This window comes from Myotis nattereri, assembly GCF_964212035.1.
Source record: "Myotis nattereri genome assembly, chromosome: 8".
NCBI lineage: Eukaryota > Metazoa > Chordata > Mammalia > Chiroptera > Vespertilionidae > Myotis > Myotis nattereri.
The window spans coordinates 92693329-92815224 of record NC_138083.1 but is presented as its reverse complement, the minus strand read 5'-3'; the positions used below and the strand labels follow the sequence as shown (position 1 = coordinate 92815224).

The 121896-nt window shown below is 55.1% G+C and overlaps 1 protein-coding gene across 3 annotated transcripts; it reads right to left on the bottom strand.

The window, feature by feature from the left end:
• Positions 1 to 5621: 5621 nt before the first annotated feature.
• KCTD1 (potassium channel tetramerization domain containing 1) lies at positions 5622 to 74269 on the bottom strand. 3 transcript variants are annotated; one of them, XM_081097437.1, is made up of 5 exons: positions 74229 to 74269; positions 36933 to 37111; positions 18936 to 19080; positions 8449 to 8754; positions 5622 to 6562 (listed from the first exon to the last, which is right to left on the bottom strand). In XM_081097437.1, the coding sequence occupies exons 2-5, from the start codon at positions 37094 to 37096 to the stop codon at positions 6404 to 6406; spliced, it is 774 nt and encodes a 257-aa protein (XP_080953563.1). In that variant the 5' UTR covers positions 37097 to 37111; positions 74229 to 74269; the 3' UTR covers positions 5622 to 6403. The 3 variants fall into 3 exon arrangements, with proteins under 3 accessions (XP_080953563.1, XP_080953562.1, XP_080953564.1); XM_081097436.1 differs by lacking the exon at positions 74229 to 74269 and adding an exon at positions 72084 to 73134; XM_081097438.1 differs by lacking the exon at positions 74229 to 74269 and adding an exon at positions 55487 to 55530.
• Between the last annotated feature and the right edge of the window lie 47627 nt (positions 74270 to 121896).

Sequence of the window (121896 nt, the reverse complement as noted above, 5' to 3'; positions counted from 1 at the left end):
AGTTCGTGGCCTTTTAGGCTCCCTCCACGTGAATAGGAGCTCACTTTTTGAATAATAAGAATTCTATGTCATGGGAGGTGGTATCAGGATGTTAGAGATGCTTAGGGGGCGTGGCCAGAAGCAGGCTGGGAACCGCTGGTCTAGACGGAGGGAGGGGGCTCGCTATGACGCCTTTTCCACACTTGCCTGATCGCAGTCGCCTGTGGTGGGCTTCGTTAGATACAGGTTCCCGGGTTCTTCCCTGAGGGACTGGGATTCGGGACATCCCTGGGGAGGCGGGTGGCGGGTGCTGATGGGCAAGAATCTGTAACTGTGACAAGTGCCTTTGGTATGTCTTCCGAAGAGGCCAGCTTAGGGAACCCCGACCTAACCGGTGTGAACTCCTACCGAGAGGAGCTGCTCACCGTGATAAGGTCAGGACAACATGCCTCTCCTGGCTTCAGTGGGTCACAGTGTTATTAGTAATCCTGCTTCATCATGGTAAGCTGCCGTAGTGACATCTTTGTCTAGTGTCTTGTAATAAAGTGTGCCGTAGTTGCTAATGGCAGAGGAAAGTCATTTTTTGCATGGTGTAGGGAATCAGAGAGTGAGCAGAGGTGTGTGTGTGTGTGTTGACCCAGATTCCTTGCAGACTTTGGAAATTATTTTGACTTACCAGTGTTCCCATCTAGAGGCCTGGCTGGTGTGGCTCAGTGGTTGAGTGTCCACCTATAAACCAGGAGGTCACAGTTCGATTCCCGGTCAGGGCCAGGCCTGGGTTGTGGGCTCCATCCCCAGTGTGGAGCGTGCAGGAGGCAGCCAATCAATGATTCTCTCTCATCATTGATGTTTCTCTCTCTCTCTCCCTCTCCCTTCCTCTCTGAAATCAATAAAAATGTATTTCAAAAAATAAATTTAAAAACCTTTAAAAAATAAGTAAAATTAAGATAATAACGAATGCCAGCTTCGTGGGGTGTCTGTGAGGAAAGAACATCTGTTAAGGCCTCCGCACAGAGCCTGCCACATGGTCAGCATTCAATGTGGGCAGCTTTCCTTCCTTTCTTTTTTGTTTTAATTTAAATTCCTATTGTTGAAAGTGTTACATGAGTCTCCCTTTCCCCCCATTGACCTCCCCCTGCCGGCTCCCGTCCCCCAGCACAGGCCCTCCCCTCCCCCGCCCCCCCCCCACTGTCTGTGTCCATGGGTCATGCTTATATGCATGCATGCAGCCCTTTGGTTGACCTCTTACCCTGCCCCCCGCCCATGTGAGGGTAGCTTGTCATCACCATTGTCAGGCATATGCCAGGATTTTCCTCTTCACAGTCAAATGGCATTAGGCCTAAAAGTTTGCCTCAAATTTTCATTTTTTATAAACTTTATGTCCTCAAACAATTTAATTCTTGTGCCATCACATATGACTCCACCCAAATGGGATTTTTCTAGAATGTCTAAAACGGTTTTATTATTTCATAACTTTCAGTTACAAACTCTGCCGGTGTCTTCCTTGGCCTGCACATTTGAATGAATTGGTTCCAACATCGGCATGTCTAGAGATTTCACAGAAACAGAATTTCCAGCTTTTCTAGAAAAACAAGAAGGTAAGTGGCAGGAGCTGTTCCCGTGCGGAGAGCCTGTGGCGTTGAGGGGGGCTGCCCTTGGACGGGGCACACCTGTTCCTGCTTGCCTCGCCCCTAACTGACGGGACTCACCTGGCCCTTGCAGGCACCTGAGCTTGTCACCCTACACCAAGGTGATGTCTCACTTTCTCATGCATCTTCGGGCTGTCAGGGCTCAGCCAGGTCGGTCACGATGGATGACATGGAGAAGCAGCCACCTCACTACCCACCACACTGCCAGGCTGCGTCCCGCCCGTCGGGTCTGCGGGCCCCAGAACGCCCACGGGCCCGCCCTCCGTGACTCCCCAGCTCCTGCATGGAGTCGCCCCCCGCCTGGCGCTCAAGATCCCCCCCCGCCCCCCGCCCCGCTCCGTCCAATTCCACCTTCCCCTTCTAGAATGTTCCACTCTGCCCCGAGATCCAGCTGCACCTCACACCTGCCCCGTGCTTCCCCGGCTGAGTGTCTGCCCTCCTCTGTTCCCCTCCTTGTGAAAGCCCCCCGACCCCCCTTCCAGGCCCTCCTCCCCCAGGATGCTTTGCTAATGTCCCCAACTCGATGTGGTCCCCTGCCGCATGGCACCGGCACATCCCTGATCTATAAGAAAGGGCACACGCCCGCGTGCCTTGCATAGTGGTTAGCGACGCGCATCCCCGATTCTGCCCCGTGTTGGGCCGGTCCCTAAGCACTCCAGCACCCCACGGTGGAAACCGTGTCCCGTTACCACAGTTCCGACAAAACTCAGTGCCCCGCACGCCGCAAAGAAGGCTCGGAATATTCAGACACAGGAAGACGTTTCCATTCTAAGGAGAAAATGCTGTTAACGAACCATCTACCTTCCTCCTCACCCTATTACACGAAAACTCACCTTTTCCCACTTTGTCTGGGGCCCTCTGTGTACAACCGACCTGGCCCTTCGCCTTCATCGCGTCATGCACTTGATGTCTTGGAGTTTTAGTTTCTTTAACTGAGAAACGTGGCTAATACCACCTTTAGGAAAAACTGTAAGGATTCGACGAGTTAATGCAAGTTGCAGTGCTTGGCACAGGGCGTGGCACGGAGCACCCATTACCAGTAAGCGCATGGCTATTATTACCACGTAGAGGCTCGTGGAATATTTAGAAACCAGTTTAGAAATGGCTTGTTTCCTTCTCCTTTTCAAAACTCTTCTTAGGAAAGAGCAGGCCGAGGTTGTAGTTCGTGTGCCCCTGCCTGAAGGACTGAGTTTGCTCAGGGGGCGGGGGGGTGGAGGAGGGGGGAGGGGAAGGGTCTTCCTCATACCCAAGGTGCAGGCAGTAGGAGCTTTTACAAAGGGGTACTTGGCCCCAGCTGGTGTGGCTCAGTGGATGGAGCATCGGCCTGCGGACTGAAGGGTCCCGGGTTCAATTCCGGTCAAGGGCACGTGCCTGGGTTGTGGGCTCGATCCCCAGTAGGGGGCGTGCAGGGGGCAGCCGATCCATGATTCTCTCTCATCATTGATGTTTTCGTCTCTCCCTCTCCCTTCCTCTCTGAAGTCAATAAAAATATACATATTTTAAAAAAGGGATACTTGTGTAGCCACCAAGGTAAATGATTGATTCTGGAAGAGATTGCCAGTGAGTGTTAACATCTCCGGTGGAAAGAGATCCCGAGAGAGAAGGCTGTGCAGTTGATGGTGGCTGTGTGAGTGGGCACAGGACGCAGAGAACAGAGCGGATGGCCATGGCTCGGCTCTGAGCTCGGCGAGTGATGGGCTGGGACAGGACGAGATGCGCATCCGGCGAACCGGGTGCGTGTTAGCCGATGGCGAGACCAGCCGTGTCCCGAGGGGAGGCTCCTGATGGACTGATTTAGGAAAGCTCTGCCCAGTGAGAACGGGTTACCGGTGAGGCATGTGGCACTTCTCTCTCCTCTCGGGGCACGTGGATGGCGAAGCCTCAGTCTCAGACACAGGGAAGTTGGCCGCGCGGAAGCCGGCAGCAGGCATCCGAGGGACCGAGTGTGTGGGCGTCTCTGTGTTTGGGGGGTGAGAGGAGCCACTCACAGCTTTCCATTTCAGAAGCCAGAGACGTTTTCATGACTCCTGTCCTCAGGCTCAGACATTCTCATTTAAAGAAAGGAAGTTCAGGATGGAAAGAACCCATCACCACAGGAGCCTGTCTGCGACAGAAACAGTGTCATCTACCTGTCCATCTCCCGTCGTGCCACGTCTACCTGTCAATCAGCATTGTGCCACGTTTACCTGTACATCTCCCGTGGTGCCATGTCTACCTGTCCATCTCCCATCCTGCCAAGTCTGTCCATCTCCCGTGGTGCCATGTCTACCTGTCCATCTCCGGTCGTGCCATGTCTACCTGTCCATCTCCCGTCGTGCCACATCTACCTGTCCATCTCCCGTCGTGCCACGTCTACCTGTCCATCTCCCGTCCTGCCAAGTCTACCTGTCCATCTCCTGTCGTGCCACGTCTACTTGTCCATCTCCCGTCGTGCCACGTCTACCTGTCCATCTCCCGTCGTGCCAAATCTACCTGTCCATCTCCGGTCGTGCCACGTCTACCTGTCCATCTCCCGTCGTGCCAAATCTACCTGTCCATCTCCGGTCGTGCCAAATCTACCTGTCCATCTCCCGTCCTGCCACGTCTATCTGTCCATCTCCCGTCGTGCCAAGTCTACCTGTCCATCTCCCGTCGTGCCACGTCTACCTGTCCATCTCCCGTCCTGCCACGTCTACCTGTCCATCTCCCGTCGTGCCAAGTCTACCTGTCCATCTCCCATCCTGCCACGTCTACCTGTCCATCTCCCGTCCTGCCACGTCTACCTGTCCATCTCCCGTCGTGCCAAGTCTACCTGTCCATCTCCTATCCTGCCACGTCTACCTGTCCATCTCCCGTCGTGCCAAGTCTACCTGTCCATCTCCCGTCATGCCAAGTCTACCTGTCCATCTCCCATCCTGCCACGTCTACCTGTCCATCTCCCGTCGTGCCAAGTCTACCTGTCCATCTCCCGTCGTGCCAAGTCTACCTGTCCATCTCCCGTCCTGCCACGTCTACTTTGTGTCTGGAACGAGGAAGAGGTGGTGGCAGGGCTGCCGGAAGAGCCTGGAACCACGAACACGTTGGGAAGCCAAGGGCTTTGTCTCAAAGTGGTCCTGGTTCCTACTCTCTGGCTAATGAGAAAGGGATCGTCTGGCCCTGAGATTTCCCCTGCTCCTCCCAGAGCCGCCCAACCCTGCTTTTGGGTCTTCAGGACAGGGCTGCCCCAGGGCTCCCGGTGGCTAAGAAGCCCGTTCCTCCCCCAGTAGGTGGGTGTTCCCTCCCGTCCCCGGGGACCTGGGCTGGCTCTGCGTCTGATGCAGCAGCAGCCGCTGCAGAGGTGCCCGGGGCAGGGCAGGCCCACCCTCAGGAGACCTTGGCTCTGGCCGCTGCTGCTTCCCTCCTGGAGGCCCCGAGTGTGGGACCCTCCCCCCGGAACCCGGCTCCCACGCCGGGAGGGGCCCAGGCCAACATCCACCGGCAGCCCCGTGGGGAGCCACCGTGACGTCCCAGCTGTCACCCCGGGATGACGCCGGTGAAGGCCGGTCCCCACAGAGAACCGCGGAGTCACAAGACAAACGGCTGCTGGGCCCGCTGTGTTGGCGTGGTTTGCTCTGCGGCAGCCTGAACGGACGCTGGGAAAGTGCTCAAGAGGAGGGAGGTCTCGCCCCAACGTGGACTAACAAAGCCGGGCCACCACTGGCCGAGGCAGCGCTGTTTAGACCAGGCGACCGCCTCCTCCCCGTCGGTGGGTTTTGGCCTCTGGCCTGTTTTTAGGCCTCTTTTTAAAAACATTTATTTTTATTGGCTTCAGAGAGGACGGGAGATAGACACATCAATGATGAGAAAGAGCCATTGATCAGCTGCCTCCGGCACGCCCCCCACTGGGTTATGTGGATCGAGCCCACAACCTGCCCGGGAATCGAACCCTGACCTCCTGGTTCATAGGTCGACGCTCAACCACTGAGCCACACTGGCCGGGCGAGGCCTCTTTTTGATGCTCAACACAGAACATTTAGAAAAGGAAAATGTCATTTTAATATGGCTTTACCCCAACAGGTGTGTTTCACCACAGACCTTCTTTTTTAAACAGAGTTTATTGTATTTCATACATTATAAAATTTGAAAAACCGTAGGAAAGCAGCAGACTCAAACCGGTGCAACTCTAACAAGTAATAATTCTGGCCCCTTTGCGAAACGGATCGGCTGAAAAACCCAGTGACGCCCCATCCGCGAGGCGGACCGGCAGGGCGACTTCTGCATAAACCGCACGTGAGTCTCGCGGCTGACACCCCGAGCGCACGTGCTCCCCGCTTTCCTGAGCCCCGCCCGGCCCGCCCGAGGCACCTCCAGCTGCAAAGGAATGGAGGCAAGGTGTGTTGTGGTTAAAAAAAGAAAAGAAAAGGAAGAAGGAGGATAAAGAGAGAGGAAGGAGAAGCGGGTGATGGCGGCGGCGGGCAGCTGGGAGAGGCGCCGGCCATGGCTTGTTCCCGTCAGACCCGGGGGCCCAGGACCCCGCGGCCATCACAGCACCAACCGCAGCTCCCACTCGCTTTTTGCGTTTCCTACCTTCTGACATATATATATATATTTATATATTTTTCACGCCTTGAGGGCATCACCTATTCCAATGGTTCCCGTGTGAGTACAGGTGTGGTCTCTACTGGATATAAATGTGTCTCTGAGTCGCCGTTCGGTCCGCGACGTGGGTGGCTGTCCCGACGGCACGCGGCCCGCTCCTGGGGCGCGAGCGGTCGGGCGTGTGGGTCTGTTTCCTTTCTGCATAGAAACGGGTCCGCTCAGTCCAGAGGCTCCTGCTTTATCCGGATGACGGAGGGCCCGCGGGGCGTCCGCCGCAGCTCGCGCCGCAGCACGTACTCGCTGAACTGGGACGAGTCCACGCCGCCGCCGCAGGAGCCCACGACCTCGAAGCCCCGCTGCTGCAGCCGCTCCAGGACCTGCGGGCGGCGAGACGAGACGAGACGGCGTGAGTGGGGCAGGCCCTCGGCCACCAGGGACTGCCCCCCCCCCGGCCCCCCGTGCGAGGTCATGTGCAGCCTGGCCAAGCCCCCCAGCCCCGACGTCTCAGATGTCCCTTTACGCGTTAGCGTCCCACCTGCCAAGCTCAGGTCGTCATCACAACCTCCTGGCGGAATGGGTGGGGGGAGCCCGTGGTATAGATGAGAAAGCTGAGGCTCAACTAGCCGGTGTGGCTCGGTGGACAGAGCGTCGGCCTGAGGACTGAAGGGTCCCAGGTTCGATTCCGGTCAAGGGCACAGGCCCGGGTTGTGGGCTCCATCCCCAGTGGGGAGTGGGCAGGAGGCGGCCGACCAATAATTCTCTCTCATCATGGATGTATCTATTTCTCTCTCCCTCTTCCTTCCTCTCTGAAATCAATAAAAATATATTTTAAAAAAAAAACAGCAACAAACTGAGGCTCTCGGTAAGTGATGGGATTGGGTTTCCAATTCGCATCTGTTGGTCTCAAACCCCTGTTTCTTTGAAACGTGTGACACATCTTTCCGGGGGCCAGTGGGGGGAAAGCTCACATTTCAGCTCATTTGCCACTGAAATATAGCCCATGAGGTGAAGGACAGGCACGTCGGTGAATTATCTGGATTTATCAGCCGCGAGTCGCCCGCCCTCCCTCCCTCCCTCCCTCCTGACTGCCCTGTTCACGCTCCCGAGCCTGGCGGACAGGGCCCAGCCGGGAAGACTGACGTCCCTCTGAGGCAGAACCAACTGCAGGCAGCTGGGGTTTCCCGACAGGCTGTCACGCGTGTGGCCTCAGAGCAGGGGTGCTGCCTGTGTGCACGCAGGGGGCCGTCGCGGGTAACGGTGACACGTCTGCGCACAGGCCCCAGATAAAGAAATCCCCAGTCTCACGAACACACGCCCCCCAGCCCGTCCTGGGACGCATCGGATCCTAACGCCAGGGGAACCCCTGGGTTTGCCTCGGCCTGTCCGACACCCCAGTGCTGGCAACTTGGGGCTCCACAGCTCAGGGAGGGCCCGGCCGGGGCTGCCGCCGCCTGTTCCCCCGGAGTCTGGACTTGATCACCTCCTCCAGGCCCCGGAGGTGATCAAACCCCTTCGATGCCATCCGAAGGCAAGACGCCTCCGGCATAGCTTCCCACCGAGGTCCGGCTCCAGGGGTTCTGAGTAAGGCGACATGCTAGGACGTAACTTTCAAGACGGGATCAATGTAAAGTGAACCCTTATGTTTTTTAAAATTATGATTCCTTGGGGCCCCTCCTCTGCATGGACTCTACGCTCCTCTCTTGCGAAGCAGCTCCCAGGGGGGATTAGAAGCGGGATGTGCGTGCTCAGACCCGGCTCCACGTGCTGGCGGATGACGTGAAAGTCCTCCTGAGACGAAGACCCGGGGACACGGCCCCGCGCGACCCGCTTCTGGACTACAGTCCCCGCGCACACGCAGCACACCAGGCCCGGAGGGCCCGGAGGGCGGGACTCTCCCCAAGTCCACGTCCAGGTGCTGTGGGGGCAGGTGACGGAGGCGAAGGACAGCTCCAAGGCAGCGGTTCTCAACCTGCCTAACGCCGCGACCCTTTAATACAGCTCCTCATGTTGTGGTGACCCCCAATTTCATTGTTACAAATTGAACATAATTAAAGCATAGTGATTAATCACAACACCAGTATGTAATTATATAGGTGTTTTCCGATGGTCTTAGGTGACCCCCGAGAAAGGGTCGTTCAATCCCTAAAGGGGTCGTGTCCCACAGGTTGAGAACCGCTGCTCTAAGGGGAGGCCCCGCGTGCAGGCAGGGTGAGCGCCGGCACTAAGGCGGCGCCCCCGCCCCCCGCCCCGGGGACCACACTACCTGCACGGAGTTGAGGTGGCAGTAGCCGTTCAGCGGGAACCGGATGACGTGCGTGGAGTCGTGGTTCCAGCCCGCGTTGACCGAGTTGCACATCACGTCGCCGATCTCGGGGAACACCTCCTCGATCAGGGACTTGTCCCCGCTGAGCGTGATCCTCTCGCCGAGGTCGGGGGCCACCCGCACCACGAGGCACTCGCAGGGCCTGGAGAAGCGGCCCGTCTCCCTGTCCTGCTTCCACCTGTCCATCTCCAGCAGCATGGGCTGCAGCTGGAAGTACTTGGCCTCTTCGTACAACAAGGTGTAGTCCTGGGGGAGACAACACACACGTCACACGCCGAGCACACGCATGTCACACGCAGAGCCCACGCCAGGGACCGGAAACGGCCCCTCGCAGGAGCCGAGCTTTCCACCTGCTGCTTCGATAATGAAATCTGGGGGAACGTGTCACCCCTCACGCATCTGCATTCGCGCGTCCGTCCGTCGGTCCGTCCGTCCGTGACTAGAAAGGAGCGGAGTGTCAGGGACCCGGGGGCCCTCGTCTAAGGCTTCATACGAATGCAGGCCTATGGGCCCCACAGCCCAGGGACTTGGGGACCCTTCGTGTTCCCATTTTACAGATGAGAAAACCGGGATGCAAACAGTGGGATTCACTCAAGACTTTCTCTCTTGGTAGAGACGTGTTTTTGAGATTTAGTCCGACGCTGGCGGGAACCCCCTCACCCGCTGGGAGACAGCTGTGCTCCTGAGCCCTCCGGCGGCCTCAGCGCTCTCTGTAGGGGAGCCGGGGGCCGGGTGGTGGTGCCAGGGGGTGGGCGCCTGGGGGCACGCTGCTCTCACCACACCTGGGTGCTGATCTGTGACGGGGGAGGGGGGAGGGGGGAGGCTGACTCACTGCCCTCAGCCAGGACGGGTGCTGCCCTCGCCATGGGAGAGGCAGACATGGGCCTGGTCGCAGGACGGGGCATCTGCAGGCCTGGCTGTGGCTGCTTCCTCTCCTGCCCCAAACCACCTGCTGACTTAGAACAGAAACCCAGCCAGCAGGTGTGAACACACACACACACCAGCCATGGGAGGGAGAGCCAGGCCGGAGGGAGGCCGAGGCAGGGACGGTGTTGTCAACAGGTCCACACTGTGTCTGCCCGTAGCCAGGCCACCCGCGCTGGGCGTGAGGTCAGCCAGCACTTGTCCCGACACGTCGGCCAGGGCACTGATCGCGGACACAGGCAGGTCGGCCCTGGCCCCCAGGCTGGGCTGGCGGGTGCCTGTGCCCACAGGGGGGCGCTGCCCGGGGCCTCTGCCTTCCGCCCGGACAGGACGGGGCTTGGGGGGCGGGGGGCGAGGATGGCCGCTGCCCCGGAGAGCTGTGTGACCAGGCGCTCGGCTTCCTCTTGCCGGTGGAGCCGTGTCCAGAGGAAACACGCGGAGAGAGGAGAAAGTGCCGAGGCCTCCGGCCGGGTCACTGTCTGTGGAGAACCTGGGCCTGCGGAGGGTGCTCCCGCCACACTCATCGCCGAACCGGCGGCTTTCGCTCTCTCCTCGCAGCTCCCTGACGGGCCTTGGCTCCCAGGAGCTGCCCACACCTGCCATTTCCACCCCGTCCTCACCCGCTCAGCCTCCTGGCCCCCACTGACCATCTCCACCCCGTCCTCACCCGCACAGCCTCCTGGCCCCCACTGACCATCTCCACCCCGTCCTCACCCGCACAGCCTCCTGGCCCCCACTGACCATCTCCACCCCGTCCTCACCCGCACAGCCTCCTGGCCCCCACTGACCATCTCCACCCCGTCCTCACCCGCTCAGCTTCCTGGCTCCCACTGACCATCTCCACCCCGTCCTCACCCGCACAGCCTCCTGGCCCCCACTGACCATCTCCACCCCGTCCTCACCCGCACAGCCTCCTGGCCCCCACTGACCATCTCCACCCCGTCCTCACCCGCACAGCCTCCTGGCCCCCACTGACCATCTCCACCCCGTCCTCACCCGCACAGCCTCCTGGCCCCCACTGACCATCTCCACCCCGTCCTCACCCGCACAGCCTCCTGGCCCCCACTGACCATCTCCACCCCGTCCTCACCCGCACAGCCTCCTGGCCCCCGGCTGACCATCTCCACCCCGTCCTCACCCGCTCAGCCTCCTGGCCCCCGGCTGACCATCTCCACCCCGTCCTCACCCGCACAGCCTCCTGGCCCCCGGCTGGCCATCTCCACCCCGTCCTCACCCGCACAGCCTCCTGGCCCCCGGCTGACCATCTCCACCCCGTCCTCACCCGCTCAGCCTCCTGGCCCCCGGCTGGCCATCTCCACCCCGTCCTCACCCGCTCAGCCTCCTGGCCCCCACTGACCATCTCCACCCCGTCCTCACCCGCTCAGCCTCCTGGCCCCCGGCTGACCATCTCCACCCCGTCCTCACCCGCACAGCCTCCTGGCCCCCGGCTGACCATCTCCACCCCGTCCTCACCCGCACAGCCTCCTGGCCCCCGGCTGACCATCTCCACCCCTCCCCCCACATACCCCCCTCCTCCGTCCTGCTCCTGCGCAGCCTCCTGGCCCCGGAGATGCTGTCCGGCTCGAGGACTTGGGAACTAGGCTGAGGTTGGCCACGCTCAGACGGGGACGGGACGGGGCGCACCGAGGCTCCCGGCACAGCCTGAGCGTGGGAAGGGGAGCCCGCATTCCTCCTGGGGCCCCCACAGCTGGCCTTGCTGTCCCGAAGGACCCCGCTGGGAGATGGGACCCCGAGACTTTCCTTCTTACGGAGAGGAGGGCGGCCAAGGAGCTGAGCCGCACAAGCCGGGAAGCGAGCCGCTGGCTGCCTGCCCTCGTCCGGGACTTCACCACACGTTTCAGCACCAGGAAGACGTGGCGTCCGCGAACGCGTGCGTCTCCCTCGAGCCCGAGGCCCCCCATCTCGGAGGTGCTCAGGTCCGCCTCCGGGACCAGTCCTGACCCGGGGGAACCCCTGCCAACCTCGCTGGGTGGCCCCCACTCGCCCCGGACGGCGCTCCCAGGGCCGGGGCTCCTACCCGACCAGGCACAGCACCGACGGAGCCCTGCGTGTGGGGTTTTCCTTAAAATGACCCGGGAGTCCCTGTGGCTCCGACGTATTTGTTCGCACTCTTCCCTCTGGGTTCAGGGATCTTAACCTTTGACCTGTTAACCCTTCGCCCTCTGAAGACACTGTGACGTCTCCCATGTTCGGGTGGAAATGCCATCTTCTCGGCCCCTCCCGTTTGCCATGACGCGGAAGCTCTCCCGCATCTGGCGTGCCCTCGGCCTCGCCAACACGCTTCCCACACGCAAACCAGCGCCGCCGTGATCACCCCCGAAGGGGGTCGGCGAGGGCCTGTGCGCCCTGCTCGGCCGGCACTCTCCCCACGGCCACGCAGCCCGTGTGAGCCCCCGTGGCTGCTGCAGCCACGGCCACACACTCATCACCTCACAGGCCTAGAAGCCAGGAGTCCCCAACGGGCCACTGCCCAGCCGGGGTGGCTCGGGTTGGGCATGGACCTAGGAACCAGGAGGTCCCGGTTCGACTCCCGGTCGGGGCACACGCCCGGGTTGTGGGCTCCATCCCCAGTGGGGGGCGTGCGGGAGGCAGCTGATCAGTGATTCTCTCTCGTCATGGATGTTTCTCTCTCTCCTTTCTTCTCTGACATCAATAAAAATATATTTAAAGTAAAAAAAAAAAAAAAAGATAAAATAAAATGGGTCACGAGGCTGCGTCTGTCCTGGAAGCTGGGGGAATCCATTTCCTCGCGGCTCCAGCTCCCGGGGCTGCTGCACGGGGCCGGTGGCCCTGCCTCCCTCCTGCCTCCGCCTGTTGTCGCTTCTCTTCCCTGCTCTACCCTCCCGCCTCCTCCTCCCTCACACAACCCTCTGCGGACACTGGGTCGGCCTGGGTTATCGGGGCATCTCCCATCGCAACATCCTGAATCACAGCTGCGAAGGCCCTCTGGCCACGCACGCTGACACGGCCACCCCTCCAGGCACGAGGTCACGGCCAGCCCGGGGCCACCCTCCCGCCGCCCACACAGCACAGGCGCCACGCGGAGCTCGCGGTGACAGCGACACTTTCCCCCGAGAGCTGGTCCGGAGCCAAGTCGTCCTCAGTCAGCACTGACAGAACTTTAAATCCTCCGTCACTTATGCCTCTATTTTAAAAACGGGTTTTGAATCTCAGCGGCCAGGCAACCTCCTCTCTCAGCTGCCTGCGCAGGTCCTGAACTCGCTCGGGAGGGAGCACTGGGGGGACGGGGCTCCCCCAGCGTCGGGGCCTCCCTCTCAGCCCGGGGCCGGGAGCTGGGTGCCTGGTCCTGCGGGATCATTGCCGGAAGCGCTGAGGTCAGGGCCACGCACGGGGCTGGCTCAGGCGGGCGCTCGGGGAGATGAAGCCTGGGTTCCGGCTGCTCACGCAGTGACACACCTGCCGTGCTCAGCGCCTGCAGCCGTGACCCTGACCGCAGCCCCTGCAGGGCCGGGAAGTGAGCTTGGGGGGACCCCGGGGCCAGGCGGGAGGCCGTGTCCACGTGGCCCCACGGGTCTCCTGGACCGTCAGGCTCCGCCTCCGCGTAAGGCAGTGACGCTGCGTCTGCCCCGTGCCCAGGGGTCTGTGTCCACCACAATGCCCCCACCTACCTCCTTCCAGCTAACCCAGAGGCAGCGAGGCGACAGGGGGTCACAGCAGGGGAACTGGGTGACACAGGATCTCTCCATTGTTTCTTTTTAAATATGTTTTTAAAAATATATATATTTTATTGATATTTTACAGAGAGGAAGGGAGAGGGATAGAGAGCTGGAAGCATCGATGAGAGAGAAACATCGATCGGCTGCCTCCTGCACACTCCCTACTGGGGATGTGCCCGCAATCAAGGTACATGCCCTTGACCGGAATCGAACCTGGGACCCTTGAGTCTGCAGGCCGATGCTCTATCCACTGAGCCAAACCGGTTAGGGCTAAATATGTTTTTATGAAATATACTTTTATTGATTTCAGAGAGGGAGAGGGACAGAGCGAGAGAAGCATCCATGATGAGAGAATCATGCATCGGCTGCCTCCTGCACGCCCCACACTGGGGATGGAGCCCACAACCCGGGCCTGTGCCCTGACCAGGAACCGAGCTGTGACCTCCTGGGTCAGAGGCTGACGCTCAACCACTGAGCACACTGGCCGGGCATCTTATTATTTCTTACGCCCGCATGAGAATCTGCAATGATCTCAAAATTTAAAATTTAATTTAAGAAGGTGTCTCCTGCTCTCAGCAAGGAGAGCGTATGCGAGGACATGAGGGGGGAGAAGGGAGAGGACCAAAGCGAGTCGCTGGGCCTGGCGCTGGGGAGGGGGGGAGGGCTGGACGGACTCAGGGTGGATCTGGAAGGGGCTATGGACAGCCTCACGGGTGGGTCTGACGTGGTGGGTGAAGAAAAGGGGAGTGCAGAGCGACCCCCTCCTGCCTGCAGCCAGCAGGTGGGCCGCACCCTTTCCAGAGAGGAGATGGAGGGGCGCAGGCCCACGGCGGGGGCGGGGGCGGGGGCTGGGGCGGCCCGAGTTCAAGGAGCCAATGATCTCTGTGAACCAGCATCTGAAATGCAATCCCCTTAAAACAGAACTAAAAGTGACCTTCCCTCCATCACCGCTCCTGCCGCCAGGGCCTCCTCCCGGAAAGCATGAGAGCGTCCGCCCCCTGGCCGCCCCCCACACCTTCATCCCTTTCCCTACGCACCCAGGGGCTCTCCCACAGGCAGGCGGCCCAGAGCTGGTCAGGAGGGCCTGCCAGCCACCAGGGCTGACTTGGGGGGCTGAGGTCCTGCCAGGGCAGCAGGCCCTCCCACACCGCCCCCAGTGCGGGACTCAGTGCACCCCCAGGCGGGCCGGGCTGCGGCTGGAGGCGCCACCTGCAGCGAGTGTGTGCAGCTGGCCCCCGCCCTGCAGCTGGCCAAACCCAGGACGGGTCTGGAAGGTGCTATGGGCAGGCAGCTCTCCCTGCGGTGGGGTGGGGGTGGGGGGCTGAGCAGGTGTGTCCTGGGTTTTAGACGGGGGTGGGGGTAGGGGTAGGGGTGGGGGCTGGAGGCAGAAGACTGCACTCTGGCCTCTGCGTGAGCCCCCTGCCTGGGGCGGGAGGGGCGGGAGGGGCGGGAGGGGCGGGAGGGCCTGCTGTTGGCAGGAAGGAAGCGCACAGTCCAGGGCAGATTCTCTTTGAAAACCTCCCAGGAAGGCGCATGGCAGAAACAGGCCCCCAGCACGTTTTCCTTCCTGAGTTGGGAGAGATCGTCACTGAGGAAGCAGTGACCGGAACCCGGGAGAATGTTCTAGAACCAGCTTCATGTCTAAATCCCGCAGTCGTGCTGAGCACGCGCCGCACCGAGGCCCTGGCACTGCCATCGAGGGCGGCAGCCGGTGTTGCGTCCCTCGACCCATTCCAGGCTGAGGGTCTGCCCATGTGGCCGCAGTGACCACTCCCACTTTCTGCCCAGTGGGCAGAGCTGTTTCCATTAAGTCAATGTGCCCATGACATAGCTCTGCCACTCTCTTCCGTTCGGCTAATCATCCCTGGCACCTGCCCTGTGCCAGCATCCTGAAGGAGCCGGCTGGCGTGGCTCAGGGGTTGCGCGTCGGCCTATGAATGTTGATTCCAGGTCACGGGTTCGATTCCTGGTCAGGGTTGCGGGCTCGATCCCCAGTGAGGGGCGTGCAGGAGGCAGCCGATCCGTGATTCTCTCTCTCCCTCCCTTCCTCTCTGAAACCAATAAATACATATATATATAGATTTTAAAATCCTGAAGGAGAGGATGGATGAGAGGTCTGAACTGCTTGTTAATTTGGGGTCTAGATCTTTTTATGTCTTCACACACACACACACACACACACACACACACACTTTTTACATAAATAGGAACATACTATACATATTTTGAACTTAATGTTTTCACTGCACGATAACATTTTGGTGGTCCTTGCCCCCCCACAACACCAGATGTAGAGCGACCACATTCTTTTAAGCGAGTCTAAGGTACGGGTGCCCTGTAATGTTCTAACCGCCTGCCACTGTAGAGCCTTTTAGTCGTGTCCAGCTGTTACTACTGCAAGCGACATCTCTGCACATATACGCGAACATTTCCACACGACACATGAATAGACATGGAACTGGGAAACCAAAGAGTAGGTATGTTTGAAAATTTATAAATTACTGCTGAATTGCCCACCAAAAAAGTGGTTAACTTCCACGCCCACCCACACGGTAAATTACCCAAAGATTCTATATTATCAATTAAAAACATTTTTTTTTTCTTTGCCAATATGATGGATAAGACGAGACATCTCACGTAAGTTTTATTTCTCTGGTACTAGCAAGATGGAATGTCGTTCCAAGTGTTTATGGGCAACCGCTACTTCTTTCTTTAGGAAACTCCCGCTGGATCCTAATGTGTCCTCCTCGGGTTGTGGGGATGTTCCTCACAGGTTTTGGGAGCTCCTCTAGGGTAGATATTGATCTTCTGTCGCAGGTACTTCTCCTCTGACCCTTCTCCGTTATTAATACACTAGAGGCCCGAGGCCCGAAATTCATGCAAGGGCCTTGGCCCCCGCTGCGGTGGCGGCCGCCTCTGCCTCGGCCCCTGCCTGCCGTGGCTTTGTCCGGAAGGAAGGACGTCCAGAAGGATGTCTGGTCTAATTAGCATACGACACTTTTATTAGTATAGATAGTATCTTTAATTTAAAAAATGTAAAGGATACCGTCTGGGTATTGAGTCTTACTTAGGTAGGCCCTCTCTGCCTCAACATTATACTCTTAGAAATTCCTTTATATTTTTTCTTATACTTTTATAGCTTTAATTTTTATGTCTATTTCTAGAATATTTGTGAGCTTATTTTATGAGCTAGGACCCTGGCTTTACATTTTTTTCTTTTTTTAAATATATTTTATTGATTCTTTACAGAGAGGAAGGGAGAGGGATAGAAAGTTAGAAACATCGATAAGAGAGAAACATCGATCAGCTGCCTCCTGCACACTCCCCACTGAGGATGTGCCCGCAACCAAGGTACATGCCCTTGACCGGAATCGAACCTGGGACCCCTGAGTCCACAGGCCGACGCTCTAGCCACTGAGCCAAACCGGTCAGGGCTACAATTTTTTCAAATGTCTTGATGCCAATTGTCTCAGTGCCAATTACCGATGATTCCTTTCTTTTCCCACCTTTACAGCGGGTCACACTCTTATATACACCCGCCCCCCCCCCCCCCATCTCTGGCCCCTGCTCTCCATGAAGGTAGCTGTAAGGTTCAGCCCTGTTGGATCACTCTTTAAGTGGGACAGATCTCTGGTATGTCTGAGTCTGGGGGAATGCACCCCCACTGCCCATGACTACCGCCACTGTTACCACTCACAGTAATTCATTTAGCTATTCTTTTTTTCCTGTGTAGTCTTTACCCAACGATATGTTTTTATTGATTTTTAGAGAGAAAGGGGGGAGGGAGTGAGAGAGAGAGAGGAAACATCGATGTGAGAGAAAAAATATCCATCGGTTGCCTCCTGAACGCACCCCAACTGGGATGGAACCACAACCTTTTGATGTGCAGGACGATGCTCCAACTAACGAAGCCACCTGGCCAAGGCCATTTAGCTATTCTTTCTTTTCTTTAATTCTTCATTGTTGAAAGCATTACATATGTCTCCTTTCCCCCACTGACCTCTCCCCGGCCGCGCTGCCCCCCAGCACATGCCCTCGCCCTCGCCTTCGCCCCTCTGTGCCCATTGGTTTGCTCATCTGCATGCATCCAAGTCCTTTGGTTGATCTCTTACCCCCTTATTTATAAATGGATCCAATTTCTTTTTTAAAATATCTGTGACTAAATGGGGCTGCGTTGAGCATGCAGAAGAATGTGGGGGCTTGGACACCCTCCCAGCATCGAGGCTCCCCACCCAGGGGCGCGGCCGCCCCTTCGCTCACCCAGCTCTTCCTCTGCACCTGTGGGTAGAGGTTTGTCCTTCTCTCAGACAGGCTTTGCGTTGTCTTGTTGGGTTTACTCCTGGGTGTTACAGTTTGGTTGTTAATGTGAGGGGTATGTTTTTCCATTCTATCTTATGGTTGGTTCTTGCTATGCTATAGGAAAGCTATTGATTGCAATATATTGATCCTGATTTTGGATGGCTTAATGAGTTCTTTATTAGTTCTAGTTGTATTTAGTTGATTCTTTTTTAAAAATATATTTTTAATTGTTGATAGTATTACAGATATCTCCCATTTCCCCCCCATCCCCCTCCTGTCAGCCCCTCCCCCACCCCCAGGTCTTCACTACCCTATCGCCCGTGTGCATGGGCTATGCGTTTAAGTAGATGCGTTCTTTGGTTTATCCCTTCTCGCCCCCCACACAAGTACAGACAGCCCTCGGGTTACGTCGGACTCGACATACGTCGTTTCGTGGTTACATCGCCATCTCCCATTTATTTATATATATATAAAAGTTCTGTCATTTCAACATATGTACATATGTGCTGTATGTTCTTTTATTATCTATTTACCACAAGTAAAGGTCAGGAATTGTTATCTTTCTTTTAAATTGTTTTTCCTGTTTCACTCCGTTACTGCTGTGCATGTGCTCCATGCGGGTGACGTGGGTGCTTATGTAGGTGGGTTCCGACTGACGGCGAAAATCGCGTTACGTCGCCGTAGGAGCGGATCTCCCAGGTCACCCGAGGACCTACTGTACTTAGTCGAGTCCCTAGAACAGCCGTGGGCAAACTACGGCCCGCGGGCCGAATCCGGCCCGCTTGAAATGAATAAAACTAAAAAACAAAAAGACCGTACCCTTTTATGTAATGATGTTTACTTTGAATTTATATTAGTTCACACAAACACTCCATCCATGCTTTTGTTCCGGCCCTCCGGTCCAGTTTAAGAACCCATTGTGGCCCTCGAGTCAAAAAGTTTGCCCACCCCTGCCCTAGAACCTTCCATTTAGAGAAACAGGAATGCTGCCTCTGATGACACTGCTGTCCATTCCCTCCCAGGGAGCACTTCCTGTCTGCTCTTCTGATCCAGTCCCACTGCCCGTGGCTGCCAGCGTCACGTGGGACTTGCTGTGACACTAGGTCCTGACCTTACAGTGGGCGATTCTGAAATGCTGCTGCCAAGTGCAGCGTCTCCTTCGAGTTTCTGGGAGACAAAGTCTATCGCGCCAAGGAGCTCTCTGTCCTTCTGCCTCATTACGACGTCAGCAGTAAGGTACGGGCTTAGCCGACGTTTTGCCAACGGGTTCAGTGAGTTGGAACGGAGCTCTCTGTGTAACGAGCGGCCCCCTCTTGGTCACGTAAATCCTAACACCCCAAGGCCACGCGCTCTGTTTAACGAGGAACGTACGATGAGGTCAGAGGCTCCGGTGCCATCTGAGCTGGTCTATATGTAAACACATAGCATGAGCGAGACCTGGGGAGGCGGAGTACACGAGAAGAAACCACGCACGTGTGCCACTGGCAATTAACACGAATCCCTCACCTTGAAATCATCAGGAAGGAGGAGTTTTGATGTTCGTAGAAAATTCAAGATATATCTGAACATCTGTCCGTCTCTGTCAATGAAATAGTGCTGTTTGAGACTGTCCAGCACGATGGGCTCTGTCCCATCAAAGAGCCTTCCGATTCTGTGGTAGGAGAGAGGGAACACGAAGACAGTTAGCATCGCTGCTCGGCCCTGACACTGCGTCATGTCCCAGGCGGCAGCTGGGAGGCGGCAGGCAAGACAAGGGCCCCTGGCGTGGCTAGGGCTCTGTGCGGAGCCTGTCCCTGCTGGACAAACGTCGCAGGACAGGCTTTCACACGAGCCCCAGGCTCTGCAAGTCGGTTCTGTCATTCCCGGGCTCTTCCCTGTAAAGACGAGGTTCCTGATGTGGAGGCTCTGGCTGTGCTGTCCCTGTGACGAAGGCCGAGCCTGTCCTCCCGTGGTCCTTAAACAACCTTCTCTGCTACTTAAAAATGCTAGTGTTGCTCGGCCGGCTTGGCTCAGGGGTTGAGCGTCGACCTATGAACCAGGAGGTCAGGGTTTGATTCCCAGTCAGGGCACATGCCCAGGTTGTGGGCTCGATCCCCACTAGGGGGTGTGCAGGAGGCAGCCGATCCATGCTTCTCTCTCATCATTGATGTTTATACCTCTCTTTCGCACTCCCTTCCTCTCTGAAATCTCTCTCTATAAAAGCATAAGCGACTGTCTGACCAGTAGCTATGATGCACACTGACCACCAGGGGGCAGATGCTCAACGCAGGAGCTGCCGAGCTGCTGTCACTTGGCAGCTGTGGTTCTTGGGTGACGCACCTGGAACCAGAGAGGAGGGAGCCCGACTCCGGGGTGCGTCACCCAAGAACCGCCCTCTCGCAATCCGGGACCCCTTGGGGGATGTCGGAGAGCCGGTTTCAGCCTGCTCCTCACAGGCCAGGCCGAGGGACCCACCAGTGCACAAATCTGTGCACCGGGCCTCCAGTCAATAATAAAAACATATTTTTAAAAAAATGCTCGTGTTCCAAACGGTCTTATAAATAAAATCTGTCTTCTGAGCTGCCCCCACCCATGAATCTCACACTTTCCCAAAATAAAGCACTGCCTCCCTGCTAACATCTCCATTTAATTATAAAAAAGAATAATGGAACATATCACTCCGCTAGGAGAATGTTTTCCATTAACAACATGGAGTCTAATTTCTTAGGTCTCAGCAAAAATCGTTTCTCACAGCCAGGCATCATATAAACAATACAGAGTTGACCACCCAAAAAATATGACCCAGAAATACATTACACCACCCCAAAAACATGACCTAGTTCTCGAACATCAGAGGCTCTGGGTAGTTTTTAAAGACAGGAACCCATACCCTGTTTTTCCCACGTACGGAGTAAACGTGTGAACAGTGTGCTACCATTACAGCGTTTTGCATTCATTACCTTTAACCCTGTAAGGGAGGCGGAACCTGGAGACTCCTGTATATTTAGGGAACAGAAGGTGGTCACATCCACACTGTGAGCCAGCGAGGGCCTGGCCAATGACCCACAAGTGCCCTCTATCAACATGCAGCTTCCACTCCAGAAATCACTGCTACAGAAGGGGCGTGTGGGCAGGCAAATGGCTCCTTTTTTTTTTTTTTTTTTTTTTTTAATGAAAAGCTTGTATGAAGCTCAGATCTTTAATTCTGAATATCGTTTAACTGCTTTAAAGATGATTTTCAAATCCCCCATGTTCGCATCCTATGCCGGAAGGGGACCGCTGTGAGGGAAAGCCAACAGCCCCACCCTCTTCACATACAACCGGCACACGGGAAAGGAAGGCGCAGAATGCCTGTTTCAATAAAGATCTGAGATCATCAGAACACTCAGGTGCTCCTCGAAAGTAGGAAACGCAAAGGAGAAAGCGACACATTATGGTCGGGTCCCGTTTCTAAAGCTTCTTCTCAGCTAATGAGTTTCGCCCGCCTTTCCATGACCTGAGGCGACTCACAGGGTGCGGATTGCAGCCATCCTAGGGTCCTGCAGTGTGTCCTCCCTGGCCATTCATTTCTCACGACCACGTCCATCCAATAGGAGGCCCCACACACAGGCAGAGACACTCAGTCACTCAGCCACTGATTAATAGAGTTCCCAGGATGGGAAAGAATGGAACTGGCCTGCCTGTTATTAAAACATCGACACGTCACTGGGAATAACATAAATTCACACTTGACAGGGCGAGAAGGAAGCTGTATTGATTAAGTGCTTTCCAGATACCTCGCGCCGGCCTCAGCACTTTAGAGAGGTCACAACCCATGATCCTCCTCTTAAAGATGAAGAAACAGGCTCCAAACGATGAGTAACTCGCCCAACGAGTTGAGTCGCATGGGGGATGAGCGCTCGGTCTGTTTGATCTGCAAGGGCCGCCCGACACGACTGGGATGAAGAGGGTCACCACCGCCCATTGAGAGCTTTGGGTCTCGTGTGCTCATGTCTCGCTTATATTAGTTCAGCAAGAGCTTTACCCTGGAACCCGTGGGTGCATAAGGATTATTTTTGTGGCCTGAAAAAAATTAGCATCAATGGTTGCAAATCACTTTCGTGAAGAAATTTAAAAAGTATTTTATTCCTAAATAAACCTTACGCTTTTTATACTTACAGGCTCATTCCCAAATCTAGGCTTGGCCCCACACCATGAGTGGCTCCTAAATCCCCCCACAGGGGAAAGGAAAGGGGTGACCGAGTGGGGAGTGAACACGGCTCGGCCAGTTACTCGCTGGACTCTGGGTGAAATAAATTCTCTGTCTCCATTTCTGTTATCAAATTGCCTGTTTCTTCTATCAAATCACACTAACTTTTCTTGGTAAAAATATCAACTAGAGCCATGGCATGTCAAAAGAGTACAGTTATAGCCCGATCGGTGTGGCTCAGCGGTTGAACGTTGACCTATGAACCAGAAGGTCATGGCTCCATTCCAGGTCGGGGCACATGCCCGGGTTGCGGGCATGATCCCCAGTAGGGGGCGTGCAGGAGGCAGCCCATCAATGATCCTCTCTCATCATTGTTACTGTCTCTCTCTCCCTCTCTAAAATCAATAAAAATACACTTTAAAAAATACACGAACAGATAACGAAATATATTTCTTGCTTTTAAATATTAACATAGTTATTGACTACTCTTGTTTATGGAGCAAATAATGCAGAACCAGATCTCGAGGAAATTAAGCTCCTTTGGGTGGAAATGAAGTTGGCTCCCAGGATGGTGCCCTGCTCTGTATTGAAGAACGGCTCTTAATTAAATGGAATGAGAGAGGGCAGCGGGGGGCCTGTTTACCTGGCTCCCTGTGAGTCGGTCGCTAAGCATTCAGCGGTTTGGTGTGTTCATTCGCATAGACCTGGCTTCTCTCCTTGACTGTGGCTCAGGTCCTTGAGTTTCCCTCTCTTGTCTATTGTGTGGTCGTTCGGTTACCGATTCATTCTTTGTGCCGACGCTCCCTGAGCCTGGCCGTGCCTGAACTCGGGGCGCAGTGGGGATCAGCCACCCTCCTCACTGTCCTGGCAGCTCTGTCCATGGGGTGGGAACTCAGACCGAGGGCCGAGTGGCGGAGTGTCCCTGGGTGTGGAGGGAGCCACGGGGGACAGGAAGTGCACCCCGCTCCACCTGGGGGAGGCGGGGAAGAAAGAGGAAGCTCCCTGGAGGCCTGAAGGACGCAGAGGTGGCCAAGTCCTCGCTGTAAAAGAGAAAGAACTCCTACCGTTCCCGACGGCACGGAGGGACCGAGAGCAACACGCGGAGCACAGCAAGCCCGTCCGAGGAAGACAAGCATCGCAGGATCACTCAGAGGTGGGGACGAAGGAACAACATAAACTGACGGACAAAAACAGATCCAGAGACACCGAAGCATGGACAGGCTGTCAGACCTCAGAGGGAAGGCGGTGGTGGGGGAGGGGGGAGCTCAACCAGTGAACTTGTCTGCACGTGTGCATCACCCACAGACACACAACAGGGTGGTGAAGGCCTGGGCGGGGGCGGGGCAGGCTGCAGAGGTGGATGGGGGGAAGGGGACACATGTAATGCCTCCAACAGTAAAGATTAAAAAAGGAGAAAGTTGGCCAGGCCCAGCGGTGGGCGGGAAGGTTAGGTGAGAAGGGGAGGGCAGGTGCTGGCTCTCTGCTGGGGGCAGGCTCAGGTCAAGGGGCAAGGGCTTGGTTTCGTGGCCACAGGCCGGCCATGTCCAGGGAAGGAAGCGTCTGGAAGTGAGGGACCTGAGCCAGCGCCTCTGAACCCGCCCGCGCAGGCACGGCACACGCGGCGGCGGCGCTTCCACCCTGGGCTCCGGTGGTGTGGCCGGCTCCGCGGTGGGCCCACCGGGGCCGTAGGAAACCCCGCTGCCCGCGGCCGGGCACTCTGAGTGTGTGTGTGTGTGTGTGTGGGGGGGGGGGGGGCAGGCGTGTCTGCACGTCCCTCAAAGCCCCCAAGGACGCCCCGAGCAGCCGAGCTGAGACCGTGCGGAGGAGGGTGAGCAGAGACGGAAGGAGCAGCAGGTCACCCTCGTGAGATGCTGCCGGGGGGGTCACTGTCGCCCCGACTGTCACAGCGCCTCCTCTCACACAGCCGCCTCCGTTCCCACGTGCAGGCGGGGTGGGGGGGCCTGGAGGGGTGGGGGACCCTGTCGGGGGCGGTGGGGGGGCCTGGAGGGGTGGGGGACCCTGTCCAGGGGCAGGGGGGGCCTGGAGGGGTGGGGGACCCTGTCTGGGGGCGGGGGGGGCCTGGAGGGGGTGGGGAATCCTGCCAGGGGGGGGCCTGGAGGGGTGGGGGACCCTGTCCGGGGGCAGGGGGGGGCCTGGAGGGGTGGGGAACCCTGTCCGGGGGCAGGGGGGGGCCTGGAGGGGTGGGGGACCCTGTCGGGGGCGGTGGGGGGGCCTGGAGGGGTGGGGGACCCTGTCCGGGGGCAGGGGGGGGGCCTGGAGGGGTGGGGGACCCTGTCCGGGGGCAGGGGGGGGGGCCTAAAGGGGTGGGGGCCCTGCCCAGGGGTGGGGGCCGGGAAGGCAGCGCCCAAGGCAGACAGGGGTCAGGTGGAAAGGGCGGGACCGGCGCTCCGGGCCCGGCGAGCCCGCTCCTCCTCCGTCTCTGGGTTTGTCTCCCTGGACGATGGTCCGGACTCGAGGCAAAGATTGGATTTGGTTCCTGGTCCGCACTTACTTTGCTCAAGCATCTCAGAGGCACTTCCACGCGACCCCTTCAGCGATACTTTTCGGGGTTATTTTTAAATTAAGTGATAAAAGCGACACCCGCTCCCTGTTGGAAATCGCTTCAGTGGGGGATGAAGAAACCGCAAAACAGACACAGTCTGCCACGAGCCCACCAGCCAGGAGGCGTGACTTTAAAACCCCATTTAAAGGGTGTTTCCCGCCAAACCGGTTTGGCTCAGTGGATAGAGCGTTGGCCTGCGGACTCAAGGGTCCCGGGTTCGATTCCGGTCGGGGGCATGTGCCTTGGTTGCGGGCGCATCCCCGGTGGGAGGTGTGCGGGAGGCAGCTGATCGATGTTTCTCTCTCATCGATGTTTCTGACTCTCCATTCCTCTCCCTTCTTCTCTGTAAAAAATCAATAAAAAATATTAAAAAAAAAAAATAAAGGGTGTTTCCCTGTTGAGTAATTTTGTTGTCAGAAGTGGCTGCAGCTTCATCCTTTTTCTGACAAACTAAGCCAAGTTAGGAGATTCCCAATCACATTTCTGTCCTAACATCTGAAACCTGAATGGGGTAGAGGAATGGGTGAGGGCGTGTGTGTGTGTGTGCACGCGTGTGTGAGCGAGAGGTGTGAGAGCTGGACTTAGGGAGGAGGAGCTATGGAGGAGGTGACCACACTGTGACCCAGGGACCATCCTCCTTCCTGCTGGGGAGGGTGAGGAAGGACACACAGTGGGTGGGTGCAGAGGGAATGTGAGGTCATACTGAAACTTTCTGAAACATGGGGGCTCCATGGCGTACTCTCTCTATGTGCATGTGTGCGTGTGTGGGGGGGGCATGTTGTGTGTGTGTGTGTGTGTACATGTATATTGTTAATCCCCGCCTGAGGAGGTTATTGTTTCCATTCATTTCTAGAGACAGGGGAAGGGAGGGGAAGGGAGGGGAAGAGACAGGAACACCAACCAGGGGCCGGAGATGGAGCCTGCGACCGCGGTGCGCACCCCTGACCGGAATTGAACCCGAGATCCTTCCGTCTGCGGGCTGACGCTCTAACCACTGAGCAACTGGCTAGGGCCATATTTGCATATACTTTCCAGTGCTCATAGCTCCTTATTTTTAAAAAATCCTCACCCAAACATAAGTTTTTATTGATTTTCAAGAGAAAGAGAGAGAGGGAGGGAGAGAGAGAGGAACATCGATTGGCTGCCTCCCATACGTGCCTGGACTGGGATTGAACCCACAACCCAAGTATGTGCCCTGATTGGGAATTGAACCTGCAACCTCCAACCAATTGGGCCCCGTGGCCAGGCTGCATATTATTTTAATGCAACAAAATAAAAAGAAATCACCCGTCCACTTACTGTTTTAAACGTCTGAATGGTCACAAACAGCGTTTAGTTTGCTTAAAGTGTTATCACTTTTTTAAAAAGCCTAGGAATGATTCTTTATAGTTTCCACTCTTGGGAAGTTTCATCTATATTTTGTGAACACAGATAGAAATTAATTCAGAGCTTGCTGTAGAAATGGATAGAAGTAATTTAAGAGGAGGGAGAGAATACCTTCTGAGTGAAAACAAACAGAACAAATGAATCTCCTTGTGGGAAGCAATGCTCCCAGCGCTTCTCCCTGGGGCAGCATCACGTTCTCAAGTGATCCCTGAACCAAAGGAAGCAGGGAGAGCCCAGCCGGTTCCGCTCCGTGGATAGAGCGCCGGCCTGCGGACTGAAGGGTCCCGGGTTCGATTCCCGGTCAAGGGCACATGTGCAGGTTGCAGGCTCGATCCCCAGTGTGGGGCATGCAGGAGGCAGCTGAGCCATGATTCTCTCTCATCATTGATGTTTCTATCTCTCTTTCCCTCTTCCTTCCTCTCTGAAATCAATCAATCAATCAATCAATCAATCCATCTTTTAAAAAAGAAGAGAGAAAGGCAGGTTCAAAGGATGAGAAAAGGTCTGAGAACAGAAACGGCCCCAGAACTCGGCATTTTGGAGAGCTGATCGCCGCCGGTGACACCGATGGCTGGAGGGGGTGGGGGTGGCGGTTCCCCAAGGCCACCAGGGCCTCTCATCCTCCAGGAAACCCAGGGGTCCTCCCAGGTCTCTGGCTGGAAACACTGTCTAAATGAGAGTTTCACTGTTTACTATGAACACTGTGTTATTACAATTAACCCGATTTTCCCCAAACCACCCTGGTTTGCAGATGTCGGCTGTTCACTTCTGCATCTGGTGGATGTCCACATGGCCGGGTGCTCTGCCAGGCCTCCTACAAGGAGCACAACACAGTCCCCTGGGAGCCACGGCAGGACAGAGCAGAAGGGCCGAGCTGGCCTGGGGCAAGCAGGGGAGGCTTCCTGCAGGAGGCGGCGCCGGTGCCAGTGCCGGGCTTCACTGATCATTGATCACCAGGTGTGAGGGGAGGGCACGGGGCGGGGAGAAGGGATTTCAGGCAGGAGAGCTCCGATGGGTGAGGCAGGACAGCGGAGAGCACCTCTGAGCCTCTGAAAGCGCCGATGGGTGAGGCGATGGGTGAGGCGGGACAGTGGAGAGCGCCTCTGAGCCTCTGAAAGCGCCGAGGGAAGCAGGCCCGCAAGGGCGGCCTCATTCACCAGGGCGTGGGGACGGATGGTGCTCTGAGCGTGTCTGAGAGGCCCCGGCACATCGGCTCTAAAACTCCGGGCCTGGGTCTGAACCCCGGCTCTAGGCTCTACCGCCTTCGAGACGAATTCAGTTTGAGTTGTGATGTCGTCTGAGAAGTGGGGACATTCTTAGGAGGAACACACGACTGTCCGAGAGGAGCCACACCGGCGGGGTGCTCGCCACGTCGCGACACGGCCTGGGTCTCCACATCCCCACCAGGTCAACGCCATGACCCCCCTGCAGAGGGGACAGCGCCGCCAGGGAACCAGCCGAGGCCAGAGGCCCCCCCTCAGGGCGGGGCTGAGCCAGCGACTCCCCTGCCCTGGGGGAGCCGTGCCCGCCTGTGCCCGCCGCTGACAGGCCCGCCCTTCAGAGCACGCCAGGCCCAGCCGGGGCTCCCTGCACATGACCTCCTGCCGGGCACAGGGGCGGGGGGAGGGCATGGGGCGGAGGAGGCTCCTAAGGCAGCTAGCCCTGCCCCTGGTGGGGGAGGCTCCTAAGGCAGCTAGCCCTGGCCCTGGTGGGGGAGCGCCTGCCTGGAGCTCACGGCTGGGGCAGCGGCTGTTGTGCTATGGTCAGTCCAGGACCCGAGCATCCTAACCCCCCGAGGGAGCCACAGGCATTCTCGGCCGGTGGGTTCTGGTGAGTTTCCTCCTGCTTTCTGCTGGGGCCTGTGAGCCTGTAGTGGGGGCAGGCCTGCCCCCCAGTCCCCCACCCCAACAGGCTGCCTGTATCGGGAGGAATTTCTCACACACACACCTTTTCTCTTGGTTTAAAACTCTGGAATATGGTTTCCATTAATAATTACTATTCAGAGAGAACATATTATAAAAGCCATCTTTTAAATGGATTTCAGAGAGAAGAGGAGAGAGGGAGAGAGATAGAAGCATCAATGGTGAGAGAACCATTGATCAGCTGCCTCCTGAACGCCCCCCACTGGGATCGAGCCCGCAACCCAGCACGTGCCCTGACTGGGAATTGAACTGTGACCTCCTGGTTCATAGGTCGATGCTCAACCACTGAGCCACACCAGCTGGACAAGGTTAATATTGTTTTTGAGTCTGTGTTAGGCATTCTGCTAAATTTACAGATGATCTGAGTTAATCCTCACAACTCTAGGGAGTATTTACACGTAACATTTTGATTTCACTGATGGGGAAACTGAGGGCAGAGCCGGCTGACAACTTGCCCAGGTGGCCGAGCGACAATCTCTCCTCCCCGAGTGGAGGCCAGCCCCCTCCACGCTGCCCCTGACTCCCAGCGTCCGTCTGTCCTGACTCCCAGCGTCCGTCTGTCCTGACTCCCAGCGTCCGTCTGTCCTGACTCTCAGTGTCCATCTGCCCCTGACTCCCAGCGTCCGTCTGTCCTGACTCCCAGCTCCTGCCACTCTTTCTTCACCTTGCGGCGTCTCCTTTCCAGTCTTGTATCTAGTTTCTGTCAGACACACTCTTGCATGTGCTCCCACTGAATTTAACATATTTTCCATAGCTGCTCTTCTTCGTGGGTCTCTGAGTGTCAGAGCCCTAATCACTGATCAATGCCCCCGTCTGAGTGTCAGAGACCTAATCACTGATCAATGACCCCATCTGAGTGTCAGAGCCCTAATCACTGATCAATGACCCCATCTGAGTGTCAGAGACCTAATCACCGATCAGTGCCCCCGTCTGAGGGAAGGGTTTGGCTCGCCCACCCGTGGGTCGGTGTCCGTGATGAATGACTGGACTCTGGGCGCCTCCTCCCATGGCGGCGGCTCTCCATGCCCCCCCCTCCCCCAGCTTTGAGATGATCAGCGACAACAGGACGTGAGTGGAGCCTGCTCCCACTGCCTCTGGAGTTCTCTTCCAGACCGTGGGGATTTGCTGACCCTGTCAGAGCAGTCACTTCACATAAAAGCAGCGCATGAATGATGTGATGCCGAGAGAGGACGACGGCAAAGCCAGTGTCTCTACTTTCAATTTACCAGTTTATTTTCCCTCCTGCAACGGGGCCAACAAAACAGCAGCTTACAACCAAGTACTCCAGTTGCCTGCTTCGTCCCGGGTGAAAACCCAGAGGCTTCACCAGAGTCTAAGAAAGAAGGAACAGCCTGGCCGGGCCATCGACTGGACGCCAGCCCACCGGCCGCAGGCTGTGGTTCCGTTTCTGGCCGGCAGGTGTGGGAGGCAGCCGATCCACGTCTCTCTCACTCACGTTTCTCTCTCTCCCTCTCTCAGATGAATAAACACATCCCCTCGGGCTAGGATTTAAATACAGACAGAACAAGAAAAATACAATTTACTGGAGTCTAGGGAAAAGCTTTTCCAAAATCTGACAGAAGCTTGTAAAGAAGAAAATAAGTGAATCCACCATGACTCCCAGTGGTACCCCTTCCTACACACACACACACACCACACGCACACCACATGCACACACACACCCCACATGCACACACACACCACACACCACATGCACACACACACACACCACATGCACACACACACACACACCACACACCACATGCACACCACATGCACATACACATACACCACACACACACACCACACCACACGCACACACCACATGTACACACACTCCACACACCCCTACACATACACCCCCCTACACCACACCACACACACATACACACCACACCCCACCCACACCACACACACACACACACCACACACACCAGATGCACATACACACACACACACACACCACACCACACACACACACCACATGCACACACACTCCACACACACCCCTACACATACACCCCCCCTACACCACACCACATACACATACACACCACACCCCACCCACACCACACACACACCCACACCACACACACACACACACACACCACACACACACACACACCACACACACACACACCACACACACCACATACCACAATCACACACACCACATACCACAATCACACACACCACACACACCACATGCACACACACACCACACACACCACACACACACACACACACACACACACGAACTGACACTATTCAAGGCCTTACAACAACAGCAGAGACCCGCTCACATCCTCAGAGCATCCAGGCGACTGGATGCAGGAAAAGGAAGGAATGACTCTCTCTCTCTCTCTCTCTCTCTCTCTCTCTCTCTCTCTCGACTTCAGCGTGACTGGGACGCTCAGGCAGGAACTTCCAGAAACTGGGCTTCGGGTGACAGGGCCGGGGAGGAGACCTCGCCTGGGGCTGGGCCTCGGAAGGGGGAGCGCTGACAGTGGGGGACGAGTCGCACTTCTGCAGCCTCAAAAGCATCCAAACACCGTGAAGAGCACGCAAACTGTCCAAACCCCCTTTTGCTAAAAACCCCAAAACTCTAATTGCTTCTTCCAATCACAGTGGATGGTGGGCTCCTTGGCTTTGTAACCCGAGAAGCTTAATAAAATGTCAAATATACGTTGCAGGATTACCTAAACAGCCACTAACTCCCAGTGACACCAGGTCTATGGCGTATGAAGTAGCTGTCAGCTGCGATTCAAGGACGACATTCTCGGGGGTCGGGGGAGCGGCTGGGAGTAAGGAGAGGCGCAGGCGCGTGTGCCTGGGGCTGTGCCCGCCAGCCTGTGCTGCCGTGGGTGTGTGTCTTGTGCAACCTACACCCTCATTCAAGAATTCCCCCCGGGCCCGGCCGGTGCCCAGGGCGCTGGGCGGTAGGTGTATCTACTGCTACGCCTCCCGTCCCTCTCCACAAAGCGCAGAACCAAGCCCGAACCTGCACAGCGTTCACAAACAAAGTCTCAGCTGGAACAAGAATTCCTCCCTCTCCCTCTCCCGTCAGGTGATCACACAGAGGAGGGGGCAGGTTTCAGCCATGTGACGCCATTGGTTCCCATGCGTGTTGCTCCTACAGCTTCATTTGGAAATCCTGCGCGAGCCGCGCACGCAGCCAGGTCGCAGCTTCTGCTGAGGCTTACACAGCGGCACACAGGGTGACAGCTGCTTCGCAAGCCCGGCCGGGGGCTCCGGGGTTCAGTGTCGCCTAGGAACCAGGAGGTCCCGGGTTGGATTCTGGTCAAGGGCACAGGCCCGGGTGGCGGGCTCGATCCCCCGTGTGGGGTGGGCAGGAGGCAGCCGATCGATGGCTCTCATCATTGATGTTTCCATCTCTCTCCCTCTCCCTTCCTCTCTGAAATCAATAAAAATGTATTTTTAAAAAACCCACAAAAAAGAAAAAACAAATAAAAAGTGCTCCCTCCAGCCGACAGGACGCGCGCCTGGAAGAGCAAACCGCGTCGCCACTGTCTGCCTTCCTGACGGTCACAGGCCTCTGCTCGGGGAAGAGGTTCATTCGTGTGTAACACGGGCTGCGCCCACCTGACTCCGGTGCAGGTCAACGTGCCCAGCAATCTCCTCTCACCCCCGTCCCCCCGACCTGGCGATGCAGGGTCAGGGGGTGTTTGATGGAGTCCCTTCCTGGGGACCCCAGGATTGTGGATCAGCAGGACCCCCTGAACAGACCCCCCTTTTCCTCGGTACTGAGTGCTCGCTGCGTGAAGACCAGAGGCGCTTTCGGCGTTCAGGTGAGCTCGCGAGCCCGCGGGCCTGCCAAGTGGCGGCTTAAAAAGTCAGTTTTCGGTTATGAAACCCCACAACTGTCGTCTCTCATATTTCAGATAAACCTCCCTGTGCTTCCCGACATGCTCGACGGAGAGCCTGCTGCTGCGTTCTCAGTGTACATCCTGACTCACGTTGATAGAATGTTCTCTAACCGTAGCTACGATTCTCTGTAAGCTGCTTAACATAAGTGTCTTTCCTCATTCAAATAAAAAAAAGATCAGTTTTGGGGGAAGGGGGGTTGGCGGGGCCTGGCCGCGCCCGGCGAGCGGGTGGGAGGCCGGGAGCAGCGCAGCCGGGGAACAGGTCTGGGCGAGCTCAGGTTCACCTCCCCTGGCAGCCCGCTCGCCCGGCAGGTTCGCCACTGTTTGCGAGTGGCGCTGGCTGCTCCACACACTCATAACTTATCTCCCGAGCACGGGAACGCGGGGAGAGAAGTTGCACAAGAATACAAGGAGGCGTGGCCAGCGACCAAGGCGAACAGCCAGCGATGCCATCACGCAGCACAGCGACGCGTGTAGCCACGGCGGCCACGGCCAGGGACGGTGTCATCTGCACAGACACCGCCGCCTGGATGGACTCGGACAGCCCAGCCAAGAGCCAATGGCCTTGGGGTCTGAAGTATGGATTTAAAATATAAATGTGTTTCTTTTTATTGACTTCAGAGAGGAAAGGAGAGAGAGATAGAAACATCGATGACGAGAGAGAATCATGGATTGGCTGCCTCCTGCACGCCCCACACTGAGGATGGAGCCCACAACCCGGGCCTGTGCCCTGACCGGGAATCGAACTGTGACCTCCTGGGTCAGAGGCCGATGTGCAACCCCTGAGCCACGCCAGCCAAGCTGAAATACAGTTAAAAAAAACACCCATCACCTGAGGATAATTTTTTCCATTGGTTTTTAGAAAGCGGAAGGTAGCAGGGGAGGGGGTGGGGGGGGAGAGAAACACTGATGTGAGAGAGACACATCAATTGGTTGTCTCCCACATGCGCCCCAACCAGGGCCGGGGATGGAACCTGCAACCCAGGTACGTGCCCTTGACCAGGAATTGATCCCCTGACCCTTCAGTCCTCAGGCCAGTGTTCTAACCACTGAGCACACTGGCCAGGGCTGAAATACGGATTTTTATACTTTCTTTTGCAGATGGGCCTGCCCCCGTGTGGAGCGCCCGGGGATGTTGCTGGGATAGGAGCCTATGAAAGGCGGACACGCTGTAGGACGACAGCAGACTTCTCAGCCTCCACCCGGCCACGCTTCCTCTCCCTCGTCCTCCCACAGGGCGCGGCGGCCACCGTCAGAGCCCAGCGCGCAAGCTCCCCGCGCCCAGCCACGAGCCGCGCTGGGGCCGAGCGACTGCTGCGTCCTGTCTGCAGGCATCTGAGACGAACCGTCCAGAAGCAGAACACTGGCCACTCAGCGACTGGAGGCTGAGACCCTGCATTTCCAGCGGAAGGAGAGAGAGGCGCTGTCATGGATCGTTTCTGTGACCACTGGCTGGGCGTCCGGCAGACCGGGGTCCCTCGTGTGACTGGCTGCACGTGTAACTCCAGGTGTCTTGGCTGGGAATGAGTGCTTCTGCTTCGGGGAGGGGCAGGCGATTGTCTACACATAAAGAGCCCTCCCCCCCGCCCCCAGGTAACCTGCACGCGGTGTTATTCCCACGGAACACACACGGCAGACCCTCGCTGCGCTGACGGAGGGGCTTCCTTCCGGTGAAAGATTCCAGAAGGTGAGGCAGGTCCTGCGCCGGGAGGGTGCTGTCGTAGAGGGTGCTGTCGGGAGGAGGCTGTCGGGAGGATACTGTCGGGAGGGTGCTGTCGGGGAGGATGCTGTCGGGAGGATGCTGTCGGGAGGATGCTGTCGGGAGGATGTTGTTGGGGAGGATGCTGTCGGGAGGATGCTGTCGGGGGGAGGATGCTGTCGGGGAGGATGCTGTCGGGGAGGATGTTGTCGGGGAGGATGTTGTCGGGGGGGATGCTGTCGGGGGGGATGCTGTCGGGGGGGATGCTGTCGGGGGGGATGCTGTTGGGAGGATGCTGTCGGGGGGGATGCTGTCGGGGGGGATGCAGTCGGGGAGGATGCTGTCGGGGGCGATGCTGTCAGGGGGGATGCTGTCGGGGGGGATGCTGTCGGGGGGGATGCTGTCGGGAGGATGCTGTCGGGGGGGATGCTGTCGGGGGGGATGCTGTCGGGGGGGATGCTGTCGGGGGGGATGCTGTTGGGAGGATGCTGTCGGGGGGGATGCTGTCGGGGGGGATGCAGTCGGGGAGGATGCTGTCGGGAGGATGCTGTCGGGAGGATGCTGTCGGGAGGATGCTGTCGGGACGAACAGCAGACGTGAGAAGAACGCGCTGGGGTGGCCTCCTGCCCACGACGCTCTCCACGCGCCCACACGCAGCCCCTCCTGGAAATTCATCCACACGTGTTCCTGTCGGCCCTCGTGGCCGTAAAGAAGTGAAGGCCAGCCCTGTGTCAGGGGACAGCATTGGCCGGAGCTCCAGGGGCTGCAGGGAACGGCGGTGCCGACTCTAAGCTGTTTGAGGAAACTGCTCTCAAGACCACAGTGGAGTAAGTTTCACACATTAGCCTTGTGAGCGATTCCCGGAATCTTTTGTAAATAACCTCACTAATGAACTTTTCCAACAGTAACTAGGAGAGCTTATTATTACACAAACACCTCAGCGGACACCCAGCCAGCGTCTGCCGTGGGCCAGGCACCGTGCGTGGGCACGGAAGGCTGTGGCGGGTCTGACAGCGTTTAAAAAGCTGGGGCCTGGGGAGAGGCATGCTTTGGAAATGAATTTTCATTGTAGTTTTCTTCTAATCGGTGCATGCATGTGTTTGTGCCCAGCTGTGAACCCTCAGATAGCTCGCCGCACTGGGGGGCTCTCTTGGGTCTCCCGTTCCATTAGCGATAGGAAGGGAGGTGACAAATGCATCAATGCGCCCAGACACCCCCAATGTGGGAAGCAGCCCCCACCCCCGGGTGCTGCCCCGCGTGCTGCTCCTCCCTGGGCAGAGCCGCTGGGGCCAGAGCTGGTCCCGGGGGTTTGCTCGTCGCTTCCTCTTGACCAAGCAGCCATCGGCACGTGGCGAGGTCACTGGTCCGAGACCACCCTGCCCCTTGCTGTGGGCAGACTTCCTGGACCGGACAATGAGACTGAAATGAAGAACTTCCTGAAATCCACGGGCAGACAAGAGCCAGAGCTATTTATCCCACTGCCCATCGGGGGCTGGCGGAGGGCCAGGGGGCCCGTATAAGGCCCTCCAAATCATGTGGTCTGGCCCTGCCAGGGCATTAGGGGGGCTAATGACAGTGTGACCGCATTGAGCAGGCTGATGGTTAAGAAAGGGACTTCTGTATGGCCCGGGGACGATGTTATAAACATCCACTGGCCCCTGGCAGGGAAACACATCGCGAAGACAGACTCGATGCGTTCGATTCCCATCAAGGTCAGGCCTGTTTTGCTCCAAGTGGCCAGGAAGCTCATGAGTCCACCGGTGGCTCACAGGAAGTGGCCGGCAGACGGCTTTTCAGCTCTAAACAAAGTTCGTTTCATCGTTTGAAAGAACAAGTCTCCTGAGGCCAGTTGCATTGGCCCTTCGCCTGTGGCACGGGGGCAGCTGGGAAAAGCAGTATTGCGCGATGGGAAGGAGACAGGAAGGAGACGGGGAAGGGGCACCTCCCCTCCTGCCCCGGAGAAACCTCCCCCCTCATCTGCTGGGCCCTTGTCCTCCTGGTCAATCCCTCCGGAAACTCATTTTCTCCTTTTAAAGATCAACCAGTCTTACCAACCCAACTGCCCGCCTTCGCCTGACCAGGCCTACTGGGTGCACTTCCCCGGCCACGGGACACGTTCCCTCCGTCTGCGCCAGCCTGACGTCCCCTCCCAGGAGCCACAGCCCCCGTGACGGGTAACCGGGCCTGCACCCTGAGCCGTGATCCCCGCGAGCTAAGGCCAGGGGACCATTCCAGGCTTTCTCCTGGGCGCCACGCGATGGTTCTGAACAAAAGCTCTGGGAACTGTGTGGCCAGCAGGATGCACTTGTGGTTCGGCCTCTTGCTGAAGTGCTGACACGTGGTCTGATGCTGCTGGGCCCGCGTCGGGGATGCGGGTGTGAAACGGGAACTCGGGCATGAAGGCTCAGCCTGGAGCCTCGCACTCGGCCGGCAGGAGGCGCCGTGGGCTGGCAGCCACAGGGACGTCCGACGATGGAACTCAGTGGCCCTGAGAGTGTGTGCGCAGCCCCTTGCTACTGCCCTCGTCCACTCCTTCCAGTGCCGGCGCTGCCCGTCAGGGAGTGAGCAGGAGCCATCCTCACGCTCCAAGCACATACCTGCCTTACGTGGCTGTGGGTGTCTCTTTTTGTTTTTTTTAAAATATGTTTTACTAGAGGCCTTAGGCCTGGCCAGCGATCAGGTTCCCGGCCTCCCTGCCTCCTCCTTCCCTCGCTCCCTCAGTGCCCCACTGCCTCCGGCCGCCCACCATGTTCCGTGCCACCCCCTGGTGGTCAACGCATGTCATAGCGAGTGATCAAACTCCTGGTCCCCTGGTCGAACTCCCGAGGGGACACTTTGCATATCAGCTTTTTATATGTGTACTAGAGACCCGGTGCACAAAATTCGTGCACAGGGGGTATCCCTCAGCCCGGCCTGTACCCTCTCCAATCTGGGGCCCCTTGGGGGATGTCCGACTGCCGGTTTAGGCCCAGCAGTTGGACATCCCTTTCACAATCTGGGACCGCTGGCTCCTAACCACTCGCCTTCCTGCCTGCCTGATCGCCCCTAACCACTTCTGCCTGCCAGCCTGATTGCCTCCTAACCTCTCCCCTGCCAGCCTGATCGCCCCCAACTGCCTTCCCCTGCCAGCCTGATTGCCACCAATTGCCCTCCCCTGCCAGCCCGATCGCCCCCAACTGCCCTCCCCTGCCAGCCCGGTTGCCCCTCCCTGCCCTCCCGCCCCTCCCTGCCCTCCCCTGCTGGCCTGGTTGCCCACAACTGCCCTCCGCTGCCATCCATCTTGTGGCGGTCTTCCTGTGACAACGTGAGGGAGGCCATCTTGTGATGAAGTGAGGGCATGATGCGAGGTGGGAGGACCAACTAGGCTTTTATTAGTATAGCTATATATAGGTTGATTTTAGAGAGAAAGGAAGAGGGAGAAAGAGCTAGAAACATCAGTGATGAGAGAGAATCATAGACTGGCTGCCTCCTGCACGCCCCCTACTGGGGTTTGAGCCCACAACCCAGGCATGTGCCCCGATTGGGAATTGAACCGTGACCTCCTGGTTCATAGGTCGATGCTCAACCACCGAGCCACAGCGGTCGGGCAGCAATGAGCTTTAGAAAAGGCCAGAAGGCAAGTCCGGGTGGAAATCACTGTCCTCCTGGTCCTGCACTAAAATAACGGGGAGCTCTCTGCAGAGCGCAACAGCACAGCCCCCCGCCCCCGCGAGCTTCCCACAGGTCCTGGCTGAGTGGCGGGCCCAGCCCTGACCTGCAGGAGCGGCAGCGCATCCGAGGGCAGCACCACGCGCTTTCAGGCCTCGCCCAGCCCGTGAGGCCACGCGGCTCCGCCGGCCACAGGGAAAGAGTGAGGTCAGCACATGCACGGGTGTTACCTGGACTCGGGGTACTTGGTGAGCGTGGCCAGGCTGCTGGTGTACATGTGGCCGCCGACGTCGATGTGGACAGGCGCATTGGACTTGGTGAGCTGGGCGGGCGTCGGGATGCCTTGGTTGTTGAGTGGAGACGCGGGAGATCGAGTGATCAGGGGTCTGGACATATTGGGCCGACTGTCCTACGGGGAGAGAAGCAAGTTAGACACGCGTTCTTCCTTCAGGGGCGAGAGGGGGACGCACATCATAAGGCACACGCCGGGGACCAGGCCTGTGACGCGCACTGGGTCATAGAACCCGCAGGCGCTCACGTCTGTGAGAACAGGTGCGAGAAGAACGAGCTCTGGACGAGGGATGGCGTCCAGGCTCAGGACCGAGGAGCTCGCTCACGCTCGTCCGAATCGTGGGTCGATTCCAGTCTCCCGAGGGCTCCGGCCAATTTCACTCCCGAATCCCCGCCCTTAGCGAGCGGCAGCTGGCACGGGGGGCGGGGGGGAGGGAGGCACAGACCAACCGAAGAGCTAACCGGCACTTGACACGATGCACACCACGTGCGTGAATACGGACGCTCTCCCAGCGCTTGGGAAGCTTAACTCCATGCCGTGGAAGTGAGTACTGACTTCTCAGCACCTGGTCCCACACGGTGTTTCCCTCCATTTCTATTTTTTAAATTATTATTATTTAAATGTATTTTTATTGATTTCAGAGAGGGAGAGAGAGATAGAAACATCAGTGATGAGAGAGAATCATGGATCGGCTGCCTCCTGCTCGCCCCACACTGGGGATGGAGCCCACAACCCGGGCCTGTGCCCTGACCGGGAATCGAACCAACCCTGACCTCCTGGTTCACAGGTCGACGTTCACCACTGAGCCACGCCGGCCGGGCGGAATGGTGCTCTTTGGGAAAGGGAAGCGTTACATCCTCTCCGTGGAGACGTAGAAATATTTGAAAATGGAAGCCTATGGCCTCTGCTTTTAGGGGCCATGTACCCCCTGACTTCCTGTTAGAAAGTGGTCCCCCCACCCCTCCCGGTCATACCCGGTCTAGGGCCGCAGCGCCTGTAATAGTTTTCCGATTGGACACACCCTCCGTCCTGCCGGCGGGGGCCGGGCAAAGGGGCAGGTTTGCAGGGCCGATGCTGTGTTGGACGGTGACCTCGCTCAGCACAGCCCACGCTGCCAGGCCTGGCCGGGAGGGAGAAGCATAACGGATCGGCTGAAGGGTTCCAGATTTCTCGGAATACGTACCATTGACATCGGAAATCATAAATGTATGGATGTTGCCGACTTTAAACATTAAACCCGTGTTTCCTCCGCTGGGGTTGGGAGGGGACTAGCCCCAGGGGCAGGGCCAGCTTCCTGGTCTGTACCATCCTGGGTGGTCCCCTCCCCCACATCGGAGGGGAGCATCGGGCACCCGAGCATCGGCCGTGTGGCTCAGGCCCCTGAGGAACTGAGCTTTTAACTTTAATGAATTTACATTTTAATTTCGTGGCCTCGTGCAGCTGGTGGCTGTCGCATTGGACAGCATGAATCTGTGTCACTACATGAGGCCCACAGCATGGAGAACGTGGATGTCTCACCCACGGGGACACGGAGGGACGGTGGTGTTTGCGAGCTGCAGACAAATGGCCTGTGACCCGCAACACACGTGTTTCCCTCGCCCCTCCAACACGGCTTCTCCCCTTCACTGAGTTTATGAGAATAAAAGACACTGAAGGCCACACAGTGAGGAAGGGAATGATGAGGCGACACAGCACCCACGGATCTCGCAGAGGACGTGCCGGGAGAGGGTGCGGACACTCGCCCTTCCCGTGGCCCATCCCCACGAATGGCGGACGGTAACGTGGACCTGGGACGGCCACGCTCAGGTGCTGGCCCCGGTGGGGGGACTGACTGTGACGGGTGCAGCGCGTGGCCTGTGGGGGGACTGACGGCGATGAGGTGCAGAGCGTGGCCGGTGGAGGGCGCTGACCGGGACGGGTAAGAGCTCAGCAGCTCTAAACCTTGATCTGGTGGCTGAACAGCTGTGTGCACATGGATACCTAAGATCTACTCACATTTCCCCTGAAATCTACTTAAGAAGAAAATAATCTCAGAGAAAACTCCTCCAATCAGAACACCTTGCTCTCCACTCACTGAAACGGGAGTGAAAGGCGCTGTTCAAAAGCCAGGAAGACGCTCACTCTTTCCTCTCATCCGAGTCACCAGATCTGACTACAAGGCTCTGCCGTCCAAAAGCTTCTGGAAGTTTCTCTCCGGTTCTCCTTCCCCACGTCTGGGTGGGCGGGTCTGCCAGGCTCCTGGGTGGTGTGTGTTTCACACACTTAGTCTGCGGCCTCCTTGTCGCTGAACACTCGCCTCACCCCCCAGCAGAGCAGCGATTCCTCGTGGCAGGCGGGCCCTTCCAGGATGTGCCCGCAGGCGCCTGGGCAGAGGAGCCAATGAGAGCCTGCCTCCGATGGGCGCCAGCCTCCCTGCCCGCCTCGCGGCAGCCGGGGGCACTGCCTGCATCAACGCGGGGCTCACGCTGGGAGTTTAATGACTGTATTTGTGAAGATGTCCGTACGCCCTGCCTTCTGTCAGGGTCCACTATCAGGACCACTATCAGGTTGGACTATATTGCCTCTTTCACTGGGAAAGGAAGCGGGTTTCTTAGGGATATTTCCAGAAAAGCACGTCAATAGTAAAAGGCTTACCTGTATAATTTGATGTTGTAATTCCTGTCATTCGATCGAGCAGCACAGGTATTTCATACCAATCCTACCTTTCCCGCAAATTTCCCCCTGGTTTAAAGTACATGCACACGCGCGCACACACACACACACACACTCACACACATCACACACATCCACTCAAGTAGCATCTGTGTTACACGCGCTGTCTGGAGAGAGTGTTTTGATGAATTCTGTTTTCTGGTAGCTGGCCAGCATGTAGCAGGGGTCGGGAATGTCCGGCCCTCGGCCCGTAGAAGGCCCGCGGAATCCTTTGGTCCGGCCCTGCCAAGGCACTAGCGGGGAGTTGGTTGAATGTCTGACCACACAGAGCAGGCTGTGTTCTGAGCTGATAATTGTGTGCGGCCTGCGAATGACGTTCTAAATCTCCGAGTGGCCCTTGGCAGGGCGTGCAGGCTGTAATCAGAGTCTCGGAGCCCAGGACCCTGCCCCCTTGCTAATCCGTGGTCGCCTCGGGAGTGTCATCTCAGGGCCGACACAATCCTACTGGGCTCAGCGGAATGGTTTTGTAGAAAAACATCACCTGACTGACCACTTTACTTCATCATTTAACAGGACTCTCAAATGTAATGTCCGTGTGTTTCGTGAGAGGCCTCATTTGCTTCTTCCTTCACTCGAGTATTATGCATTGGGCTCCAACCAGGTGGGGCAAGCTCTATGGTTCCTATTAAGTAGCAGAATGACCCTGAAGAGAGAAACAAGTCTTTTCTTATAATTGCACAGGAGCTAAAAACAACGAGAGGCCCAGCAGGGCTTCAAAATGTGTGAGGAATGTGTGTCCGGCTGACTCAGAGGACAGTGTTTGCCGACCTCTGACGTCAGCGGAGGATTAGAATGAGGGGTCTCCTGAGCACCCACACTGGACCCCAAATCTTCCATCCACTCTATTCACAGGGGCCCCCCTCACACTCACAGAGCCTACTGACTCCTCACTCACACGTTCACAGAGCGCCGGCACTGGTCTTGCAGCCCATACAAAATTCATCCAAAAGTACACCATCCCCAAGCCCACAGTCTACTGACGCTTTTAAAAAAAAAAATATATATATATATATATATATTTTTTATTGATTTCAGAGAGGAAGGGAGAGGGAGAGATGGAAACATCAATGTTGAGAATAATTGATGGGCTGCCTCCTGCACGCCCCCTACTGGGGACCGAGCCCACAACCCGGGCATGTGCCCGACTGGGAATCAAACTGTGACCTCCTGGTTCATAGGTCGAGGATCAACCATTGAGCCACGCCGGCCGGGCCCTACTGGTTCTTCACTCACATATTCATAACAAGCGCAGGCACTGGTCCTGCAGCCCAGACCAATTTCATCCACAATTACGTCATCCCCAAACCAAACCCCAGACGAGCTTAGATGGGTAAGTATAGAACATACTATTGAAGAAGGATCTATTTCTGCCTGAAGAGAGTAAAGCAAAGCATATTTTAAGGAAAAACAACTTTCAAGACATTCCATGGCTGGCGGTCCCCTGTACAGAACCCCTGAAGGTGACGGGAGGATGCGTCCTGGGTTTTGGAGTCTGAAGGCCTGGTTCCGGCTCAGGCCTAGCCTTTGGGTCATCCTCAAGATGCTACCAAACCTACCGGCTCCAGGTTCCTGATCCCCAAGACAGGGGTGAGCCCTCCCGCCCCACACAGCGCGAGGCGGCAGCGAGAGGAACGTGTGTGTGCAGGACTGCGACACAGTGCCTGGCACAGAGGAGGGCAAGGGGTTCTTTCCTTCTGCACGTGAAGGGTGACGTGCGACAGACCAGGAAACCAGACGGACAGAGGAGACGCCACGGATCCAGCGAACGTTTAACGACCTGGAGGAGGTGAGATCCAGGGGCGGGAACGACAGCGTTGCACAGGGTAACACAGCAGGATGAGGGTGCAGACACGTTTGACAGCAGGCAGACCGCCACACGATGCTATGTGCTTCGGACAAAGCGGATGAAAGGAAGCGGAGAATTAAATCATCACCGCGGGCTCCTAAAGTGAAATGGCACTTGAGCTGCACTGGTTTTTCTTTTCAGATCAAATTCTTAATTTCGCAGCTTACGAAAAACAGGAGGCTTCTGTCCAGCCGGTGTGGCCCAGTGGTTGAGCATCGACCTATGAACCAGGAGGTGAGGGTTCGGTTCTTGTTCAGGGCACAGGCCTGAGGTTGCGGGCTCCATCCCCAGTGGGGGGGTGGGGGGGGGGCGCAGGAGGCAGCCAATCCATGATTCTCATTATTGATGTTTCTATCTCTCTCCCCCTCTCCCTCTCCCGTCCTCTCTGAAATCAATAAAAAAATATTTTAAAAAAACACACAGAAAAACTAGTTGTTGTTTCAGAATGCCTGTGTTGATTAATCGCAGTGACTTTCTAACCTTGAATCTCCCAATGTCACTCTTCCTACTGCTGCTCCCCAGTCCACGCACCGCTTTCTTCATGGAAAACGTATCTGATGCTCCCTCATCAGATTCCCAAGCTGGGACCATGAAAACAGCGACTACTTGCCACAATTTCTCCGCTCTGAATGTTTTTCCAAAACTTGAAGAAGAAGAAGAAAAAAAAGAAACATTTTGATAGAATTTTGCTCTGTTTTTTATAGTTGAATTCATTTTTTTAAATTAGATTTCTTGGATATTTTAAAACATCACAGAGAGTTTTCATTTTATTTTTTAAAAGAAGTTTTCTTTTTAATCCTCACCTGAGAATATGTTTACTGATTTTTTTTTTTTAGAGAGAGAAAGAGAGAGAGAGAGAGAGAGAGGGAGAGAAGCATCGATTAGTTGCCTTCCATACGCACCCCGACCTGGACTGAATCTGCAACCAACTCCAACCACCAGAGCCACCTGGCCAGGGCCCCTCCCTTCCCCCTCTCTCTAAAAATCAATAAAAACATACCCTCGGGAGAGGATTAAAGAAAATAAATAAAACAGCATTAAAGTGAAAGTGTTCCCTGTTACAGTTCTGCAGGGAAAAGGCCATTTTCGCACAAGTGTGAGGAGCAGCAATGAAATGTCCCGAATCAAACACAGCAAATATGACGGGGGTCGGACCAGGTGATGCTGTTACAAGCAAAGGCTGGTTCTGTTTCTGTTCTTTTGTGCTTCCCGGTGCTGAACCTCTGAACTTGTGCGAAGTGCTGTTTTTGAAGAGGAAACGACTTACTGCCCAATTAGATCGATGAACACACCCTGGGCTCGCTGCGCTATTTCACCTTGGCGATCGGGCCTTTTGGGATATTTGTACGTGAAGGGTCGAAAGCAGACAGACAGAAATACGCCTGAACGTGGGCCAGCACTCCTTCCCCTGGCCCCTGCAGGGAGGAAGTGTGCGGCGGAGAATTAAATGGGCCTCGGGTCACGCGGCTCACGCGGCTGACCTGACATGGGAGCTCTGCTGTGATACTGAAAGGCCGGGCATCGCTGATGTCACACGCCCGGGCTGTCTGGCCGTCTGGCGCTCCCTGGCCCCCCGGCTCCCAGATCTACACCCCAGCAGAGCGAGGGGGTGGAGGCCTGCCCGCACCTGCTCGCTGAGCCGCCTGCTCGCTGAGCCGCCTGCGCCCAGGCGCTGTGGATGGGAGCACGGCAGCCAAGGCTGCCCTGGAGCTGCCCTGGAGCCCACAGAGGCCTCCTGTCTGAAACCAGAAACCTCCGCACCCTGCGAAGCATTAGCACCTTCTGGGAGCGGAAGCTGGCTCTGGCTGAGGTGGCCAGCCTGTAACGACCTGATAATGGATTCACTGTGACAGTTACGCTGGCCACTGGGCACGGGGTAGGGTTACCCTCTCCATGAGGCTGCCCGGGCTCTGGCTCTCACCAGGGAAGGGACAGATCTGCCTCCATCCACCCAGAGGCCTCCCCCTGGCCGGCCCCAGGCTGGGCAGTCCACCCATAGGCCTCCCCCCGGCCAGCCCTAGGCTGGGCAGTGGGTGCGTAGAAGGCAGGAGCGATGCAAGGAAATGACATCCCCCCCCCCCCCCCACAGGGACCCGGCCGTGTAGCTACTCCTCTAACTGCGGTCCCAGATGTTAACTACCGGACACATCTGCCTCTCCATAGACAATAAACTTGACTACAGACTTCTTGGACGTGGCCATAAAAATGCCTTGTCCAGCCGTGTCAACAGCCAAATGCCTGCTACCCTTACTCGAATCCCCGGGAACAAACGTCCTCTGAAGAGTCTTAGATGCCTACTGGCTTGACCTTTTTGCATTAAAAAAAAAAAAAAAAAAGGAGAGACACAGGTGTGTACACATACTGGCTCACTGTAACTCACACAGCAGGTGTGCTCAAAAGCGTGTGTGCACTCTGGTTCCTTCGCTCAGCAAGCGCTGGTGGGCGCTGGGCTGCTGCAGGGAGCTGAGAGTCGAACCCAGGAATGAGCCCCATGCACAGTGAATTCCTGCTGACCAGGTCACCAGGCAAATAAACATTTTTATTTTATTTTTGAAATATATTTTTATTGATTTCAGAGAGGAAGGGAGAGGGAGAGAGAGAGAGAGAGAGAAACATCAATGATGAGAGAGAATCATGGACCGGCTGCCTCCTGCACGCCCCACACTGGGGATGGAGCTCACAACCCGGGCCTGTGCCCTGACCGGGAGCAGAATCATGACCTCCTGGTTCCTAGGCCGATGCTCAACCACCGAGCCACACTGGCCGGGCCAAATAAAAAATTTTAAGTCACGTTATGCTTGAAATGCTCTGAGAAGTATTGATCGACGTCGCTAACGGAGCCATTTTGGGGTCAAAGAGTCACTTGGCATCGCAGGAAACACACCATGCCTGGCTTTATGAATCCAGGGCGTGTTATTTTTAAGTCAGACGTACCTATATTTGGGCATTCCACATCACAAGGCCGGTACTCCTAACTCTGACCCAGATACCTTTTAAAGAGGCAGGAAGCCGCAGCGCTTCTCAGGGTGCTGACATCGACGGAGGGAGGTTTCTAAATTCAGACACGGTTTCCCGAGGATTCGAGAAAACAGAGTTCCCATCGGGGCCCAGCCACTGGTGAGTTCTGGGGCGCTGGCACACGATCTCACCTCCCCCCGCGCGTGTCCGCACGGCTGGCGCACGCCCTCGCACCCGCTGGCCTGTCAGGCTTTGCTCAGTTCCCAGCGCTACGATTTTAAAAAGTGCAAACCGTAGACGCTCGGCCGTCTTAAGAAAGCTAGCATCCCAGGAGGTCAGAACCGGAATTTGAAATTCCTTTGAAGGCAGGGGACGCGCCCTGAAATGAAGGGCTTTCCAGAGGGTGAGTGGGAAACACGCACAGACGCCCCGAAGAAGCCGACACAGAGCTCCCGGAACAGCGTGCTCTCGCGCGGAGAGGAAGAGAGAGCGAGGTCTGATCATCACGGCGGTGACCGCCTCCACGGACGGAGGCCGCGGCCAGGGGAGCACGGAGCTCAGCGAGCAGGGGGCCTGCCTGCCTCAGAGCCCCTCACCCAGTCCACCCACTGGGGTGCTGCTTGTTATTACACCTCGATTGTTCCAAGAGGGCGACGGGAGACACTGATGGAAAGGAAGCATCCGGGAGAGACGGGAAGTGTGTGCTGGGGGCCATGGGACCAGCTCATCCCCTCCTTCTCCGAGCACCTGGCCACAAGCCCCCAGGAGGGCGGGTTAGTGCCCGGGGCCTGCCCACAGCCTCCTCTGTGGGAGCCGGGAGGGTTCCTGGGAGGCTAAGGGCGTTCTCCAGGTCCCGCCATCTGCCGGGACCTTCCTGATAACAGACCTGAACGACCCTCAATGTCTGAAGACCGTGGGGGCCTAAGCTCTAGAGAACCACGTGGACCCTTGACCCAGACGAAGTTCACCGACAGGAGCTCACAGATCCACGGTCCCAGCCTGCGGAGCGGAGGAGGATGGGCACCAGCAGGGCCGCAGATACAATCGGAATGGAGTGGGGGGGGGGGGGCGTAAGCGCTCCCCGCTGTCTTTCCTATGGTCCCCCGTCCCCCGCGCTCCGCCCCCCCAGTACTTAAGGAAATCTGTTTTGACTTTTGCTCACAGGGGAAGTGAGTAAGCAGCTGGGATGGCAGGGCAGGCTCTGCGGCCCATAATTGAGGCTCTGATGTCCCTCCAGCGATGAGCTCAGCGGCTGCTCCACTCGGGCAGGGGCGGGAGCCTTCTCCCTGCCAAGGGCCATTGGGAGATTTATAACATCATCTCGGCCGGCCGGGCCGTACACAGTTCGCAACTGAAACATCAGCTGCTCTCCTGGGTCCAACAGTGCATTAACTCCCCCCAGTGCTTGGCAGGGCCAGACCGAGTGATTTGGGGGGCCTCAAGCTCCCACCCCTGCTCAGGGCAGCGGCCCTCAACTGCCATTTGATTTGTTACCTACTCATCCCACCCCAGAGAGAAAAACAACCCCCACAGCCCCAGGGGGTTACCAGGCACAAGTGTCAACTGAGGGAAAACGAAAGCCTAGGACGGGCCGGGGTTTTCTGACGTGAACACCGGGTCCTTCCCCGGGAGAAGCCTGGCCCGGCCCACAGCAGTGACCTGGGCACCAGGGGCCGGTGTGCAGGCCACGCTCCGAGGCAGGCGGCAGGAGTGGGGGTGCTGCTGAGGCTTAAAAATGGGATAAGGCGGCCAACCGGCCTTCGGGGGCTGACTCTGACCCCCGCCCCACAGCTCTGAGGGGTGGACCGGCCGGAGGGGGTGGGGTGGGGGGGGGGAGGGTTTTGGCAAATGACATGCACTCAGAGTCGCCCTGGAGATCAGCAGCTGAGGGCAGGCCGTGGGGTGGCACTGCGCCTCGCTCCCTGTACCCAGGGGCCAGCAGGGCCTGGCACTGCGGACACCAACCAACGTTTGCTGGGCAACTTCATACGGAGGTCCCGGAGGATGAAAGGGGGTGCTCCCGGCTCCGCTCCCACCTTCCTCCGCACAGACCTTCCGTCTCTCCATGACCATGTAAGGCAGTGGACCCACTGCCCGGCGGGACAGATGCAGAGGGGAGACCGGACACTCGCGGGGCTCAGAGGGGCAGAGGGCTTCCCGGGACGTGACCCACAAAGTCACTCAGCAATACGGCCGCACGCGGGTAACAGAGAGACTGTGAGAATCGGCACGTGTGGCGGGGCGGGCGTTTATTCTGCAAGGAAAGTTACGTTTTTAAGCGAAGTGAAGTGTTTTATGTGACAATCGTAGGGACTACGGCTACTCCTCATAAATTCTGTTTGGAAACACATGACTAACACATCAGCAGGGGCAGAATGAAGCCGTGAGCCCAGGGCCAGGGCGCTGGCCGCCAGTCCCGGGGCCACCGCCTGCTGCGCGAGGAGCTGCTCGGTGCCTCAGTCTCCCCACCTGTCAGATGATCGCAAGAATGATTACTGTGAAAAATCGGTCCTAGAAAGTGATGAGAAGCATTTACCTAGTGCCCGAAATAGAACTGGGGGGGAAAAAATTAGCTATTATTTTTAGTGATGGTTTTAAAGATTTTACAAATGATTGTTGTTGTCTTAAAACAATGTAATGGTTATTTTAAGGGCTATTTACAACATACCGGTTTATACAGACATTGCTCATACGGCCATTCTTGTTTATTTTTTTAAAAATTTTATTGTTGCCCTAGTCGGTCTGGCTCAGTGAGTAGAGTGTCGGCCTGTGGACTGAAGGGTCCCGGGTTCGATTCTGACCAAGGGCACATGCCTGGGTTGTGGGCTTGATCCCCAGTAGGGGGCATGCGGAAGGCAGCCAATCCATGATTCTCTCTCATCATTGATGTTTCTCTCTCTCTCTCCCTCTATCTTCCTCTGAAATCAATAAAAATATATATATATATAAAAATTTTTTATTGTTGAAAGTATCACATAAGCACCCTTCCTCCCTCGGATGGATCCCTTTTAGCCGCCCCGCCAGCCGCTCTCATTTCCCGGTGGTTCCCTGCCTCCCAGGTTCTGAGCGAGCGTGAGGTCCCCGCCTATGTTACGCTGCGCGGTACGCGGCGCTGGACAAACACAGCTGCCCCCTGTCCGCGGGCTTCGCATCCCCGCGTTCAACCAGCTGTGGATGGAAAACATTCTTCTCAGTCCACGGTGGGGAGCCCGCAGATGTGGAGGGCTGACTGCGAGCGCTGATATACACCGTTTCACATAGGTCCTTGCGCACCCACGGGTTTCGGCACCCATGGGAGAGGGGGTGTCCCGGAACCAATCCCCCACGGATACTGAGAGATGATGACTGTACCCAGCAACTTCAACTCTGAAGTATTACCTTTACCGCCGAGAAAAGACGACACACGTTATCTGATCTACGTGTGTATCCATAACTTCTGCTATTACTAATCACCGAAAATAATAAGCAGTAAATACATTTTCCCTGCTCGTACTTTATTCTCTAATCTGTTTACACTGCACAGCTTCTATCTCAATGAAGACAGTGAGTAATCTGCCAAACTTTCACAACTATGTTAAGTCTTACACATGGTATTTTGTGTGTTTTTAAAAAAACATATATTTTTACTGATTTCAGAGAGGAAGGAGAGGAAGAGGAGGATAGAAACATCCATGATGAGAGACACTCATGGATCAGCTGCCTCCTGCACGCCTCACACTGGGGAAGGAGCCTGCAACCCAGGCCTGTGCCCTGACCGGGAATCGAACCGTCACCTCCTGGTTCACAGGTCGATGCTCACCACTGAGCCGCTCCAGCCGGGCTCAAGCAGTGTTTTTAACAGAACTTCAGGAACTCCTCCCTCTAACGATGGCCTGGCCCCTGCTCTCAGACCTCCCTCGTGGATGGAGGTGCCGTCAGAAGGATGAGCGCCCTCCTTCCTGCAGGTCTGACGTAGGACACAGCGCCAGAGGGGAACTCAGGTAGGAGGGACGCTCAGACGGCAATGCCTTGTTTCTAGGCCAGTCCAGTGTTTCACGGACAGGCCTTCTGCTGGAACACAAAGACATCTAAACCTTCCATGTGAAAAGGCCCGGGCCTCCGACGGGCATCCTGACCTGAAAGGAGACCCAGTGACGTTCTTAATAAGGGCACTGACTTCCTGGGCTGTTTATCGCCATTGGGAGATGACCGGGGTCTGAATACTCACTCGACTGTTTATATAAACGAAGACTCAGAATCAATTCCATCACTGGGGTCACTTCACCTGCCACAAACGTACTCGCTATCCAGTCGCTGCAGTTGGCGTACGGAAATTAAACGTTAACCAGCTTCATCAGTGCTGACGCCTTCTCCCGCTGGGGAGTGCTGACGGAATCTAGCTGGACGGTCATAAAGGAGATGGGAAGAGGTAAGAAAGCAGCAGACTCCCAATGTGAAAGTCACGGCTGTGGCGCGAGATGGGGCTGTTCGAGGCGGAAGTCTTTATCTCTGGTGCCAACTGCCACGTGTCACTCTTAGTTGAATAACGTGTCGGGAAGATCCAAACCAACGCCACTCCGTCCTCACGGGGCAGCGCCAGCAGCGGCCTGCTCAGCGCACCCTCCTCATCAGCATGAGCGCGTCCTCAAGGTCAAGTCCCACAGTGCGCGGAACGAAACGAATGCGCGTCCGCCGGGGACACAGGGTCAGACCCGCGCTAGCAGCTCCGTGGCGGAATCTGCGCACTGATGCTGTGGTGAGGAGCAGCAAATGCATCGAGGAGAAGAGCTGGTCAGTGGAGTTTCCCAAAAGAAACGGAGCCTCCGGGCGACTCGGGGGCTGCTCGGAGCCCACAGCTGGGCCGCGGGCGGTCTCTGCTCCAAGGCACCCGTGTGCCTGGCGACTTCTCCCGCAGCCTCCCCAGAGGGCACCGGAGCCCGGGCAGCCTGCAGCACTGAATGGAGTCAGACGATAGCCCCTGAATTATTGACGGCGAGTAGCATTTGCTAAGAATCCACAACAAAGACCTCGGGGGCCCGGAAAGGCCACTGGCTGTAAGTCTTGCGTTTTCATCGCCACGGACGCCTACACGACTCCCTCTTCAAGATCGAGGCGAAGATGATTTGGAGGTTTAGTTTGAGGCGAATGTCCACACAACACACAAACGGGCCTTCATCACACATTTCAAGGGTGATGTGAAGGGTACGGGATGAGGAAAAGAGGACAAGTTGGAACTAGAAGCCCCACCAAAGCTAAAATAACTGCTCGGAGGACGGCCCACCTGCGGATTTAATGGGGGTAGGAGGTGTCTAATACAGGGCCACGGCATAGAAGGAAATCATAAGAATGTTTTAAAAGACCTGACAAAGTTATGCTCTAACTACGGAATTCTAAGGGCTGGGCGTATAGTTCCTAAAAACTTCTGCACGAGATTCCCGTGGGTTAACAGCTCGCTTTAAAAGCAGACAAGCAAAAACGCCAGCACAGAATGCAGACACTGTGCAATTTCACGCGTATGAAATGCTGCAGGAGATACACGCACCCTGATCCGCAGTGGCAGGTGCCCTGGGCTGGGCGTGGGGTGGGAGGGACGGGGGAAAGCTGGGAGAGATGGGAGGGATCTACATCTGGAGCGGGGCGATGGTTACATAGGCACACAGATGTGTCAAAACTCGCTTAACTGCACTTACAATGGCTGCGTTTTGTTGTGTAGATGATTGAAAATCAAGTCGTTCTAAGAAAAAAACAAGCAAGCACCAAATGTCACCGCTGTATGTACGGCCACATCTTTTCTCTTGCATGTTCTCACTGGGACCGACCCACTGTATTGCAGTCGTGGGGTGAACTGCGTCCCCCAAATACCCATCCGTTAAAGTCCTGGCTCCCACACCTCAGACTGTGACCGTATGGGAACAGGGTGTGGCGGGTGTGGTCGAGAGGAGGCCACACGGGAGCAGGGGGGCCCTCGGCCAGCATGGCCGGTGCCCTGATGAAAAGGGGGCTTAGTGTCCCAGCGTCGATCCACGCACCAGCTCCCGGTTCCCTCCGGTCAGGGCTCATGCCCTAGGACATGCTCGGTGCCCCGGTTAGGGACTCGATCCCCAGGAGGGGGTGTGCAGGAGACCGATTTCTGCATCTACGATTAATATGTGGATAAGGACCCATGTTTTACTCTCTCAAAGGGCTGCTGTAAGGAACATGCGTGCGCAGTGCACACGGCAGGATGTTACTGTCCGAAGAACTAAAGCTACGGCGAACCCCGAGTGGCCCGGTGGACGCCCTCCTATTATGAGACACAGTGACTCCATCTGGAGAAACAGCGGCGGCCCCGGCGCCTGAGGACGCCATGCTCCTTTCAGAAGAGCGTCCGGCCGCGGGAACACATCTGCGGCCTGGGGCGGAGGTGTCGGGCTGGACTCTCCCGGCACCACTGAGCCCCCGGGGCTGCGGTCCGAGCTCCCTCGCCGGCCGCCCAGCTAAGAGCACGGCTGGAGCCGCCGCCCGCGCCTGTGCAAGGTGTGCACCGAGGCCGAGACGAGAGGTAGGGCGTGGGCAGGGTTGGGGCAGGGGCTGGGGGTTTCAGAGGGGCCCTGCCCACAGGGCGGGGAGGGGTGCCAGCTCAGGAGCTTCTCCACTGTAACCAGAGTGGCTTCTAATGCCAACGCCAATGCCCAGTGACCCCTCTCCCCGCCTGGGGGCGAGGTGGCCAATGCCCGGGTGACCCCTCTCCCCGCCTGGGGGTGAGGTGGCCAATGCCCGGGTGACCCCTCTCCCCGCCTGGGGGTAAGGTGGCCAATGCCCGGGTGACCCCTCTCCCCGCCTGGGGGCGAGGTGCTCACCCGACAACTGGATGGATGCTGAACCTCACCTGTGGCCAGGGGCCGCTGCCCACCGCCTGGTGGACCACACCGCCCGCGGGGCCAGTGAAGGAGCCACAGGCACCCGTGGCTTCCAGTCCTATTCCCAGCGGCCCTGCCTCTGCAGGCAGAGCGAGCGCCAGGTAACCGGGGTGTGACTTTACGTGTTCCTGGGCCGTGGTTTCCACGATGGACGCGAGTCCCAAGCTCACTCCCGGTCAGGACTCCATGTCCCGCGGCACCTCCCACCCTCTCCCACCTGGTCTGACTCTTCCCAGACCTTTGAGCAACCGCCATGCACCCGCACACCTAAGAAAACCGCCTCTCAGAGCCCAGATGGGGTGCACGCGACACGCCCGAAGCCGCACACTGACGTCTGATTCGCAGGAATTCCGAAGGAAGCACTGGCTGTCTCCGGGGAGGGACAGGGGACCGAGAGGCGGAGGAGGCAAGGTTATTTTTATGGCGTATTTTTAAACGGTAGCATGTTCCCGTGTTAAACTAGAAAACAGTTTTTAAATTTAAAAATATCCAAGGCACCAACCACACCAGCCCTTCAGAGCTGTTTGTTGGAGCCACAACACGTCCTCCTCGAACAAAAGCCTGGCCTCGCTGCTCACAGGGCGGGGAGCCTCCGGCCCGCGGGCCCGGCATCAGGCCCTGAGGTCCCGTGGTCTGGCCCTGCCGAGGCATTAGGGGAGCTGGTTGACGTCTGACCCACAGAGCAGCTGGCTTCTAAGTGGATAATGCTGCGTGGCCTGGAATGACCTGGCCCTTGGCCGGCGGTTCCCCACCCCTGCTTTAAAGCTCCTGTTTTCTGTATAAAGGGGAGATGGGTAAACAGCAGAGCCCTGAACCCTCGCGCTTCCACCCCGAAACCGCCTTCCCGTGTCTGTCGTGGTGAGGCCCTGAAGTCCTGTGGTCTGGAACGTGGCTGATCACCCACAGAAGCCCCAGCGTCCCCTCCTGGGCCCCGGGGGCAGAAAGGGACACCAGACTCCTCCCAGGGGAGGCCCAGGTCAGGGGCCTCTGCCTTTGCTTCTATCCCCCACGGAGGTCGGAGGTCTGGAGGCAGAGCTTCTGGTGAAATGCTTAAAGGGGAGCAGGGAACACTAGAGCAGTGGTTCTCAACCTTCTGGCCCTTTAAACACAGCTCCTCATGTTGTGGTGACCCCCAACCATAAAGTCATTTTCGTTGCTACTTCATCACTGTCATGTTGCTACTGTGATGAATCGTCATGTAAACATCTGATGTGCAGGATGGTCTTAGGCGACCCCTGTGAAAGGGTCATTGACCGCCAAAGGGGTCGCGACCCACAGGTTGAGAACCACTGACTTAGAGGGCAGAGGGGAGCCGTGGGAATGTTACAACACGCAGTGCCCGGAGTCAGGGCACCGACATTGCATCCCCCAAACACCCACTCCCTGGTCCCATCCCCTGCACCCCCTATGTGCCCCGTCCCACCCCTCTCGCCCGGCCCTGCCAGCACTCAGCTGCTGCCTGCGAACATGCTCGCTTCTCGGGGTCCTCATCCAGTCTTCCGCCACGACTTCTAAGCAAAACCCCCTTCAGTGATCAGCTGTCAACTGGGAACTCCCACCCTCAGCCTCTCCGAAGCGGAACGTTCCGGTGCCCCGTGCACCCCCCACCCCCCACCCCCCGCGGCCCCTTTCTAAGCAGCACCCCCTTCACCCCGTCCACTGTCAGAGCCCCTCCCACCCCTACCCCGACATCCATGCCCACATCCTGTGGGTCCCACTCCCTCCCGCCCACAGCTGCCTCCTTAGACCCCAGACACCATGCCCCCACCCTCGCTCTAGCGCAGTGGTTCTCAACCTTCCTAACGCCGCGACCCTTTAATACAGCTCCTCATGTTGTGGTGACCCCAATTTCATTGTCACAAATTGAACATAAATAAAGCATAGTGATTAATCACAAAACAACATGTAATTATAGATGTGTTTTCCGATGGTCTTAGGCGACCCCTGTGAACGGGGCGTTCGACCCCCAAGGGGCCGTGACCCACAGGTTGAGAACCGCTGCAGCTGCTCTGCAACCTGGGCCACATCTCCACGGGAGGGAACGTCTAAAAAAACCAACTCGCCGCCCCCACCCTCCCCTGCGAAAGGCCCCCCAAGTGCCCAGGCCAGGCGGTGAGGCCCAGCGGGCCGGCAGGGTCTCCCCTCCTCCCTGGCCTCTCTGTTCTGGAACATTCGACACGCGGTGTCTGCCTACTGATGGGACAGCCTCTGCTCTGGGACGGTCCGGAAGAGCCACGCCCGTGTCCGTCCCTCTTGGCGCCCGCACTGCCTTCCGCCTGCGCCTCTCAGACGGGCGCCCGCAGGCCTTGAAGCGAGAACACAGCCAGGGCCCAGGAGAAGCAGCGGGAGGAGCAGGGGCTGAGGAAGCAGACAGGCGGGCCCCATCCCCCCGGCTGTCCGTGCCCTCGCGCGGCGTATTTTTCAGGTTTCAAAGAAAATGAACCCACGGAGGCTGAGCTTAAACCAGCACCCACGGAAGTTCCCCAGCAGCGCTGCTCCGCCGTGAGCCCGGCTCCGGGGCAAAGCTGGACAGTCCCCGGCGCCGGAGCCCACGATCAAACCTCAGGCCAGTGAGGCCGGCGAGTGACAAGTCGCTGCTATTTCTCATGCGTGTAAGCCAGCGGTTCTCAACCTGTGGGTCGAGACCCCCTTGGCGGTCGAACGGCCCTTTCACAGGGGTCGCCTAAGACCATCCTGCATATCAGACATTTACATGACGACTCATCACAGTAGCAACATGACAGTGATGAAGTAGCCACGAGAATAATTTTATGGTTGGGTCACAGCATGAGGACTGTGTTTAAAGGGCCGGAAGGTGGAGAACCGCTGATGAATGCCGTGTCCTCACGTGCACACAGTTCACACAGGAGAGCGAGAAGAGGCCAAGTCATCACAGGACCAAGGCAGACGGCGGGACGGCAGAGCCAGACAGACACAGCGAAGGACCTCTGCCCTGAACCCCAACAGTCAGTACAACAGCGGCCCCCTGAGGCCGGCTCCTTCCCCGGGAAACCCCACAGCGCACGCTGATCCTGTAATGGAGCAAGTGCTCACGCTGGTGACTCTGGCATCAGTGCGGACCTCCGGGAAGGGTGGAGGGGCTGGAGGGTGAGCCAAGGAGAGAGGGAGGAGGAGCCAGGGTTCCAGGGGAGGAGGAAGGAAAGAAGCCGGAGTGGGCTTGCGGGAGGGAGGCGAGGAATGCTGGCCTGGACCTGAAGCACAGAGGGGCTGAAGCCCAGGCCTGGTGACCCAGGCGAGCCCATCCTCACCCTGCCCCCTTGCCCCGAGGGCACACCTGCCAGCCGGACCCACACCTGCTCTAGGAGGGCTCTGCTACCATCCGCGTTTGACGAGGCTGGTGACCTACGTGGGCGTAGGTGTGACTCCCACTGCGTGCTGGGCATCAACACAAGAGAACACGTTAAGCTGGGACACAGTGGAGAACGTGGCTTAGTCTCCATCATCCGACCCTTCAGGGCTCAGCACCGTACCAGGCACACAGTGGGTGTGCAACAAAGATTTAAGCAAAGTGGCTCCCCCCTCCCCCATATGTGCTATTGGAGATTTCATTTCTAACCCTGACATCTAAAAAATTTGTTTTCATTTTTTCAAATGAAGGCTAAATACTTAGAGCCTTTCTGCTCAGGGCTAAGCAGGCAAAGACGATAAATCAACCTTAAAATATTATTATAGCCCTGGCCGGTTTGGCTCAGTGGATAGAGCGTCATCGGCCTGCGGACTGGAAGGTCCCGGGTTCGACTGTGGCCAAGGGCACATGCCCGGGTTGCGGGCTTGATCTCCAGTGTGGGGCGTGCAGGAGGCAGCTGGTCAATGATTCTCTCTCATCACTGATGTTTCAGTCTCTCTCTCCCTGCCTCTCTGAAATCAATAAACATATTTTTAGAAAGTTATTATAAAATATTTGCATTCTCTCCCAGGCATATGCGTAATGTTTGTATATATGTGATCATATGTATATACGTTTATGTGTGTGTGTGTATAAACATATACAAGCAAAGCAACGGCAAAAGGGGCAACGTCCCAAGAACGGACTCTCGTAAAGGACAGAATGAATGAAAGTCACGAACACAGTCTCACCCTCAGAAACACTCCGCCGTGCTTGTCTGAAGGGCGGTTCTGCTTATGGAAATAAAAGACGAAACAGAATCGCTTTGCAAGCTGTACCAACGTCTGCTCACCACGCTGCCACCTGAAACTAAGATGTGTGGGGCAACTGTAATTGAAAAAAATTCAAAAATTATTTTTAGAAAAGATAAAACAGCCCGAAATCAATTAGAAAGTTTCAATCGCAGGTTGAAATACATTGAGTCAGATTCATTACTTTATACATCACAGTGAGTCAACTATTGTAAAAGATACGGTGTGTGTATATATGCACACATACATATAAACATATATACATATGGTCACATACACAAACATATACGCATCCTTAAAACATAGAAATTCCAGTAGAAACGGCAGCAGACCCTGCGAGCATACCAAGCGTGTTAAGTTTAAACAGGCTGCGCTGATAGCGTATCAACGACAAACAGGGCTCTAAACACAGAATCTCCCTCCGTGTAAAGGCTGCCGCCTCATTTACAAATATTTGATTTGTCGAAAGCTGATTTGCAGACATTTTTGCCAGGAGTTTAGGGCAGAGGGGCTCTACAGGTCTCCCGGGGGCCCCTGCGGCAGCCGACGGGGCGGCTGGGGAGGGGTGTCGGTGACTTCGCCCCCAGCCCCGGGGAGGACAGGACTCGCTTTCAGGGAGACTCAGCCGCTCACTCTCACTGCTAATCTCGCTTCTTCAGCATCACAAACACGGGCTGAGCGTTTCACAAACAAGTGCCCCCTTTGTTAATATTTTCCTTGGATTCCACCAACACCTTCCCGGCCTCTTCAGGGGGCGTGTTTGTGGGGGAGACCTCGGTACCTCCGCTCCCTCGGGCAGCATCAGGCCGAGAATCAATGAACCCCGTCTGCCGGTGACACACCCAGCACTGAGGAGACCAGAAAGACGGGGGCCTGGGAACGGAGGCCTGTCCGCCTCTGGGCCAGGCCCTGCGACTCCATCTCTGCCCAGGACCTCGCCCGCCTGCCCAGGTGAGGGCTCAGGTGTCAGCCACTCCGAGTCCCTATGGAAGGAACGGAGCCAGCGCCCTTCTATCCTTACTCACCCCCCCCCCAGCCTTTCCATCAGGACCCGCTGCGGCCCAGGGGCGCATCCCAAAGCCGCCCCTTGGTCAGAAGAGCAGAGGGGCCGGTCACGGCTCCAGCGGCTGAGGGTCCCGCCGAGCCTCACTGGGGTCACGGGCACAGCGATCGCGTGGGGCGCCCACTGACCAGGAGGAGGCTGCAGGTCAGGGGGGAGGCGCCACCTAGTCCTTCAGTCTTTTTATTTTTAATTCTTATTGATTTCAGAGAGGGAGGGAACGGGAGAGAGAGATAGAAACATCAATCATCATGGGTCGGCTGCCTCTCGCACGCCCCCCACTGGGGATCGAGCCTGCACCCCGGCACGTGCCCTGACCGGGAATCGAACCCTGACCTCCTGGTTCCTAGGTCGATGCTCAGCCACTGAGCCACACCCGCCGGGCACTTCCGTCTGTTCTATCGACACTGTGGTTAGTTTGAGTGTGTGTCGCTCCCACTTGAAGGCCAAGTCGGTGAGAAATGAGAACTTTGCTGTGTTCCAGGCTGGGCCACCAGTGGCCAGCACATCGTAGGTGCTCCATAGATGCCGGTTGAATGAGTGGGCGCGGGAGAAACCTGGGACTCTGTTGCCATTGTCGCTAACTGTGCTTCCTGGGGCAGGCGACTCACTCTCTCCAGCCGACAAGACTGTATGGGGATTAGACGGGATCGTGTACACGGAGGGTGCACAGTCACAGGTTACTGTGCTGGGGCCCACGACAGGCCACCCCCAAATATCCCACAACAGCAGGCCGATGCCTTTGAATTCAAGGCACTTGACCAGCAGCCTGTGCCGGAGGGCACCTTCCCTCCCCCGTCAGTCTCTGCAGTCAGAGCTGATGGCCTCTTTGCTTAAACTCCTCCCTGAAGGGCACCCATAAACCTGGCCTCGATTCCTGTCCAGTGAGCACCGGCTTTCTCTGTGCTGTCAATTTCCCCCCCATGGATCGCTTACTTGTCTAAAAAGTTTTCAGAGGTGACCAGTTCTCCCATTTCTTTGAGCCACATGTTATATGATCTGAGCATCCTATACGGTTATTCCCCCGTGAGCGCATTATTAAACTGTCTTCCCTCCTGTTAATCTAGGCTTGTGTTAATTTTATGACTTCATTACCAGTCCAGCCTGTGAGAACTACAGAAAGGCAAAAGGGGGGCGCGCTTCTCCCCTCCCCAACCATCTGTGTTAGCTGCTGGCATGCCGGAGGGAGCCATGCTTCAGGGATGAGGCGTGTAGCCCCGACACCAAGCAACACGTTGGAGGCTAATAATCTAATTTCCGTTCCTACTTCATAACGCACATGCTCCTGACTGACCTCATCTCTGAACACGTGGGCTGCAAGTCAGACTAACAGGTCAACTATCCAGTGATTTCTATCAGTCAAACAGTATTTTATCTGTCGAGCAGGCAGAGAGAGTGAAGAGAACGACGTAATCTCTCTCGCATCAGCACCAAACAGAGCACCACTGTCTGAGGCAGGACATTGCCGGAAAGTTCCGCGTTCTTTATTGCATCCGGATAAGATCTTCCCTGGTTGTCAAGTGGCCATGAGCCTGTTCTAAAAACTATTTATTGAAAAAAGAAAACCCTGTCACTTATAACCCGCTCACATGCATTGCTTTCGATGATAGATGCTTAGAAGATCCTCGTTGTGGATTCCAGATCATTAAGATATCTGCTTATTCAAGGACACCTAGAAATGTGGAGGTGTACTGGTATCACAACATTCTAATGAACATTATAAATAAAGAGATCAATTCCATTGTTGATCATCAGAAAAAAAAAATCACATTGTGTATTTTTTAATGGCATGGATACTTTTGTTGAACTCTGAAGACATGAATACTTATGTCATTTCAACTTTTTCTGTTTAAAATCTACTCATTAGCCCAAAATTAATCCTTTCAACATTCATATAGGGTATAAATTATCCTCTTCATGATACAACTGAGGATATTTTATTCCCCTATTTAGTGAGTGACACACGGGCTCCAAGGGGGGGGGGGGGCTTAGAATTTAATATGCATTTTTCTCTAAACTTCAGTTTTTATTCTTTGCCTTTTGACCATTATTTTCTTCCTCCCATAGATGTGAGATTTCCTACTGATGTCTTTACACATGTCCATTCCTTCGCCTGTGTTTATAAAAATGTTGTGAATTTGGGGGTCTTAGCTTGAAAAGAGAAAATGGGGGCTCTGCTGTGAGCTGTTTATGACCCTCTGCTTTCCCTCGCTTCACCATCTCTCACAACAGAAACGGTTTGTAAGAAGTCACCAGTCCCCGAGCACTCACCGACCACAGGGCGGGGTCCCCCCGTCCACCTGCCAACGCGAAGCTGAGTGACCGCCCACACCACGGCCCGCGGCGAGAGCTCCCGGGGCTCTGCTCCCCACGCCCCCCGACACTGCGCTGCCTCAGCCGCACCCCCGGCCTCGCCTTCCTGCTGCCGGTCCTTGGCTTCCCTTTGGCTCAGATGTCCCTGGTGTTGCCTCCAGGCCTGTCACTCCCCAGGGGCCAGTGGCTCCGGGAGGCCCTGGTGCCTGGGCAAGGCCTGCCCAGCAGCCTGCGGAGCCTCCAGGGGCCGGGGGGGGGGGGCACAAATTTACTTCGTGTAGTAAACGCTCCCCTTTGCGGGCGCTTCACCGGCCTTTCTATGGTGCTTTTAACCAGTCGGAGCCCTGCGCTGGCACTGGTTCCCTTTTCCTTTAAGGGCCCCGGGGCGGGGAAAGGACAAGGACCCTGGGAGCATGTCCTCCATCACACAGCAGCCAGGGAGGGACCGAGGACGGGCCGCCGCCTGCGCCCAGACCAGGGGCCGCCGCCTGCGCCCAGACCAGGGGCCGCCGCCTGCGCCCAGAGGCCAGACCAGGGGCCGCCGCCTGCGCCCAGACCAGGGGCTGCCACCTGCACCCAGACCAGGGGCTGCCACCTGCGCCCAGACCAGGGGCCGCCGCCTGCGCCCAGAGGCCAGACCAGGGGCCGCCGCCTGCGCCCAGAGGCCAGACCAGGGGCCGCCGCCTGCGCCCAGAGGTCAGACCAGGGGCTGCCACCTGCGCCCAGACCAGAGGCTGCCACCTGCGCCCAGACCAGGGGCCGTCGCCTGCGCCCAGACCAGAGGCCGCCACCTGCGCCCAGAGGCCAGACCAGGGGCCGCCACCTGCACCCAGACCAGGGGGCGCCACCTGCATCCAGACCAGGGGCCGCCGCCTGCGCCCAGACCAGGGAATGCCACCTGCGCCCAGACCAGGGGCCGCCGCCTGCGCCCAGACCAGGGGCTGCCACCTGCGCCCAGACCAGGGGCCGCCGCCTGCGCCCAGACCAGGGGCTGCCACCTGCGCCCAGAGGCCAGACCAGGGGCCGCCACCTGCACCCAGACCAGGGGCCGCCACCTGCGCCCAGAGGCCAGACCAGGGGCCGCCGCCTGCGCCCAGACCAGGGGCTGCCACCTGCGCCCAGACCAGGGGCCGCCGCCTGCGCCCAGACCAGGGGCTGCCACCTGCGCCCAGACCAGGGGCCGCCGCCTGCGCCCAGACCAGGGGCTGCCACCTGCGCCCAGAGGCCAGACCAGGGGCCGCCACCTGCACCCAGACCAGGGGCCGCCACCTGCGCCCAGAGGCCAGACCAGGGGCCGCCACCTGCGCCCAGAGGCCAGACCAGGGGCCGCCACCTGCACCCAGACCAGGGGCCGCCGCCTGCGCCCAGACCAGGGGCCGCCACCTGCGCCCAGAGGCCAGACCAGGGGCCGCCACCTGCACCCAGACCAGAGGCTGCCACCTGCGCCCAGAGGCCAGACCAGGGGCCGCCACCTGCACCCAGACCAGGGGCCGCCACCTGCACCCAGACCAGGGGCCGCCGCCTGCGCCTAGACCAGAGGCTGCCACCTGTGCCCAGAGGCCAGACCAGGGGCTGCCACCTGCGCCCAGAGGCCAGACCAGGGGCCGCCACCTGCACCCAGACCAGGGGCCGCCACCTGCACCCAGACCAGGGGCCGCCACCTGCGCCCAGAGGCCAGACCAGGGGCCACCACCTGCACCCAGACCAGGGGCCGCCACCTGCACCCAGACCAGGGGCCGCCACCTGCACCCAGACCAGGGGCCGCCACCTGCGCCCAGACCAGGGGCCGCCACCTGCGCCCATAGGCCAGACCAGGGGCCACCACCTGCACCCAGACCAGGGGCCGCCGCCTGCGCCCAGACCAGGGGCCGCCACCTGCGCCCAGAGGCCAGACCAGGGGCCGCCACCTACGCCCAGAGGCCAGCCCAGGGCCCGGGGTCAGCACTTGGCCACCCCAGGGAGGGTGCCCGGAACAGGGCTTCATATTAGAGCAGCGGTTCTCAACCTGTGGGTCGTGACCCCTTTGGGGTGGAACGACCCTTCCACACGGGTCGCCTAAGACCATCCTGCATATCAGATATTTACATGACGATTCATCACAGTAGCAACATGACAGTGATGAAGTAGCAACAAACATAATTTGATGGCTGGGTCACCACATGAGGAACTGTATTTAAAGGGCCAGAAGGTGGAGAACCACTGCCTTAGAAGAACCTAAATGATGACAGCGTTCAGCCACCTCCGTCCAGAGCGAGTGCGGACCCCTGGAAGGCTGGGCCACGCTGCCACCCTGAGCGAGACAGTCCCTCTTCTGTCCTGAAACGCAAACCCACGTCCCCCTCATTCTCGGAAAGCCAGGGCCGGGCTTCCCCATCTTCTGGGGACAGCTGAGCGGGCCGAGGGCCCGGCCGGCCCTGGAGCCTGACTGCTCCTCGGCAGCAGGCGGACTGGAAGCGGCTCAGCCTCAGGGCGCTGGCTCCCGTCCTGGGCGGGAAGCTCAGTCCGTCCTCCGCCCTCACTCCGCTCCGCTGTGCACAGAGCACCACGGGCTCCCCACCCCCTCCCGTCAGGGTTTACGCTCGGGGCGCTTGTCTGCCTCCCCGACAAGACTGTCAGCGAGTCTCCAAGGATGAGGCCTGTACCTGTGTCCCTCCATCCACCTCTCCTAGTCCCAGCCCCAGGCCTGTATCTGTGTCCCATCATCCACCTGCCCCAGCCCCTGCCCCAGGCCTGTATCTGTGTCCCATCATCCACCTCCCCCAGCCCCTGCCCCAGGCCTGTATCCGTGTCCCATCATCTACCTGCCCCAGGCCTGTATCTGTGTCCCATCATCCACCTGCCCCAGCCCCTGCCCCAGGCCTGTATCCGTGTCCCATCATCTACCTGCCCCAGGCCTGTATCCGTGTCCCATCATCCACCTCCCCCAGCCCTTGCCCCAGGCCTGTATCTGTGTCCCATCATCCACCTCCCCCAGCCCTTGCCCCAGGCCTGTATCTGTGTCCCATCATCCACCTCCCCCAGCCCTTGCCCCAGGCCTGTATCTGTGTCCCATCATCCACCTCCCCCAGCCCTTGCCCCAGGCCTGTATCTGTGTCCCATCATCCACCTCCCCCAGCCCCTGCCCCAGGCCTGTATCCATGTCCAATCATCATCCTCTCCCAGCCCCTGCCCCAGGCCTGTATCTGTGTCCCATCATCCACCTCCCCCAGGCCTGTACCTGTGTCCCTCCATCCACCTCTCCTAGTCCCAGCCCCAGGCCTGTATCTGTGTCCCATCATCCACCTCTCCTAGTCCCAGCCCCAGGCCTGTGTCTGTGTCGCTCCATCTCCCAGCCCCTGCCCCAGGCCTGTATTGTGTCCATCCATCCACCTGCCCCAGCCCCTGCCCCAGGCCTGTATCTGTGTCCCTCCATCCACCTCTCCTAGTCCCAGCCCCAGGCCTGTATCTGTGTCCCTCCATCCACCTCTCCTAGTCCCAGCCCCAGGCCTGTGTCTGTGTCCCATCATCCACCTCCCCCAGGCCTGTATCCATGTCCCTCCATTCACCTCTCCTAGTCCCAGCCCCAGGCCTGTATCCGTGTCCCTCCACCCACCTCTCCTAGTCCTGTATCCGTGTTCCTCCATCCACCTGCCCCAGGCCCAGCCCCAGGCCTGTATCCGTGTCCCTCCATCCACCTCCTCCAGCCCCAACCCCGAGGCCTGTATCCGTGTCCCGCCTTCCACCTGCCCAGCCCCTGCAGAGCTTCCTTAGCAGGAAATCACGCAGGGAAAGGTCTGTGGACTGTGAAGCACGACTCCCGGGTGCCGTAGGAACCTGCCGCTCAGAGCACGGTCCCCAGGCAGGTGTGACGGCAGTGCTGGGACCGAGGCCGGCGCTCGGCATCCCGGGCCTACGATTAAAGGCGATGGCCCCGCACCGTTGCGGCCTCTTTGGGCCGCGGCCCAGGACTCAATCTGAAGTCAGCAGCGCAGCCACCCCTGCGGCGTCGGGGCCGGGCGGCCAGCGGGCTGGGACCCCTCGTGCACGCAGGCTTCCCGTCTCCGGGTGAGAGCCAGGAAAGGCGGACGCTGCTGACAGGCGAGAGCTATGCTTCCACTTCCACGCTCTCTGTGCACACGCCGAGGTGTGGACGTGTGGCTGGGCGGGGCCACGCGGTCCCGTTTCTTAGGCGGGAACGCACACCGGGAGCCTCTGGGTGCACCTGTGCGCAGCGTTACGGGGCGAGGTCCTCTCCTTCCTCTCCGACGGCGCCCAGTGCCCCTGCGATTTCTGCAGGGCCCTCTCTGAACACCTCTCACGTCCTCCTTGCCCCCACCCCCCCCCTGGCGCCCGGCAGGTGCTCAACACCAGCCTTTAGAAACGGACCTCCGGCCAGAGGTTTCCGCAGGGCGGTCTCCTTCCCCTGGACCCCCCCGCCCCCCTTGGTCACTCACACCCCAGCGGCGGTTCTCAAGTCCCTCCCTTGAGATAATGGGTAAATGCCGGGAACAGAACCTGAGTCCAGGACCCTGTTCAAAAATAACTCGAGACCCGCCCCTGGAACTCTCCCATCCCCCCTTCCCTCATAAAACAATCGGGAAGACAGTGAAATCACCAGCACCGTGGATCTCCCACTGTTAATTATACAATATTAGCATGTGAATGAACACCGTGAAGCTGGTATGATCAGCTCCCTAATAATCTTATTATACTTGTATGTATGTCTGCGTGCTTCTGCAGCAACATGTTTTTAAACTGCTACCTCCAATCCACGAGAGCCAGATAGTCTGCAAGCCTCTTTTCTTCTAGAGTAGAAAACCATGAGGCATTTGTTCAAGATGGAATATGGAAAGTCTACAATGTGGTTTCTGTCAGAAAGAGTGTCACAAAGTAGAAAATGACATTCCAGAGAAGCTGCCTTAATAAAATCAGTAGCATTATTAATTAAAGTGATTAATTATTAACTAATCACATGAAAAGCCCACGAAGTTATCCCATTAGGACTGCAGTGGCTGAATACTGTGACAATTCGGAGGGCAAGCTAAACTGGAGGGAAGGAATCCTGCAGCGTCCTGTCAATCATTTCTGTTTCGTGAGAGGCCACGCCGAGTCATAAGGGGGTTCCGTGGTCAGCAATGCTGCTCAAGCGCCAACCAGTTCCCCGGACTCTGCAGTCTGTTCAAAGCACATATTAGTACACACCAACTCTGAGTGGAACGCCTGTTGCCTTATATAATCTCCAAGACAAAGTCAAGAATTGGAGAATTACAGCCCAAGGATGCCTCAGGGAGCTACAAATACCGTAACACAGGGTCTCGCGAAATCCAGGCCCTACTCCTAGAATATGGACATTAGAATTCACCAAAGTTATTGCGGTAACATCTGTCGCGATGTTTTAAGACCCCAGTATTATGGCTGCTCCCTTAGTCCCAAACCATCCCAGATAAAAGCTAATCTTTTGTGAAAAGCTGCTGATTTCATTCTGATGTGACTGTTGTGAGCCCGCTGGTGTTGGGGCAGCAGCTATGGCCACGGGGCCTCCCTCCGCCCCACGCCCCACGGCACGTGGAATGTGCCCAGGCTCCGAGGAGAAGCAGGAGCCCAGAGGCGGGTGCGGAGGAACCCCGCCTGGGCCTGGGCACATGCAAACCTTAGAGAAAAGCAGAGGCGAGGACAAGAGATTTGGGGTAAATGAAGCACCCACAGGGCGGGCTTTCTGAGGTACAGTGAGAGGGGGCCTGGGGCCCCTGGGAGTCCCCATCTATTAGGACAGTGGTCGGCAAACTCATCAGTCAACAGAGCCAAATATCAATAGTACAACAATTGAAATTTCTTTTGAGAGCCAAATGTTTTAAACTTAAACTATAGAGGTAGGTACATCGTTATTAACTTCATTAGGGTACTCCTAAGCTGGCCTTTGCTAAAAACGTCCTCAATCTGAGGGGTCAACCTCAGCGAACGTACCCCCACTTCTTCTAACGCCACTTCTTCAAAATAGACTCGGCCAGGCCGAAAACCGACTTCTGCGCACGGGCCACGAAGTTTCAAACCCACTGTACGTGCGCGCCCGCACGTGGTATTTTGTGGAGGAGCCACACTCAAGGGGCCAAAGAGCCGCATGTGGCTCGCGAGCCGCGGTTTGCCGACCACTGTATTAGGAGAACATGGACGCCCCGGAAGAAGGACCAGAGAGTCACAGAGAAGGAAGACCGGGACCAGGGCTCGCGCATCAGACCAGCTGTTCTTCCAACGGAAAACACTCTGTGCAAAGACAGCAACGGGATAGAAAACGGTTCACGCGCTTTTCAAATCACAACTCATTACGCCCTGAGGACCACAGGCCGCAGGCCTCGCCTCTGTCCCCACCTGACCGAGGGCCGCTGGGGCCCAGGGAGGCTCGGGGCCGACTGAGGTCTGGCCGGGGTCTGGCCTGCTCTTGACCGCGATGAGACACGGCCTCTCAGTAGCGGCGGGTACAGTGCCCAGGCCCAGCGAGGCCCGGGGCCGCACACAGCCCGTCGGGAACGGGCCCAACACCGGGAACACCACGGACCCTCCAACAGCTCGGGCTGGACCGTGGGGCCCACTTCCGTGAGGACTGTTTCCAATCACGACTGTAAATGTACCTCCTCTTATGGCTTCCTTACTCACATGTTCTCTTCTCTAGCTTACTTCATCGTACATAACACATGCAACATACAAAGCATGCGTTAATCGACCGCCTATCCATGGTCAGCAAACTGCGGCTCTGTGGCCCCTTGAGTGTGGCTCTTCCTAAGCCTTAGGAGTACCCTAGTTAAGTTAATAACAATGTACCTACCTATATAGTTTAAGTTTAAGAAATTTGGCTCTCAAAAGAAATTTCAATCGTTGTACTGTTGGTATTTGGCTCGGTTGACTAATGCGTTTGCCGACCACTGGCATAAGTAAGGCTTCCAGTCAACAGCTGGCCATTAGTAGTGAAGTGTTTTGGAGAGTCAAAAGTCACTCATGAATTTCTGGTTGTGGAGGGGGGACGAGGGGGGGAGAGACGCCCCTGACCCGCTCCCCCCATTGTTCAAGGGTCAATTATATTCTATTCTGTTTTCTGCTTTTTAATTTTACTCTGTGTGTGTTTTTTTAAATTAAATATACTTAGAGACAGAAACATCAATGATGGGAGAGAATCACTTATCGGCTTCCTCCTGCATGCCCCACACTGGGGATCAAGCCCACAACCCAGGCCTGTGCCCTGACCGGGAATCAAACCGTGCCCTCCTGGTTCATAGTTCGACGCTCAACCACCGACCCACACCGGCTGGGCTTTCCCTGTGTCTTAACAAGTTTTCTCTGCTCACGTTGTGCTAGAAAAACAGGTAAGGCAGTGATACGAATCTGTTGTATCACCTTTTCCTTACTGGGCTCTTTTATTTGAACAGGTGATAAGAACCTTAGAATCAACAAACCATGGATTCAAAAGCAGAGACTCGGATCAGACATGCCTGCCACAGTTGCCTACTAGTTCCTAGACCTTGAGCAAGTTAGCCAACACCCGTTCCCCTTGGTCGCCTCCTCTGCTAAATGGGAATAATGACCATCACTCCTTGCAGGGCTGTGTGAGGCTGAGGTGACAGACCACAGACCACTGCTCATCAAGATGTTCTGTGCACACAGATCACCTGGGAATCTTGTTAAAACTTGATTCGGGGGAACAGATTGGCGAGATCCTCCATGACCGATAAGCTCCCAGGCGACGCGGAGGCTGCCGGCAGGTGGACCACTTTAAAGCCGACGGTACCTCTGGGCCATTAGTAACGATGACACTCTATCTACTTCGTAACCACAGAATCGGTGAGAGGATGGGACGGTGACCTCAAAACTGCCGGAGGGAGCCACTCTGCTGACCTCTAGAGATCGCAGCCGCTGTGCTGGGAGAGGAAGGTGTGGATGAAACGGGGGGGGGGTGGGGGGGGAGGGGGGGGGGACACACACCTGAGTCCCCTGGGTCAACCGGACAGGAGACAGGAGTAGAACGAGGAGGCATTGATGATTACAATCTGCCCAACTGGTCCTGACATTCTAATTTGGTAAGTGGATTACTCACAAGCAACATTTATCTCTGCCATCCGTCCGCATTCCTTTCCAAATTCCTTTCCTTTTTTCCCAGAAAGCACTACCTGATTCTCTCTTAAATCTGTCAGCCCTCCAGGGAGCGCATTTTCGCCTCCTTCCTCACCGAGCCGGCAGCCCTGCGGGAAGAAGGGTTCTTCAGGCTTCAGGTCCGTTTGCAAGGCCGAGAGAATGAAGGACCTTTGGTTTGTCATTTGTTAGGGGAGCCAGATTTTCAAATCAGGGTGACATGGGACTCAGATCAACGGGATTTCCTTTCTCCTCTGGCAGCAAATACTTTTTCTATTTCTTGGATGGGATTTAATAGTGAGCTGACACAGATGTGGGTTTATATCAATTTAAAATAATACACCTGAGTACAGATTGCAATAAGCAAGAGTGAAGGTACAGATTTCCCCCCCAAAATGACTGTTGTAAAACATTACCTGTTAACTTTCTTTATTTTTATCTAGTTTTAATATGTAATGAGGCCAAAACCTTGCCAATGAGACTACTTGAAATAGAGAATTTATAGAGATCCCTAGTACAAGAGTCAGGTTAGCAGATGCTCAGTAACTGCCTCCCGAATGAATGGATGAAGTTACATACTTAATGTTAGTGAATTTAGTTTCTCCACCAACGTGAACTTTCCATAAAGCAGAGCAAACATTCCTGCAGCAGAAGAAGAAGTGTGGCCACAAATTACCATTTCAAAAATCAGGGCCCGGCCAGCGTGGCTCCGTGGTTGAGCGTCGACCCAGGAACCAAGAGGTCGCTGGTTCGGTTCCAGGTCAGGGCACATGCCTGGGTTGCAGGCTCTATCCCTGGTGGGCTGCCCACTCCTGATCAATGATGTTTTTCTCTCGCTGTCCCTCTCCCTTCCTCCCTCTCTAAAAAAGTCAATAAAAATATATTTTAAATAAATAAAAATCAGGAAAATATCCGTTTTAAACAGAGCAGTTATCCTAATAAGCTCCAGATAATCACTGTAAAAAAAGTTCTCACACTAGTTACAGCTGTTAAACACACTACTCCTTCCACATTTATAAAAGTCTGTATCCATCTTTTTTTTTAAGTATATATATAGACATATATATTTAAAATACATTTTTATTGATTTCAGAGAGGAAGGGAGAGACACACATCAATGATGACAGAGAATCATTGATCGGCTGCCTCCTGCATGCCCCCTCCTGGGGATCGAGTCTGCAACCCGGGTACCAGGAATCAAACCGTGACCTCCCCATTTGTAGGTCGAGGCTCAACCACTGAGCCACACCAGCCCAGCTGTATCCATCTTTTCATGGGAGGCAGGGGGAGCGTGTGATCCATCTTTAAGTAGAAATGAGTATCCCTCCTGCCTACTTTCAAATGCAAAATAAAACTGTCACAGGAATAGATGGAAGCGCCTTTCCCTCCCACAGCGCAGCACCTGGACCTGAGTGAGCCGGCCTCCCAGTGCAACCAGCGCTGGCTTCTCGAGGCGAGGGCGGGAGGGATGCACGCCCCACAGGGGGGCCGCTCCAGTTTCCAGCTCGGAAACAGTGAGGACAACTCTGGCCCCCACTGAAGACAATGAAACAGCAGCAGCGGACATGCTCCGCCGACTCCGGAATCTTTCCACTAATAGACTTTCCACTTTCGGAATTCCTTAAAAGTATTTCTGGAAATAATCTGGGTTAGGGTCAAGTGAGTGCAACTGACTTGCAGCTTTGTCACAGGCTGACGAATGCTCCCCAGTGCATTTCAGGGAGCTCATGTTCACATTTTTTGTTTGGTCCTGGAGAGAGGCACAGTCTATATACACACTTAGGCAACAGCACGACGATATTTAAAACCTCAGCTCCTATTGGTATTCTACAGTTGTGTAAGTGAAGTTATAAAGACCAACGCTGGAAATCTCTGTCATCTCTCTAAACCGAAGGACTGTTCTCCGAGGCGGGGAAAATGCTAAGAAGATGCAGAGACCAGCCAGGAGGATGCAGAAGAGGCCGGATAAACCTTGGAAGAGGCACCACGTGGTCGCCACCTGGGAGCTGGGAAGTTGCACCAATAACCGGACCATCTGAGATGACAGCAGCTCGTGGGGGAAAAGGGAACTAAACCTACTCCTGACGTTGAACACAGCCATTCAAGAGGAAGAGTTAAAGAGCGAATCAGTTAGAGCAACCATCACACCGCCCCCCCCCCAAAGAAAAACAAAACCCAGGCACTTCACAGGAGTAAAAATCACAAACTCCATCTTCGTTAATCCTCAAGCGCATTCATTTTCCAGCCAGTCCCATAACCAACTCGCTTATTAATGTCCTAATAAAAAGAGTCAATGCATTTAAATGCAGCGGTGGGGGACGCCCGGCCTGCGGGCCGCATAAGGCCCATGAAATCCTTTGGGCTGGCCCTGCCGAGACATTAGGGGGAGTTAACGAAATGGTTGACCAAGTACAGCTGGCTCATTTTAAGTTGATGACTTCGGATGGCCCTCGAATGATCTTTTAACTATCCAAATGGCCCTTGGCAGAAAAAAAGGGGCCCCACCCCTGAAAAGTAACAGGCTCTTCATTTTTTTGAGAAGCTCACAATGTTAGAAGGGAACTACAGCACCAGGGTGTGCCGGCATTAGCGAGAGTCCAGAATAGCATGGGCACCAGTGGACTTCGGGGACACAGCACTCGGGGTCCCGTCAGGAGTGAGGTCAGACAGCCGTGTTGATAATTAAGTACCGAGGACTGGACCGGGACGGGCACATGGAATTCCCCGGGGATCTGTGCCAGCCGGAGGAGATGGCCACCTGGAGCTATGCCTTGGGCCAGTCATCAATCCCAGGAAATGCCCTGGACCTCAACCACGACAGTGGTTTTAATAAACAGGCGCAGGAAGAGTTTAAGCTCAGCTTTTTGCGGAAACATTGGTTTTAGACTTAGAATACTCGGGCTTCCTACAGCGAGTTCTCTGGTGCTTACTGCAGCGTGCCTGTACATTTCTTACTGCTGATTTCTAAAAGCTGGCTCCAACGTCAGTGAGAAGCTGACTGTTAACTATGTGCGGAGAGAACAACTTTTAGTCGCATTTTTAACTACAGGGGACTTAGTTCCAGAGCCACGGTAAGGGCATAACCAATATGTGGACACTCACATTCATACTTAACTTGGGAGCTAACCGGCAACTCAAGAAAAAAAAGAGAGGAATTAGTCTTCAGGTTGAGAGAACGGATGTGTCTCACCCGGTTAAAATAAAGGACTGCGACAGACCCCACTCCTTCAAACAAAAGGAAGCAGCTACACAAACCCGGCGAATCGCCGGGGTCTGAGGTCATGATTCTGTAATGACACGGGTGTCAGGAAGCCAGCAGACAGACGCCGGGAGACGAACTGTGTCGTTATTATTCCGAGCAGACATGCACTGTACTAAACTCTCGTAGGCTTCTAACTCTTAACCAGATGCTATTCGGAACCAGGACGTTTTAAGGGTTTTCACTTTAGTAGAAGAATATGAACATTCATTTTTGCTTTCAAAGAAAAAGCAAACCCAAATTCTCCAAAGAGAAAAAAATCCTCCTTAAAACAGGGGTAGGGAACATGGGCCCGCGGGCCATATAAGGCCTGAGAAATCCTTCGGTCTGGCCCTGCCAAGGCATTAGGGGCAGTTCATTAAATGTTTGACCAAATATAGCAGGCTCATTTCTGAGCTGATAATTCTGTATGGCCCGCGAATGACGTTATAAATAGCCGAGTGGTCCTTGGCAGAAAGAAAGGTTCCCCACCCCTGCCCTAAGCCAACCTCCGGGCCTGTCAGAAACGCGCTCCACACACCAGGAGTACAGAGAGGAAGACCCAGAGCCCACAGCCTCGCAGAGTTTCGAGAACTTGGGTGTTTATACGATCGCTCACAGCCTTTCTCAGCTGGCCTTGAGGCTCGCTGATTAGCTGGTAAATGTTTGAAAGGGTCAGTTTGTCCAGAACTGGAATTTCCACTTCGGAAAAAGCGCAGAGGTACCTGACATCTGTTCCCTGAAGGGCCTGCACTGCACTTGCAGACGCACAGCCCGGATTCCACTCTGCTCCCTGGCAGGGAGGGCACAGCTGTGAAACCTCTGGTGGCTGCTCCGGCCTGCAGAGCCGCCCGGCCCCAGGGCCCTCCGGGGTCTGGCTGGGAGAGAGGAGTCTCCCAGATAAAGGCCACTTTAATCATGCGCATAGATTCCACCAGGGAAAACCTCAAGACCAGAAGCCTCCACCTAGAACGTGGTGCTGCGTAGAATTAATAACTTCAGTGTTAAAACGCTGCCCTGGGGGACGCCCTCCCCCTCCCACGTGGGAATCTGTACTTGTTCTTCAATCAATCTCCACCTTTGCTATAAAAAAGCAAACCAAACAAACAAACAAAAAACACTGCCCTGATCTTTGAGGAGGACACCGAAGCCCAGAGAGGTGAGCCGACTTGCCCGAGGTGGCTCAGCTTTTGGGCCACGACCCTTCCTTGCGTGCCCCAGTGCCGGGCACCACAGGGCCCATGTTCGGGGCAGAGCCTGGCTGCTGGGGCAGGTCTCCTTTCCATCTAATAGTAACTTCAGCCGTGACCTCAGTTTATGTTAATGACACCGCACACGTCACTTTACATTCAACTACATGCTACTGGCACGGAGCGGCCAGGCCCTCCACTCCCGCCTCCTTACAGGAAGTGGGCTTGGCACGCTTGCTTTCTCATAATTTATAACTGGTGCCCGAACTTCATAAGTTATGGTGAATATGCAATAGAGTATTTTAATGATTCCTTTATGCAAATATAGTCTACGTTTACGTGCAGTACCCCGCATTCCTGGCCTTAGAACCCCTGCCTTCAATGAGAGGCTGTGGGCGCGCTCACCCTTTTGTTCTGCTAACTTTGAAGCGCAGCTGTGATGGTTGGTTGGGGTAATTATTAAGGCCATGGCGAACTTCCCTGAAAAGCGCCCAGAGTTAAGCTCCTCAGGGCGAAACCAACGGGATCCCGCATATCTGCTACTTTTTCAAACTTGCTCCAACCCAGACCCGCATGGCCACAAGTTAGCCTCCCGGCCACACGGAAAAAACATGCATGCACAGAGTTTAGCTCGGTTACCTGGGCAGGGGAAACAATAGCAGGTGGAACTATGGTGGGAGAACTGGTGCTTCTGTGCCCATTGGCTTCGGGAGGAAGAGGCAGGGGGTCGTGTTTCACGGAAACCACCACCACCGCCGCGTCCGCGGGCTCCGAGGGCCGGAGGCAGAGTCTTTTGGGCGAAGAGGGGCCGCAGAGTTCCCCCGGCGCAAACACCGACTCGTACAGGGCGCGCTTGGGCGCAGCCTCGGGTTTCACGTCGGGCGCGCCCAGGCTGTCTTTGGGGAGGACGTAGGTGTTCCCCAGCGCGGGCGGCTGGGGGCGGTGGTGGTGGGAGGGAGGCGCCGGGGGGTGGTGGGAGTGGTGGCGGGCCGCCCCGTTCAGAGCCTCGGCGTAGCAGCCCTGCAGGGCGGGCGAGCCCAGTTTGGTGCCGATGCCCGCGATGCTATTGAGCGTGGCGATGGAGACGGCGCCGATGCAATGGTTGGTGTAGGTCTTGGAGAGCTTGGCCGCCTTGGAGAGCATCTGCATGCGGGTGCCCAGCAAGTTCTTGCCGATGGCTTTGTTCTCGTACCAGGTCACGTCGCCCTCGCTGCAGTGGTCCCGCGGCCGCTGGAAGAACGCCTTGCACAGCGGGTTGCGCTTGGACAGGTACTTGACGAAGCTGGCGTAGGGGCAGAACTCGGTGCCCGTCTCGTACATGCGCGGCAGGTTCTCCTCGTCGCTGCTCTCCGCGCGCTTCTTGCTCCAGGACGACGAGCGCGACTTGTGGTAGGGCCCGAGGGACTTGAAGTAGACGAACTTGCGGCCGTCCTCGTCCATGGCCAGCCCGAAGGAGTCCTCCTCCAGCTCGCGCTGGTTCTCGCGGCCGCGCGTGCAGAAGTACATGCACGTCTCGAACCAGACCTTGTTGAGCAGCCCGAAGGGCGTGCCGGCGCCGAAGACGCTGGAGGTGTAGAGCTTGCGCAGGTCGGCGCGCGTGATGGCCTGCTTCTGCACCACGGGCCCCGCGCCCTGCTCCTCCAGCTTGCGGATGACGGCGGCCAGCGTCAGGTTGGCGCTGCGCAGCTCGGGGTCCTTGGTGAGGTCGAGCGTGCGGCAGTAGGGCGGCTCGTTGAGGTAGCGGTTGAGGGAGCTGCGGATGCTGATGAGCGACGACTTGCTGTAGAGCTGGCCGCTCTTGGAGCGCGCCTCGGCGTAGAAGGAGCGCAGCACGCGGCACAGCGCCCCCTTGTCCATGGTCTCGAAGTCCGGGCTCTGCGCCTTCTCGCTCAGGTACTCCCGGAAGATGCGCACGGCGTAGCGGGTGGCCAGCCGGGTGTTCTCGCTCAGCCGGGCCCGCTCGGGGCGCTGCAGCCCGTCGGGGTCCAGCTCCGCGCCGTCCCCGGGAGGCGCGCCGCGAGCGCGGGCCGGCAGCAGCCGCGGCGGCGCCTCGGGCTCCAGCGCGGCGCCCTGGTCCATATCGATCCTACGGACCGGCTCCGGCTCCGGCTCCAGCTCCTCCCCGGCCGAGTCCTCGGGCTCCAGGCGCGCATCCCAGTCCAGCCCCATCTCCTCCTCCTCCTCCTCGTCCTCCTCCAGCCCCCCGCCTGCGTCCTCCTCCTCCTCGTCCCCCGTTATCTGCACCTCCTGGATCTCGTCCTCCTCTTCCTCCTCCTCCTCCTCCTCCTCCTCCTCCTCGCCCGCGCTGCAGTCGTGCGGGCGGCCGCGGCGGCGCCCGCGACCCCGCGCCCCGCGCTCGCCCTCGCCCCGCTCCCCATTGTTCTCGGCGGCGGCGGTGGCGCTGCCGCCCGCGCTGGTGCTCCAGTCCCCGCGGCCAGGCATTCTCGCCATATTGCCGTCTCCCTGCCAGTCCCCGGGCAGGGCGCATGCGCTATATTGGACCGCAGCGCCGAGCGCTTTTGTGTTTAATGACCTTCAGCTACCGGGAGGCACAGCCGGGCTCTTAAAGGAGCCGCGCTCCAATTGTCAGCTCGCCGCGCGGCTCCGCGGGGGATGGAGGGGCGGTGGGGAAAGTTAGACCCCGCGAGGGGAAGGACGGACGGAGGCTGGCTGGACCCTCTTCCTCCTCCACCCATCGCCCCACGGTTCAGAAAACTTTGATGGGTGGGGAGGGGGGGAAGGGGAGGGAGAGCTGTCGGAGGGGGTGAAGCACTCCCGACTTACCCTCTGGCGGAGTGGCGCGCGGGCCCGGGCGGGAGAGAGGGCGGGCGGGCGGGAGGGCGGGGCGGTCCGGCGTCTCTAAGTAATGCCCGAGGAGCAGTGCCCCTTCCACCGCCCCCTCATGGCCCCCCGGAGCCGGGGTGCGGGGAGGCGGCTGCGCCCGGCGGGCCGCGGGTGCTGCGCGGAGAGGCCCGCGTCTGGGGCCGCCCGGAGCGGAGTGGCGCAGGCAGGGCAGTGCGCAGGGCGGAGGAGGCACCGCGGGCCCCGCACCCTCTCGGCGCCCGCGGCCAGGGCGCAGCGGGCGAGGCTTGGGAGCGGGACGGGGCTGGCGGCGGCTCCCCCACCTACTTGCTGGCGGCGAGGCGCGGGGGCCTGGGGCCAGCGCGCAGCTCCCAGCTCCCTTTTCGACTCTTGCAAAGGAGCGAAACACGCCCCGCGTCCGCCTCATCCCTTTCGACTTTTCCAACAGCCGCTTTCAAGCTGTCATTAAGGACCCGGGGCGCTCCCCGCAGGTCCGGGGCAAGTCCGCGCGGGTCCAGCCCGCCCGGGGAAGCAGCGAGGGAGCCAGGCGGGAGGGGCGGCGGGAGGGGAGCTGCGGGGAGAGGCGCGCGGGACCCCGGGGGACCCTCCCCGCCGGCCCCGGCCTCCGCCCTCCCGGTTTCGGAGCAAACTGGCACCGCTCCCGCTGGCGAGCGCCCGGCCCGGTGGGAGCCACGTCCGTCCCTAAGCCCCCCAGGCCCGTCGGACGAGCGGGCGGGGAGGGTGAACTTGGGTCTCGGCCGCCCCCACTCCCGTCCCTCTTCCAGCCGGTCGGGTCCTGGGCGCGTTCTCCTTCCAAGTTTGCCAACCGCCATCGGTTTCGCCCTCGGGGCTGCGCTGCCTTCGGCGCACGGGGGCGGGCACCTGCGAAACTGGAAAGGCGGCCAGAGAGCTCGGCAGGCCCCGCTTTCCCAGGGGAGACGCGGCCCCATTTCCAGCCAAATGCCCGCCCCCGGCGCGCCCTGGCGTCGCCGCCTCCCGCGGTCCCGGCCCAGGGCAGCGCCTCCAGAGCCGCCCGGGAGCGCGGCTGCTGGCTCGGGCATCACAGCCCGGCCACCTCCGGAGCTAGGATGGCATCCTCGCTTTCTCCTCCCCCCGCAGCCCGAGGGTCCCCTGGAGTGCGGGCCGCTCCGAGCCCCAGGGGCCAGGGAAACCGACGGAACGAGGGCCCCGGAGCCTGGCGGGCCTGGGCCTGGACCGGCCCTCTCGGGAGGCAGCCTCGCCAGCTCCTGGCATCCGCCTGGGGTTTGCCTCCCTGTCCCAGTTCTATGCGGTTCATCCGCGGGAGTCTTGTCAATTGCCCATGCCCCCCCCCCCTTCTGGGCAGTTTATCATTTTACTCATCAATAGAAACGCATCCGTCAGTTTGTAATTTTTAACAAAAAGGAAAAGGAAAGAAGCCAGAACTAGGTCTCTGGGCCGCGGGAGCGCCTGAGTGAGAGCGGATGGTGCGGTGGGAGCGGATGGTGCGATCGTGTCTCTGCGGACCAGCCCTGTCGTCCGCGGCTGTCGGCCTGGGGCGCAGGGGAGCGTCGGGGAAACAGCGCCAGGTGCGAGCAAGTCAGAGCAGGTCCCTGCCTCTCGGCCCCTCCCGCTCCTCGGGGAAACTCACTCTCTCTCTCTCTCTCTCTCTCTCTCTCTCTCTCTCTCTCTCCCATCCGCCCTGCTCCCTACAGAAAACCCTCCTCCTAGGGGACCGTCTCTGGTGTGCGGCCGGCTTTGATCAAACTGATTCACTGTCGCCCCGAAATCAGTCAAAGGCGTTTCTTTCCCGGAGCCCAGGCCCTGAGCAGCGAGGCGAGCTGCCCACGCGCGGCCCCGCGCACCCGCGCTGGCACCCACCAGGCGCACGGCCCCTTGGGGAGGGGTGGCCCGCGGTCCCAGGCGCTCCCGGCCTTTCCGGCCACCACGCTCGCTCGCTCGGGCGGGTGGGGAGTTTCCGCGGCTGAGAGCTCAGGTGGGAGCCTGCAAGTCACCCACCAGGACTGCGCCCTCGGCCCTCGGCGCCAGAGCAGGGGCCCAAGGGGCTGTGCTCCCGGCCCCGCCGCCTCCGCCCCCGCCTCCGCCGGGGACTCATGCCCCCGGGAGCCAGGCGCTCCCCACATCTGCGGGCCGGGCAGCGGGGGTCCCCCGCCCCCAGCTCCCCTCCCCGCCCCGCAAGCTGCTTTGAGTTGCCAGCAGTTTCCCCGAGGCGATGTGCTGGGTTGGACGCTCCGGGAAACAAAGCAACCAAAACAGCTCCGGTTGACGTCAACTTCTGTTCAGAAAAGAAAATAGTTTTGTGCTCCCAGGACAAAATACCCCCCAGGGCAGGTCTCCGCTGGAAAAAGCCAGAGGGCGGGGGAGGAGACTAGCAGAACCAAAACACACACACACACACACACACACACACACACACACACCCCAAAACAAAAAAACCTCCAAGTGCAAGACACTTTTTAACCGACTTGGAAAAACAGCCGTTTCAGATGCTGCCTGGACAGTTTGCAAACCACCGGCAGGCCTCCCGCCTGCGTTACCGACCAACGACGCTCCTTGGAGAGCGCGCCGGGCCCTGGTCGCGCGGAGGCTGCGTCGGCTCCTGGCGCCAGCCCTTGACCCGCTTCCAAAATCCTCTGCCCATCACGATACGTCCTCACATGTTGGAAAACACCTCTTGAGGTTAGTATTTACCGGGAAGAACCAGAAAAACCGAGCGGCTGTAAACCTACCACTGACTCCTCTACCGCTGTCCGCCCCCCTCCCCAAGCTGCTGACTTTAAAAAACCCAACCATACGAAGTTACAGGGGAGCTCATGAAGGAGGTTTAATAAATGACCCTTAATAGCATCCGGTGCTTCCACACATGCAGTTCCACCTGAGACACTGAGCAAAGCTTTCTCCTGCTTATTTTGGGGGAGAGGCGATCCTGGCTGGCTTCTGCCCTCAGCCCAGCCCTGCCTTCCATTCTCCCCATCCTGAAGTCCATCCAGCCCGCCCTCACCACGCACAGGAAGCTTGCTTTATTTCCTGTGCAGACTGCATACCTTCTTTATCGAAAAATGATTACATGCCCTGGCCCGTTCGGCTCAGTGGCTAGAGCGTCGGCCTGCGGACTGAAGGGTCCCAGGTTCGATTCCGGTCAAGGGCATGTACCTTGGTTGCCGGCACATCCCCAGTGGGGCGTGTGCAGGAGGCAGTTGATGCGTGTTTCTCTCTCATCGATGTTCCTGACTCTATCCCTCTCCTTTCCTCTCTGAAAAAATCAGTGAAATATATATTTTTTAAAACAATGATTCCAGTGCTGTGCGGAACGTTGGTTGCAATTATTTGACTGTCCGAGGACTCTTTACTAGAATCTGCACTAGGATGTGCACAACTCCAACAGGATGCACCATATCTTTGGTCCCTGTGATCATCATTATAAGGACCATCCGTGTATGAGTGCTTCTCCGTTTCTTAGATTACTGGAAGGTCGTGACATGATTGTTCCGGAAGGAAACACTGCAAATGTTTCCCCCTCATTTATAACCACCCACTCCCATTTCCAGGTCACGCTTATGGGAAGGTTACAGTTATCACGAAACATACTCAGCTCTTCCTCCTCTCAGCTTCCAGTCTTCTGAGCATTATCTGTTAGGTAACTGACATAGTTATCCTTCATCTGCCTGGTTCCTCTGCTAAACCAATATGCCTTCGTGGGTTAGGCTGGTGCCTGGGACCTGCAGAGGCCCCCCACTCCTTGCCCCCCACCCCCTGTCATTTCCCTGAAAGGAAGGAATGAACAGCTTCTGTGCTTTAGGGAAATCCTATCTTTGGCAAGAGACTTCTTGGTTAAAAATCTTAAAATAACATGGATCTGAATGTCTACATTTAAAAATCAGGACAGTCCAGCTGGTGTGGCTCAGTGGTTGAGCAGCAACCTATGAACCAGGAGGTCACAGTTCAATTCCCAGTCAAGGCACATGCCCGGGTTGTGGGCTCCATCCCCAATGTGGGGCATGCAGGAGGCAGCTGATTAATGATTCTCTCTCATCATTGATGTTTCTCTCTCTCTCTCTCTCTCTCTCTCTCTCTCTCTCTCTCTCTCTCTCTCTCTCTCTCTCTCTTCTTCTCTGAAATCGATAAAAATATATTTTAAAAAATGAGGACAAAAGTAACTACAAGGCAACATTATTGTTCGCAAGTTAAAAAGAATGTAATGACTGTTTTGGTTTACCGTTTGCTTACCAGGAATTCCCTCTCTGGCAGGACACACTAGAGCAGCGGTTCTCAACCTGTGGGTCACGACCCCTTTTTGGGGTCGAACGACCCTTTCACAGGGGTCGCCTAAGACCATCGGAAAACACATATATAATTACATATTGTTTTTGTGATTAATCACTATGCTTTAATTATGTTCAGTTTGTAACCATGAAATTGGGGGTCACCACAACATGAGGAACTGTATTAAAGGGTCGCAGCATTGGAAGGTTGAGAACCACTGCACGAGAGGAAGTGACTACAGAAGTGAGTGAGGAATCGAGGAAGAAGGCATTTATGTATAAAGACAGGGGGTTTGGGGAGGATTTAAACTGATAAATTCACGGAATTATATGGGATCCTGGGGGCAGAGGCCAGAGAAACCTTTGGTTCGTCACTTTAAGTCATTTCTTAGTTCATCACTTGTTTCTACCTCACCCCTCCCAGGCCAGGCTTTCTTGATTTAATCACTAAAAGACTCATCAAGTATTTGGGAGCTTAAATTTGACTTCAGACTGAAGCTAGTTTGACACGTCTTGGTCTCAGAGTTTCACTACTGAATTCCTTGGACTTCCATTGCAGATGGTCTTGAGCAATGTTTTTCTGAACTCGGATGAAAACAGAACCCGTGCCATCCACCTCTACAAAGTGGAGGAAGAAAACTCCAGAAGAGAAAGATCTATGTCGTATCGGTCATGGCGGGCCTGGTTCCCTGCCAGCAGAGTTCCCGAGCATGTGGCTGGCACACGGTGGACACTCGGTAAACGTACACATATGCCATCTGCATGTGTGGAGAGAGCTAACCCCCACGGAAGGGGGTGCAGCCAAGTGGTTCAAAACTTCACCTTTGAAACCAGTCTGCCCGGTTTTGACGCCTGGTTTGGCTTTACCAGGGGCCCTCTTTCGTGTCTCAGTTCTCCCACTTTATTATCTGGATGATGATAATAATAGCCCCTCCATCCTAGGGTTGTTGTGAGAGTTGAATGGGTTAATATTAGTGAAGGAGGCAATCCAGTGCCTGGAGCATTAGCAAACATCCAACGGTTAGCTCTTGCTCTGAAGGCTTGGTGATAAACAAAACACCAAGGCCAGGAGCCTCCCAGAGGGTGAGCTGCTCGGCCAGGTCTCCCAGAGCCCAGGCTGCCCAGACCTCACTGGGCAGGAGAGTGAGGCCCACAGCCCAGGCTTGAGTCCCTGGACCACACTGAGCTTCTAGGAACCAGAGAATGAAAGGGAAGGAAAGAAGAAAGGAAGGAGGGAGGGAGGGAGGGAGGGAGGGAGGGAGGAAGAAAGGAAGGAAGGAAGGAAGGAAGGAAGGAAGGAAGGAAGGAAGGAAGGAATCTTCAAGGGAACAACTTCCTTAAAATACGTGTGTCATCTGACTTGGGAATCTTTGAGAGCTGGCATCATCTTGGACCGAGGTTCAGGGCCCTGAGCACAGCGGGCCAGGCCCAAGAAGCAGCGTCACCTTTGCCACTTGGCACCTAACACACTGGGACTGTTTTCTTGGGCTGCTGGGCGTAGGGACCCACTTGTGTCTTGGAAGAATGACAGGAAAGTTTAGAGCAGGGATGAGGAATGTCCGGCCCGCGGGCTGGGCTGCGTATTTGGTCTGGCCCAGTCAAGGCTAATGACATGTTTGACCAGAGAGGGCAGGCGACTGTTTACGCTGGTCATTCTGCATGGCCCTCAAGTGATGTTCTAAAGATCCAAATGGCCCTTGGCAGGAAAAAGGCTCCCCACCCCTGGTTTAGAGGCAAAGGAATGCCCACAAACCCACCAGCCTAGAAGGAGAGGTTTCCTGCTGAAACCCCCGGGCTGTCCCAGCTACATCTCCGGGAGGGAGCGAGGAGAGAGTTGCCTGTTTTTATCTGTGATGCTTTGTCAAAAAGCAGGTCAGCTTGAACTTCACACAAGGATTGACAGGAGAGGAGTTTTTGGTTTCTGGTTGCTACGTGGTCGCTATAATTATCTTCTCACCCACCGGTCTCCTAGACGTTTGTAAAGCCAGCAGTCTGAGGGGAACGCAGTTTTCCGGAAGGCCGTTGTGTTCTTGTGGAGCCTCAGATGTTCTGCTGTCCTCACATTCTGATACCGAAACTTCATCTGCTCAATACAGAAGTCCAGGGTGAGGGCTGTCAACGTTCAAGTAAAATTAATAATAGTTTCTTTACCTTCGTAACGTAGCTTTGAAGGGTGTGTAGGACTGAAGTGGATGTTAGTCCTATTATTCAATGACCTTTATTCCAGTGTCACCGCAATACTAATTAAGGTGGAAACGGAGATATGTGTTAATGTCTTGTAACAAATACGTGTATTTTAAATAATGGAGGAGCTATTTATATTTGTCTCCAAACATAAAATGTCCCTGAAACTATCTACTATATTTTTAAAAATAGCCTATTAATTTAGTAAAAGTGAAAGAAAACCAACAATAATGTACAAAACAGCAACACTTTATACCCTAATATTGGTATGAAAACGTTATTCTCATATTTTTTATTGTCAATGTCAATTGAGATAGCCTTTTAAGAAAGCCACGAAAGCGGTCATATTCTAGGGCCCAGAAATTGCCTCTGGCAATTCATCCTCGTAAGAAATACCGAATTCTATTCGCATTTTGGTCCAGTTGGGCTCATTGCACGGAGACAGCTTGGGCAGATGGGTTTCAGTGTGTGCGCAGTGTCCTGCCTCAGCCGCCTGTCCGGATGGCGGAGATCTGCCTCTGCCCACAGGCGTTAGGGAGCTCGCGGTCCTGAGTGAGGCCAGGGAGACAGGGAGGCCTGTTCTGCAGCGGGGCCAGGCGCCTAGGACGGTGGAGACGAAGGATGTGACGGAAAAGGGCAAAGCAGGATCCGCTCCCGGCTCCTATGGCCACGCCTTTGTGACTTTGAGAACCGGATCTCAAAGCTCTGTATGTCAGAACTGAGTATCTGGGACCCGGTGGCAATTCAGGGATGTGCTGAGGAGCGGGTCTAGGCCTGCCCCGTGGCTATGTTTCTAAATGAACTAAAAAGGAAAAAAAAAAAATCCCCTTTTAAATACCCAGAAGCACTAACCCACATTTTGAACTAATTGACTTGCTTTTTCTTAGGAAAGCTTAATTTAGCCGTGAGGGGCGCATCTGAATATTTAAAGACGCCCTGGATGGCTTTGTTCTATTTCTTTACTTTGATGCCGGAGACCCAGGCTTGGCGCCGGACAGGGGAGGACAGCCCTCCAGGGGCGGGGCAGGCACACAGTGGCCTATCCCTCTGCTTTGGGACCTGGGGGCGCAGAGCGGGGGGGGGGGGGGGGGGGCCGGGGGGGGGGCGGGCACTAGTCCAGGGCTAGCAGTTCCTCAGTTTCTGATTCCTGCCGCCTGCGCTTTGGCTGGGGTGCCCCGGGGCCATGCTGCCATCACTCGCAATAGAGGCAGACTCCCCTGAGCCTGACCGGGGCCATGTTGCCATCACTCGCAATGGAGGCAGACTCCCCTGAGCCTGAGCGCGTCTCCTTGTTTTCCTGTCTTTTCTCTCTTCCTGGCGCCTTCTCTTGAGTATAAAAAGAAAAGGCAGCCCTAGCCTGTCTTGCTCAGTGGATAGAGCGTCGGCTGCAGACTGAAGGGTCCCGGGTTCGATTCACATACCTTGTGAATCGGTTGTAGGTTCCCGGCCCTGGTTGGGGTACGTGCAAGAGGCAACCCATTGGTGGCCTCTCTTACATCGATGTGCTCTCTGCCTCTCCCTCTCCTTCCACTCTCTCTAAAAATCAATGGGAAAATATCCTTGGCTGAGGATTAACAAAACGAGAGAGAGAGAGAGAGAGAGAGAGAGAGAGAGAGAGAGAGAGAGAGAGAGGAAGAGAGAGAGAGAGAGAGAGAGAGAGAGAGAGGAAGCAAAGCTGTGATTCTGTCGTTCTTCCCTGTGTATAGAAGCCGTCACTCTCCCGAGAGCAGGCTCGGAAAGCACAGATCCCTGGAGACAGACATGCCCTGTACGCCCTCTGGTCCCATCAGTGACGCTGGCTGCGGCGGCTCCTTCCCATGAACTCTCACCTGCTCTCCTGAGTACAGGCGAGGGCCACTCCTATGTTCCCGGGGAGTGGACACCCGAGCGCCTACATGACCCGCCCCGCATCACCCGCTCCTGGACAGGACCCTGCAGCGCACGCATCCTCAACAGTTCGCCCGCCCAGGGCCTCCCGTTCTCTTCCCTCCGCCCAGAGAAGGCCCTTCCCTTCCAGCGCATGTCCATGAGCTCCGTCCCACGTGGCTACTGTCTAAGGCAGTGACGGAGAACCTTTTGAGCTCAGCGTGTCAGCATTTTGAAAAACCCCAATTTAACTCTGGTGCCTGTCACATATAGAAATTTTTTTATATTTGTAACCATAGTAAAACAAAGACTTATATTTTTGATACTTATTTTATATATTTAAACGCCATTTAACAAAGAAAAATGAACCAAAAAAATGAGTTCGAGTGTCACCTCTGACACGCGTGTCATAGGTTCGCCATCATTGGTCTAAGGTCTGCATGTAACAGAAGTCATCACCCAAAATGCGTCATCGTTTGGGGGTGAACTCTGCCAAGCACATGGGCAGAGGCGGGAGGTGGGAAGGCTCTCCCAGGAAGATGCCTGGCCTGCCTCCAGGCTCACGTGGTCAGGGGTTTCCCGCTGCCTTCCCCGTGGTCACCTCGCCTCCCGCTGCCTTCCCCGTGGTCACCTCCCCTCCCTCTGCCTTCCCCGTGGTCACCTCGCCTCCCGCTGCCTTCCCTGTGGTCACCTCCCCTCCCTCTGCCTTCCCCGTGGTCACCTCGCCTCCCGCTGCCTTCCCCGTGGTCATGTCCCCTCCCTCTGCCTTCCCCGTGGCCACCTCGCCTCCCTCTGCCTTCCCCGTGGCCACCTCGCCTCCCACTGCCTTCCCCGTGGCCACCTCGCCTCCCTCTGCCTTCCCCGTGGCCACCTTGCCTCCCGCTGCCTTCCCCGTGGCCACCTCGCCTCCCGCTGCCTTCCCCGTGGTCACCTCGCCTCCCTCTGCCTTCCCCGTGGTCATGTCCCCTCCCTCTGCCTTCCCCGTGGCCACCTCGCCTCCCTCTGCCTTCCCCGTGGCCACCTCGCCTCCCTCTGCCTTCCCCGTGGTCACCTCGCCTCCCGCTGCCTTCCCCGTGGTCACCTGGCCTCCCGCTGCCTTCCCCGTGGTCACCTTCCCTCCCTCTGCCTTCACCGTGGCCACCTCGCCTCCCTCTGCCTTCCCCGTGGCCACCTCGCCTCCCTCTGCCTTCCCCGTGGCCACCTCGCCTCCCGCTACCTTCCCCGTGGTCACCTCGCCTCCCGCTGCCTTCCCCGTGGTCACCTCGCCTCCCGCTGCCTTCCCCGTGGTCACCTCGCCTCCCGCTACCTTCCCCGTGGTCACCTCGCCTCCCGCTGCCTTCCCCGTGGCCACCTCGCCTCCCTCTGCCTTCCCCGTGGCCACCTCGCCTCCCTCTGCCTTCCCCGTGGCCACCTCGCCTCCCGCTACCTTCCCCGTGGTCACCTCGCCTCCCTCTGCCTTCCCCGTGGCCACCTCCCCTCCCGCTGCCTTCCCCGTGGCCACCTCGCCTCCCTCTGCCTTCCCCGTGGCCACCTCCCCTCCCGCTGCCTTCCCCGTGGCCACCTCGCCTCCCTCTGCCTTCCCCGTGGCCACCTGGCCTCCCGCTGCCTTCCCCGTGGCCACCTCCCCTCCCTGTGCCAGGGGAGCAGCGGGCCTGGTCCTCAGCAGCTCTGGGGGGCTGAGCTGTGACCTGAGGACGAGCCTCACTCAGGGCTGCTGTCCGCGTGGGAAGCACACAGAACACGCCTGCAGGGGCGCCGGGGCAGGAGCGGGCTCCCGGCCGAGGTGGGGCGTGGGCGGTCCTGGAAGGCGACGTGTGCCCGGCCGGGCTTCCGTGCCCCACGGGCTCCACACCCGCTCACGTCGCTGTCTCGGAACCGGTGGCTTTCCAGACGGAAGCCCAGGCGGTTCGTGACGCTCAGAGCGCGTCAGCATCACCCAGAGCCACCCAGGGAGTCGCTCTTAAATGCAGGTTCCTCGGTGCCAGCTCCCGAGAGCCTGACGGCGCAGGTCCCGGGGCCAGTCCACGGATGTGCGCTGGTACCCTCCGCGCCGACCACGCGGTACCGACCGAACCGCGCCTGGAGAGGCGTGGCCTCGACAGCTAATGTAATTGACGAGCAATGACGTCATTTCCTCTGTGGCTGATCACCCCCTCACTCTGAATTCATCTGCAAAGCGAATGGAAGTTGTGAAACCTCTTCCTCAGAAGATGCATATGCGTGGTTTTGCCTGTGATTTCAGGGCGGTTGGGGTCAACTTGCATTTTTAAAATGCTGTTATAGCTCAGCGGTTGAACCACGACCTATGAACCAGGAGGTCATGGTTCGATTCCCGGGCATGGGTGTCAGGCTCGATCCCCAGTGGGGGGCGTGCAGGAGGCAGCCGATCAACGATTCTCTCTTATTGATATTTCTATCCCTCTCTCTCCTCTCTCTCTTCCTCTCTCTGAAATAAATAAAAATGTAGTTTAAGTAAAGAAAGATCTTAAAAAAAAAAAAGGGATCCAGCTCCATGAAGCCTCCTCCCACCACGGCAGCTTGAAGCCGGTGGTGACGGCTGCCCAGCCCCCCTGGCCAGGCCCCTGGTCAGAGCCACCGCGGGGGCTGCTGCTGCCTTTTGCCCTTGGCTGGGAAGTTGCAAGTTCTCCGGGTGCATCTGACTTTTCTTCCTTCTGCTCTCACCCCTCAGGGAGCCTTCTCCCCAGCAGGCCTCCCCTGCACCGGGACTCTGGCCTTGGCCACGCCTTAGAATCACCTGGAACATCTCCCCAGCGAGAACATAGGTATCCATGCCAGATCCCAGCCCCACCCCTCATCACAGTGAAGGCTCCTGCAGCCGTGTCTGGGCCCCTGAGAGCAACGTGTGCACTTCCCCCTGTTCTACCTTCACATTATTATTATTATTATTATTATCATTATCATTATTAATTTAATCTTTCTACAGGCCTCTCCTAGGCGGCAATGGTTCTTGCCATTGCGTGCATGTTAGAATCACCCGGAAAACTTGCAAAAAAATACTGCTACCTCGATCTGTTCCCTAGAGAATCTGCTCAGACGGGTCTGGGAAGTGGCCAGGCCCAGGATTTCCCAAAGCTCCCCGGGTGATTCGAATTCGCAGCTGAGATTGATGCACTGGTCTAGACCGTGAGGCCCGTTCCAACACCACGACTCAGGGGTCCTTCCTATAAGGCGGTGGGAAGCCCCGGTGGCCTGTGCACCCGCAAAGGGCTCGGTATGTGCCCATCTTCGTGTTTCCCTACAGCAAGGACTCAGAGCTTCCGGCAGAATCTAAAGGGGTCATGACTCAAAGTAGTTTTAAGAAACATGCATAGGGTTATGAAGCAGTCAGTACATGGATCCTCTCCTGCTAGAAGCGTACACGGTACAGCCTTTTCAGAGGGAATTTGGCAGGCGCTCTCAGCACACAAAATGCACATCCGTTTCAACCCAGCCGTTCACGGCCAGGAATCCAGGCTGCGCCCAGAGAAAACGTACGGGGGTGCGCCTGATGCGGTGTTTGCAGTGAAGTGTCTCTGGATACGACCGAACTCTGCAGGTGGGTGTGAATAGATAGATGATGTCTCCTCTGTTCCATAGAACAGTAGCTGGAGCGACAAAGAATAATGCAGGTTTGTGCCTGCGGAGTGGAATGATCTCTAAGGCACTGCATTAAACGAGTGAAGAATTCGAATGTAACTGAGTTCATTTGTTGGAAAAACCCTGACCTTGGTTTTTAATGCGGTTCCACTTCCGTTATAGTCCCCCTAATTTCCTACCGTTAAATTTCTCCTCCTGACAACCAAGAAATCCTAACTACACTTACACTGCCTGCCCAGGTCCAGCACCCAAACTCAGACTCAGTGAGCGTCACCACAATTCACCCGCTGTGCAAGGCCGGAACCCGGACAACATCCCTTCCTCCTCCTCCTCTTCGTCTTCCTCTTCCTGTTCCTCCTCCTCCTCCTCCTCCTCCTCCTCCACACTCCTTCTTGCCTTCTCTTTCCACTGAAGCACCACGCCCCAGCGATTCTAGCTCAGTTGGCTTGCCTTCAGTCCACCTCCTGTGTCTTCATCCACGTGTGAATGAACTGTCTTTCCCTCGGTGTTAGCCAGAGCTGTCATAATAAAACACCGTGGACGGGGTAGACTGAATGACGGGAGTTTATTTTCTCACAGGTGGGGAAGCTTGAGGTCCCAGATCACGGGCCATCAGGGTGGTTTCTGGTGAGGCCTCTCTTCCTGGTTTGTAGGCGCTGCCTTCTCTCTGTGTCCGCACATGGGTTCTTCTCTGTGCATGTGGGTGTGAGAGATAGGTCTCTGGTCTCTCTCTCTCTCTCTCTCTCTCTCTCTCTCACTAGTCCTATTGGCCCCACCCTTATGACTTCATTTAACTAGTTACCTCCTTAAAGACCCACTCTCCATGTGCAGCCACACTGGGAGCTGGGACTCCAACCTCTCTGCATTGTGTGTGTGTGGGGGGGGGGGGGGGCAGAATTCAGTTGCCAACACCCTCCACACCTCTCCCCTGCCGTATGCCCTGTCTCTGCACCCAGGTTAGGCACCAGGAGTCCCCTTCGCTGTTCCTCATGAGTGAGTCACACCTGCCCCTTTGGGCTCCTGCCCTGCAGCTCCAACACCATCCCCTGCATGCAGGCCCCGCCCCGCCTCCCAGTCTGTGACACAGGGGGCGCAGGGGGAGCTGAGGCGGAGGCCGTGCCTCCCGCGGAAGGGGAGCCGCTCGTGCTGCCATGAGCTGCTTCTGCTTGGTGTCCATGGGTGCCTTTGTGTCCTTGAACTCGTGTGAGTGTCTATTCCTTGGCAACCAACCAGCCCAGCCTAAGGGTGCTCCCTGCCTGCTCCTTCAGGGGCCCCTGCGCCCCCAGCACCCCACCCCCTCCGGCTGCCAGACCAGCTGCTTCTCCTTGAAACTGGTCGCCTCTCGTCCTGCATGAACTGGGGGCTCCCCTGGCCAGCCTCTTCGTCCCCTCGCTCAGTGGCTGGCCCCGAGACCTTGGTGGCATGATGGCAGGCAGCACCCGTCTTGGGTGCCTTCCCTGACCCGCCAGGCTTGGGGCCCCCGCCTGCTGGGAGTCTCGGAGCGGTTATGGGCTTGGGCTCTGTGTCAGACGACTTGGATTCCAAGTCTGGCTCTACGATTCTGTGCTGCGTGGCCTTGGGTAGAATTCCCCACGCCTCTGTCTGTGGTTTGCTGGGAGCGTGGGGGATTGTGGTGACGAGTAAATGTGAGTTAATGGGAAAAAGCGCTTAAGACAGTGCCCGGCACACTGCGTCCCTAATGGACGCCAGCACTGACCATGACCCTGGGCAATACCGGCACTGTCCGCCAACTCGTGAGCCTCCCGTGTCCACTCCGGTATTCTGGCACCTTCTCCGCCTCCTGACAGCCAGTCTCCCCTGCGCTTCCTGGCATTTCTGGGCAGACCCAGGTCTTCGCAGTTGCATGTATGTAATTGCTATTCTCTCCTTAACCAGACTCCTTGGCCTTCATTAAAAGAGAAACTTATTTTTTTTTAAGTTCACGTTGCCTGGCATAGCTACTGGCACATAGAAGATAGTCAATAGATGTCTGTTGCATATACTGTAAATGTGAATGTACTTGCCTATATCACCCAGTAGGCTGTGAGTTCCTTGTATCCATCTGTTTAAAAATATATATTTTTATTGACTTCAGAGAGGAAGGGAGAGGAGGAGAGAGAGAGAGAAACATCAATGATGAGAGAGAATCTTTGATCAGCTGCCTCCTACACATTCCCCACCACAACCTGGGCCTGTGCCCTGACCGGGAACTGAACCGTGACCTCCTGGTTCCTAGGCCGACGCTCAACCTCGGAGTGGGCCGGGCCCTGTATCCATCTTAGTTTCTGTCCAGGGCGGGCAGTGAGGTGACCATTGGACTGAGCACGATGGACTCAGCCAGACTGCCAGGTTTAACTCATGGCTGTGTCACTTCCCAGCTGTGCGACCCTGAGCGAGGTCCTCTTCTAGGTCACCCCGGTGACCTTGACCCACCTCCAGCCTGGCTCCGGCTTACTGCCCCGAGTCTGCACCATCAGTGCCCCTGCACGTCCTGGGCTCTGTCCTCACGCTCCCTTCGGCCTCGGACGCCTTCCCCCCTACACACTGACACCTTCCTGCACCCGCTCACACGTCCCAGAGGCGTTCCTGAAGCCTCCTGCTCGCTGCCCTATGCTGTCCCTTCCATATTTATTTACTTACTTATTTATTTTAAAATATCGTCATTGATTTCAGAGAGGAGGGAGAGGGAGAGAGAACCATCATTGATGAGAGGGAATCATTGATCAGCTGCCTCCTGCACGCCCCCATTGGGGAGCGAGCCCGCAACCCGGGCATATGCCTTTGACCGGATTTGAACCTGGGGCCCTTCAGTCTGCAGGCCGACGCTCTATCCACGGAGCCAAACTGGCCCGGCACTTGGATATTTTATTATAAATTATAATACCCCCACAGCAAGGCTCGGTGAACCACCACTTTCAGGGGTACAGTTTCCCAGGTTGGTAGAATGTACAATATCTGCTCAAAACCAGGCACAAGGAGCCACCCGGAGCACCGCCGGGAAGGAGGGCCGTGCGTGAGCCCCGGAAGGACGCGATGAGTGTTCCCAAGCGTCAGAACAGCTTTTCTGTAAAGAGGAGCTATTTCGGGCGCAGATGAGAGGAGGGAGGCGAGGAGGGAGGCGAGGAATTCGCGGGCCTTGGCGAGGCCCTTTGAAGGCCAGGGCTGCCAGGGGAGGGAAGTGCGAGGTGTCAGGTTACTGTGTAATTAGGGGCCCGGCCTGTTCCAGATCAGCTCCATCTCTGGCACCGGGTCACTTCATTTTTGCAAACAATCGCATTCTTTCATTCATAACCTTTCCGTTCCTCCGAGGGTGGTTGGGAGGGGCACCATCAAAGGACTCGGGGCTGACTCGGTGGCCCGCCTAGAGCAGGTCATGGAAGCGAAACCGGCATCGTCCTCTGTGTGTGAGCCTGGGAGGAAGGGCTTCTCTGTTGGAAAGTGAAACAGCCTTCTCCCCCAAGCGAGCGGAGGGGCCTGGCAGGGCCAGGGGATGCCCCCAGGACGCCCCGGCCTGCAGAGCCTCACGCCACCTGCAGGAAGTACACGCACCCCTCTTTCCAGGGACTGCCCGGTGTGGGCGTCGGTGCGACCCTTCTGGGTCCGCTGACTTTTCAGAATAAACTCCCCTGCTTTGCCTCGCTGCTCCCTGCTGTGCGGGGTGAGCAGGCGTGGCTCCGGAGCCTCTCCTCTCCCCTGGGGGAGGCTGGTGTCGGCACCGATCTTTTATTTTTTTTCACATGGAGATGTCCGCGGCAGGCTTAATACCGAGGATTAGCCGGCAGCGGCCGCTAAGCTCTGAAATCGGCCGGCAGAGGCCACAGGAGGCCTGTCCCAGTCCACGGGCGCTGCTGCCCTGTGATCGCTGAGGGGTTTGCGTGCAGAGAGCGCCTCGGCCCCGAGTGGCTTTCTCGCGGGTGTGTGGCACCGTCAGCTCTCCTTCGGGGAAGCCTGTCTCCTTCTCGGTGTTCGTTGCCGTTCTTCCAGGATGGCTTCTTGTCTGACCCGCGGGACACAGTCCGTCTGTTTCCTCAGACGGTCCCCAGGGCACAGCGTCGGGAACAACAGTCGTGGGTTGAACTGAGTCCGCGCCCACGGCTGCCACTTGGAGATGCGATCCAATGGCTGTAAATATCATTTCCTCCTCAATTCAGTCCGCGGAGGATTTTGGCATTTTTAAGCGTTTTTCTTCCTGACATGCTGATTTCCAAGGTTGTGCGGTCTGTCCAGGATCCTGGCGCTGCCAGTGGCCCAGCAGGGAGGCCGGAGTGGCCCTGCCCGCCTGGGTCCTGCCCGCCTGGGTCCTGCCCACCTGGGCCCTGCCCGCCTGGGTCCTGCCCGCCTGGGCCCTGCCCGCCTGGGTCCTGCCCGCCTGGGCCCTGCCCGCCTGGGTCCTGCCCGCCTGGGTCCTGCCCGCCTGGGCCCTGCCCACCTGGGCCCTGCCCGCCTGGGTCCTGCCCGCCTGGGCCCTGCCCGCCCACCCCGCTGTGCTCTCCTGGCCGCCATTCCGCCCGCCAGGCCCACACCTGCCTCGGAGGCACCAGACCAGTTCCAGGGAGCTCCTCCCGCTCCCGAAACCAGCACCAGAGCCTGTGCCTGCGGCCACCAGCTGGTTAGCATTCCGGGGGAGCAGTTCTGAGCTGCTGCTGCCTGGGGGAGGGGGTGCACAGAGGCGGGGGTGGGGGAAGGGGCGGGGGGGGGGGTGCACAGAGGCGGTGGCGTTCGGATCTCCCACCTGAGTGTGGCTGGGGGTGAATTCGCAGGTGGGGCGGCGCCGGTCCCTGCAGCCTCTGTGGCAGCCTGGGTGCCGGGAGGCAGGAGGCTGGCACTCCGGGACCCACGTGACTCAGGCCCTGTGGTCTCCTCCCCAAGCCCCGGCCCCCACCCTGGCAGGTCCCCTGGTGTGTGGAGAATCTCAGGCAGCGATTCCACACCCAGGGCTGGGCGAGGCGTCCAGGGAAGGGAGGCTGTGAGGGGCATCTCCTCCTTCCCACCAGGCGCCGGCCTGTGGCCTGTGTCCGGGGCTGGGCCAGACCACAGCTGTGCCGGGACGGGGCGCTCCTGTGACCACGCACCAGGGGCGGCTCCTCTGCTGTCGGAGGCCCCGGGAGCGAGGGGAGAGGGAGACCCTGCAGGGGCCTCTGCCAGCCCTCGCCCCCGAGGTCTGTGCCCGTCAGGCTGCCCTTGATGCTAGTAGCCGCCTCGTATCCCACACGTGACTTTTTAGAGAGATCCCAGGTCCTACACGCCCCCCCCCCACCCCACGCCCGGCCCCGCCTGCCAAGCAATAGCCACCTCCCTCTCTTTTCGGACACACATCCGCAGGACAAGAACTGGGCGGTTTCTGCTGGCCTATGTGAAGATAACGAGTCGCCAGGCATGTCTCACTGTTTCCAGAAACGTGTGACTGATTCTCAGGTGTGAAATCGGAATCGATTTGCAAGTCCAACGCACCTTCTAAAGGGCGAGGGGGGAGCACGGTGTGGCTGCACAGGGAGAGCCGTCCTCAGCGGTGACGTGGGAAAGACGGCAGCTGTCATTCTAGAGACACAGTCACCACAGCAGACAGGGGCTGAGTACAGTGTGGAGTCCCTGGCTGCGACTTCTCATCTATGTTACAAAAACTGTCCTCTCTCTACCTCTCCCTCTCTCTTTCTCTCTGAGTCCATTAGAAGATAACCAACTATTTTCAGAAAAAAATATTGTGCATGTAACCAAAATCAAGTTAGTCAAGATCTTGCCCAGCCAGTGTGGCACAAGGGTTGAGTGTCAACCTAGGAACCCGGAGGTCACGGTTGCTTTCAGGTCAAGGGCACAGGCCCGGGTTGTAGGCTCGATCCCCAGTAGAGGGCGTGCAGGAGGCAGCTGATCAGTGATTCTCTCTCATCATTGATGTTTCTATCTCTCTCTCCCCCTTCCTCTCTGAAATCAATCAAAATATACTTAATTATAAAAAATACATAAATATATGTATATGTATATATTAATATCTATTTTAAAAGATAGTCAAGACCTTACTTTCTTAGACATGTATAAGATTTTAATTTAGGACATTTTAGATCATGCTCTTACCAGGCCCCTTGGGAATTCATTCCCTCCCCGGCAAGATGAGCAGATTCCACGCAGTGACGGTGAGTGAAACCCCAAGCACAGCCACAGCAGCGCAAGTGGAATTATCAGGTGGGAAAGAGTGGAGGAGTTAACAAATAGAAACGGGCCAGCTCGTGAACTTTAAAGTATTTTTTTCTCCTTCAACATAAAAACACAAAAAACAACCCAGAAAAATGAGGTGGGTAGGGTGTAAAGGCAGTCATTTATGTAATCGTTACATGTAAAACCGTGACACTGTAGCAGAACAATACAAGTAAAAAATAATACGCGATCCACGGAGAACTTCATCAGGGCCACGCCCTGCCCCCGTGGATTCGTAAGTCACCTGCTGCTGCTCATTCGCCTTAGAGACTGGACCCCACAGGACGCCAGCAGAGCCCTGGTGCACCCGTGCAGCCCTGGACCCGCTGGTGCCGGCCTGGCCTTTGCTGGCACTGCTGGCTGGGGAAACCCAAGGTCGCGTGGGGGGACCTGGGCAGCGTTATGCCGAGCGAAGTCAGCCCGTCAGAGAAAGACAAGTATCGCATGATCTCACTCAGATCTGGAATCTAATGAACCAAATAAACTGATGAACAAAAATAGACGCAGAGACACAGAAGCATGGAACAGGCTGACGAACCTCAGAGGGAAGGCAAGGGAGGGTGGGTGGGAAGACATCAACCAGTGAACTTGTCTGCATAGATGCATCACCCGTGGGCACGGACAATGGGGTGGCGAGGGCCTGGGGCGGGGTGGGGGCAGCTGGAAGAGGTAAATGGGGGGAAAGAGCGGACCTATGTAAAATTTTCAACAATAAAGATAAAAAAGAGAAAGACAATCTAAGGCCACTTGCAAATGTATTTTCTCAGTGAAAATAAACAGAGTTCTTTTCTTTCTTTTTTCTTTTTTTGACAAGAAACTTTGGTCTGGGCTTGGGGGGAGAGGGTCACTGTTGAAGGTGTAAGCGCGGCAGGTGGCCTGTGAGTTGGCCCCACCCGCTTGGCCAAGCAGTGTCTCAGCCTCAGGACCGGGTGGAGGTGCTGGGGGGAGGGGGGGATGTCACTGACCGCCCCCAAGCACTTCCATGTGCGTTATCTCAGCTAACGGCACAGCCAGGAGCGGAGAGGCGCCTTTACTATTCCCACTTGGCAGATCAGAAAGCTGAGGCAGACGGCATTTAACGTTTTAAACGACTCACCCCCAAATTATTTAACTCAGGGTCAAGAATTGAACCCAGGACCCCGCCCCCCCCCAAATCCTGCATCCCTTCACTACACGACCACTCCAGCTGCCACCTACAAAATGAAATTGTCGCGGCCCAGGGGGCTCTGAGAAATGAGCCTAGAGCTTTCGCAGAGCTTCCCCGGTAACTGATAAAAACCCACTCGAATCTCTCCTTCCCAGCAGCTTGCTGCTCAAATGTCAGGGAGAAGAAACACTGCCCCCCTCCTGCCTTTCTCCGCCCCCGACAGCTCTCCCGTCAGGCTGTCAGGCGCTCTTCGCAAAGCCTGTGCGACCCACACCCAGGAGGGGGGGCGCCCCGCCTCTCCACTCTCGGGGCAATGACAGCCCAACTGGTACATGACCTGCGGAGGGGGAAGGGGGCCCCGATTATTTGTCAAGAACAGCTGGTCCCCACTCACCTCTGGTTAGGAAAGATCTCCTCTCACTTGATTGGAGCCCTCCCCTGGCTCAGCCCTGAAGTCACCGACTGGAATTTCGTTTTAGACAGAAAGACGCATAGCTGATCCAGTTGTCCACTCCCAGAGGCAGTGGTTCTCAACCTTCCTCATGCCGCGACCCTTTAATACAGCCCCTCATGTTGTGGTGACCCCCAACGATAAAATTATTTTCGTTGCTACTTCATAACTGTATTTTTCCTACTGTTATGAATCGTCATGTAAATATCTGATATGCAGGATGTATTTTCATTGTTCGCAACCCACAGGTTGGGAACCGCGATAGAGTAAGAGGCTGCCTGAGAAACAGAATTAATTAGAGATCGGCCTTCAGTTGACAAAAACATGTAGATTCGGCACCGAGTCCAACCCAAGTCATGTCCAAAGGCCCGTGAGTCGGAACAGACCCCTCTTTGCAGCAAGAACTTACTCCTCTGCCTCCAAAGCTCCTAGACTACGACATTCAGAAAAGACAGATCAGTGACGGCATCCGTCGCCCGAGAGCACAGATCAGGCCGCACTCACAGGCCGGTGGCACAGCAACTGAGGCCCGAACAGGACAGCGACACGCACCGTGGCACCATCAGCCCAGGACGCCCCATGGCGGCGGGGCCTTCGCCTCACCTTTCAGAAGCGTTCGCTCGGCCCGCCGTCTGCCTCACGCCCAGGAGTGCCGCTGTGCTCTAGTCATTTTAAAAAGTGCGGGAGGAGAAGGGTGGCGGGAGGAGAAGGGTGGCGGGAGGAGAAGGGTGGCGGGAGGAGAAGGGTGGCGGGAGGAGAAGGGTGGTGGGAGGAGAAGGGTGGCGGGAGGAGAAGGGTGGCGGGAGGAGAAGGGTGGTGGGAGGAGAAGGGTGGTGGGAGAACCCAGACGAGGAAGGGCAAGATCCAGGGCCCGGGGAGGGCGGCTTCTCGAATGGACGACGGGTTGGAAGGGATCCAGGGAGGGCTCCTCACCAGGGCACGATCCCACCCGCCTGCTTCTCCGGACCCTGAGACCGCCGACTCGGGAAGATCATCGGGTCTTTCTGGACGTGCGTTCCTTCCCCTGGAAATAACTCCGTCGCCTTCTTTCTCTGACATGAAAGGGTTCTGTGACCCAGGGGCTGACGCCTCGGGGACAGGGGAATGGGGCTTTAGTTGACTGAAATGAGGCAGTTCAGAAAATGAGGAAATTCGGGAGTTTTCTCATGAGGCGGATTCTATCACAACTTTTTCTAAGAATGCTCCCGTCTTACAGCCACTATGGAAGGCAGCCTGGCGATTCCTCAAAAAATGAAGAATAGCGCTTCCATGTGACCCGGCAATCCCTCTCCTGGGTTTATATCCGAAAAGCTCGAAATCATGTATTCGCAACAATATCGGCCCCCCCGTGTTCACTGCAGCGTGATTCACGGCAGCGAAGACATCGAAACAGCCACCGTGCCCCACGACAGAGGACGGGAGAGGGAGACTGGTCCATGCGCACGACGGACACCGCTCAGCCACGAGAAAGGACAGACAGCGCCACTGGCAGCCACAGGGATGGACCCGAGAACAGGATGCTGAGGGGGTGGGGGGAGCAGAGGGGCCCTAATATGAGGGGACAGGAGAAGATCTGACTCTGGGTGCTGGGCACACAGTGCAAATAGACAGATCTGTAACATAGAAACCCACACCTGAAGCCTGTATGTTCATGTTGACCGATGTCGCCCCTCCTTAACACTGGCCAGACTTCTCACTCCACCGTGAGTTCCTCCTTCTTGGAACTCATAGTTTGCCTGTTTTTTTTTGTTGTTGTTGTTGTTTTTTAATCAATCAGAATGAATAAATAAGTGGCTTTTACCCCTGTTGCCCCATTAGCTGAACAGCTAATAACAGAGAATCTTAACATTCCTTGGTCTCTCAACTTCATAACAGCTGACCAATAAAATGGGCAGATGTCAGATACTGGTTCCAACAAGTGATGCTGGTGCGAGGTGCCGGGTTTCTCCCCTTGCCTTGCAGGCGAGTGCTGAGCCCGGAAAGGCCTCCGGCCGAGTGAGTCCGAGTCAGCAGGTGCGTTCGCCCCGTCTGGCCACGCAGAGCTCATGGCCAGCGAAGGCAAGCACTGGGAGGGCTGCCTTCACGTCCTCATTTCCCACGGCGCCTCCCCGGCAGCCGCGAGCGCAGAAGGCGCTCCATACACATCTGTCCGCACAAGTGGAACGTGTCCGTGTGAAATATTTACAGTCACCCCCGAAGTAGAATGAATCAAACTACCCCACCCCCCTTCATTTCCCCGGTGGATGGAAGGCCAGTGGACTGTACTTCACTTTGAAGTCTGTCCCCACCTCACAGTCAGCGAAGACAAGCATGGGTCAGGGGCAGCGAGGATCAAACTCTCCACGCAGGCGAGTCCCCCCCGCGCCCCCCGCCCCCCAACCATACCCGGGACCCAGGGGAGCAGCCTGGGCCCTGCAGAGCATTATGTCACCACGACTCCCTCCCCGGCCGCGCTGGTCTCCTGGGCCCTGCGAGAAACAGGTTTGGCTGCGGCGAGCAAGCCCCAATTATAGTGAGATCTTCGCTGTGGAAAAATAACCCAAAAACGTGTAATTAAATTTTGCAGGTGCACCAGTCCTGCCGCCGCAAACCACGGAGGGAGCCTGTGAAATTATCCTGAGCAATTTTCTCCCGCGCAATTGGAAGCGAGCCCACCTGGAGCCACAACCCCACAATTTCCTCCGCCGCCGCCTTATCGCCTCTCTCTTGTCTTCAGTGCGGAGACGAACAGGTTTGAACTCCGAAGGCTCGGCAGCAGAGGAGAATATTCCAGAAGCTTGAATTCCGGGCCCACTGACCTTCACGCTGCCTGTAAAGGCCATAAAAGCCAACTGAAAGTACTGGAGGGCAAAGCGAACCCGCCAGCAAAGCCTCGCTGAGTCCTGGCAACTGGGAGGCCGGTGCAGACTTGAAATGCTGAGGGCCCTGCCAAGGCCTGCCTTCCCCGCCTCAGGCAGCCCCTCCTGCAGAACGGGGTGCTGTGAGCAGGGCTGGGGGCAAGGCTGGCTGACACCAAATCTGCAACCCCCCTCCACCCAGCCATTAGTAGTTCTCCTCTGGTCGGTGTCCTGGGGGAGGGAGGGCCTGAGCTATTAGCCAGAAAGAGCGAGGCTGAGGCAGGTCTGGTCTCTGCAAGTCCCTGTCTGTGTGACTTGGGGAAAGGGCTCCCTTAGCCTGGGGCTCGCCATCTGTCAGAGGCGTGAGTGCCAGAGCCTTGCAATCTTCAAAGGGGTGACTCCCAGCCATTACTCAAATGTCTGCACACCCTCCAGGCTGTGCGGGTCAGCCCTACTTTCTCAGGGAGTTTGGGTCACTCAAAACTTGGGCCTGGCCGGTGTGGCTCAGTGGTTGAGCACTGACCTATGAACCAGGAGGTCATGGTTTGATTCCCGGTCAGGGCACATGCCCGGGTTGTGGGCTTGAGCCCCAGTGTGGGGCGTGCAGGAGGCAGCTAATCAATGATTCTCTCGCATCATTGATGTTTCTCTCTCTCTGTCTCCCTTCCTCTCTGAAATCAATAAAAATATATACACAAACAAATAAACAAAACCGCCTTGCGAATGCCACCTGCCTCTTCTCTTCCCCAAAGTCGCATGGACTGCACCCACCTCCTCACTCTCTCCTGAGAGAGAGTCAAGGGTGGAGGCGAGAGTGTCAGACACGGCGACATTTGGGGTCACTTGCTATGAACGTGACGTGCTCGCTCTTAATTCATACGAAGACTCACACACAAAGCCCCACAGAACGGTGCGCTCCAGGTGCGCCTCCAGCCTCCCCCACCTGTCCTCCACGGCATCGGCCTCCAGCAGGCCTTGCTACCCTGCCCCGCCCACCTCGGGGAGAAGGGTCATGTCTCTTTTTTTTAAAAAAATATATTTTATTGATTTTTTACAGAGAGGAAGGAGAGAGATAGTCAGAAACATCGATGAGAGAGAAACATCGATCAGCTACCTCCTGCACACCCCCTACTGGGGATGTGCCTGCAACCAAGGTACATGCCCTTGACCGGAATCAAACCTGGGACCCTTCAGTCCGCAGGCCGACGCTCTATCCACTGAGCCAAACCGGTCAGGGCAGGGTCCTGTCTCTTTAAGCCCCTCCTGCCCAAGCCTCTCAGCACTTGCCACCTTGTATGGCAAAGGTGTGTTTCCTGCGGCCCTCAGAGCGTGGATCAGCCTGTGTAGCCGCCTGTGTTTATGGCCTTTTGAGCCATTTGCCTACAAATTCCTTGAAGGCAGAGGCTGGACTGTTAGCTGCCCTTTCACCTGCGATTAGCACCCGCTCAGCCCTCCGCCTGCCCCCTCCCCACAGGAACTCAGCATCTTGCTACAGGGATGGGTGCGTACAGAAGTGTGCAGACCTAAACCAAGCTTTTAACGCATGTTTACCATTCTCTTGGTTTCTCTTTATTCACTGGTATAAATTGTTTTAAGCTTTCAAGAGCTATGGAGGCACAACCAAGATGACCCTACCCAGCAAAGTCTCATGTAGAATTGAGGGTCAGCCGCAGAGCTTCACAGACAAGGAAAAGCTAAAGGAGCCCATCACCGCTAAACCAGGATTACACGGAATGTTGAAGGGCCTTCTTAAGAAGAAGAGGTAAAAATATGAACAATAAGATGACAACAAACACATATCGATCAACAACTGAATCTAAAAATCAAAATAAACAAACAAGAAATCTAATGAACAAAATAAACTGGTGAATAAAATAGAACCAGAGGCATGGGACCACGGGACAGACTGACGAATCCCAGAGGGAAGGGGGAGGGCGGCAGGAAGAGACTAACCAAAGATCTTCCATGTGGACACGGGCAGTAGGTGGTGGAGGCCTGGCGTGAGGTGGGAGCCGGGGGGAGGGGAGCCATGGGGGGTGGAGGTGGGGGAGGGGGACATCTGTAATACTCTCAGCAAGAAAGATTAAAAATAAAAGAGTTCTAGAGGCTGCTGGTAACCATTTCAAATCATTCAGAAGCACACAAAGGGGAAAATTAGTTTCCTTTCTTCCTGCTCCTCAACCCCACTCCTTTCCACCAGAGGAAGCCACTGGTAATGCCTTTCCTTTGCATTTATAAACACATATTTAATATAGAAAACATTTTAAAAATATAATGCAACTCTGTTTTAGGTGTTTTCCTGTCTTGCCTTTTCCCCTGACGGAATATGTAAACTACCTCCGTCTTCTGTAAAAGCGCATTATATTTCTTCGTTCAGGTCCTCGTCTTATTTGTTCCGTGCAAAATGCTCACTGCGCTGGTTTAAGAACTCACAGTGCGGAAGGCGAACGATGCCCTCTTGGCCTTTCCATACCTCAGACGGAACACTTGTAACTGGGCCGAGTTTTACTACTTTTGGTTGTTATCTCAAAGACTCTGAAATCACTTCTTGATTTCCCAACACTAGATGGTATCTGTGGATAGTATCTCCCAAGTCCGAGATAAGAAAGTTGAAGAATTTAGTGCTTTACTGCACCTCCCTCCCCCGTCCACCTCCTGGTTTCCTCGCTGTCCTCACGTGGAGTTATTTTAATGGTTCCGCTGTTGACCTTATACAAAGTCCTTAGAATTCCAGTTGCCCCAAACCTGTCTGGGCAACGGCTGGCGTCCTGCGGTATGTTTTTTTCGGATGTTAGAGCGCCTGCCCTTCCCTCTCCCTCCACTTCCTCCGACTCCTCTGGCTGCTGCCAGGCTCTGTGGGATGGTGTCCGGCCTCAGCAGCCCGTTCCCCAGGGCGGCGCCTCTGCTTTGGCATCCAGAAACCAGCGGAGGGGCCTGGCCTGGTGCCAACACCTGTCTTGTTGTTAGCGTTGTTTAAACCACTTCTTTCCCAGGGTTTCTTTCCTATCGTCTCCATGGGCTGGGGAGGTGGTCGGGATGAAGCTCAGCCTGCCATCCTGCCCGGCTCTGCTGCTTCCTTTGAAGGTGACCGCTTCTTTCAGATAAACTCACTCCCACGCCTCCATCCTGAGGCTCCGAAAGGCTACTGCGTGCGATGTGAATGGTTAGAAAGAAGACAGAGCTGGGGAAACGTCCCTCATGGCTCATACTCCCACGGCGTCATCACTGCACTCACTCAGCCTTTCCCGTCCCCTTCTCTGCTGGGCTTCCTCAGAGCAAGGATGGCAAAGTTCTTCTTTAAATAATGATGCAAAACAAATAAATCCCCTTTACCAGCTCGGTAGTGTAATATAATGTGCAAGAGACCCGAACTGGCTTTAATGAAAAGTTATTTACCCTGAAATTAAAACTCTATCAAGGAGCGGAAAGTCCTCGTGTCATGAACTATTGTTGCCATCTGTTCCTGTGTCCTACCTACCCAAGTAGTTGGTAATCTCTCTGAACAATTACACAGAACCTTTGAGGTTGCCCCTTTCTTTTTATTATTATTTATATAATTTGTTATTTATTTCAGAGAGGAAGGGAGAGGGAGAGAGAGGGAGAAACATCCATGATGAGAGAGAATTATTGATCGGCTGCCTCCTGCACCCCCCCCCCCCCCATCCCCAATGGGGATCGAGCCCACAACCCGGGCATGTGCCCCGACCGGGAATTGAACCATGACCTTCTGGTTCATGGGTCAATGCTCAACCACTGAGCCACGCCAGCCAGGCCATTTTGCTTTTAATTTCTACCCAGCAAAGTACATATCACGTAGTTGGCATTCGGTGAGGTTTGCTGGACTCCCCAGAACTGACTTCAGCGATGGGTCATGGCAGACTGCGAGGCTCTGTGCCAGGGGGCTGGCATGACTTTACCCACCTCCTACCTAGGTCACTGCATGCGATGTGAGCCCTTCGAATGCCTGACAGACTCCCCTGAGTCACAATGAGCCACACTCCTCCCCCTGGTGGATATGTCCATATAAATTCGCCAAGAAACGGATCTCAATTCCAGTGGGTGCCTCCCCTTCCGGTTCATCCACTTACACACCCCACTTCCGTGGGGGGGATCCCGAGGGATTCTTAGTGCTGGGAGCACGACCAGGGTGCCAATTAGGTAGGAAGTGCTCATCAGGAATTAGAAAGCAGACATAATTACCACATGCCAATTGCATAGGAAGGAAGCGCGCTTTCCAACAAAGCCAGGCTGGTTTTATGCGTCCCTGTAGCTCCCACGGGATCTGTTCTTACCTGTTGTTCTTACTCCGCCGGGTGCTGAGCGCACAGGCAAGACAGAGACTGGAGCAGGCCACGCTGGCGCAGGCTCCTCTGCGCCTCACTCCCCGGGCGCTCAAGCACACTTATCGGATCTTTCAATAATTCTATTAGAAACCAAGTTAGTTTTTTCACAACGAAGGCTTTTTCTTGCCATTACTAGAGAGAGAGAGAGAGAGAGAGAGAGAGAGAGAGAGAGAGAGAGAATCCAAAGGCCCGGATATGCTAGGGCATTTAATTTTAGAAAAAGTTTTAGAGCTAGAAATTACTTTAATAGTCTACCCACTAGGATAATAGGGTTCAATGTGACAACAAGACCAAAAGCCCCTTTGCTAGGTGTGTGCCCTCCAGCCTCCAGCTGAGTGGAGTGGCCGGTAGGAAGAGACCTCTCGGATCAGCGCCACCTCGCCCACCCACGCTCACTGCTCTTACACACGCGGCCACGACACGCATTTGGTGGTCGCTGATGGTGTTGTTTTGCGGGTGACCTCAGGGACTACTTAGAGCTGACAGCTACTTTGCAGATAACTCTAGAGAAAATAAAACTCCATTGTTCAACACGGCCCTCTGGAGTGGTCAACCTGGCTTAGATCAAGCTCACTTAAGGTTTCCTGTTCCGCTCGCTCTAGGAAGTTTCACGCTCTTCTTAAAATATCGTTCTGTTTGACAAAATACAAACAGTAAATAGAAACTAGAGGCCCGGTGCACTAAATTCGTGCAAGAATAGGCCTTCCTTCTCCTGGCACCCGGGACCCAGGCTTCCTCAAAGCCCCGGCTTTGTCTGAAAGGTTGTCCAGAAGGATGTCTGCTCTAATTAGCATATTATGCTTTTATTATTGTAGATATTTTTAGAAAAAAATCCATTTTCCATAAATTACATGCAAAATCCAGAAGTAATTCCCCACCATCCCGTAGCATATTTCCGTCCCTTACTCCGCGCAGAAATGTTCAGTGAGGGTGCGATCATTGGAAAATGGCCGGGCAGAGCCTGAGGACACGAGGGAGGCGCCTAAGTATTCGCTCTTAACTCTGAAACTGGAAGGAGGAAAAGCAAAGCCCCTTCTCAGCGTCAGAGTGAAAGCAGCACAGAAGTGCTGCCTGTTGCATCAGGCTCTGGTCTGACCATCTGGGCCTGTTGCATCATTTGGTGCTTAGCTCTCCAGAGGGAGGCGGGGAGGAAGTCACGGAGGAAGTGCAGGGCAGTGAGGACGTGGTGCCCGCCTCTGCCTCCCTCCTCCATCAGTGCAGGAGGAGGCGCCCACAGTCGCTGGGCCTCACTGCTGTCCCGGAGGCAGATGCGGCCCATCTGGAGTAAGACTTCCTGTGTTTGTGAGCATTTGGGCCCCACTGCCCAGGGCCGAGTGGATGGATGGCGAAGAGAGGGGATTCCTTTAGCCAACAAATGTCCACCGAACACACACCCTCTGCCAAGCCCAGGTCGGGGCTCTGGGAATAAACAGAGAGCAAGGCAGGCAAAGTGTCTGCCCTCCTTCTGGTGGGGCAGACAGATGAGTCACGTGTAAACGTATCATGTAAGTGTCAGGTGTCCTGGGTGCCACGAGGAGAAGCAAAGCAGGGTTAGTGGACAGAGAGGACCAGCCAGGAAAGGGCTGTGGGTGGGCAGGGCTTGTTGTGGGGGCGGGGCCGTGATGCCCTAGTCCAGTGGTCCACAAACTGCGGCTCAGCAAACCGCGGCTTGTGAGCCACATGCGGCTCTTTGGCCCCTTGAGTGTGGCTCTTCCACAAAATACTGACTCCTGCCCATGGGCCACGAAGTTTCAATCGCACTGTACGTGCACGCCCGCACGTGGTATTTTGTGGAAGAGCCACACTCAAGGGGCCAAAAAGCCGCATGTGGCTCACGAGCCGCGGTTTGCCGACCATGGCCCTAGTCTAAGGCTCAGGTTCTGAGAGACCCGGCGCCACTGTCATTGAACCAGGTGTCTGTTGTGATAGCGGCAGGACCCACGGTGACAGTCCACACTGCAGGACCCCCCGTGGCCAGAGCCCTGGCCTTCTGCAGCTGAGGGCGTGACTTCTTCCTAGTGCTGTTATATATTTTAAAATATATTTTTATTGATTTCGGAGAAGAAGGGAGAGGGAGAGAGAGAAACATCAATGACGAGAGAGAATCCTTGATGGACTGCCTCTTGCCACATGTGTCCTGACCGGGAATCCAACCGTGACCTCCTGGGTCATAGGTCGACATTCAACCACAGACACACTCTGGCTGGGCTAGTACTGTGATAACTATAGTGATCATTTCCACTGTTGCCCTTGGCAATGAGGTTCCTGCTGTCGTCTCACCTGATTCTAAACGAGGCCCCGAAACCCGTCGCTCAGCGGGCATCTGAGAGGCCCTGCGCAGCCTGGCGGAGGGCAGAAGCCGGCGAGGGACAGCCATGCCACTCCCAGCCTGCTGCCTGTCTTTAGGACAGCCTGTTTCACACGGGGGTGGGCGAAAACAGATTTCGAACCTTTTTAAATGACTGGGGAAAATTAATATAACATTTTGTGACATGTGCAAAGTAAGTAAAACTCAAATTTCAGTGTCGATAAAGTTTTATTGAACACAGCCATGCTCATCTTTTCGGCTTTGTCTAATGGCTGCTCTTGTGCTACAACACAATCAAGCTGAGCCCTGGCGGGCAGCTCAGTTACCTCCAGTCTTGTCCCAATAGCCAAGGTTTCGGGTCCACCCCAGCCAGGGCAATGCAAGCAGCAGCCAGGGATGCATGAAGAAGTGGACTGACAAAGTCTCTCTCTCTCTCTCTCTCTCTCCCTCTCTCTCTCTCTCTCTCTCTCCCTCCCTCTGCTTGTCCTCGGGGGAGGGGAAAAATTGCACAGCCTAAAATATTCCATGCAGCCCTAGAAAAGCACGAGGCAGCTTGGCCTGTATAGTTATGAAAAGATCGCCAACGTATATTGAAAGAAAAAGGTCCAAAACATGTAAATGGAATGATGCATTTGTTTAAAAAAGAAGAAGAATGACACGGAGCGCCTTGCCTAGGCTATCTTTAGAAAAACCCAGAAGAGTGCGGCCACAGTGGTGGCTTTGAGAAGGGGAAGTGCAGGGTCGGGGAAGGGGAGGGACGGAGCCTCGCTTTCACCTCATACCCTTTGGTCCTCTTAATCTCGTCAACGAATGCCATTGACATTGAAACGATTTAAAATTTTTTGGGGGCAAGGACCAAATATACACAGTAAAATCTGAAAGGATATACAGTTAACATCCTAGGGAACTTGCACATGTAAGGGATGTATTTCTACGGTGCATAGTGCATAGAGCACAGACAGTCCCAGAAAAGAAGACCACCATGAAGCTGTGAGACCCCTGACGTGAGCATGCGCTTCTGCTCTTTGGCTCCGAGCGGAAGGCCCTGTGCGACAGCGACACAGCCCATCACCTACAATCTGTGCAGGCGGTGCCTCGAGGCGCTCTCCCTGACAGAGTTCAGGAGCACCAGCCACAGGCGGAGCTGGACAGACATGGAGACAAGGTTCTTTCATCTGACCCTGCCACCCTGTGCATCCCGGCCATTTCCGCGACCACTGTGATGACAGACATTGTCCTAACAGTCATTTTAGGAACTTTAAAATATTAACATCCTAGGGATCATTTAAGGAAAGTTGTTTAAGAAAAATATATTAAAACTAGGGGCCTGGTGCACAAAGATTCGTGCACTGGAAGTGGGTTCCCCAGCCCAATCTGTACACTTTCCAATCTGGGAGCCCTCAGGGGAACCCTCTCCAATCCAGGAGTTTCTGTCTGTCTTTGCAATCATATAAGCGAATTGTCTGAGGCCCCCAACCCAGTGTGGTTTGTTGCTCACAGAATAATAGAGGCTTTTTTTTTTTTTTTACTTTGCTTCATTGGTGGAGATTTCCTGGAAGTTTTAGGATATCTTCCCTTTAATTTTTCCTAGACACTCTGACTTTACTTATGTCTCTCACCTTTGCTTTCCCTCCATCCCCCACCGCAACAGTAACTTGCTCCAGGCTCACTCTGCTCTAGTGTTTAGGACCATGGTCAGCAAACTACGGCTCGCGAGCCACATGTGGCTCTTTGGCCCCTTGAGTGTGGCTCTTCCTAAGCCTTAGGAGTATCCTAATTAAGTTAATAACACTGTACCTACCTATATAGTTTAAGTTTAAAACATTTGGCTCTCAAAAGAAATTTCAATCATTGTACTGTTGCTATTTGGCTCTGTTGACTAATGAGTTTGCTGACCACTGGTCTAGGAGATCCATCTGCCACCAGAACTACGATTCCCAGCATTCCTGGTGCTCCCTACACTCTGGGCTTCCACTTCCGGTCCTGGGGCTGCCACCAGAGCTACTGTTCCCAGAATTCCCAATGCTCCCTGCACTGGGTTTTCCCTTCCTGCTCTGTCTCCATCCCATGGCCTCCCACTCTGCCAAGTCCTCCAAGCCGTCAGCTCTCCCTCTCTGGTCTCCATCTGGTGGCTTGGGGAGCCAAGTTCCCCAAGCCGCTCCACTCTCTGCCGGCTCTCCCGCTCTGCTCTCCACCAGTGGCTTGGGGGAGGCGTGGCTCCCTCGGTCGCTCTCCCTGCAAGCCTCCGGCTCTCCTGCTCTGCTCTCTGCCAGGCAGCTTGGGGGAGCGACCAAGGGAGCCATGTCCCCCAAAGCCACCGGCTCTTCCACTCTGCTCTCCGCCCGGTGCCTGTGCATGCAAATTAACCCACCATCTTTGTTGGGTTAATTTGCATACTTACTCCTGATTGGCTGGTGAGTGTAGCGGAGGGACAGTCAATTTAAATGTTTCTCTTTTATTATATAGGATATAAAATCAGGCAGCAGGGGTCCTGGGGGAGAGTCCGAGACCCCCAGTGGTGGAAGCTACTCTGACTGCAGGGCAGCTGCCAGGCAGCCTCTGTAGGAACGCCAGGCCTACCTCTGTGCCGAGTCTGGCTTGTTGTTTTACATCCTCAAGTTAACACTGGCCCAAAGGTTAAGGGGCAAGTCTCACACAGGGTCCTCTCTGTATATTTGAGACACCAAAAGGTTTGATGCTGGCCTGGAAGGTCTCGTCTCACTTGAGGCCATTCCTGGTCGTTCCGAGCAGGACGCTGAGGCGATGTTGTGGCTGGAGTGAGAGCTGCGATGGACGTGAGTGGCCGGGGCAGAAAGTTCTCGGGCCAGTCTACCTCCATGCTCAGCATCGAAGCAGGAGTTGTAAAGTGTGACTAGCACAGTCAGATGTGCTCTAAAGTGTAACATGCATACTGGATTTTGAACACTAAAAATGATAGAATAAAATATCTCATGCATCATGTTTTATATTTGAGTTTATGTTGAAATATAACATTATGGATATACTGGGTTAAACAAAATGTATTACTAAAATTAATTTCATCTGATTCTTTTGACTTTTTTTCAGGTGGACACTAGAACATTAACACATTGTATGCAGGAAACGTATTTATACGTTTTACGTTCACTGGTAGTAAAGCGGCACAGGACACGTATTAATACGTTTTTTATAGACTAGCGGTAGAATGCGGGTAATGTATAAATACGTAAACTAAAGTTATCGTAATTTTACTGAACGTTGCCATTTGCGCAAAAAATTAGCAAAAATGGCCCGCACCACCTGGTTGTGCGTGATAAAAACTACCCGCAAACAATGTGTTAAAAACAGCATCTGTGGCCTGGTAACTAGCATCACAGTAATAAAGAATTATCTAGCCCTGGCTGCATAGCTCAGTAGGTTAGAGAGTCGTTCCAATGCATTAAGGTTGCAGTTTTGATCCCTGGTCAGGGTACGTACAAGAATCACCCAATAAGAGCCGGTGTACCCAGTGGTCAGTGTGAGACAATATTAGATTTCAACTCCTCACATCCATAAATGACACGCTCAAGAGGCAGACTCAGTGAGCCCCAAAGCCCCACTGAAACAAGTCCTGCCCCATAAGGGTGTCTCCAGCACAGCAGTTCTTCCATTATAGACACAGCGGGTCCTCACAGCCAATTGGCCTAGAGGTCAATTCCTCCCAATGATACCAACAGCAATCAAGGCTGAACTACAACAAGACTGTGCACCCAGCCCATAAAGGGGTGCACCAAGAGTGTTCACCTCAGGTAATTGGAGAGGCTGAGCCACTGGGCCCTATAGGACACCTAGCACACAAAGCCACTCTATCAACACAGGGAAGTAGCCAAAATGTGGAGATGAAGAAACATGTCATGAATGAAAGAAATGGAGGAAAGCAAACTACTGGGTATAGAGTTCAAAACCACAGTTATAAGGTGACTCAAGAAACTTCTAGAAACCTCTGAGGAACTTAGTGAGACTTTCAAGGATCTTAATGAGAATGTCAAAATTTGGAAAAGGGCCAGTCAGAAATTAAGCATACACTGTCTGAAATAAAGAATAATATACAGAAATTCAACAGTAGACTAAGGGATCCCAAGAATCAAATCAAAGATTTGAAATACGAGGAAACAAAAAACACCCAACCAGAAAAGCAAAAAGAAAAAAGAGTCCAAAAATATGAAGATAGTGTAAGGAGCCTCTGGGACAACTTCAAGCATACCAACATCCGAATTATGAGGGTGCCAGAAGAAGAGAGAGAGCAAGATATTGAAAACCTATTTGAAGAAATAATGACAGAAAACTTCCCCTACCTGGTGAAAGAAATAGACTTACAAGTCCAGGAAGCACAGAGAACCCCAAACAAAAGGAATCCAAAGAGGACCACACCAAGACACATCATAGTTAAAATGCCAAGAGCAAAAGACAAAGAGAGAATATTAAAGGCAGCAAGAGAAAAACAGTTAGTTACCTACAAGGGAGTACCCATACAACTGTCAGTTAATTTCTCAACAGAAACTATGCAGGCCAGAAGGGGGTGGCAAGAAATATTCAAGGTGATAAATAGCAAGAACCTACAACCAAGATTACTCTACCCAGCAAAGCTATCATTCAGAATTGAAGGTCAGATAAAGAGCTTCACAGTAAAGAAAAAGCTAAAGGAGTTCATCACCACCAAACCAGGAGTATATGAAATGCTGAAGGGTATTCTTTAAGAAGAGGAAGAAGAAGAAAAAGGTAAAGATAAAAATTATGAACAACAAAGTGACAACAAATACATATCTATCAAGTGAATCTAAAAATCAAGTCAATAAAAAATATGATGAACAGAATAAACTGGTGAATATAATAGAATTAGGGGCATAGAAAGGGAGCGGACTGACTATTCTGGGGGGAAGGGGTGTGGGAAGAGATTGGACAAAAATCTTACACCTATGGACAAGGACAGTGGGGGGGATAAGGGCATGGGGTGGGGGTGGGAACCGGGTGGAGGGGAGTTATGGGGGGGAAAAAGAGAAACATCTGTAATAATCTGAACAATAAAGATTTATTTAAAAAAAAGAATCACCCAATGAATGCATAAATAAGTGGAACAACACATCAATGTTTCTCTCTCTCTCTCTCTCTCTCTCTCATCAATAACTTCAAAAAAAAGAATCATCTAATAGGAAAAATCCAGGTACAGTGGCACAAAGGCAAACACAGGGCTTCATTCAGTTTAATGTCCCAACTCAGAGAACCAATTACGTATTTTGCAACTATTATTCAAAATGTCATAGCTTATTGAATTATGCTGTGTGACGCATCTGATTATTATTTTAAAAAGGGGAAATGGGCAAAATGAGAGCAATATGCACCCCCTGGCAGACTGTCCCTGATGGTGTGTAAATATGCCCGATCTGATTAACTGTGGCTAACACTTCAAAGTCTTGTGTTTCAGTAGAAGTCTATTATCAAATTATTAAACACGCCAACAGACTCGGCGCAGTGTTGCCCCAGCAGAGTCCCTGGAGCTTCGGAGGCATTTCTGCCCGGTCAGTGGTCAGCGGCCAGCGGCCTTCCTGGGCTCCGCTGTGGGGCAAGTTCTGGATTCCCTTGCGGAACACGGGCCCTGGGCGGGGAGGCGCTGGGCAGGAGTGCTGAGCGGAGCCACACTCACACTGTAAGGACAGGCTGCCGTCACAGCCTTTGTGTCTTGAAGACCCCAAAGCTTGTGTGTCTGTGGGTTCAGTATCTCAGTAGTGACATCTGAGACATCTATCCCGGGAAGACATTCTAATATTTTTTTTTCCAATAATAATAATCAACTGATTATGTGAGCTTCCATGACACAGCTTAATGAGAATAGCTACATTTTTCGCTTTAGGGGGAAATGTGACCTTATTTTACATTTCTAACAATTATTTTTCATTCTCACCTGAGGATAAGTTTTTATTGATGTTTAGAGAGAGAAGAGAGAGAGAGAGAGAGAGAGAGAGAGAGAGAGAGAGAGAGAGAGGAGAGAGAAGGGAGAAAGAGAAAGAGGGAAGGGAGAAAGAGAGAGAGAGAAGACACATTGATGTGAGAGAGAAACATCGAACGATTGCCTCCAGGGCTGGGGATGGGATCCGCAACCTTTGGGTATGAGACGACACTCCAACCAACTGAGCCACCCGGCCAGGGCCCCTTATGTCACATTTTTCACATCTTTTGAAAGCCCGGCCCATGAGCATACAGCTGGGTTCCCTATCTGCTTCTGCGTTCAGTTTCAGTCTGGCCATCGCCCAGGCCATGAGGTCTCTGGAACGCGAGCAAAAGAGGCAAATAGTGCCTAGTATCCTGGTGAAAGCGTTTCATGCACAGACTCCCATGGGTGGCTTTTGAGGAACCCCAGGGGCCCCTGGAACACACTTTGAGAACACCTGGCAGAGATCAGCTCACAGGGTTGGCACTGGTGCAGCTCATTGATAAATGACAATCAGTGGCTGAGACACCAGCCTGGGGGCCACGGGCGGACGAGTTGGCGCAGCACCGAAGTGACAGTTGCCTGGGTGGCAGCTGTGCTCAAAACCAACTCTCGTGACTGAAGAGGATCTGGTGGGTGGTGAAGGCAGACAGCACAGAGAAAGAGGAACCAACTGGGAGGGACTTCCAGCTACGGGGCACTTGCACGAGATCGGAAAGAATGTGCGGAGCCCAGAGGTTCTGGAAGGTTCCTGGCAGCCTGCTGGGAGATCCTCCAGCCCGACTGTTCAGACTCTCTACAGGGAGCGGGACTCCTTTGCAAAAGGATCGACCAGGAAGCCCTGATGCGCACACACTGGAGAGCAGTCTGGTTGAAGTAGGGGACGGTGTGTGTGACCTGGTGTCCCTGGCCTCCTCCCATCCCCACCCCCGACCCAGCCAACCCTGAGCAGGGCCCCCTCCCTGGACTTGCAGGAAAAGTGGGAGGAAAACCACTGGCCTAGTGGCAGACAATCCGCAGAGCTGGGCAAACACCGAGTGTCCGGCACTGGACGGAAGGGCTGGGAGGGAGACCTAGGGGGGCCGCGTGGTCAGGAAAGGCTGCGGCTTGCATACTCCAGTCTTTCCAAAAATCAACATGCAGACAATGTTAGCACCAGCTTCCAAAATTCTCAGGGAAAACTAGTCATATAAAGTCGCTCAGACTTTAAATAAACATAGAAAAACACTCCAACGCATGTGCCCTGACTGGGCATCAAACCGTGACCTCTTGGTTCCTGGGTCACTGCTCAACCACTGAACCTTACCAGCTGGGCTATGCTCCCCCCCCCCTTTTTTTTTAAGAGAGAGAGGAAGGGAGTGGGAAAGAGAGAAACATCAATGTGAGAGGTGAGAGAGACACATGGGTTGGTTGCAACCCAACCAGGGGTGACCAAGGCCAGATGGAGCCTGCAACCTAGGTATGTACCCTTGACGGGAATCAAACCCTGGACCCTTCAGTCCGTGGGCGGATGCTCTATCCATTGAGCCTAACCAGCTAGGGCTATGCTCCTTTCCTTTTAATTGCTTTCCCCAACCCCAGCCCCTGACAACCACTGATCTACTCTGTCACTTTCTAGATTTGCCCTTTCTAGAAATATTCTAGTATAATGTCATGTAAGTGGAGTCATATAGAATGTCATTTGTTTTGGTGTTCTTTCACTTAGCATAAAGTTATTGAGATGCGTTGTACATGTATGGGAACTGTTCATTCCTTTTTTATTACAGAGTATTCAGTTGTGTGTATATACTACACTTTGTATCCATTTGCAAATCCATAAATATTTGTCTTGTTTCCACTTTCTGGCTATTCTGAATAAAGATGCTATGAATATTTGTGTTCAAAAAAAGAAAAAAAAAAAAAGAAAAACACGCCAGCGATGCTTTCAACAGACCTTGGTCCCTGTGGTGTAGTTAGTAGCCTACCGATTGGCCATTCCCTTTCTTTCTCGCTAGCAAAATCCCATTTTATTCGGGCGCCTGGTGGCTACGTGTATCACGGGAGGCTGGGCCCCTCCCTGGCCCGAGAGGGTCAGTCTGGCCGGTCTAAGCCCAGCAGGGTGAGGAGATCCCCTTGCCAGTTCAGAAATGGGCACCACGGTAACCCACCGTGAGAGGCGAGGAGTTTACAGGGGTCACGTTCTGTGCTCCTGCGGACACAGAGATGCCTGGGAAGAAACAGCACCCCCCTTCACGTAGTCCTACTCCACGTGACACCTGGATCTGGGGCAGCCGTCCTGTGACCCCGAGGGGAGCCCCCGAGAAAGCAGAATCGAGAAGGGGCAAAGCTTTGTTGTTGAGCTGCTGAGTCAGCAAATGCTGAAACAACCCGACCTCTGCACTTCTTTCAAAAAAAAAATAAATTTGTCTTTATTGATTTGAGAGAGAGAGAGAAAGGGAGAGGGAGAGAGAAACATCGATGCGAAAGAGAATCATCAATAGATTGCCTCCCATCCCTAACCTGACCGGGGACCAAACTGACAACCGAGGCATGTGCCTGCCTGGGAATTGAACCGGCGACCTCATGGTGCACAGGATGATGCTCAACCAAGCCCCGCCAGGCTGACCTCTGTACTTCTTAAATGACAATACATTTACTTTATTTATTACAAAGTACATTAGACCATTTTTTGAGTCTCTTATTTGCCGCCCAAAGCATCCTGAAAGCCATGTTACTTCTATTGCCCTTTCTACTTGGAAAAGCAGCTGATCAAGCAATGCTTTCAAACGTGCCCTGGCCTTGTCAAGGCTGTTCTTGGGAAATGTGCACCCATGCAGGCTCTCTCCTCCGCGTGTCGGGCACCACTGTACTGGCTGCAGATGACAGCTATTTGCAGAGCCATGTCGAAGGTCACATGACGCAGCTGCAGATATTTATGCACTTAGGTTGCTATTTACGTTCCATACAAAAATGTCTGTATGCGTTTTTGGTATTTCTAAACCCAGAAATCTGGATCTTTTATAGACATCGAATATAGCATTTTGGCATGAGTTCAATGGATTTTTAGCTAGGTCCTATATTGTCCCTCATACAAGGGACTAATTTTAAAAGAAAACCATCCAAACAATGATTTTAAAAAAGATTTCCATGTCCAATAGTCCCGATGGTAAACTCACTGTTGGTGTATCTGACAGGCCAGGAGAGCTAACTACTGATTATCCCCACTGTGATCACCCACAGCCATCCTGTGACTCCGAGGGGAGCCCCCGAGAAAGCAGAACCGAGAGGGGGCAAAGCTGTGTTGTTGAGCTGCTGAGTCAGCAAACGCTGAAACAACCCGACCTCTGCACTTCTTTATAAAGGAATATAAAGGTCAATGGTGCGATCATATGGTGCCTAGGAAATACTTTGCAAAGCTAAATTGTTTTCAACCTCCTTTGGCCATCTCTTAAGGACTCTCTTATCCTCTTGCAGAAAGGGTAACTGAAGAGAAAAGATGAAGCATAGTAGCCAACACCTCCCAGCCGGGGGAAAAAGAGGCCAGAACCGGGATTGAACTGCAGGCCCACCTGACGGCAGAGCCCAGATGCACCCAAACCCGGTCCACGTTGCTGGAATGACCCCCTTAGCTTCTCCATGGCCACCTGCCTGCAGATGTTGACGAATGACCCCTGCCCTCCGCTACATAAGGATTCCCTCTTTCTTCTCTGGTGTGGCCAATGAGATGTAGGAGGAAGTGGTCTCTACAACTTCCGGTCACTGCTCTTCCTCCTTCCTGTGGCAGGATGCAGAGGTGAGGGCGAGATCTCCAGGAGGTGGCTTTGGCATGGGCAGCCATGCCCAGAGGGGCAATCACAAAGACAGGTAGGTGCCAAGGATGCCAGCGTCCTCACCCACCTGAGGTCACCACCACTTCCATCTACCTTTCATTAGATTCTCTTAAAGTTCCCAGGTTTCCATAATAAGAGGACCTTTAAGAGGAGACAGGGAAGGTGACCTAATCCTCACTAGTGCACCCAGGAAGCTATTCCTAGGTGGGGGTTTAGCGGTTAAACCACTCAGACTGTGAATTCAAATACGTTTGGGCCTCACCTTACTTTGGGGAGCTGCCAAATTGATTTCCAAAGTGGCTGCCTTTCGCATCCCCACCAGCAGGGTGGGAGGGTCCAGTTCATTCACAGCCTCGCCGACACTTGTGGTTTTTATCCAGCCATCCCAGTGGGAGTGGAGTGGTATTTTGTAGTTTTGATTTGCATTTCCCTAATGACTGATGGTATTGAACATCTTTTCATGTGCTTATTGGCAATTTGTACATCTTCTTGGAAGATATATCTATTCAGATTCTTTGCCCATTTGTGATTGGTTTATTTGTCCTTTTATTTTGTTGAGTTCCTGATCTGGTTATGATTATAAATATTTTCTCCTACTTTATGTGTTTTTTCACGTTCTTGATAGTGTCCTTTAAAGCAAAAAAAAAAAAAAAGCTTGTAATTTAGATAAAGTCCAGTTTATCTATTTTTTACATAGTTGCTTGTATCTTCAGTGTCAGATATCTAAGAAACCATTGCCAAAGCTGATCTACATCTATGTTTTCTTCTCCGAGTTTTATTGTTTTAGCTTATGCAGTGAGGTGTAAGAGTTAGCTTTTGAATATGGCAATTATGTATATTACATATAAAATTTCACATCTGTTGTGAGGTAGGATCTCTTTCATTTCATTTTCTTACCACATTCTTTTTGCATGAGGATATCCAGTTGTCACCGTATCATTTGTTGAAAAAACTATTCCTCCATTGAATTGTCTTGGCGCCCTTGTTGAAATTCAGTTGACCAGAGGTGGAGTGGCTTATTTATGGACTCTCAATTCTAGTCCATAGATCTATGCCAGTGGATTGATTACTGAAGCCTTGTATTATGTCTTGAAATCGAGAAGAACTTTATTCTTTCCTTTTTTCCAAGATTGCTTTGGCTATTCTGAGTTATCTGCATTTTCACATGAGTTTCAAGATGAGCTTGCCAATTTCTGCAATGGGAGCGGCTGTGATTTTGATAGAGATTGCATCAAATCAACAGATAAACTGGGGGAAATTTTCAATCTGGGGTGTCTTCCTATTTATTTGTTTTCTTTAATTTCTTCAACATATTTCGTTGTTTTCATTGTACGTCTTACACTCCCAATATTAACTTATTCCTAGGTATTTTATTCTTTTTGATACTATTGTACATTAAATTGTTTTTCTTAATTTCATTTGCAGGTTGTTCATTGCTAGTGTATTCAGTTGATTTTTGTATATTGATCTTATATCTTGCAACCTTGCAGAACTTGTTTACTTTACTAGTTTTCGGTAGGCTCCCTTGTATTTTCTCTATACAAAACTGTCATCTGCAAATAGAGAGTTTCACTTCTTCCTTCCAACCTGACTGCTTTTATTTCATTCTCTTGTCTAATTGCTCTTGCTAGTCCTCCAGTATCACGTTAAATAGATGTGCGGAATAAAGACATTCTGTTTTGATAGTGATCTTCGGGAGAAAGCATTCCATTTTCACCATTAAGTATGACATTAACTGTGGGTTTTTTTATAGATGCCTTTTATTGGGGTGCAGATGTTTTTATTAGGAAGTGGTGTTGAATTTTGTCATATGATTTTTCTTTTTTGATAGAGGTGATCATGTGATTTTGTCTTTTATTGTATTAATATGGTATATTACACATTTTCATATATTAAGCCATATGCATTTTGGGGGTAAATCCCAGTTTTATATGTTGCTGGATTCTGTTTGCTAGCATTTTGCTGAAGATTTTTGCATCTGTATTTATTAGGATGTAGTGATATCTGTGTCTTGTTTTGACATTAGAGTTAAAACTGGCCTCATAGAATGAGCTGGGAAGTATTCTCTCCTCTTTTATTTTCTGAAAGCATTTGTTAAGTACTGGCATTTAATTATTATTATTATTTTAATTATTTATGCTTAGGTTAAACAAGCAAATGGTACAAAATATATATCAAAGATACAGAAATGTTTTTAGTATGTCTTTTCAATGCCCTCCCCTACACACTCCCCAGATGTAAAGATCTTTATCTGTTTCTTCCCCGAGCACCATACACTTATCAGCTACAGAACAGAACTCATGAACTTCCCTTGGAGACTTGTTCCTCCTCCTGGTCTAATAATATCATGACCCAAACAAATATTAAATTATCCTTCCACATCTGTATCAGTTCAGAGTAGGCTAGCTGTGAATCAGAGGCCTATATGTGATAGTGGTTTAGTCCTTTTAGACCTAAAAGTCAGGAAGTAGGCATGCAGGTCAGGGCTGATGCTGGCGTCATTCTTTTAACTCTCCAAGAACCCAAGCCCCTTCCAGCTCATCACTCCGCCACCCCAGGGTGCAGCCTTTATCCTCTGGCCCCAAAATGGGTGTTTGCATTTCCAGCAATAGGATAGAGCAAGGAAAAAGCAGAACATGCCTCCGCTGCCCTTGAGTGACGGTTCTAGGGAACTGCTTCATGACACACCTGTTTACGTTTCAGTGACCAGAATCCTGTGTTCACATGATCTCCTTTAGCTGCAAGGGAAGCTGGGAAATGTGGTCATTATTTTGAGTCAACATGGACTCATGAAAATTAGGGGGTTTATAATCATGAGAAAAGGGCAAAGATACAAGTAGTTACTACCATACACTCAATCTTTTACTTCTCTTCCCAACATTTCTCCAAATTTGTCACCCTCTTTTCTTCTCCATTCCCCCTTCCTTTGTACAAACGCCAATCCCTTCTCACCTACATCACCACAGTGCTTCTAACTGGTCTTTCTAACTCCAGTCTCCCTTTTCTTTAGGAAAATTTCCCTTATGTATGTATTATTGCATTACTCATATATCTGTCCAGTTACCTAAAAAACAAGCCAAACTCCTAAACATGGTTTACAAGTCCTTTCATGACCTTGCTCTAGTTGACTCTTCCAACGTCATTCCTGTCTATTTCTCCCCCAACTTGAACTTTATGCTCAAGCCATACAAAAAGCCTGGCTTTTTATTTATTTTTTTAAAATACATTTTTATTGATTCCAGAGAGGAAGGGAGAGAGAGAGAGAGGTAGAAACATCAATGATGAGAGAGAATAATTGACCGCCTGCCTCCTGCACTCCCCACACTGGGAGCTCGCAATCCAGGCATATGCCCTGACCGGGGAATCGAACCGTGACCTCCTGGTTCATAGGTCGATGCTCAACCACTGAGTCACACTGGCCTGGCAAAGCCTGGCTTTTTCCTGAAAATTATAACATTATTTTACATCTTAGTAACTGCGGATTGGTTGGTTGATGACAGCATTGTGTACACATTGTTTACAATGTGACTTTGTAGTTCTTCCCATCGAGAGATGGGTCTATTTCCCCCTCTGAGCCTGGGCTGGCCTGGGGACCTGCTTCGGGCAGTGGACTGCGTCTGAAATCTTTGTGCCAGGTCTGGGCCCAGTCCTACTGGGCTGCCTGAGCTCTGCTGCCTCTTGGGCCTCTGTCTCTGCCTTTAGAACAAGTCCGGGCTGGCCTGCTGGGCGGAGAGATCCCATGTGGAGTGGTGCTGAGTCACCCCGGCTGAGGTTGACTCTGCCATCTAGCTGTCAGCTGACCTGCCCACTGAGCTCAGACCTGTGCCAGCCCAGCGAAGACCAGCCAAGCCACACGCCCATCAGCAGAATGGCAGCACCGACATGTATGCTCAGGAGACATTATTCATGGTTCTGTTTGAAGCCACCAAGTTTTGGGGCGGCTTGTCTGTAATGCTCACTGTGGCTACAGGTCAAGGATACAGTGCTCTTGTATGTGCTATTCCTTTGCCTTGAAATGCCTATTTTTTTTTTCAGTCTAGTAATCTTCCAAATCCATCTATCAAGACCCAGATAAAAAATAACCTTAATTGGGAAAGCTTCCTGTCCCTATCCAGGCAGATCTAGCTGCTGTCTTTGAGGCCTTCACACCTCGATTGCAGCATGCAACTGAGGTACAGGCACCTGTTCCCACAGCATCTCTGCTTGAGGCTGAGCTAGTTGATGGCAAGAATGACCTGTTCTGTCATGTGCACCACAAATACCTGTTGCTCGAATGAATAAATAAACGCCAGGGTGTTTGCATGTATCATCCCTTTTTCTTTTTCTCCTAAACTATAAATAGACTTGCTTTTTTGCCTCGTTCCTTCCTTGTGCGGTGCTCCCCCCAAGTTTCAGTCACTCATCACTAATGTGTGTCTGCCTCTGTGGCTTTTAAGTGTCTGCAGTGTCATCTTTTCCTTGATTGATAATTTCTCTTATTGGACAGTCACTGTTACTTGCAAATACTCTGAAAATTTCACATTCCCGAAGTTTCTCAGCTGTTCAATTTAATTTTCAGTCATATCCACGACTACCCTTGTGAATGGATTAAAAATGTACCCATTTGCTTTACATGTCCAACGATCAGCTTTCATAAAAGTGATTCAGTCACCCTGCCTGATACGTCATCTTACTTGTCTCACTAATTCTCTGTTGCGAAGCGAGAGGAAAGGTGGCCCAGGAAACTATTCTAACCGCAGGCTCATTGGCGACTGGGCAGGAATCTGTAACCTGTACTGTCCAGTTGTTCACATTCCAGCCCATCCCCTCAGACACCCATGTGCTCTGTGCCCGCTGGACACGGCTCAATGGTCAGTCCTTTGTGCAAAATGGTAAAGTGGTGACAGAAAGGACTCCCAGGAAGGCACAGAAATGACTGTCCTGGTCACGGTGGCATTAGGGCCAGGAGCCTGGGAGAAGGCCGCAGACCACACTGGGGAAGGTCTTCGTGGGCTGTTCCCCATCCTCTGTGCCGCCACCCCCAGACCACTGGCCCCTCATCACTCTCCATTGTATTTTACGTGTCAGCCCCCAAACGTCTGAAAGTAGCACTTAGCATGCCCGGTGCCTCACTGTGCACAGGGATGGCTCACTGACTCACCGAACACGGTCTCCCTTGTAATTTTAAAGAAGGAGATCTGCTGCCAAGAAGCATGTTGCGTGCCTCCTGCAAGATCTGAGTTCCAGCCGAAAGCTTTGCTGTCACGCCAGTTGCTTCTGATGTTAAAGGTAACAACCACCACTTACATCATAACACAACAACCATCACACTGAACGCCGCTCATCAAGCCGCGCTGCAAACACTAATTAGTCACACTTCACTGTGCTCCGTGGGGCTCAGTCAATGCAGATGCTTGTTTTATGGAGATTGAAACAGAGATAAGAGATGAGTGACTTGCCCAAGGCCACGGAGACAACATTGAAGTTGGGGCTCAAACTCGTGGGCCCTGCCCTCTGCGTTCATAGGACGCATGGGTAAAGCATTCCAAGAACTCAGACAACGCCATGGGTCAGTCCTGTCCCATCGGCCATGGCATTTTGTATGAGACATTGAAATAAAAGTTCATAAGCATTAATTAAGAAGAGAGAGTTTTAATGAAAAGAATAAACATTTCAAGTGCCTGGCCTCACTCTTTAATGGGCTCTGACCAGTTGACTTGGCTCAGTGGCTGAGCACTGATCTGTGATCCAGGAGGTCGCAGCTCCATTCCAGGGATGTGGCTCCATCTCCAGTGGGGGGCGTGCAGGAGGCGGCCAATCCATGATTCTCTCTCATTGTTGATGTTTCTATCTCTCTCTCCCTCTCCCTTCCTCTTGGAAATCAATAAAAACACATTTAGAAAGAAAAAAAAGAAAGAAATAGTATTGAGCATTTGACATTTCAAACGAGGATCTATCATGAGCAGAGTGAAAACGCTACTCGGGCTTTAAAGCTGGGACAGGAGATGCCAAGGAGATGTCTGCGTTGGGTGAGTCCTGCAGGCTCGGTCCCTGTCCCCTTCAGAAGTCTGAGAGACAGCATCCTGCCCCCTCCTCTGTGGCGAGAACATACGCACGTGTCTGTTTCAGCAGGGGAGTGTTTTGTTGGGTGGGAACAAAAGGGAGTCCCAGGCACAGGAGCAGGGCCGGGAACACGTTGCCGCCCTGGCCAACGGAAAGAGGGATCCAGAGCATCAGTGCTTGTGGTTGTCATGGGAGACAGTAATCGTTTCCTCTAAAAATGTCCCCTTCTTTTCCTATTTGGGCCTCAGGTGCTGAGTTGGAGTTAATCATACTCCCCAGCTCATGGCCCACCACCCCGGGTCTGTGCCAGGCCCTCGCTCAGCAGCGTGAGTGATTGACCAAGTATCTGTTATCCCCATCGGCCCTTCCTCCCCCACGAGCCCCCTTCCGCAGTTTCAAGGTGCATTTCTTCGTAGTGCATGTTCTTGCCAGACGTGATTGTTGCTTTATGTCTATTTCTTTTTTCACGCTGTGCTATTCCTTCAAGGCCCGTCCATGATGTCATGCTTACATCTAATCCATGCAGCCCTGACCGCCACCACATTTTGCTTCTCCATCCTCCCAGTGATGACATAGGGATCGCCTGACGGGAGCTGTTTCCCAGGGACTGGACCGCTCAACCTCCCATCGGGTTTTACATATAAGTTCAATGCTCTGCATTCCCCCAACATGGACAAGAAGCAAAACGTGTCCCTATTACTATCAGAGGTAAGTGTACTCTGCCTGACCTTTATTTGGTCAAGAAAGGAAGGGAGAGAGGATGGGAGTTGCCAAGTTTGTCTTTCTCTGCTCACCTATACCCATGCATTTTAAACAAATTGGCCATTCCAAGATCATCTTTCAAGATTATTTCTACAGGCTGAGCCCTTTCAAAAACACTACTCAAAAAAGACACTCTATCTTGGCTACTGCTACATTGAGGCTCAAGGAGCAGGCGTTGCAATAATCCACAGAGCTAGTCGCGTCAGCCACGAGCAGTGCATGCTGTCGACGGCCTGTACAAAGACGGGTATCGTAGCGGAAGCTTCTCCACATACTTTCCTCCTGTGTTTTGTCTGGGGAGGAAAGTCTCGCAATAGTCACAGTAACTAGCAGTTTAGCTTTTGAAATATTATACGGGAAAACCAAGATCAACAAGTCAGAGCCTTTTGGTCCACCGGGTACTCACTGAGCTAAAAATATGAGGAACCAAAGGGGACAATGTTTTATAAATGACGAGAGGTATTTTAAGGAGCCAACAATATAATTTTAATGCATTTAATTTTTCAAACGATGCCACAGTCTCCTGTGGGTAGGGAATGGTTTGGGCACTGAGTGCCATGCGGCGTCCGAGTGTCCCTGTGTTTGTTATCATAGAGCCAACAGTTGGATCGACAATAAGAGGGCATGGGTGGAAGAGAGAACGCAGCTTAATGTAGCTGTTTTTATCCCAAACATCTGAGAGCTCGGTGTTAAACAGCAGAGAGACAGGGAGGGAGGGAGAAAGTGAGGGAGCGAGGACTAAAGAGAAGAGAAAAAAAGTGTGAGATAAAAAAGAAAAGGGAAAGAGAAAATCTATGTGAACTTTTGAAAACAAGCCTTCCTAACACAGGCCAGATATGCAGGGCTTCTTTCGTGACCAGTTCTTCGTGTGTGTGTGTGTGTGTGTGTGTGTGTGTGTGTGTGTATCAAGACTGTTGTGTTGAGGGAAAACTCTGAACTTGGATGAATACAAAGACCTCATAGGAAAAGTAGACGCCGCCACTCCAGGCCACGCGACCTTGAGCAAACTGCTTTCTGACCTTGAATCTCATCTTTCCCTTTTGTGCTCCTACGAGAGATGGTACAAACGGGCTGGCCGCCCTCGGAAACTGTCAAGGGTTATGCAAGCGAAGGGGTTCTCGCAGGTTCCGGAGAGCTACCTTCCGGGGGTTAACTGAGTGGATGGGGCGATGGAGCGGCACCCGGCCTGTCAGTGCTCCTCCAGGACGAGCTGTGGTGTCGGGGTGGTCTCAGAGCACCTCCGGCTGGACTGGAGCGCCCGCTCCGGGGCCTGTGTGCGTTCCACCCGCCGCCTCCCACTCCATCGCTAGAGAACCACGAGTCACGGAAACACATGATTGGAATAAATAATGCCTCTGCCTTCACCGTCCTCAGACCCAAAGGTCCCAGGAGGGAGATGGAGGTGATGGGGACGGGCCTGAAGGCAGGAAGTGCTTCAAGGCTGACGCTGTGGACCCGTTTCATTCACCATCCTCGCAGGTCTCCATGCGTCACAAATGCATTCTGTGTTCCGTTTCCATGTCCCCAGGACCGGGTGTTATTGTTAGAACTGAGGCAGCTGCGCGTCTATCGACATTTGGGAAGTTACACGTAGAAGACGTGCTTTTGTTTGGATGCTGCCCTTTTCCGTGTTTCTTTAAGAAAAGGAAAAAAACAGCATTTTTACACTCCTCCATCAAAAGCCACTGCCAGTTTCTGCCACATCCTCTGCCCTCCTTGAATTCTTGCGCAGTTATTGTCTATCGGCAGAATTAGCATAATTGATACAGTCCTGGTCTCTAATTTTCATCACCGGGAAAAACTAGCCTAGCTGTATTGTGAATATATGCCTTTGTTGTTGAGATATTGCGATTTATAAGAAAGATATACAATATTTGGTCTTCATCCCCATCTCTGGCACAGAGCTCCT

What these genes read in the sequence shown, in the direction of transcription:
- KCTD1 (XM_081097436.1), bottom strand. Translation starts at nt 72,950, where the DNA reads ATGTACTTCTGCACGCGCGGCCGCGAGAACCAGCGCGAGCTGGAGGAG. An exon ending in ACCAAGTACCCCGAGTCCAG is followed by an intron (nt 19,081 to 36,932) that starts GTAACACCCGTG and finishes CTCCTACCACAG; the next exon opens with AATCGGAAGGCTCTTTGATG. An exon ending in TCCTTCCTGATGATTTCAAG is followed by an intron (nt 8,755 to 18,935) that starts GTGAGGGATTCG and finishes TGTCTCCCCCAG; the next exon opens with GACTACACCTTGTTGTACGA.